This window comes from Oratosquilla oratoria, chromosome 1 (genome assembly GCF_046742065.1).
Source record: "Oratosquilla oratoria isolate Oo_2021 chromosome 1, ASM4674206v1, whole genome shotgun sequence".
In the NCBI taxonomy this organism is placed as follows: Eukaryota; Metazoa; Arthropoda; class Malacostraca; order Stomatopoda; family Squillidae; genus Oratosquilla; species Oratosquilla oratoria.
This window is the reverse complement of record NC_134777.1, coordinates 121,981,843-122,126,021: the sequence shown is the minus strand read 5'-3', so window position 1 is coordinate 122,126,021 and position 144,179 is coordinate 121,981,843. Positions and strand designations below refer to the sequence as shown.

Below are 144,179 nucleotides of genomic sequence, written 5' to 3'. Positions count from 1 at the left end.
CTCAAATGTTTAGCTTATGGGAAAGACAAGAAAGAGAATAAAGATTAACTCATTCACTGTTAGTTTTATTCCAATTATGAGCATCTAGAATTCATCCATCACATCATAAGAATGGATGATGAGTGTCCTCCAATATTCTGCTGACAAGGGCATGACCGCATGTCTGAGTGACTGCAAGTCTTAGGACATGCTTCATGTAACTGTGTCTTGAATGTGTAATATATATATACATTTGTACACATATACAAATGTATGTCTATATGTGTGTGTGTTAGAGAGAGAGAGAGAGAGAGAGAGAGAAAGAGAGAGAAAGAGAGAGAGAGAGAGAGAGAGAGAGAGAGAGAGAGAGAGAGAGAGAGAGAGAGAGAGAGAGAGAGAGAGAGAGAGAGGGAGGGAGAGTGAGAGGGGGGAGAGAGGGAGAGGGGGGAGAGAGGGAGAGAGGGAGAGGGGGGAGAGAGGGAGAGAGGGAGAGGGAGAGGGGGGAGAGAGGGAGAGAGGGGAGAGAGAGAGAGAGAGAGGGAGAGAGGGGAGAAGGGGGGGAGAGGGAGAAGGGGAGAGAGAGGGAGAGGGAGAGAGGGAAAGAGAGAGGGAAAGAAAGGGGGAGAGAAAGAGGGAAAGGGGGAGAGAAAAAGGGAAAGAGAGAAAGAGAGAGAGAAAGAGAGAGTGAAAGAGAGAGCAAGGAAAGAGCAATTGAGCAAGAAAGAGAGGAAGAGATCAAATGAGCAAAAATGAGAAAAAGAGAGTGAGAGAGAATGAGAGCAAGAGATCAAAAGAAAGAGCATACACACACACACAATCAGTGCATGTGTAGACATATGACTGCATTAAAGTAGATATGTGTGTTTCTATGCACAAGCAAAATAAATCACAGTAACCAATAAAATGCCTAGACATGAACACAACAGACCATTCTACGGCCAAATTCAACCTGGCAATGGTCTAAACCTAATATTCCATTCAGTTTGCACGATTAAACGAATCCTAAGGACTCCTAACAGCATCCCCTCTAAAGCATCACCCTCGCCACCAATCGACCCACATACCTTTTTGTTCGGAGACCCCATCTGGTTGGGTGCCGGAGACGAGGAGACTCCTCGCTGTACGTTACTTTTGACTACTGCTGGGGGTTGTCTCAGGGGTGATTCCTGCCTAACCCCAGGTCCTGTGGGTGGTCCGCCTCCTCCTCCAGCCTGTAGCTGCTGCAAATGCCGTGCTAGGAAGGCCTGCTCGTCCTCCGCCTGCACCTCGGATTCTCTCGTAACTGGCTGCAATGGAATGTCACAGAGGTTACTTATTTGGAAGTACATACATGCATATACAAGGGCTTTTTTTTCCCCATTACAAGGGAGGAAGCCAAAGTCAAAATGCATAATTCTACCCCTCTCATGGACCAAGTCATCACCTAAGTCTGAACTTGACCAGCTCACTCCATCACTGACACACAACTCACAATGTTTAACCTTTAGCATATGAGAATGCCAATGTTGGCACCCTGAGGTATGAGTGGGTACATGAAGATAATGGCATCAGCCCTGATTATAATTATCTTGTAGTTGTAGCAGACCCGTCATCCAGGAGGTGCCAAGATAAGAGGGAGGGAAGAGGATGGGGGTGAATAGAGTATGTTAGGGATAGAATGGGTGAGAGTGGGTTTTATGCCTTTGTTTTTTGGCTACCTCCCTTATAAGGGGGAAAAAAGCCTTTGGTATACGTATGTATATATAGTGACTGGTCAGCAGGGGTGTCACGCAAATCACTAAAGCATTGACAACACAACTTGCTCATCTGCCATGTAGCCATGGGCTTCCCACCACAGGAACTCGAGGAAGGCAACACTTGATCAACTGATAACTAAGCACACCAAGTCCCAAGAACTGACTTTTCATACATACATGCATATACCAAAGGCTTTTTTCCCCCTTACACGGGAGGTAGCCAAAAGACAAAGGCATAGAAACCACTCCCACCCATTCCATCCCCTACATACTCCACTCCCCTCCACCCTCGTCCCTCCCTCTTATATTGGCACCTCCTGGATGACGGGTCATCCCTGCATCTTGTCCACTGCCCTGGGTCAGAAGCAATGTCACAAAACACAGTACATCCACAGCAAGGCCGCTTTATTAATTCAGCGACCCCCACTCTCCATCCCCTCATGCAGAAAAGGAGAAGACAGGGAGAAATCCCTGTGGGCTGCATCAGTTTATTTCTCATACATACTCCCTCACACCCCATCCCCCACCCACTCCCCCTCACACATCACAGCATCATCTAGACACAACCTTTCTCCATTCACCCCTATCTTCTGTCCTCTTCCGTACTAAGTAAATTTTCAATCAGAAATGAACACACTTACCTTTCGGACAAGTTGTGGCTTAATAATGGCATCTGTGTAGTAATCATCTGGTGTCATCGAATGCATATTCTCATAAAGAATAGATATCTTCTTCTCGTTATCCCATCCTGAAGGACTGCAACCAAACAAATGTAGATCATTACCTACTGTACATTTCAAAGAATTATAAGTTATATGGTTATGTATGTACATAACAACAGCCTATTCCCCCTTGTATAGAAGGTATTTATGTTAAGTATGATTTTACTTTTCATGAAAGAAAAATACTATTGGGAATCCCCAGTCCCCAAATTCTGCCCCTTTTAGTCCCCTTTTATAGCATACATAGGAATACAGAGACAGTGTTCTTATCCCCCAACTACCACAGAATCAGGACACACTTAAGAACAGCAGAAACAAAGGATAATGAAAGTTAAAAAAGTAGGTCAGCATCCAACTATATGTGGTCCTCAAACATGGAAGGGTGCTGCATGCCTCTGATCCATAGGGGTGCCTAAAAGTATCAACTGCATATAAGTATGCAGCCAATACCCAAGTACAGGCTTTTATAACAAGGAAGGAATTTATTATACATACATACATATACCAAGGCTTTTTCCCCCTTCCAAGGGAGGTAGCCAAAAAGGGAAAGGCATAAAAACACTCCCACCCATTTCATCCCTAAATACACTCCACACCCCTCCCACCCTTCCTCTCATCTGAGCACCTCCCGGATGACGGGTCATCCCTGCACCCTGCCCACCGCCCTGGGTCAGAAGCAGTGTCGCAAGACACAGTACATCCACAGCGAGGCCGCTTCATTTAATCGGCGACCCCCCCTCTCCGTCCCCCTTTGCATATAAGGCGAGGACGGGGAGAAATCCCTTCGGGCTGCATCAAAATTTACTCACACATACTACCCCACCCCCCACTTCCCCGCCCATTCCTCCTCATGCAGTCACAACATCATCCATATACAACCATTCTCCACTCACCTCTGTCTTCCGTCCTCTCCCTTCCTTCCTCAACAGACATTCCCCTCTTCCCCAAAGCCCCCTTCACCCCATCCATCCACCTCATCCTAGGACGTCCCCTCATGTTCACTCCCTCCACATCTGCCTTCCATACCTCTTTTACTAGTCTTTCTTCACTCATTCTTTCCATGTGTCCAAACCATCAAAGGAATTTATTATGAGATAGATTAAAAATCTAACTGTGGTATCATACAAGCTGCCAAGAACACTTCACTATGGAAAGAACCTTGCCCTCGTCCATTCCTATCATTTCAAAGTAGGCAACCTTTGTCCAGAACATTGAAAACAATGGAATATCCTCCCATCCTCATCTCTTCTCTGGTCCATCCCACGATTTTTGTCCCAGGAGGTTCCCAAGGGAATCTCCCATGGGCCCAGTCATGTGAATCATGTGCCGCTTGGCCACATGACTCAACCAAAGCTTCCTTGAGGCCCACAGGTGGGACAAAACCTCCTTGAGGAACTCGCATGCACCACCAGCATCAGTCCAAGTGATGACTCAACCAGAGCCACACCTGACCACATGATGATGAACATAGAACTTTTTGAGGAACTCACATGCAGTACCAGCCCCCTATAACCTCTGTCTTCTTGAATCAGCAGCGTAAGAATGTTTTACGTCCTACTTCCCACACACAGAGTTTGCCCTTGCACCAATTAAGGGAACAGATTATTATCCCCCAATGTATATAAAGATTGGACAAATGCTGAAGATTCAGAGTGCATCACAGTATCATCTATACACAGCCATTCTCTACTCACCCCTATATCATGCCTTCTCCCTTCCTTGCTCAACAGACACTCCCCTCTTGCTTAATATCTTTTCCACCCCATCCATCCATCTCATTGTGAGCCTGGCCCACTGTCTCCTTGTTTTCTCACTTCCCCCCCTCCCCCACAAGGAGACCAAGCTGGGACACTATTTGAAACACAATTATTGCCTCCCTCCCTGTCTCTCCTCCCTTTTCTTGCACTTAGAGCAAGATATCATTATTGGTGCCCAACATTCATATATAAATAAATAAGCAAATTCTCTCCATCAGGTTTTGCCTTCAAACCAGCCTAACTATACACACACACACACACATATATATAATATATATACATATATATCATACATACATCATCAAATATATATATATATATATATATATATATATTAATAAAAAATTAAAAAAAATTAGTCTTTTCCAAAACCCAAGTTATAAAACTAGAGATCTTTTACATTTCATGCAAAACTATCACATGTATGAATCTTATGTCCACTCGTACTACTTACATAAAAACTGCATCTTTTTCCACAACTAAAGCTGGGGTTCGAAAAGGAAAATTGTAAATTTTATGGACTAGATATTTATAGAGTAGGTCACAATTCTTGTCTTCTTTGACTGAGGTATAGAAGAGAGAGGCACCATACTGCAGGCAAAACTTTCGAATAGATTGTTGAATGAAGTCAAAATGTTCCTCCTTATAGTCCATATCTTTTTCTAACGTGGTCATGTAATCCGTCTGAAACAAAGACATGTTATGAATAATACAGCAACATCATTATATACAATTCATCATTTTCAGCTCCAACTCTGGTCCAGAATTAGACAAGTTGGAGAAAGATTCCTTTTTCTCCAACATCCAAAACAAAGTGAATATCTATCTATATCTATATAAATAGATATCTAAATCTATATACCAAGGGCTTTTTCCCCCTTACAAGGGAGGTAGCCAAGTCAAAGAACATACACCCACTCCACTTCCATCCACCACCCTTTCTTCCCTTTCATCTTAGCTCCTCATGGATGATAGGTCATCCCAGCATCCTGCCCACTGCCTTGGGTCAGACGCAATGCAGCAGGACATAGCACATCCACAGCAAGGCCTCTTCACTTAATCAGTGACCCCCACTCTCTGTTCCCTCTTGCAGAAAAAGAGAAGACAGGAAGAAATCCCTTTGAGCTATGTCAAAATATCATTCAAACATAATCACTCCCTAACCCTCATCCCCTTCCTTCCTTGCATCACAGTATCATCTATACACAGCCATTCTCTACTCACCCCTATATCATGCCTTCTCCCTTCCTTGCTCAACAGACACTCCCCTCTTGCTTAATATCTTTTCCACCCCATCCATCCATCTCATCCTCAGTTGTCCCCTCAAGTTCACTCCCCCACCTGCTTTTCCCCCTTACAAGGGAGGTAGCCAAAGTCAAAGGCATAAATCCACCCCAACCCATTTCATCCCCACATACTCCACTCCCATTTACCATCTCTCCCTCCCTCTTTTCTTGACTCCTCTTAGAGGACATATCTCTGCATCTCGCCTACTGCCCTGGGTCAGGAGCAATGCAGAAAGGCACAGCACATCCATAGCAAGGCCTCTTCATTTAATCGGTGACCACCCTTTCCGTCCATGCAGAAGAGAAGATGGGTAGCAATCCCTTCAGCCTGTGTCAAAATATCATTCACACATACTCCCTCACTCACTCCCATCCTTCATTCACTCCATTCCATGCATCACAGCATCATCCATACACAATCATTCTCCATTCACCTCTATCTTCTACCTTCTCCCTTCCTTCCCCAACAGACATTCCCCTCTTTCCCAATGCCCCTTTTACCCCATCTATCCATCTCATCCTTGGTTGCCTCTTCATATTTACTACCTCCACCTGCCTTCCACACCTCTTTTACTATCTTTCCTCACTCATTATTTTCATGTGTCCAAACTATCCCAATACTCCTTTATCAACCCTATCTCCTAACTACCTTTCCACCCTTGTCCTCCTCCTTACCTTCTAGTTTCTCACTCTATCCATTCTAGTAACCCCTACCATACTTCTCAGGCATTTCATCTCAAACATATCTAAACTCTTCCTCTCCTATGTTCCATGTTTCTGTCCCATGCAGTGCCATCAGCACAATCACTCCTTCATACAATCTCCTCTTAGCATCCATTCCCAAATGTCTATTTCTCATTACATTTTTTAATCCACCTAGGCATTAACTTACTTCTCTCAATCTACATTATACATCCACCTTCACCTCTCCCTTTCCCATCACCTTCACACCCAAGTATCTAAAGCTATCCATTTCCTCCAGTCTCTCTCCCTTAATACTCACTTCCAATTTGCTGCCATCCTCTCCCCTTGTACATCTCATCACATTGCTTTTACCCACATTTATCTTCAACTTCCTTCTTCTGCACACCTTCCCAAACTCCATCACTAATTTCCTTAATCCCTCCTCTGATCCTGCTATAAATGCAGCATTGTCAGCAAACAACAACTGGCTTATCTCCCACTTTTCTCCATTTTCTTTAATCATCTCCTGTCCCCAGCCCATTACCCTTGCATTTACCTCTTGCATCACCCCATCCATGTGTACATTGAACAGCCATTGCAACATGACACATCCCTGGTGAAACCCTACCTTTACCTCAAACCACTTACACTCTGGAGGACTGGAGTAGTGCCTGTATAGTTCCTCTTTACAAGGGAAAAGGGGACAAGTGTGAATGTAGTAATTTCAGAGGGATTAGCCTGTTGAGTGTAGTAGGGAAGGCTTATGGGAGAATCTTAATTGAGAGGATTAGGAGAGGAACAGAAGGAGTAATTGGTGAGGAACAGTGTGGATTTAGGACGGGTAGAGGTTGTGTAGATCAGATCTTTGTGGTAAGACAGATATGTGAGAAAGCTATAGGAAAGGGGAAGGATGTTTTTTGGGCTTTTATGGATCTGGAAAAGGCTTATGATAGGGTAGACAGAAAGGCACTGTGGGAGGTTATGCAGATTTATGGGATAGGAGGAAAGCTTTTGGGAGCTGTCAAGAGTTTTTATGTGAGTAGTAGAGCATGTGTTAGGATTGGAAATGGAGAGAGTGAGTGGTTTGAAGTAAAGGTGGGACTTCGTCAAGGATGCGTTATGTCGCCCTGGCTGTTCAACTTATACATGGATGGCGTGGTGCGAGAGGTGAATGCTAGGGTAGTGAGTCAGGGATTGGAGATGGTTAAAGAAAATGGAGAAAAGTGGGAGGTGAGCCAGCTGTTGTTTGCGGACGACACTGCGCTTGTGGCAGGGTCAGAGGAGGGATTGAGGAAGCTGGTGGCAGAGTTTGGGAGAGTATGTGATAGAAGAAAGCTAAAGATAAATGTGGGTAAAAGTAAGGTGATGAGATGTACAAGGGGTGAAAGTGGCAGTAGACTGGAAGTGAACATTAAGGGAGAGCGACTGGAGGAAGTGGATAGTTTTAGATACTTGGGTGCAAGTGTAGCAGGAAAAGGTGGAGTGAAGGTGGAGGTAGAATGTAGATTGAGAGAAGCGAGTAAATGCCTTGGTGGTTTAAAGAGTGTAATGAGAAATAGACATTTGGGAATGGATGCGAAGAGGAGACTGTATGAAGGAGTGATTGTGCCAACAGCACTGTATGGGGCAGAAACGTGGAACATAAGAGAAGAAGAGAGAAGGAGTTTGAATGTGTTTGAGATGAGGTGTCTGAGAAGTATGGTGGGGGTTACTAGGCTAGATAGAGTGAGAAATGAGGAGGTGAGGAGGAGAACAGGGGTGAAAAAGGATTTGGGAGAGAGGGTTGATGAAAGAATATTAGGATGGTTTGGACACATGGAAAGAATGAGTGAAGAAAGACTAGTAAAAGAGGTATGGAATGCAGATGTGGAGGGAGTGAACATGAGGGGACGTCCTAGGATGAGGTGGATGGATGGGGTGAAGGGGGCTTTGGGGAAGAGGGGAATGTCTGTTGAGGAAGGAAGGGAGAGGACGGAAGACAGAGGTGAGTGGAGAATGGTTGTATATGGATGATGTTGTGACTGCATGAGGAGGAATGGGCGGGGGGTGGGTGGGTGGGTGGGGTAGTATGTGTGAGTAAATTTTGACGCAGCCCGAAGGGATTTCTCCCCGTCCTCTCCTTATATGCAAAGGGGGACGGAGAGGGGGGGTCGCCGATTAAATGAAGCGGCCTTGCTGTGGATGTACTGTGTCTTGCGACACTGCTTCTGACCCAGGGAGGTGGGCAGGGTTCAGGGATGACCCGTCATCCAGGAGGTGCTCAGATGAGAGGAAGGGTGGGAGGGGTGTGGAGTGTATTTAGGGATGAAATGGGTGGGAGTGTTTTTATGCCTTTCCCTTTGTGGCTACCTCCCTTGGAAGGGGGAAAAAGCCTTGGTATATGTATGTATGTATGTACTTACACTCTCCATTTCTAATTCTAACAAAACAGGCTCTACTACTCTCATAAAAACTTTTGACTGCTCTTAACAGCTTTCCTCCTATCCCATCTATCTGCAACTTTTTCTAAAGCTTTCTCACATATCTACCTTACCACAAAAATCTGATCCACACAACCCCTACCTGTCCTAAACCCACACTGTTCCTCACCAATTTCTCCCTGTTCTTTCCTAATCCTCTCGATCAAAACCCTCCTATAATCCTTCCCAACTACATTCAATAAACATATCCCTGTGTAAATATGACACTCACATTTGTCCCCTTTTCCCTTGTAAAGTGGAACTATATAGACACTCCTCCAGTCCTCTGGTATTCTACCCTCTTTTAAACAAACATTAAACCTCACCAGCCACTCCACCATCACTGTACCTCCCTTTTTTAGACACTCCACATGACACCTATCTAACCCAGGTGCCTTACCTGCTCTCATTACTTTAATAACTGCTTTCACCTCATCTTTTCTTATTTCTCCTCCATTTTCTTTATTCATCACTGTCATTTTCTTCAGTTTCTTCAAGGTTAATGTGGATGAAGGTGAAACTGGGAAGGGAGATGTGGGTCTTTGTAAGTGCATATGGGCATGGTAGTGAGAATGTAAAGGAAATGGAGACTTTTTGGATAGATTTAACCCCTTCCATACGGTGACGCCTACGTAGGCGTCATGAGGAGCAAGTGGGTACGCGAGGATGCCAACGTCGGCGTCTTGATTATATTTATTGTAGTTGTACCTGTGTGACCCCCATACTCTGTAAACTGGCTTCATCATATTTTCTATGGTTATCAAAATTCACGGGTGAAAGAGAAAACGATTAATACAGCGGTGACTTTATTTTTCATAATGCGAGTATTATGAAGCAACATCGCACGTCTGGCAGCTAATGCTGTCCGCGAGATTTTGGCTCGTATTGAAGGGGTTAAGCGAGTGCATAGAGGGTTTAGGGAGAAATGTCAATGTAGTGGTATTGGGAGATCTCAATGCTAGGGTAGGAGACATACCAATAGACGAAATAGTTGGGAAATGTGGAGTGCCATGAAAAAATTGTAGTGGAGAGTTGATGGTGATGTGTCTATCAAACTGATGATAGCAAAGAGTGTTTAGGAAGAAAGTCGAGCATAAGGACACATGGGAGAGGGTGGTGGGTAGAAGGGTGGTAGATAGGACTTTAATGGACTATATAGTGGTAACCTGGAGAAGAGTAGGAAGATTTTTGAATGTGAGCGAGAGTGAGGGGATATCAGATCATGTTTTGGAAGGTAAATTGATAGTGGAGGATAATTGGAGAAAGAGGAAAAGGACAGAAGGTAGGGAGGTTTTTAGAGTAAACTGCTTAAATGAGAAAGAAAAGAAGTACAAGAAGCTGAGAGAAGAGTGGGTGGGAGTGAAGAATAGAGTAGAACTAGGATTGGAGGAAGAATGGGGATATTTCAAGGAAGGAATCACAAGGTGTGCAAAGATGGTGTGTGGAACAAGGAGGATGGGAGGAAATAGAAGGATGGGTAGTGAGTGGTGGGATGATTAAACAAAGAAAGTTGTAGAAGAGAAGAAACGAGCATTCACAGATTCGTTGCAAAATAGGATGATTCATGAGGTACAAAGAAAAGAGAAGTAAAGCATAAGATAAAGGAGGCAAAAAGGAGAGCAGATATGAAATGATGTAAGAGTATGACACAAATTTTTTAAAGTAATAAAAAGATGTTTTGGAAGGAAATTAAGATTGGAAGGGGAGGCCAATCAAGTAGAGAAGAAAAGATAAAAGGTGCAAATGGAGGGATGATAATGGAAAAGACAGCATAGAGAGGAAGATGGGCAGAGTATTTTAGGGAGTTGCTAAATGTGAAGGAGTATAGGGAAAGGCAGTTGTAGTGGGAAGTGCTAAGAGAAAATATATATATATAAAAAGTAAATATAATTATACAATTTCACCACACTTAACATTAAGCAAGAGAAATGGTCATTTCACAATTATAGTGAAGTTACTATGAATCCCTCCTTGTGAGGAGGTAAAGGAATACAAGACAAACGAGGCCCATGATTTCGCTCTTAACAATTTCAAACATTTCTTCCGCATTTTAACATAAAGGAGAGCTGACAAGTGGCAACTACTCCCATCCTACTACAACAAACTGATGACACAGAAACAGTCCCACATTAATTTAAACACAGACACTCTTATTTTTTTCCTAAGGAGATTTATGAAAAGGCCCTAGGGCAGGTGCCACACAGTGAAATTTAAAGCAATAATTTTACTACAATCAGAACTACTATAGCTATAAATCTTGAGCTTACCTTAGTTACAACTACTAGTACATTTAGACCCAAATTCCTTGTAAGAACATTATCTGGCAAAGGCAACACTGGATCTTCTTCATTTTCAAGATTCCTAGAAGACCTTTTCATGGGAGAACTAGCATCCAACTCATCACCAGGTTCAATATAATCTTGCCATAGACGGATAACTGGGAGAGAAGAAAAAATAAAAGTTGACATGATGAGGTCAACAAGTTTGTTTTGCTTTTACCATCATAATCTCACTTGCTACAGTGACATTGATGATATGGTTTAATGTCATAAACTCCCCCCTATCAGGAGGCTAGGACAGTTCCCCTTACAGAGGACTTTGTAGCCTGGAATTTAATGAACCATGCCCTTAGTTCAACTTCGCCAGTGGCAGGATTCGAACCACCATCACCTCGACCTTTGCCACAAATAACGACACCCTAACCCACCCGGCCAGCAAGCTTCCCTAGTGACATTACTGAAGCTAAATAAAATTGCTTGCATTAGCCAGAATAAAATCTGCTGAGGATGTCACCAAAGTGAAGATATTATCATGTGTCTCAACCCCCTTTAGCTACAGGGACATCCCAAGCTGAATAAAATTATCAGGCATAAATTTAAACAAAATCAATGAAGTAAAACAACATAGTATAGACTTTAGCAATTGTTTAACTATATCAACCATATCAGCAGCAGCAGAAAAAGAAGAAAATCCTATTCTGGTTTTCTTTGATCAATCAACAAAACAAATATTACTCATTCTATTTTGCCTTTAGAAACAAACAATCAGCGATAAAAATTACTCACTCCTATTCTGCTTTTCCTTGAGAACATCTGGGTCAATGTTGAGCTTATCCAGGTGATCTTGTAGTGTCGAGGCCCACGTGTGGAGTTGGTCCATGATGCCCCATGGGGTCGTCATGGACACGGTCAGCATCACCAGCGTGTCTTCAAAGTTGTCTTCGTTGAGGGCAAACTCGAGCAGCTCCGCATGGTGAGGGTCTCCGTCCAGTACCCATACACTAAGCCGGGTATGATCTGTAACGATCCAACAAGGGGTCACAAAGTGCAATACCGGTAGAGTACAAGATGATTTTGTTTCTACTTTTACTCACTTGTGACAACAATAGTCACCTTCCAGAAGATATAAGTAAGTTCTAGCACTGGAAGAAAGCGTGTTTTATGCTTTGTATCATTTTGTATGAGTAAAGGTTACAAGTTTGAACAAGAAACTTTTGAATATCTCTTCCATAGTGTTTCAATCATTCCCCCCAACTTGTTTCATTGTGAGCATTTTGGTTTCTAAGTGCGCAATCACTCGTCAATCCCAGTCCTCTCTTGCAGGTGTACACGAGTGGTGTTCCTATGATACGTCACATTATTACTTTAAAGGTTTTGTTTCATGCAGCCTGGGTTTCTGTGTGTTCTTGGTGTAAATACCAGACCATCAAGTACCAAATGTACTTTTTCTCTTCATCTGCATAAGGCTTACACTAGCCATTTAATTCTAAGATCCAATAGTATAAGCATTATAATAACAACCTAAAATTTAAAAAACAAAATTTCATACTGACCATCTCTATATTCATCCCGTACATCTATGTAGGCATACTCCAGCCCAGAGCCTTTCTTTGGGTCCTCATTCCCCTGTAGTTTGGCTATTAATGTAGTCTTCCCTGACTCATTATCACCTGAAATGTATACAAACCATCATCAGTTATTTTCAATAATATACATATACCAAAGGCTTTTTTCTCCTTACAAGGGAGGTAGCTAAAGTCAAAAGGCATCATTCCATTCCCACCCATTTCATTCCCACTCACCATCCCTCCCTCTTTTCTTAGCTCTTCCTGGATTATGGGTCATCGCTGCATCTCACCCATTGTCCTGGGTCAGAAGCAATGCAGCAAGATGCACCACATCATTGATTGACTCTCCATCCCCTCATGCAGAAAAAGAGAAGACTGGGAGAAATCCCTTCAGGATGCATCAAAATATCATTCATATGTAACCACTCCCTAATCACCCCTCCATACTTCATCCACTCCCTTCCATGCACCACAGCATCATCCACACACAACCACCCCCACCCACCCCCAAAAGACACCCCCTTCCTTCTCAATGCCACCTCCATTCATCTCACCCTCAGCCACCCACCCCTGTTCACCCCATCCACCTCCAGCCCCTACACCTTCCCCACCAATACTTCTTCACTTAATTTTTAACAATGAAAGCACAATTAATCTGTTAGATTTACATATCACACCAGAACAAGTGCAAGAAAATCACAAAAAAGTGACATACATTATTCTACTTTCATATTTAAAACTTAGATCCTATTCTACTGGTAAAATTTTACTTGTAACAAGTTACTTCCATTAGAGCAACACAAGGGACAATTGACAGGTGCTTCAAAATGGGTGGTCCTCTTCAAAACCTATTGACACCTGTCACTTCCATCAAGAGAAGCAACCCCAATGGGCTGACACTCCGTCTTCAGCCTGGGCCCAAAATTATTTTATCAACTTCAGATTTATTTCTTCTACCTTTTCACAAAGAGAGAGTTGAGAACCAGCGATAGTTCTCTTCCTCTTCCTACTATTAGCTGGTGACAAAGAAACAAAACTTTTCCCCCCAAGAGATCTAAGTAAGAGCAAGCCACTGTGGGGCTGCAGATCTGCAGTCAGTGAAATTTAAGGTAACACATTACAAGCAAAACCATGGTAAAGATGAATACCCAATTACATAAGCGTGGTTAAATTCAGGACAGGTACCAAGGATTCTGGGGTTATTAGTTACATACCAAATGCCGTTTCCCCCTTATAAAATGGTGACCAAACACCCCCCTTTATACATTCATTCCTACATACATGTACCTAAAGTTTTCCCCTTTATAAGAAGGGTGACCAAGTCAAAGCATACTATATCCACCCTTTACCCCTACCACATCCATTTTCTGTTACTTATGCGTTAGCTCCTTGTGGATGAAGGGTTATCCTTGTCCACCACTGCTCAGTTCAGAGGTAATGCAGTAAGGCACAGCACTTCTACAGCAGGTTTAACACAGCAGGTATGTGGCAGAACCCACCCTTCCTCATCCACTCAAAATATTTCATGAAGCCAATGAGGACATTCCCCACGAGTTCCATCATTTCTTCATCCATTCATTCCTATCTTTAGCATTCCCTCATACCTGCTCCACATGCATCAGAAGCCACCTTCACCCAAACCATCAACCTCATCCTTGATCTTTCTACCTTGTTCACTTTGTCCTCTTCTGCTTTCCACACTTATTTTGCTAATCTGTCCTCATTCATTGCTTCCATATATCTACAGTATCTTACCACTCTCTGACCAACCCTATCTGACAGCCCCCACCACCATATTTTTCACAATCACTTCTTCAATGTTTTATTTCTTAATCATCATAAAAACATTTTTCTCTTCCTCTATGCATCCCATACATTCAAGTTTTAAAAACTACTACAATGAAGTACTTACAATAAGAAAGTAACCTTACCAAGAACAAGGATGGATTTGTATGCGGGTAATTTGTTGCGATCACTGGACTGAACTTCGGCAAGAATCTTTTTCCTGAAAACAAACAAAACAACAATCTCAGTTAAAATATAAGCACCCTGCTAAAGAATACTTCAGAACAGAAACACTATACACACTGCACATGTGCACGCATACACACAAAAGAAACACTGCTCACTCCAGACAATCATAAATTCATGATACATCGACCAAACTTTTCAATTAGAAAAGAATCCAAAAATCCTGGGCCTCACTTTTGATACCCACATGACCACACATCAAATACCCGACTGAAAATAAAAAATAAAATAAGCAAACTAAGATCAGTACCACATGCTTGGGTCAGCAGGAAACCCAAATCAAGTCTACAAAACTCCTCAAGAGACGCACTCTACAATGCCAAAGCGTGGTTCCTAACAATCAAGAAAATATAAACATCCTAACAACTACAGAAAACAAATATTGAGAATTATAGTTGGATATACAAACACCACCCCAACAGAAGATCTGAATACAGGAACCAAATTCCTCTCTGGATAATATTAGATGAAAATTCTAATGACAGTTCCATGCAGAGCCTTCAACTCTCATCACTCATCATTACATCACACAAGCACAAGCTCCTGGAAGGAGGAAGGAAGGAACAAATGAAGAAGAAGAAGAAAGAAAGAAAGAAAGAAAAAAAAAAAAAAAAAAAAAAAACATCTTCAATATTTTCCACCTGCATCATACAATACATCCCTAAACACTCCAGACACTGGCCCCACAGAAAAATCTCTCTCAAAAAGACGCAAGAATGACACACAACTATGTTCTGGAAAACATCCAGCACTAAAACAATTCAAACAGAATAGGTCTAGCCATAGGAACAAACTGTCCCAGATGTAACCATCATACAGAGGAACACCTAGTCTTAAAAGGCCCCACCCTAACCATACTTGGACATAATCATGTCTTCCCTGAATGACTTGATAATCAATCCAATGGCTGTTGATAATTAGATGGGGACTGTGGGTACCCTGCAAGAGATATGTGGCAACAAATTGATCAATCAATAATGGCAGTAATCACCTTAAAAAAAGCTGGAAATGACAGTGCTTAGTCAACCTGAACACAAGTGAAGCTGGCCAAAAGCATAGTGATATAAAAGTATTATTATAATGCACTTTTAAATGTGAAATATCATGTACTGATGCATCATATAGCATGGGAGACCTGAACTAGTTCCCCACCCAAACTATCCCCTGACCTTGCCCACATAATCTTTTTCTGTTACCCAAGCTGAAATTCCAGCTGAAGATATATAATTCTGAGAGAACTAAACAAACCCAACTTGAATCCCAAGAGGCAGTGAAAACAATCACATTGGTGGATTTCCAGAAGTGCATAGAATCATGGAATCTGCATGTATGACCAAGGTGTATGCAGCTCAAAGGTGACAATGGAAACTGAGGTACAGTAAATAATTTTCCTACAATGGTCAAAATAATTAAACTTTGAAATACCAATGCATACAAACAGTCCCAAATAAATACAACACATACTGGTCCAATGTTTCTTTCCAGAAATTTATGTGAGGACCTGGAGGTCACTACCAGCTGCTACAAAGCTGCAGGTTTCCAGTTCATGAAACTTGAGGTTCCAGTTATAATTATTAATATATAACAAAACCTTGTGATATAACAGCAACAGGCTCTTCTTCAAGATGCCTTATCACAGCTCATTTCATGTATATAGACTTCATTTCACTCTTCTCTTATATTCATCTCCCTAATCCTTTCTAACTCAATTGAAACTATGTATACAATTTTTCAACTTAACTCTTATACCAAATATCATTATCGACATGGTACTAGAAGGACATGCCACACGACACCCACGTCTAGTAACCTGTTTTACAACTATCCCAATTTTGGAATTACAACCTTCCCACTCCTCATTCTCAGGCTTTAAACACCACCTCCTCTCCTCTTGTTCATTCTTCTTCTTCTTGGAACACCCAAGTACAGACAAATTCTGAGAAAACAAAATAGGCTTGTCTGAACCACAAGTGCTCTTAAAGGTGATAGTCTTGAAGCAAGCTCTCTATTCTGAGGTATTTCTCCTCTACATATTATAATTTTTCACACCTGCATCACTTTCTTGTGCCCTTCAGCAAATAAATTAATTTTCATTTACCTATCATCACTGTCTATATATAAAGAGGCTCCCCCCCCCCCATCATAAAGGTGGCAGCCAGCCTCACACCCCCCATTTGTTTCCCTCTCTCATCTTAGCTCCTTGTGGATGAAGGGTCTTCCCTGTCCCCCACCAACTGCCCAGGTCAGAAGCAATGCAGCAAGGCACAGCACATCCACAGCCATGCATACAACTTACTATTAAGGAATTTGGAACATATTGGAGGATTAAGGTATCAACTTTTTCAATGAATAAAGGATTTCCTTAAGGGCAGATACACGAGGATGGTCGTGAAAGATAAGATGTCAGAATGAAGATAGTGACTAGAAGTTCAACTCTGTACTACTTCAGGTAATGTTCCTCGTCTACATAAAGGACATGATGGAAGTAAAAAGTTATATTAACATGTTCGCAGATGATGCAAAAATAATGAGAAGAGTGAAATATGAGGATTGCCAAAAAAAAAAAAAATCCAGCAGCAAAGAATGGAAAATTAATTTTAATTCTAGAAAATGTAAAGTATTGGAAATGGGTACTAGCTCTGGGATCAACATTAAATCATTTAACTGGAAACAAGAAAGCTACAAAGACAAAAGAGGAAAGATTTGGAAGTGACAATAATCTGTCACCTGACAAACATATTAGTAAGTTTGTGGGGGAGATGTAGTCTGCTTAAAATCATAAAAGTGGTCTTTCCCTACATGGATGAAGAAAAGAAGAAGAAAATCAAGAGAGATCTAAATCCATCCAAGACTGGGAGTATGCAGCATATGGTCCCTACACACAGTTAAAGGTATATGCAAGATGGAGAGAATACAAACAGCAGCAACCAAAATGGTTCCTAGCCCTAAAGATAAATCATTCAAGGAGACTGGATGCACTAGATCTGCCATTGTTTAAGGATCAAAGAGAGAGAAGGAACTTCATTGCAGTGTTCAGAGCATTAAAAGCAATGCAGAGGTGACCGAGAAGATCTCTTGATTTGGGTTGAAAGAGCACCAAACTATACTCTTATATTCTGTATGTTGACAACCTGATATTATGCATTTTTTTTCAAATTCCTTATTCAAGGGTGCACATTTACCATGGGATTTTACCGACTATCCCTTTTTCCCCTCTTGCACTGATATATTGGTGTTTCTAAGATATATTTTACAAGTTGTGTACAGTAGCCATTTGTTGATCACTCTTTGTATCCTTTCCCTTTCAATCATGTTTTTCACTTTACACTGGCTTCACCCTTGGTCAGCATATTCCAAGCTTAGTCTGTGATACTGGCTTACAAGTTTTCCAACAATTTTGTTCAAATAGCTGAAAGTAATTTATGTAAACATGGAAAGAAGCAAACACCTGCATCTATCCCTCTCTCACACATATACCACATAAATCTGTGGTGCACACACTGAAAAGCTATCAATCATAACAGAGTGCCAGGCCCTACTACTGATATGTGAACAAGTGTCCAGATACCCAACTCTCCAATTACTCTACAACTCGGGATGCATCAATATAATTACCTACCATGATAAGCTAAGATAAAGACCCTTAAGTATGTTTTCATGAACTACGCTTGAGCTTAATGTGAAGAACTTCCACCAAAAGGGTACTAGCAACAACCAAAGGCTCAGTCGCCTTTACCTTATATGTTGATTACCAGAGCAGGTAGCTGTCAGACCTGAACCCAAGCCATATACGTAATGTGAATCAAGATCAAAACCAATGCACCACACTGATAATTTCCTCAGGTGTTGCTATGGTGCATCCAGCTTCAATCCCTCAAACAGCTTGTAGTGACTGCCACTTGTCCTGTTCTCCTAGGAGTAAAGGTGATGTTCTATAAGGAGAACTTTGGTTTCTATATACAGATCTTCTGTTCCTGTGATTTTGGAGAATCATGTTATTTTCAACGCTATATTTTGTACAGCTTGTATGGTGACTATGTTCTCCTGAATAGTGGGAACCATGTCACAGAAGCATAGTTAGGTGTGGTTCTCAATGCCAGAGGACTGTAGTCAGCCCAACTGTGGAGCTCCATCACCCTTTCCATCTCAGCATCTCAATCACACTGCCAGGGTAATACGTAATGCAGCAAAGCACACCTCTTTCAAAGCAGGGCCGGAGCTGGTTTACCCTCTCACTGCTTCGTCACAAGGTGCCCCACTCCTCATCCACTCAAAATAATTCATGAAGCAGATGATAACATCCCTTTGTTCACTCTGCTCTTTTACACTCTTCCTTGCTTGACAGATATTCCTAGTGAATCCAAAGTTCTCTTTATGCTATCCATTCATCTCATTCTAGGTCATCCTTTCAAGCTCACTTCATTCACTTTGACTTCCCTAATTACATTTGATAGTTTTCACATGTGAGGATGACAATCAAACATCTTCACTAGCAAATCTTTTTGAAAATATTTGCTGACCTCCAATTATATACAACTCCTCAACTTGTTGTTGCTCTGGCAAAATAGTAATTCAACAGAACTAACCAGCTGTTAACAATATACTATTATAACTATAATAATAACTATGGCTGCATCAATGCTAGACTAAATCAACCGGACATGAACCCATACACTTTCCAGCACAAACTATAACACCAACAAAAAATAAAGATATATAAAATAAAGACAAAATAAATTAAAAAGAAAATAAAATAAAAAAAAAACTATGAGTCATCAATGGTTGCACCAGACCCACACCAACCACACACAAGTAATAATCAATAACATCAGACAAACTACATCCCCCTTGTATAAGCCCCTATCCTTTCCAGCATGCCACATTATCCAATAAATTATCACTGGCTACAACCTGAACCATACCAAAAGTACATTTAGCAACTTCTTAAAACCAAACTCCCCATACTAAAATATCACCCGACATAGAGGCACATATTACTGCACAATCAATGATAATTCACATTTTCTGTTTTTTCCTGTCACTTCTTCAATGTATTCCTCACTTTTTTGTATCCATTACCCCTCTAACACCATGACTCTCTCTCAACAATTTTAAACAATCCACTCCAACCAGAAATTCTTTATCCTTCCTTGTGCTTGTGGTGTATACATACACAATTACCAATTTCATACCAACCATTACTCTAACCTCGACATCATGTGTTCCTTTTTTCATTACTATACACCCACACTCGTACATCCTTACTGAACAAATCACACCTACCTTTCCTCTTCCCCCCAACACCACTAATTTCTACCCCAATGTCCCTTCACCTCCTACTCATCCACACCTCTCACTTTTGCTACACCCTGCCAGGTCTAAACTACACTACTCCACCATTTGCATTTTTTCTTCTTACATTATGAGTAAATGACCAATCCTGGCAGGATTCAAATGTCAGGCCACATTCTACCCCCCTAAACCCCATCAGGGTTGGTAATTTATTCATAGTTATATCTATGCATGTCCATAGTCTATTATCTGGATTGAAGACCATTTGGTAGCTGGCCTCATTACCAAACTGTTTTCATTTCCTTGATCTATCACCCTTTTCTAAGCAAATTACTTTTATTATTATTTTTGTGTGCCAAACTTCATGTCCCTATTCCATTCAATAACACACAAAGAATACATGGGTTGTATTCATAGTTCTTATCAACATGGTTCCTAGTCACATCATGTCAAATAAATAAACAAATAAATTAAAAACACTGACAAGAAATGGTTGACAAACTTCCTAATTGACAGAGAATGCAGTCATGCAGAACAACAACCAGGGACCGAGTCCTTACATATGGTATAATGGTTCCTCAAAAAGCATACAACCATTAATGTAACCTATCCACACATGACCTCCCCACCCCAAACCTTGAGTACATTGAAGCTTTCACCTATGCAGACAACCTACCAATAATAATAACCCAGCACCACAACTACAAAATACAAAAGTATTAGAATACAAATTTTCCTCAGTTTGCACCACCACTCATGAAGCCCCCCAACTTCTCATCCATTTAGAAAATAATTATGAAACAGGAGACCATCCCTTCAGGCTGCATATCATCTACAAATATGTATTCACACAACAAAAACTTTTTTTGTGTGGGATCAAAGAAAAAACAGAGGTCATAGATAGTTTCAGATAAGGTATTTGAAGGACATTAAGCTTTCCATACAGAAGTATTAGTCAGTATAGTACAGTCAAATAACATATACTAATTCAAAGATAAGTTTGACTAATGGCTGTGCAGACACAAGATCTCATGAGTATAGCTCTTACCCTAAATACTGCAATTGGGTAACCAAGTTAATAAACTGGGAACTGATTGGCCAGGCAGTCAAGGGAATGACAATAACAAGTAAATATAAACATACAAACACAAACTTCACAATCACCATTAATGAATTACTCAATGAGATGTGAAACAATTACAAAAGCAAAGAAAAGAAGAATCTAGGAATGTTGGTCATGTCCCCCAAAAAGCATATCCAGAAATAATCTCTTAGTCAGAAACTAACTCTATGATGGAATGACCTGACCTGATGTACTGTATCCCCTATCCTTCTTTAATTCCATTTCCAACTCTGCCTCTGACCTCTTGCAATACTTTGGACCTCTGAAACAAGACTCCCATTTTGTTGACAAAATTATCATACATACACCAAAAGCTTTTTCCCCCTTACAAGGGAGGTAGCCAAAAAAAACATTCCCACCCATAGGATCTTCAGTATACAATTGGATTATATTCCTAAATCCCGATTATGTATTGATCAATCTTATAGCAAACTTATAAACTTATTGGGAAAAAAGAGGCAGTGATAACCTTAAAAAAAGAACTAGGTGGCCTGCTTTGCCTACCTGATTGTAAGTGTAATTGCCCAAACATAACAATATAAAGGTATTCATACAGGGCAAATGTATAAGATACATATCAAATATTGAAGCATTATATAGTGTAGTAGGCCTGTTCATCTAGAGGTAATTTCAAACCAGTTGATTATCCGAGGACATTTCATGAATAGCTACTAAACCAACAACGAGTACAATCCAACAATGAGTAATATATAACATGGCACTTGCCACAATGCATAGTACTCATTAAGACCCAAGATAATCCTAGATGACTTCCATTTCTCAATATCCATGTGTTTATTTGGTAAATTTTCAAAAGTGCACACCAACGCAATATAGCGATAGAAAATGAAATAATAATTTTGTAAATTATAATACCAATATCATGTATGTTATTCTTGGTGGAAACTAATAACAGAAAAGGTTGCTAAAAGCTATAAACAAACAAACGTAGCCATTTTGGTTGCTTAAGATGCTATCTTTGTTTTGGTGTAGGCAGTGCCCAAGAAATTAAAGTATGATTTTTTCATCTATTCTAATCTAACCTACAAACCTAACCTAAACTGCATTTAGTAATGCGGTGCCTATAATTCTAGAGGTCATTATCATCGTTCCCAACCTCTGATTCTATCAAAACATAGATGGCATCTAAAGGAGTTAAAGTGAATTAATTAATTTCTGTATAAGTTTTAGCAACGTTATATTGATTTCTGCCAAGAAAAAGTTTTATTACATTGTATTACAATTTACAAAATTAACACCAGTATCTAATTTTCTAATGCTATACCACGTAGGTGTGCAAGTCTAAAAATGCAGTTGCTACAACGAGTCTTAAGAATAGTCCTCGGACTGTTCTTATGACATGGTTGATAGCACCCTCTATTGTGAACTTTTGAACTAAATTCAAAATGGCTACCATTAATTTCAAATTACTTGCAGCAGGTGCAGAATTTGATTCATTTGCAGCTCTAAAAGAATTGACTTCCAGCTGGGAAAAGTCTAATAATATAAATCTTTATAATAGGAAGTCCAAAACAATACAATCATCTACTAAACATACTCCTACCAGAAGTTTCAAACCTGAGCTGCAGTATTTTTTCAATGGATTAATGCTGTCAACATGGGGGTAGAAAACATCAGCCAAAATCTACTGCTGGGACATGACCAAATCAAATGTAAGAACAAGACTTCTGTCTATTCCAAGACATCTTCACATGGCATTAGCAACTTAGGATAAATTTGCGCATTTAAAAAAAATTTAAAACCTTCCTGGGAAGATCATTAGGTTAGGTTAGGTTAGGATGTTGTCATAAAAATTTAGTTCAAAAGTTCACGATACCGGGTGCTACCAACAACATCGTAAGAATAGCCTGATGACTATTCTTACGACTCATCATAAAAATAGCCACTGCCTTCTAAAAAAATACCATTTATTTTATTGATGTGCTACACTACACTTAGTTTTCACTCAAAGTCATTAAGACCAATCCTATCTGATATATTCCGAATTTCTCATTGACTCAAAATGTATGTTTACATGACCAGAACTATCTCTAATCAAAATAATTAACCCATGTAACTTTTACTAATGATACTGAAATAAACATCATTGGCAACTTTCTACAATATGGTACGGATACCATCAAAATCATTAAGTTAGTCTTTCCTTTAATAATTAATTATAGAAGAATTTAAATTTCTAAAATCATGTCCAGTGATGTTGGAATACTGCCAGTTCCTTTATGTGAATATATATCAACAATAGAGAATTCTAAAAATTAAGACCAAATCATTCATTATATAACATTTTTAGATTTCCATTTCCATCTAGTTATCTGCTAGTCTTGCACAATGAGATATATATTCATAAATCACTACCTTCATAGATTATACAGCTTATGTCTAATGATGAAGCATGACATAAGCATTTATAAATAGAAATCCTTTGTTTGCTGTCATGTTGTGCATGCAAAAATTTGAAAAACAAATTCATTATATAATTTCAAATTCAACAAAATATCTTTAGGCAAACACACGAAGAAGAATGAAATAATAAATTATATCTGGAGTCACTCTTGTTCACTCACAGCTCACATTTGCTCAAACTTAGCATGCCATACAAAAACAAGAAAGTGATACCCTTCTACCACCTGCTCCTTGCTATTGTGCATGTGTCACAACTAGATCACATTTGTTTCATATAAAACTCCTAAAAGATTGCACATCTAAAAATTTAATCTTTGTTTCTTGTATCCTGAAATTTCTTGGGTTTGAAATGAGATTTTATCTTGACACTTAAATATCCAGATCCAACTCCACCCTTCACGATCTTTCCACAGCACAGAAATGACATTACTTTTTTTTCTTTGCCAATCAAGCATGTGGGTGATTTCTATATTGTAAAAAAAATTGGTAATTGACTCACGAACACTTAGACAAACGTTAAAACGTGCACATCCGTTGTCACGATTTCCGAGACTTAAAATATCGTTCACTGTTTAACCGGATTTTGAGCTCCTAGGGGCGAATATAGACTTTTCTTCCACCACATTCATTTGTTTTCTTCTCCTTTATTTCAATATAATCGAATATTGCCCATATGACATTCACCGGAACGACAACGCCCCTTAAATTCCTGACACATTATGGACAGCTCACAGCGGCTGGCAGTATTTGCCAAAGCCGCTCCCACTTTTCTCGCCGCACCCAGTCCATGGCAAAGGTTTTTACGCCTTTCTTGGTGCACGCACTGATTCTTCGGGTATTCAACACTACACATAACACGTACCAGAGATTTTCCTTTTCTCCTGCCTTCTCTTTTCGGAGGTCGGAAAGCCCGGATAAGGCTGACCTTTCTCCATTCAACGCCATGTTGTCATGACCAAAATTTTGTTCCAACATTATTGAGAGGTACAACAGTAAGTATAGACGAAAGAATACGCTTCCCTTGCAGAGTCACTGATTCCCTATAAGCATCGGTATTTTCTCTCAAACACTCTTCTATAAGACAAACTAATACTCCTTTAAACTATTAAATTTTCTTAGTGTGTGTTAGTTTAATATTTGTGAACATACAATGTGGATAAATCTTTCAGTGCTTTTAATTCTATTTAAACACATATATATAACAAAATGATTATGAATTTCATTATTATTATTTCTAATCTATTTTTTGCTTTCCTTGACCAATAACAGGGGGAAATCCCTTTCATCCTAGGTTATATGGCATGACTAAACTTTTTGATAACTTCTCTATCCATGACGTCATGTTGCCTGAGGGTGAGTCACCTCAGCCGTCACCTGTGTAGTTAATGTGTTGACAGACAACTTCCCTTTCCTCAAAGTTTAATCCGTACTAAAGGAAGGATAGTACACCTTAAGAACAAAATTCAAAGTACCCTAGATCTAGCTGAATATTCAACCACAGCCATATGCTCTGTTAACTAAGCAAAGAAGCACAAACTACAAAAAAGTTACTTGACAGCTAACTTATCTTTGGTGATTCATATTGGGTACTAGCAGACTACACAACTTAACATTGAATGTATTACGTCAAAAATATCCATTTAATATATACGTATTTATAAATGTATTTCTAACAAATATTACAATAACATGTAAGCAAATAAATATGAAACAATGTAGACAAACAAATTGAGATTATTAGAAGTAAGATTATGATAAACACTCATCAAATGCACATTATTATTGAATTGGAGGAATTAAAGTATTGACATGGTAATTGTAAAATCACTCAAATTGGCCCAGAACATCATAAATGATACATTTGAGTACAATTATTGATTCTGTGAGTCAAACAGGTTTCTTTTCTCCGCATTCCTCCTTCACCTTCCACCCCCACCCGCCTGCAGGCCTATCTGCAATGCCCATGACAGGTATTCTCATGCCATCGCTTAGTTCCTGTTACAATTTTCCTCTCTCTCTCTCTCTCTCTCTCTCTCTCTCTCTCTCTCTCTCTCTCTCTCTCTCTCTCTCTCTCATATGGCATATTGGTGCATAAAATAGCCATGAGTGCCCAGAATGAATGTGAATATATCTGAAATTACTTTCGGATGTAAATAAGTCAGTTTTTATTTTTCAAAAGACGATAAAGGAGTAGAGAGTTCTCCACCCCCCCACAAAAAAAAAAAAATAGCGACAGCCAGAATAAAGATGTCGAAGTCTACCTTGTCGATCACATGCTTGGCGCGGGGTGTGGCCAGTTGTTTGCAACCTTGCAACAACTTGTCTAACACCTACACGCAATGAGAGCACGTGGTCAGGACAGGCGGGAACCCTCATCAACTGCGACGAAACGGTGGCAACCCACATACGTCATTGTGGTGGTGGTAGGGAGGGGGAGAGGACAGAGGGGCCCTCTCCCTCTCCCACCTCCCTTTGCTGACGCTGGGGAGAATAAAATCACCTGCCGACGACCGCCAAGCTGACGTCACACAGGAAATGTCTGACACCAAAGGGAAATATTTAATCAAGTCGGGTTTTATTTATTTATTTGATTCGTTTGTTTATTTGTCTGTTTACTTGTGTCTTTGTCTGTCTGGTTATCAGTTCATTCATTTATGTATTTATTCATCTATTTACTTATTTATTTGTTTATCTACTTGTTTAATTTTCTATCTGTTGATTAAAATTATATATTTAGTTATTTCTTCATTCATTTGTGTATTCATTTATTTATTTGTTTATTTATTACTTTTTATTTATTCATACTTATTTACCTATTTATTCACTTACTTGTCTGTTTATTTATTTATCAATTTATTTATTTATTTGTTTGTTTATTTATTTGTTTGTATATTTGTTTATTAATTGATCGGTCTATTTATCTATTTGTTTATTTATTTGCTTGTTTATTTATTTATCGATCTATTATTTATTTGTTTGTTTGTTTATCTATTTTATTCTATTTTAATTACAAAGGATTACAAAGGCAAAGCATGCCGACAGGAGACCTTTTGATCCATATCTAGGTCGGATGCAAAAAAAAAAAAAAAAAAAAAAAAAAAAAAATATATATATATATATATTAATAATAAATTAAAACTATAACAATGTAAATAACAATTAAAATACATAAATAAATGCATTGGTATAGTTGAATAACAAACAAACAGGTAAATAGTAAATGATAATAAATTGACATATAACTAATAATAAATGAAAATCAGACAGACAAATTATAACAAAACAAAAACAAATAATATAACATAAATTATAATAATTACAGCATCTTACTTAGGTATTTATCTAAATGATTCTTAAAGCTTCGAACTGAACTACATTGCACTACCTGTGCAGGAAGTTTATTCCATTCATTAACTACACGGTTGGCAAAGTTGTTTCTACCTACTTCCAAATTGAATCTATTTCCGGACAGTTTGAGACCATTGTTTCTTGTCTGATTCTCATTCAATGTGAAAATTTGGTCACTTTTGATGTTGTCAATTCCCTTTAAAATCTTAAAGACCTGTATCAAGTCACCTCTGAGTCTACGCTTTTTTAGGGAAAACAGATTCATGTGCTTAAGTCGATTTTCGTATGATTTATTTTTGATATTTGGAATCAGTTTTGTGGCTCGCCGTTGTACTTTTTCCAGTCTGTCAATGTCTTTAATGAGATTCGGTGACCATACGGAAACAGCATATTCCAAATGTGGACGAACTAACGATTTATATAGCTTGTTAATGAGTGATGGACTTTTGAAATCAAAAGATCGCGCAATCAATCCCAGAATCTTATTTGCTTTCTCAGAGGCTGAAATACACTGCTTGGATGATTTGAGGTCATTACTGATAATTACGCCGAGATCTTTTTCACTATCCACTTTTGTTAACGAATTTCCAAATAACTTGTAATCGTACTTACTGTTATTTTTACCTATGTGCATTACCTTGCATTTACTTGTGTTAAATTTCATTAGCCACTTTTCAGACCATTGCTGTAATTGATCTAAATCTTCTTGAATATCTAATTGGTTTGAGTGATCATTTGCCACTCCGCACAGTTTTGTATCATCAGCAAATTTGGAAACAGTAGATTTTAGTCCATGGTCTATATCATTTATATATACTATGAATAGAAGTGGCCCAAGAACGGAACCCTGAGGAACTCCACTTGCAACACTTTTCCATCCAGAAGTTTTTCCATTTAAAACAACTCTCTGTTTTCGACCTTTCAACCAATTACTAGTCCAACCTAATAGGCTACCACTTATTCCATGCAAAGCTAATTTAGTAAGTAGTCTTTCGTGTGGGACGGTATCAAAAGCTTTTGCAAAGTCTAGATATATTAAATCTATATTGTTTCTTTTGTCATAATTCGAGACAACTGTGTTGTAGAATTCGAGTAAGTTAGTCACGCAAGAACGTTTCCGTCTGAAAACATGTTGGCTATCATTTATCAAACGGTTACTTTCTAAATGATATTCGATAGCATCTCTGATGATAGTTTCCATTATTTTTCCTACGATCGAAGTCAAACTAATAGGCCTATAGTTATTTGGTTTCTTTTTGTCACCTTTTTTGAATATGGGAGTAACGTTAGCTAGCTTCCATTCTCTTGGGACATCTCCGGATATGATGGATTTCTTGAAAATAATTTCTAATGGAACAACAATCTCATTTTTCATTTCCTTTAAGATTCTTGGATGCCAACCGTCAGGCCCTGGTGTTTTATTAACTTTGAGTTTGTCTATACACCTTTTAATTGTTTCTTTTGTTATATTTACCGTAGTGAGTAAGTTTACCCTAAACTTTTCACAGGTTTCAGTTTGGAATTCACTTTGAGGTGTTTCGTTTACGAATACCGAGCTAAAATAATTGTTTAAGAGATTACACATTCCTTCATTTGAATATTCAAGTTGACCGTCAGCAGATAATAGTGGACCAATGTGATTCCTAACAACCTTTTTATCTCTAATGTAACTATAGAATTCTTTGGGATTCTCTTTGGATTTCTCAGCGATGTTCATTTCGTATTGTCGTTTTCTTTTTCTTATTGTCTTTTTTAAATCTCTCTGTATTGATACATAACTTTCATAGTCATTAGATGCACCCGAGCACTTATATTTCTTATAAGCCTGTCTCTTTTTAGCAATACTTTTTTCAGTTTCTTTGTCGAGCCACTTTGGGCGAGCCTGATTTGGGGGACGTCTGTCCTTAAAAGGAATGTAAGTTTGAATCATCTTAGTGAGCGTATTTTGAAATATTTCCCACATCTGATCTACAGGCCTTTCGTTTAATTTGTCCTCCCAATCTGTAAGCTGAAGCTCCTGACGTAGTTCTATGAACTGAGCTTTACTGAAATCGGGTATTTTAGAAGCACAAGTATCTATTCTAAAATTGTTTAGGAGTTTGAATCTGACTAAGTTGTGATCGCTATTTGCAACAGATTCACCGACTTCTACATCAGTTGCCATGCTTTCGCGGCTAGTGATCAATAAATCGAGTAAGTTTCCATATCTTGTGGGCTCTTTTACATGCTGAATTAAGTAATTGTCACCAAGAAAATCAATCAAGCGACTACCTATATGGCCATGTTCAAGGGTCATCCAATCAATGTCAGTAAAATTGAAATCACCCATTATCAATAAATCCCGGTTGCAGAAACTAGACAGTTCTTGAAATAACAGTTTGTCGTCTGCTAATGATAATGTCTTTGGCCTATATATTACACCTATATTCATTTTTTGTCCATTTGTTTGGGTTAACTCAACCCACAAACTGTCATATGCATCCTGTTTCACTTTCTCTAAAACACAAGCATGAACATTGTTTTTAACGTACAATAGAACACCCCCACCTTTCTTGTGGTTTCTATCCTGATGAAAGTGTTTAAATCCCGCAATATTAAATTCAGCTTCGAACTCTGTACCATTTAACCATGTCTCAGTTATTCCTATCATATCGAGATTTTCGCTTTTGACATACGCCTGTATTTCTTGAAATTTGTTCCTAATACTACGAGCATTAAAGTACATAGTTTTAAGAAACTCCTGATTATTTCTTTTTGACACATTTTGAGTTTCAATATCATGTCTTATATTATCATTTTGTTTTTTATTTATGCCTTGCTCTATATTATTATTATTTGGTCCTTCATTGACATTCAATGCCTCATTAACATTTCTCCTATCAAAATTAACATTTCCCCCATCACGGACATCTGGTCGATTACGGTCATCCGATCTATTTTGTACATTTTGTCCCCCTACGTCACCGTGATTCACGCCGGCCTCCCGTCGTTCAGTGACATTATGTCCGGCATCCCTTTCTAAAATTATATTTTGTCCTCCAGTGACATTATATCCTACCGTGATATTTTTTCCTCCACTATAATTACATCCCATCGTGATCATTTGTCTTCCACTGTCATTACATCCTATCTTGATATTTTGGCCTTCATTGACATTCTGTCCGGTATCTCTTCCTAAAATTATATTTTGTTCTTCACTGACATTATATCCTACCGTGATATTTTCTCCTCCATTATCATTACATCCTATCGTGATATTTTGTTCTCCACTATCATTATTTCCCATCGTGATCTTTTGTCCTCCACTGTCATTACATCCCATTGTGACATTTTGTCCTAAGACATTACATCCTAATGTATCATTTCGTCCTCTAGCGATATTACATCCTATCATGATATTTTGGCCTTCATTGACATTCTGTCCGGTATCCCTTCCTAAAATTACATTTTGGCCTTCAATGACATTATATCCTACCGTGATATTTTCTCCTCCATTATCATTACATCCTATCGTGATATTTTGTTCTCCTTTACCATTACTTCCCATCGTGATCTTTTGTCCTCCACTGTCATTATATCCCATTGCGACATTTTGTCCTATGACATTATATCCTAATGTGACATTTCGTCCTCTAGCGACATTATATCCTAATTTACATTTTATGAATCACCTGGAGAGAGTCATCATTATTATTAATGCAAATATAGGTGAGCACGGCGTGCGCATGTGAGGGGGACAGCCTAATAACCAGGAGAGAGAGAGAGAGAGAGAGAGAGAGAGAGAGTGGAGGAAATGACAAAACACATGCATCAGATCTGTATGTGTGTGTTTGTTCGTGTGTGTGTGTGTTTGTGTTCGTGTGTGTTCGTGTGTGTGTGTGTGTGTGTGTTCGTCTGTGTGTGTGTGTGTGTGTGTGTGTGTGTGTGTGTGTGTTCGTGTGTGTTCGTGTGTGTGTGTGTGTGTGTGTGTGTGTGTGTGTGTGTGTGTGCTCGTGCGTGCGCGCGCGCGCGTGAGTGTGTGTGTGTGTGTGCTCGTGCGTGTGTGTGTGTGTGTGCGCGCGCTCGTGTGCGTGTGTGTGTGTGTGTGTGTATGTGAGTACCAATGGAATTCTCACGGCACCTTTACGGCTCAGAGTTACATATATATTACCCAGCTGCCTTTTTCTACATTTCTCACTTTGTCTTATCGTGCCAAACTTTAAACATCCTATTCTGGCTAAGGGGGTCACGATTGAGTGAGGACCACTTCAGGCAGGGGGGGGGCCGCCCCCCCCCCTTCCTATGCCACATGTCTGTCCCTGAAACTATGTTGCTGACATGTCTCACACGTGTTTCGCGACTGTTTCTGGACTGTTTCACAATAGTCCCAGGACAATGTTTTGCAACATGCTTCGTGGATTTATATCGTCTAGAAACAGTTGCGAAACATTGTGTCGGGACTGTTTGCGAAACATTCTGGAAATAGTCGCGAGACACGGAAATATTAGATTGAAATCCCTCCACCTCTCTCTCTCTCTCTCTCTCTCTCTCTCTCTATATATATATATATATATATATATATATATATATATATATATATACATATATATATATATATATATATATATAGACCCTGGCCTCAACCTTGCCCCGGCTGTCCGAACACTGAGGGCAAGGGTGGCGGAGAAAGTACCACGAGGATGAATAAAATCGTCAAGTGTCAGTAGGCCTTAAAGGGAGAGTGCCACTAGGTAGGTAAGGGTTTAAAGTCGGCCTGCTTGGTCTGCACAGTGGTTGCTAACCTGCACAGGTGTGTGTGTGTGTGTGTGTGTGTGTGTGTGTGTGTGTGTGTGTGTGTGTGTGTGTGTGTGTGTGTGTGTGTGTGTGTGTGTGTATTCACCTTGGTCCTTGGATCACGTGTTGGACTCGTGATCGACAGCTATTTCCCTCCCGGAAGAGAGCTCAGAGCTCGTATGACCGATCTATGGGTAATGCTATGACCTTACACACACACACACACACACACACACACACACACACACACACACACACACACACACACACACACACACACACACACACACACACACTTCAACGAATGGACGGCTTAGAAGACGTTCTGAAGAAAAGTGAAGTCTGTGGATCCCAACGCAAAGAGAAGTGCCTAGTGTTTTTGCAGGGTGGGGGGGAAATTGCTCGTGGAGTAGTGGGAACGTAGGGAAAGAGGAAAAGGGGAGGGATTACTGAGGGAAATGGAAGGAAATGAGGAGGGAGTAGACTTTGACCAGCCAGACAAGCGGAAGGTAAACAAAAGACTTAGCGAGGATCAAATGTCTAATAAAAATGTAAAGATTAGAAGTATAGAGAGGAGCAATACAGAAGAAAGTGACGAGAATATGTTCCAGGGATTTAAAGAGGGTGGGGGGGACACAACCCCCCCCCCGACTGATAAGACTAGAGGAGAGAGTTGATAAGGTGATCGAGGACTTGGAGCGTAAGTTAGGTAACGTAGACTCCATTTTTCAAAGAATTGAAAGGTTGGAACAACTAGAGAAGGCTAACAGAAACTTAACTGAAGAAATAGAGGACCTAAATAGACAGTTAGGAAATGTAAAAGAGGAGAATGAGAAATTGAAGAAGAATAGTAATGAAAACAGAGAGAAACTAGCTACAGAAGCTAAAAATTGGAGAATAACTCAAGAAGGGAATAAGGTTTCATTCACTGACATAGTCAAACAGCAATTGAAAGAACATAATGAAGACTCAGTTATTAAAGTGATGAGACAGAAGGAGAATATAGTAAGAGAATTAGCTGACAAAAAGAAATGTATAATTATATTAGGAATGGAAGAGAAACATAACCCAGATAGAACTGCAAGAATCAAGGAGGAAAATGAAAGAGTAAGCAGTTTATTAAAATTAGTCCAGGAAGATGAACCAGAAATTATAAAGGAAATTGAGGAAAAATTCAGACTCGGAAAATATAGTACAGATAAGACCAGACCAATTAAGATTAAATTCAGGTCACAAACAACAGCAGAGAAAATTCTATCCAAGACAGGGAAACTAGCAACAAATGATCAATATAAAAAGGTATGGATAAAAAGAGAAATGAATAAGGAGGAAAGAGAGGCAGAAAAGCAGAAAAGAATTGAAGCTAAGGCAAAAAACGAGAACAGAACGGAGTCAGAGAAAGAGAGATTCTATTGGAGAGTAGTGAACATGAAAATAAAGCAGTTCGACATACTAAAGAAAAACATAAGGGAAACAGAGAATACAATGGAAGTGGCAGAAAACTAAGAGTGTCTTACACAAATATAGATGGATTGATAACAGGATTGAATGAACTGAATGATTATTTGAAAGAAAAAGAACCGGACATAATGGGAATTGTAGAAACAAAATTAAAAGGCCCACTACCACCCAACAGTGTAGGACATGATACATACAATTATTGGATTAGAAACAGAGAGAAAAAACAAGGGGGTGGAGTTATGTTCCTGACTAAGAAGGATATAAACGTGAAAGGTGTCATATATGGAAAGAATACAGTAGAGATGATTATGATAGAAGTGGAAGACCGAGATAAGAAGAGCAGAAAATTTGTGATCAATTATGTGCCTCCGAAAACAGCCTCATGGGAGGAGAGTGAACATAAAAGTATGTTAGAGGACACAAAGATAGCATTAACTAAAATAATGGAAGACGGAGGAAGAATAGTTATGATGGGCGACTTTAATTGCAAAGAAATCTGCTGGGAAGAAATGACAGTAAAGAGTGGTGATGACTCATGGGGAAATGCTCTACTTGAGATGATTACTGACCATTCAATGACACAATGGATACAAGAGAACACTAGGTATAGAAATGAAGAAGAACCATCGAGGCTAGACTTAATAATTACATCTGAACCTAGAATAGTGGACAAGATTGAATATAAAACACCAATAGGTAAAAGTGACCACATATTGATTGAACTGGAACTTAATGAAGAAAAATATATGAAAAGAAATGAACAATATAGAAAAGGAAGAATGATGTATGAAAAAACAAACTTTGATAAAATAAGAGAATTCTTCCAACAAGAAAACTGGGAAGAAATATACAAAGAAGAAACAACAGTGGAAGAGAAATGGAATATTTTGACAAAAATTTACAAAAAAGGAGTGGAAAAGTATGTCCCAAGACAAAAACAAGAAAAAGAATATGTAAAATGCTGGTACAACAAAAGTTGTAGGGAGTTAAAGGACAAAAGAGACAAAGCCTGGGACAGATGGAAAAAAGACAGAAGACCTGAAAAATGGAAAATATATACTGGTTATAGAAATGAATATGTACAAAAGTGCAGAGAGGAAAAAAGAAAATATGAAAAAGATGTTATAGAAAAGTGTAAAGATCAACCAAAACTATTCTACAGATTTGTAAACAATAAACTGAAAAACAAACAAGACTTAGAGAAATTAAGACAAGGAGGAGTTGAATACACTGAGGAAATGGAAATGGCAGAAATTATGAACAAACATTTTAAATCAGTGTTTACAAGGGAAAATATACAACCTGAAGAGATTGAGTGGAAGGAAAAAGTCCCCCCTATGGAAGAAATAGAAGTAACAAAGAATGAAATATTGACACACTTGGGTAATTTTGATGTCAGAAAATCGCATGGGCCAGATGAAATAGCAAACTGGATTCTGAAAGAATGTAGGAATGAACTGGCAGACAAAATACATAGCATAATAAGCAGTTCCTTAAAAGAAGGAAAAGTTCCAGAAGATTGGAAAAAAGCAAATATAGTACCTATATATAAAGGAGGAAATAAAGAAGAACCTACCAACTATAGACCAGTCTCTCTAACAAGTACAATAGCAAAAATATGTGAAAGAATTATCAAAAGTAGATGGGTAAAATACTTGGAAAAAAACAACGTACTAAATCCAAGGCAATTTGGATTCAGACAAGGACGATCATGCGTCACCAATTTAATATGTTTCTATTCAAGGCTAATAGATATAATACAAGAAAGAGATGGATGGGCTGATTGTGCATTTCTAGACCTAAAAAAAGCTTTTGACAAAGTACCACATAAGAAGTTGCTTAAGAAATTAGAATATGAAGGAGGAATACAAGGTAAATTGCTAAATTGGATGGAAGACTTTTTGCAAGAAAGAAAAATGAGAGTAGTGATAAGAGATCAGCACTCAAAATGGAATGAAGTAATAAGCGGTGTCCCGCAGGGAACAGTTCTGGCCCCAATAATGTTTGCTATATATATTAATGATATGGATGAAGGAATTGAAAGCTATATGAGCTTCTTTGCAGATGATGCAAAATTACTGAAAAGAGTGAAAACTGAAGAAGATTGTGAATCACTACAGAGAGATCTAAATAAAGTACAAGAATGGAGTAGGAAGTGGGAGATGGAGTTCAATACAAAAAAGTGTAGTATAATGGAATTTGGAAAAAGCAAAAACAGAATAACAGGATCATACAATTTGGGAAAAGAAGGAATAAAAAAAGTAGAAAATGAGAAGGACCTGGGAGTCATTGTTATGAATAATATGTCACCTGAGAAACATATAAATAAGATTTTTGGAGAAACTTATAATTTAATAAGAACAATCAAAGTGGCATTTACATACCTGGATGAAGAAATGGTGAGGAAAATCCTAATCACCCTGATAAGACCAAGATTGGAATATGCAGCAACGATATGGTCACCAAGTACAAAAAAATGTATAAAAAAACTTGAAAGAATACAAAGAGCAATTACAAAACTGGCACCAACACTCTCAAAACTATCATATGAAGAGAGACTACAAAAACTTAAACTACAGACACTAGAGCAAAGAAGAGAGAGAGGAGATTTGATAGCTATTTACAGAATCATGAAAGGCATAGAAATTACTGATAGAGAGAATCTGATAAAATGGGATGACAGAAATACAAGAGGACACGGAAAGAAAATAAAAAAAGACAGCTATAGAAGAGATTTTAAAAAGAACAGCTTTCCTCACAGAGCAATAGACAGTTGGAACAAATTAGATGAGAAAGTGGTGTGTGCAAAAACAATACATGAATTTAAAAATAGTTTAGATAAAATGAGATATGAAGACGGGACCCCACGAGCATAGCTCCCCTTCCCGTAAAATACAACTAGGTAAATACAACTAGGTAAATACACAACTCCCCGCCCACGAGAGTCGGAGTAACGACCCGAAGCGCAGCGATACCGAAATAATTTCGTCCCTGGGCAGGATTGGAACCAGATACTGCCGGCACCACCGTACTGACAGTCCAGTACTCTATCAACCGTGCCACCGAGTGTGTGTGTGCGTGTGTGTGTGCGTGTGGTGTGTGTGTGTGTGTGTGTGTGTGTGTGTGTGAGAGAGAGAGAGAGAGAGAGAGAGAGAGAGAGAGAGAGAGAGAGAGAGAGAGAGAGAGAGAGAGAGAGAGAGAGAGAGATTCACTAGGGGGTCTTGGATCACGTGTTGGACTTGTGATCGACATCTATTTCCCTCCCGGAAGAGAGCTTAGGGCTCAAATATGACCGATCTATAGGTAATGCTGTGACCTTACACGCGCACACACACATCCAACTCCCTGCCCACGAGAGTTGGAGTAACGACCCGCAGCGCAGCAATACTGAAATTATTTCAGCCTTGGGTGGGATTCGAACCCGGACCGCCGCAGTGGTAGACAAGAACTCTAACCACTGCGCCACGAGGTGGTGTGTGTGTGTGTGTGTGTGTGTGTGTGTGTGTGTGTGTGTGTGTGTGTGTGTGTGTGTGTGTGTGTGTGTGTGTGTGTGTGTGTGTGTGTGTGTGTGTATGTGTGTGTAGATAGAAAGTTCACATAGATAACACATATCCAGGAGATTTTTCCTTCAATATATTTATTCTGGAAGACGCCAGACGATTTTATTCAGCATTAGGGGACCACACCGAATTGCAGACTGAAATTCTTCGTGCAAAGTCAATTTGAACGAAAAAAAACACTAGATTTACTGACTCATACTACTATGTGTGTGTGTGCGTGGCTGTGCCACGTCTGTGGTGTTTTGTCAGACACGCACCGTTTATTGACCATAACAACAATTACACAAAAAGAATTTTATTGTCAAATATTCTCACCGAAAGTGTTTTACTGGGGCGTGATAGAAATGCATAATAGATAAATAAATGAATAAATAGACAAGTAGATAAACACTAACAAATCAATCAACGAATGATAAAAGAAATAAGCAAATAAAATATTAAAAGTACATATATACATATGCCAAAGGCTTTCACCCCCCTTACAAGAAGTAGCCAAACAACAACGGCATAAAATCCACTCCCACCCATTCCATCCCCACATACTCCACTCCCATTCACCCCCTCCCTCCCTCTTATCTTGACTCCTCCTGGATGACGGGTCATCCCTGCATCTCGCCCACTTCCCTAGGTCAGAAGCAGTGTCGCAAGACACAGTACATCCGCAGCAAAGTCGATTTATTGAGTGGCAAATTTATTGCCAACATGGTGGATGACAAGGCAAATAGGCATCCATTTCTGAAAGAAAACAAAGGAATTGTATGACAAATGATCATAAGATATTTGCATATTGGTTACATGAATTTACACATGACTAAGTCTTGTCGCTTCCTTAAAGGTTATTATAGTTAAGCCAAGCGTTACAAGGTTACGTGTGCAGTCATGTATGACTGTCTTTTTTTTTATCCAGCAAACTGGATATTTCAATCGCCATTTTCCACCAGCTAATTGACAATATTTCTAAGTTTAATTTATAATTTCTCTGGGTTAAAAAAGCCGGATTGTGGGCTACAGATCATATTAGATATATTTTTTCATACATGTATCGAACGTTGTTCATGGCGATGTAAACAAATCAAGCGAACACGACTGATTAAACGTAGCGACACCTGATCATCCGTACCTAAGTTTATGTAAGGAGAAACCAACTTCACGTTGCGTAACATTCCAACACGTACATACTCCCAGCTGTGGCCTAGTAGACTTCGCCCCCATCCCGGAGGTACAAAGACTCCAAGTCGATCCGATCGGGTGTTGGTGAATGCCACTTGGAATGACTGTCCAAACACTTAAGGCAAAGGTGCAGGTGTTAAGTTGCTTTTGACGTAGACTTGTATATGTATGCTTGGGACAGCACACACACACACACACACACACACACACACACACACACACACACACACACACACACACACACACACACACACACACACACACACACACACACACACACACACACGACTCGATGACGCAGTGGTTATAGTTCCTGGTTCCTACCACGGCAGTCCGAGTTCGAATCCCGCTCAGGGCTGAAATAATTTTAGTATCGCTGCGCTACGAGTCGTTACTCCAGCTCTCGTGGGCGGGGAGTTGGGTGTGTGTGTGTGCGTGTAAGGTCACAGCATTAGCCATAGATCAGTCATATGTGAGCTCTGAGCTCTCTTCCGGTAGGGAAATAGCTGTCGATCACGAGTCCAACACGTGATCCAGGACCATGGTGAATCACACAATTATAGTCATGTATGTGCCTATGCATGCGAGAGCAGGAATTATCTTTTGGACCACGTGCAGGACATATGATCAACCCTTTCCCAAGATCAGAGCTCTGAGCTCATACATTGCATCTGGTCGAGCGTAGGTGCGCGCACACACACAAAGTCCGGTTGCCCCGTTATAAGGCTGTCCGGGTCACTTCCGCCGATGACCGTCGAACACTTTTCGAAAAAAAAAAAAAATCGGTGTTATATATGAATCCTCGGGATGGATTCGAACCCCTGCACTCCAGAACGTGAATTCTGCATGCTAGCCACTGTGCCACGGCACCTTACATAGGATAAATTGTTGGACTTTATAACAAAATAGAAATAAAATTAAAGTTCCCCTCCCCCCCATTGATTATAAAACAGGTAATAATTGCATTTTATGGTCTCTTTTTTTCTATCGTAGGCAATTCACAGCAATGTCCATACATTTTTTCGTAGCCATCTTTAAACACGTTTGTATTCTTTGACCCTTACGTGTAAGCACTTTTATGGTTTTCTTTCGTGGTCAACTCTAAGCAAGTAAATGTATTTTTTTCTTTCGTAGATTACCTGGAGCTCTTCTCCTTCGTGAGTCACCCTGAGAGCATTTTCCTTAGGATTATTTTTTTCTAGTAGCCCTGTCTAAGATCTGGGAGCGGCTTATCAAATACAAAATGGCGGATTTTTAGAAGCGGCGGACTTTACAGATTCTGTTCTGGTTAAAGTCAAACGAGTCAGGGGGAACCTTGACTTATCACTTCCTTCTTCCTGTCGCCAGGGGATCTTAGTCAGCTTAAGGAGGACCTTAGACACTCAAGGATGACGTCCATGAGACGTTTAAAATCGTCTGGCGACATCGTGGTATGATTTGTTTGATTCTCTCCCAAAGCAGAATGGAATCGGTTGTCGCCAGGCGATTTTATTCAGCTGAGGGAAAGGCTCTTGATTCCCAGTAAGCAGAAAAACGAAGATAAAATGTCGTCAGCCAGAATAAAATAATAAAGTTAGTCACTGGATTTAGAGTGATAAGTTTAATTAATCTCTCTCTCTCTTGCTTTCTCTACCGCGCTCGTGCGGACAGAGGCTTCTGCAGTTACGCAAGTCCGCCTTTGGTTCTTTGAGGTCTGACAAACAAGAGGAGTTCTGTGGGTGGCTGGCACCCAGGCTGGCACTCTTTGTTGCTCTTGAGCTAAGAGTGCCGAGTGAATGAAACGCTCTTGACGCCTCCCGTTCAGGGAGCACAACAAGACTTTCTCCTCCTCCTCTTCCTCCTCCTCCTCCTCCTCCTCCTCCTCCTCGAGAAGGATTGAGGAGCGAACGAAGAAGGCGAGAAGGACTTCGAATTGGTTTCCGGCGTATTATTATCATTATTTTTTGTTTCCTCTTTTGCGTTGTTTCTTTGTATATATTTGTTACTTCACTTGCTGATTTATTTTTTCAATATTATTATCATTATTGTTATTATTATCATTATTATTATTATTATCATTATTATTATTATTATCATTATTATTATTATTACTATTATTATTATTATTATTATTATTATTATTATTATTATTATTATTATTATTATTATTATTATTATTATTATTATTATTATTATTATTATTATTATTATTATTATTATTACTATTATTACTATTATTATTATTATTACTATTACTATTATTATTATTATCATTATCATTATCATTATTATTATTATTATTATTATTATTATTATTATTATTATTATTATTATTATTATTATTATTATTATTATTATTATTATTATTATTATCATTATTACTATTATTTTGTAATGTATTTATTTATTTATTTATTCATTTATTTATTTATTTTTGCGTGTTCACTTCGAAGAAAAAACTGAAAGTTGTGTCCATTCTTTGCATCACCAGGTGTGCATCACGGGGACAAATTCTTATGACCCTCGAGATGTTGCCTTTTGGTAAAAAAAAAGAAAGAAAAAAAAAAAATCTTCTTCCCTTTCCTCTGCCATTCTCTTCTCCTTCCTTTCTCTTCCTCCCCTCCCTCCTTTCCTCCTCCTCCTTCTCTTCCTCCCCACTCCTTACATCTTCCTCTTCCTCTCCCTCCCTTCCTCCCCCTCTTCTTCCCATACTCCTCCCTCCCTTCCTACTCCTTTCCCTTCCTCATCTTCTTCCTCTCCCTCCCTTCCTCCTCCTTCTCCCCTCCCTTCCTCCTCCTCCTCCCTTCCTCCTCCTCCTCCCTTCCTCCTCCTCCTCCCTTCCTCCTCCTCCTCCCCTCCCTTCCTCCTCCTTCTCATCCCCTCTTCTTCCTCTCCTTCCCTTCCTCCTCCTCTTTCTCCCTTACTTCTCATCTTCCTCCCCTCTCCTCCTCCTTCCTTCCTCCCCCTCTCCCTCCCCCTCCTCCTTTTCCACGTCCTCCTCTTCCAGTGTCGGTCCTACAACTCCCCACGAGAGGAAGAGGTTGCAGATGATGATTGCAGGACTCGCATTGCGACGGTTGTCCCTCGCACTCCCTTCGGTGCCGGATGTCGCCATTATGATCATCCATATCCGTGACATCTTCTGGGTAGCGAAGGGTTAAATATATATATATAAATATATATATATATATATATATATATATATATATATATATGTATATATATATATATATATATATATTTATGTAAGTATAGCGGAGGTTCGAGTCCTTTGCTGTACCACGTTTCAATTTCTGCATGCATGCCTCCTCGATCTTCTCGATGTTGATGGCTTAGAATTAAAATGAATTGTGGTTGAAAGTAAATCTGTTCACTGAGACCCATTCAATGTTGTACACATATATATGTATATATATATATATATATATATATATATATATATAATATGTATACATATATGTATATGTATGTATGTATGTATGTATAAAACGTAAATTCATAGCCAGGTATAATTGCTAAGTAAAAGACAGGGCTCCACGAGCGTTGCTCCTTTCCTGTATATTCAATCAATCAAATGAACCATCCTGAGTCCACTGCTAAACAAGGCCTCTTTCAAAGCATTCCATGACTCACGACTGCGACAGCCTCTGCCATGTCACTCCTGCAAACTTTTCTGTTTCGTCTCTCCACCTTCTGTCTGGTCTCCCTTTTCCACGCTTTCCATCTTTCAGCGCCCACTCAGTAACACACTTGTTCCATCGTTCATCAGTTGTTCGCGCTAATTTACTTGCTCAATTCCACTTCCTCTCTTTGACCGCCTCCACAATATCTTTCACTACAGTCCTCTCTCACCCAACTTACAGCCTCTCAGCGTTATTCCCTCCATTAATCTCTCCATTTTCCTCTGTACATTCCTTAGCTTTGTCTTCATCGCCTTCGTCGGTTTCCAAGTCTCACATCCGTAGATTATTGCTGACAGAATGCATTGATTGTAAACTTTACGTTCCAAGCATAAAGGTAGAAAGCCTCTCGTGATTTTATTATAATTATCAAACATTTTCCAATCAATTATAATACTCCTTTCTATTTCATTATCATAATCTTTAGTTACGTTCACCATCTGGCCTAAATAATTATACTATTCAATTTCTTCAAGGTTGTCGTCATTGATTATAATCTCTTTACTTTGAGCTTTCGTGTTGAATATTAGTTTTACTCTTCTTCGTTTTCAAACCTATTTTGAGACTCTCCTTGTTCAGACCACTCAGCATATCTTGCAAGTTTTCTGCTCTTTCTGAAATGATAATAATGTCATCCGCAAATCTTAGGTGGTTAAAATATTCGCCATTAATCTTCAAACGTTTCTCTTTCTAAAAATCTCGATTAGTTTATTCATCTCCTGCAAATGGTCTAGAGTCGAATATTCACTTCTAAAGACTGCCTGTTCTCTTTATTGGTTTCCATCTAAAAATTGACTTAGTTTTTTCGTAAGGATATTGGAGAATACTTTATATACATTTGATAGCAAGCTGATCAGTTGGTAGTTACTAAGGTCTTTCTGGTCTCCCTTTTTATAAAGCAGAATCACTATAGCATTGCACTAGGATTCAGAAACGCTTTCTTGACGTAAGCACTGGATGTACAACTGAGCTAATTTGCAATGAACTTCTTTCCCTGCATCTTTGAAAAGATCTGTCAATATATTATCTTCCCCAGATACTTTTCCTCGTTTCATAATTTAAGAGTAAATTCTACTTCTTCCTTTGTAACTTCTGGTACACTACTAACGCCTATAGATGAATCTAATGACTTAACTACGGTCTTTAATGAGTAAAGCTCTTGATAATCTTCTACTCTTTTTACCATTCTGTCTCTGCATTTAAATATCTCTTCATTTCTATCTTTCAGATATATCGTTTGCTTTCTTCCTAAAATGTGTCTGCGCTCGGCCTCTTTAATACTTTTACCTCTTCGAATAGTTTCCTTTATTTCATCCGTGTTTCTCTTTCATTTCTCTGATCTCTGCATTTTGTTGATAAGCTTGTTCAATTCCACTTTCTCTATTTCGTCTCCCCTGCTTTTAATCTGCATAGTCCTTCTTCTTTCAATTAGGTCATTTGTAGCTTTCGAGTATTTGTTTTCTCCAATACTTTTTGTATTTCCTACTTTCTCTGCCGATTCTCTGATGAGATTCACTAAATTTAAATTCATACCTTCGACGGTATCCTCGTTATTTATTAGAGCTTCGAACCTATTTTCAATTTCTAACTGATCCTTCTTGTTATCTTTAATCTTCGTAAGGCTTACTTTCTTAAATCTAGTTTATTTCTCTCGGCTCTGAAATTTAATTTGGTTGTGTAACCTACCATTCTAGGGTCACTACCTGTATTTACTTATGTATGACCGTAACATTGCTAACGCTGTTCCTCTCGTCTCCTAATATAAAATCTATCTCGTTATTTGATGTTCCATTTGGACTCCTTCAGGTCCTTTTACGACCCACACTCTTTTGGAAGAAAGTGCTCATTATTCTCATGTGGTTATTTGCAAAAGTAACTAACATCTCCCCTCTGTTATTTCTTTCACTTACTCCATACTTCCCAATGCACGACTCATCCCCCATCTTCTTCCCCACTTTAGCATTAAAATCGCCTATTACCAACGTGGATTTACTTTTCTTGGTACATTACCTGACTTAAATCATCATAGAATTCAATGTCATCATCTGAACATTGTGAAATTGGTGCATAAACCTGATTTTTTAGTGTGTCTTTTACAGAGCCTAACCACAATTCAAGCTACTCTGATAAACTAATGAACTTCACTACGTTACCAGCAACTTCTCGGTTGATCAAAAATCTTACTCCACTTGATCTTTCTTTTTCCTTGACTCTATAGTAGAACAGATGGTGACTATCTTGTAACTGTATTAGATTACCTCCCGCTCTTCGGACTTAGTCACACGACGTCCCTCTTGGTATTGTCTAGTTCTTTCATTAAACTCTCTAGCCTGTGGTCTTCTGAGAGAGTTCTTACGTTGTAAGTAGAGATCTTCATTGTCTTCATGCTGTTTAATGTCCAATACTTAGATCTGCTTGGATAGTGCTTACCTTCGGTGGCACACTGCCCGTAAGCACACAAAGCAATGCGGTTGGACCTTTAAGAGACGATGATCCAATATTTTTTATTTTTTATTATTTATTTTTTTAATTCATGTTTGCTATGAAGGAATTTTGACAGTAATCTCATCTCCCTACCAACTGGTTTTTGGTGAAATATTTCTTTGGTGTCACCTTATTCAGTACATTCGGTGGAACCCTATATATCAACAAGGTACCCAATGGTCCACGCCGTTATTATGACGGCACCCCATATACGGTATCTTTGAGGAATTTCCCTGTTCGCCATCAAGGACGTGGCAGTTAGCAGTGATTCCTGCGACTGTGTGTGTGTGAGCTGCTCTTTGTCTGATCTTTCTTACAAAACCTGTTCGATAGGGGTGACCCTGCCGAGATTTTCATCTCTACCGACATAGCATTTGTAATCATTAAGACTCTCAAACCTATTCATTACGTCAAGGAGTCACAAGAGTCAACTCTCGGATATGTTCCTGTATAGTACAAGGAGGTAGATACGCGTACACACATGCGCCCTAGACATCTAACGCCGCTCTACTGTGTATGTGTGTGTGTTTCACCATAGTCTTGGATCACGTGTTGGACTCGTGATCGACAGCTACTTCCCTCCCGGGGGAGAACTCAGAGCTTATACATGACCGATCTATGGGTAATGCTGTGACCTTGCACGCACACACACACACACCCTACTCCCCACCAACGAGAGCTGGAGTAACGACTCGAAGCGCAGCGATACTGAAATTATTTCAGCCCTGGGCAGGATTCGAACCCGGACCGCCGTTGTGACAGTGGGGGACTCTACCAACCGCGCCACCGAGTCGTGTGTGATGCGTGTATGTGTGTGTGCGTGTGTGTGTGTATGTGTGTGCGTGTCAGCAATCCAATTAAGCCTTCATGGATGACCTGTGTGACCCTATGTAGCAGAACTGCATCCTGGCGCCGGCGCCAACCCCCCTCCTCCCCCTCCCTCCCTTCCTCACCTTCCAGACTGTCGCCAGACGGATGTATTCATCTGGGATGTGACGCACATGACTGATTTTATTCTGGCTGTGCTTCAGGTGATCTAATTCGAGTATGAGGACACCTATGGGCTGGGAAGGCGTCGGTGAGGACTTGGAAGTTTCCGGGGAGCGCTAGTGCGGCGAGGAAATGGGTTCCGACAAGCCCAACTCCACCCCCAGGAACTAAATTTATATTCTCCCCCCAAAAGGGAATATTTGGTTCTTCAGTAAATTGATCTCGATTACAAGATAAAAAAGAATACACACACACACACACGCACACACACACACACACACACACATATATATATATATACACAAAATTATAATAATATGAATAGATGAATTAAAAAAATGAAAACTGAAAACAAATAAATAAATAAATGAATATATGTATATATATATATATATATATATATATATATATATATATATATATATATATATATATATATATATATATATATATATAATAAATGAATAGGGAATAAATTATGTCAGTGAATTAATAAACAATAAACGATTTAATGAATTAATAAACAGATAAATAAACAAATAGATTTATGGTAATGGCTCGCACGGTGTAACGTCTTTGTTCTTGCCCAAGTAATCCTGCATCCAATTTCTTACAAAATGAAAAAATAAAATAAATTAATAAATAAAGAAATAATAAGTAAATTAATAAATGAATAAACAGGCAAATTGAATATTTTACATATAATAGACAATAAATGAAAAATTAAGTATAATTATAACTTAAATATAAGTATAAGCCTGTATCGCTCTGTACATAAAACGCTATGGCGTGCGTGTGTGTGTGTGCGTGTGTGTATGTGTGCGTGTGAGGCAGCTGACGAGATCGGCAGCGTCGAGCTTACTGTCGTGGGGGGATCACCTCTTACACAAGTGTTGCCAGATTAGTGATCATTCCTTTACGTACCTCTTCACCCTCGCCACATACATACACGCACACACGAGCATAAAGTACACACACACACATACACACAGGCACGTATACGCGCACATGTACACACACACACATCTAGTTCTCAGATTCTCACCCACATACTGTATACTCTCCCACGTCTGACACCCACGCTGCCATCTGCCTCAACCACCTCTCGGCCTCACCCGCTCCTTCCTCCTCACAATGGCGACGGACGTGCCCCCCCCCCCGACGACCGAAAGAATGAGGGAGGAGGAGGAGGAGGAAGAGGGAGTAGATAGGGTCGTATTAGGGAGGAAGATAGGAAGTAAGGAAAGGAGGGAGGGAGGAGGAGAATGAGAATGAGAGGGAGAATGAGAGGGAGGGAAGAAGAAAGGGAGGAAGAGAGGGTAGGAGGGAAGGGAGGGAAGACATAGCTCCGATTTGCCCCTCCAACCCTATTCTCGAGTGTCACCTCTGACCTCCTCCTCTTTCTCTCCCTCCACATCATCAGCGACAGCAGTTCCCCCTTGACGCTCGCCCTCCAATCCCCCTCCTCCTCAACTCCACACCGTTACCTCCAGCTCGAGGACTACCTGTTACCCGTTGTGTATTTGTGTAAAATTTATTTTTACATATGCGAGTAAATATTCAACCTAAAATAGATAGATAAAAACAAAGGCCTGAATAAAATGAATAGAAATAAAGAATAGCAGATAAAATTAATAGATGAATAATGAATAAATAATTAAAATAACTAATTAATTACTAAATGAATAAACAAAATTGCTTGGCCCAGACTAGGCTAGAAGGAAATGGAAAAAAAATCACCCGATAGGCAAGGAAATAGAAATGATTATTTTTATTTAGCGGTCGGCGACGTGACGTCACAGCTACACTCACATGACGTCATACTCATCATGCGACGGGACGTCACACTCATACACGCGACGTGACGTCACCTTCATACGTGTGACGTGACGTTACCCTCATACGTGCGACGTGACGTCACCCTCATACGTGCGACGTGACATCACATTCATAGTGCGACGTGACGTCACCCTCATACGTGCGACGTGACAACCATGCATGCGACGTGACGTCACGACCACCCCAGCGACGCGACGTCACAATACACTCGCATCATGTCACAATATATCCACATGACGTTACAACAATCCCCCAGACGTGACACATGATATCGTTCGAGATGACAGCTTACAATATATACAGACATATATATATATATATATATATATATATATATATATATATATATAATGTATATATATATGTATATATATATATATATATATATATATATATATATGTAAACATTGGTGAGTGGTCCTCCTTGACCGGACAAGTCGAAGTTCCACTCGGGCGGTCGGGCGAACCCGAATCCGGACTCGTTTGTCTGTGAACCGAATCCGGTTTTTTCTTAACCCTCTACAGATCAGTGACGCCGCCACCGTACACACACATATATATACATACATATATATATACACACACACACATATATACACACTGCACGCACACTACTTTTTTCGCCTATACATGCTTTGACCGTTCTTAAAAAAAAACAAGAAAAAAACAAAAAAAAAAAAAAAAAAAAAAAAACCGCTCCATTCCACCCTCTGTAGTACGCTTCTTGTCCTGGGAACGCCACGACCCCGGGACCACCTGCACGACCAGGTGTGTACGCCACGACGACCACAACAAGAGACGGATAGGGACCCTCCAGACTTCCTGAAGCCTGCCGGAGTTCGACTAAAGAAAGCAAAGTCAGCGTACTCGACACGAAGTCTCAGGCTCCACACTTTGCTGACACACCAACACAATATATATATATATATTGCACGCATACACACTGAAGACACAGCCTTTCTCCATCCTCAGGATTAAAATGATAATAATAATAATAATAATAATAATAATAATAATGGTAATACTTGTGTCATATTTAAGGGAAATAACGCGCAGATCCACTTTATCGTTTGTAATGAATTTCTTGCCAATCAGGAAAGCGAGACTAGTGACGTCACCCAAGGAGGGCGGAGCTTCTGCGCTAAACTGCTATTAAATGATGGAAGGGAAATGTAAATCCTAAGATAAATAAATAAACAAATCCGAAAAGTTATGGTCTTTATTAGAGATAAAAATTAAAACATATTTTTGAGTAAAATATATTCAATACATAATATCAAATAAAGTGTTGTATGTTCCGACAACGTGGCTTGAGAGAAGGTCTTCCCATTAATGAACTAAACTTGGCCCCAGTTACCGTATGACATCATCCTGCCGGCCAGCCACTCAGCGGGCTTAGAATTAACATGGGTTGGTGTCATTTGTGCATTAGGTCCGATGAGAGGCCTCCACGTGACGTCAGCAAGCGTGTATGGGCAGACCTTCTCTCACTGAAAAGAAGAAAAAAGGAATGTGTTGCTTGAATCTTCCTCATGTCAGGTCACCCTTACTCGCGTGAGGTCACCCTTACTCGCATGACGTCACCCTTACTCGTGTGACGTCACCCTCACTCCTCCAGTGCCAAGGCCTGCAGAAGGTTCCTCTCGTGCACGAAGTTGAGAACGCTTTCCAGCCTCCTGTCGGAGATCTTCCCCTGCTCAAGAAAGGTCTTGATGCTGCCCATCAGCACCAGCACTCCGTAGAGCCACATCTCGTTGACACAGGTCTCCAAACGCAGGAAGGAGACCGGGACTGGAGACCCAGCGGCCTCCAGGACTTCGGTCAAAGATCTCCAGTAGCTCTGGAGACAGCTGGAGATCGCCTCAGTCGTCAGGGACTCCGAACTGGCACTTAGGGTGACGAGGGTGACGATGTCCATGGCTGGGTTACCCCTCTCGCTCAGCTGCCAGTCGATGAGAATGGCCCTCGACTCGTCCGCGTTGTAGATGAGGTTCCCGTGCCACAGGTCCCCGTGGCAGATCGCCTCGAAGCTCGGGTGCTTCCTGGGCAGGTCCAGACAACTTCGGAACTCCCCAGCGACTTCAAGGAGGACCTTGCTCACCGGGTGCCTCGAGAACTTCCGTGCGACGGCGCTGCAACCTCCGAGGACGTGGTTGCTGAGGATCTCCCACTTGACCTTCGAGGGCAAGAACTCTCGTCGCTCCTCCGGGGCCATGTCCTTTAGGAAGAGGAACCCCGTCGCGTGGACCTGGGCCAAGGTCTCGAGGGCCACCTTCAAGGTCGGGGTCGCCAGGCCCTCAGGGGAGGTGAGGACCTTGTAACCGCACTTGCTCGCCAAGTACCTCATCAGGATCGTCCCGCCCGTGTCGCTCTTCGTGGCAAAGGCGGACTTCGGGATCGGGAAGGTGAGGTCTCCCGCCCTTCGGCAGACGTCCTTGAACCTCGCAGAGCCGAAGACGTTGTAAACCTCGACCTCTCGCTCGAAAGCACCGAGTCCGAGGGCGACCTGCCTCATCATGGGATCCACCGGAGGGACTTTGGCGATCAGGTTCAAGTGCCTCCCCTTGCCCAGGGCGGCGTCCTCCTCCAGGCGGGCTTCGATCAGGAACATGTCGCTCAGGAACCCGTTCCTGACGGGAACGTTCTTGGTCGTCACGTCGACGATCTTCCTCCCGGGCATCCCGAGGGCGGCCACCAGCCACGACGACGTCACCTCCTCCTTCCTACTGATGGGGGACGCCATCGCAGAAGAGGATCACCTGTGGGGGGTGAGAGTAGGCACTTGGTTAAAAATAAATAAATAAACAAATAAATAAATGGGGGAGGGACTTCGGTGACCCCTTAGCGGACCAGAGTCACGTATTATTTAATGACTGATTCCTACCGTCTACTTTTCAACTTCCTCCGTGACAATAAATTGCACACACAGACACACACACACTCGTTACTTTTGGGTAAGACTGTACGAAAAAAAAATTCTTGTGTGTATTTCTGTGACTCCGACACACACACATATCCGACAGAAAGGGGACGAGTCACGTCCGAAGCTTCACTCCGAGACTCGAACCAGGTCGTGACGTCACGGGTGACGTCATCTACAGTCGAGTTCAAAATGCCGGATGCATTTTGCGTTTCGTAAAACAAAAATGTGTATAATGGTAATTATCTTATTTTTTCTCAAAATCTCAAGAAAATACTTATACTTTGCGATACCATCCTGTGGGCGTAATCACACACATAAGTAACATTTCGATCGATTTAAATCATCTGCCGACACCCGGCAATCACCAGTTCGAACCTCGGTGACTGCCACTTCTGGCTATCCGAGCACAGAGGGCAAAGGTGTCTTCTCTGGGCCCCAGACTAAACGTAGACTAAACAGAGATAGAGGGAGAGAGAGAGAGAGGGAGGGAGAGAGAGAGAGAGAGAGAGAGAGAGGGAGAGAGAGGGAGGGAGAGAGAGATAGAGGGAGAGGGGAGAGAGAGAGGAGAGAGAGAGAGAACGTGAGAGAGGGAGAGGGAGAGAGAGAGAGAGAACGTGAGAGAGGGAGGGAGGAAGAGAGAGAGAACGTGAGAGAGGGAGAGAGAGGGAGAGGGAGAGAGAGAGAGAGGGGAGAAAGAGAACGTGAGAGAGAGAGAGAGAGAGAGAGAGAGAGAGAGAGAGAGAGAGAGAGAGAGAGAGAGAGAGAGAGAGAGAGAGAGAGAGAGAGAGAGAGAGAGAGAGAGAGAGAGGGGCGTGGGAGAAATTAAAATTGGTCCCACCTCCTCAACCACGACAACAGAATCACATATTCTCTATCGGTCGACAGTGACAAACTATAACAAGACTGTTGCCAGCTGTGTGTCAGACATTTTCATCGCAAATGACGATTTATGTCTTTATTCTGGTCAGTCTCACGTAATTTTCGTTTCATATCGTCAGCGGAATTCGTCTGACGTCATATCGTCGAAAGGACATCACCTGATATAAAGTCGTGTTGTTGAATATCACGTGACGTCACTTCGAATATCACGTCATGTCGAATATATCGCATGCCGTCACGTCGTCGAGCATCTCACGTGACTTTACGTCGTCAAATTACACATTATATGACGTCATATCGGCCGACAGTCCCTCATATGACGTCACGCTGTCAACCGAGATTTCATATGACGTCAAGTCGTCGACAAAAACGGTCTCCCGCGATTTGCCGTAAACTTTATCTAATCTAACGGTTTCCTATCTTATCGCGCGACAATGGCAGAGCAGAAGATCTATTGTCATATTATTAACTCTTACACTAAAAAAATGCCCTCGTGGCATAATAGCACAAATTGAAAAATAACATATTAATAGCATAAATTCAATAATATGCGTTTCGGTGAAACACAAGAAATCCAAAGATATATTCTAAAACAATAAGAAATAAAAATCTCTTGATTCTCCATTTCTTTCAAGTACACTATAATGGCTACTTCATTTTTTGTATATCAGTATTCCATAAACCTAATGTAATTAACATACAACACATATACAATAATATAATACAAAGTACAGTACATGCGTATATTAACAATGTCTCGAATATCTGTTTTCATAAAAATATGCATTCTATTTTCATATTACTAATATTTTAGTATTTCATGAAAAATATAAAAAACACAAATGCCAATGATACATTCACAATACTGAATAACAAATTCTAATTTACTTACATTCTAAAAACAGTTTATATTAAAGAAAGGAAAACAAAAAGAATGCAACAGGGACGGTCGGTCCTAAAGATTGCTGCAATTAATTCCAGCAACTGGATGCGAGATGTTTCTCTAATTGAAGTACGCGGTGCACCCTGATATGCGGTTGTAATATCAACAACCTGCTTTGGGCAGTGTCGTAAGATTTTATTCAGCTGAAAGAAAATTTCCTTCCTCTCCTATTGTATGATCAACATTATCATCATCACTATTAATATTATTATTATTTATCAGTATTAGTATTATCATCATTGAGGTCGGGGTCTTGATTTACCATGAAGTATCGTCTTGAGAATTTATCTTGCTTATACAAGCCTTATTAAACAGCGACAAATACTTAGAGGGTGAAATATAAAATAAAAAAAATATCACAAACCCACCTTGTAAAATTTACAAAATAACGTAGCATTGATGTGCAATTCATCATTAGGATCACTTTGCAGCGACATGACGATGCAAAATTCGAGTCGAGCAAAACAATTCCCCATCAACGCATCGAGAGAGGTTAAAAAATAAAATAAAATAATTTCGACCCAAGTTGCTACCACCTTCAAGCCTTGCTTGCGGCGACATGACGTAATGACGCTGGCCTCCGGATGCAACGACCGGTTCCAAAAGCATCCTTCCGCCCCCGCGTCAGAGTCAGCCACTCCCTCCAAGGCAGTCTCTTTCCAACCCTTCCCCCACACCTTTCTCTCTCCCACCCCTCCCTCACGGCGCAATCCCATTAGTTCCATTATGAGTCAACGTTCTACCTTTGCAGGCATCCTGGATTACCTTTACTTACACCTACTATGACGTGGCCACCTGTCCATGCCTACATGACTCATCACCCGGCAAGCAAACTTGAATGCAAAAACACATTACATAAATTTCCTTGGTCAATATTTAGCAACCATTGCTGCAGAAATTATAAGAGTTCACAATATTTTTATTTTAATATGTAACATTTGTTCCAAAATCCGCTAGGTACACTGGCAGTCTGTGCGACAGTAGAGTATGTGAAAATCGTACATTTCTTGAGCCATGTCGACTTAGAAATATAATCAGCTCTAAACTACATCCTACATCAGTGGTATTTCAACTTGGAAAATTTTTGTGCGAGTATTCCACATTTAACTCGCTTTTCAACGAAGTTGTGTTGCATTCGAAAGAACATACATACATACATACATATATATATATATATATATATATATATATATATATATATATATATATATATATATATATATATATTCACTTATACATATGTGTGTGTGTGTGTCGTTTCGAATGCAATTACCTAACCTTATTTAAATAATGGCAGACTCGAATTCGTGACTCGAAATCCAGGGCGCGGGGAGAGGGGGGGGGCATTACTTTCAAATTTTCTTTCAATACCTATATCACTGCTTGAATAAATATTGAACTAAATTTTATCTTAGAATTGACAAAATAAGGTATACTTATTAATAATGTTTCATTGTAAATATTGCGTTTTGATGTTTACGAATGCGTTATTACTTCAAAGGAGGCAATGAGTTTTTTGGGGGTTAATAGCCCCCCCCCCCCCACGCTAGCCCTGTCTGATAGAGCAAAGAAAAACAAATGGCAACGGATGTCATTACTGTCTTCTACTAGGGGAGGGGGTTATATCTGCGTCTCCAGGATCCGGCAGGAGGGTTATGTAGGGTACATGGAGGTACATCAAATGGTCAAGGTTCTTCATAAATAACTAGAGGCCTATTTTGGGAGTTCTATGGCTATAGTCAATGGTAGGGATTCAGAAGATAGGCTAATAAAGTTTGGTTAGGTTAGATCAGATCTGTCGACATTGTAGGGATTGTCAGAATTAGAATACAAAGCATCAACAACAAGTCATTAGTTTTATCGACGCATTGTGACAAGACTACATGGTAACATTCATGTAGGAAACACTACAGCCCATGGTTTAGTTTTGCTCCGATTTCTGAAGACAATAAATGTAGATGTCTTTTTTTTTTTAGGTAAACAATAACCAGAAACATTTCTGCATAATACACCACATCTATCGTAGAACAATAACAATAAATGCACAGCTTGTTGCCATGTTAACATCAAGATATCTACCAAATAACGTACTCAAAATACTTTACCCTTATTACGGGTGCACTACAGACTACTAAACTGATAAAACTTTGCTTCTGGCAAGCAAATAAGACTGTTTAGGGATAATTAGTATAATATCAATATTAATTTTTCAGCTCATTAAATTTACTAATTTCATTGGCGTTATTCACACACTTACTGACATTATATATTTGAATATTGAATACTTATAGTATAATATTGATCCCTAACCTTAGAAGATAAAAACAAAGGATGTCTTAGGTGGGGAAAAGATCGTATAAAGTGAGTTCGGAAACAGCAAGGCGGAATTATAGTACTTGTGCAATATAGTTTGACACATTATGACATCTACTGATTATGTATATAAAAATCACTGAAAAACTCAGGTATGTTATGCTACGTTTTGTTGTTAACTGAACTACTTGAGTAATCTTCTGTCCATCTTTGAGAACCAAAAATGTTTTTTTAAATTAAATGTCAGATATTATGATTATCACTGGTTCTTGTTTTAAGTAGTTTCTTAGTGTGACATTTATTTTGTCTATTATGTTTCATTGCTAATGAATTCGTAGTTTTAAGGAAATACAGGATAGTTTTGTAAAATAATACAGGAGAGGTATGATGTGTTATTGTCACTGTGTACTGATTGTAGCTCTGCTTCTAAACACAAGTGACAAGACAAGATTATAAGATAATCCAGTAGGCTGAAGTTCAAACCTAGTCGATAGAAATGTATATAAAGAATTTTATCAGGCTTAAATAATGACCACACAATATCCTTTCAGTTCAATAGGCAAATCTTGCTATGTGTTGAACAGTTTTCTTTACTCTTCAGCAGACTGAATTTACCCATTCTGTTTTAAGTAGGAATGGATACAGGTATAGGTGACTTATTTGTGTGTATGCAGTATTAACTTTTTCTTTGAAAAAGTATGAAAGATGTCATGAATCATTCCTATTTTTTGTAATTATCAACAATGGTCAATGTGTTCTAAATTAAGTGAGCAAATTTTGATGGGGTTCGGATTGTAATCTGTCTCTCCACTTCTTGGTTGTGACCCTAAGATAACTGCATGTGTAAGGATGATATGCGTCCATAAGAATACTATATATTTAGCAGTTTCTTTAGGTCCTTGCATGTGTACTAGGGAAATAATACCTTATTATTTGATTGTGGTGATTTTGTGTTGAGAGTAATTTTTTGTAGAAAAAATAGTGGACAATTTTACCAAAATAGTTGTTGGGGAGAAGTGTTCATGATTATTGTTTACAGATAAAAAACAATGTAATTGACATTTATTGTTTTAAAAAATTGGAACAAAGCTATGATCTTTACTGTCTTATACATGAATGTTATCATGCAGTTTTTCAAGTGTAATTAATCAAAGAATGTTGTCTGAAATGATAGTGGTGATTTATTATTTTTGTATTATGAAAACTGATGTCTCAACTGAAACACACATTTCTTTTCCTTTTTTTTAATCCATTGTAGGGTCAAAGTTAATTTAATTGAGCCTTATTGAATATAAGCTGATCTAACCAAACCTAATTTATGCAGAACATACCTCAGTAAGGCATGAGATTTTTGACATTGCCTTCCTAGTTTTCTCCTATCTCTGTGAGGGATTGGAACAGGAAGACGAAAGAGCAACAAAATTGGTTATCTTTTTATAAATATGCAGTACTATGGCCCCACACTTATGGAAAATTATTAATTTTTTATTTATTTTGTTTTATTTATTTGTTTTATTATGATTCATTTATTTATTTATTTATTTATTTAGAAGTTTATAATTAATAATTCACTTGCTACCAAAGGGGTACTTTACAGCAGAATAAGATTGTCATATGGTTGCCTGTATCAGTATGAAGGAGGTTGAGATAAAGGAAATTCTTTTGTTTAAAGAAAGAAAAAAGAGAATGGGTAGTACAGAGCTCAACAAGATCATCTGGTAGCAGAAAGAACATGGTAGTGAAGGGATTATTAATGGCCATGGTTTGTTTTGTTTGCAAGGGATCACCTGTCATCCAGGAGGAGGCGAGATAAGAGGGAGGGAGGGGGAATGAATGGGAGTGTAGTATGTGGGGATGGAATGGGTGGGAGTGGATTTTATTCCTTCGTTTTTTGGCTACCTCCCTTGCTAAGGGGAAAAAACCATTGGTATATATATACATACATATATATATATATATATATATATATATATATTTTTTTTTTTTTGCAGAAACCACCGGGAAATTGAAAAAAACAGATACCGAACGTTTTCGTCTATTTAGACATTTTCAAAGGTACAAAAAAGCAATACAGAAAGAAACAATAAATACATAAGAAGACAAGGATACTCGGAGAGGTCCCATGTTACATTTTATCACACACAATTTTGTCAATAATAAAATTGTCCAATTTAAATAAACCCAAACTCAAGTTCATGTTATTTCCAAAATTTATTTTTATAAAACAAGATTCAATAATATTTCTTTCTATAATATTATTACAAGAAGTAATTATTTTAGAATTTCCCCAGTCAATATTATGACCATAATCCCTTTGGTGGACAAATAATCCACTGGACACTTGCCCCGTTCTAATACTATATTTATGTTGGCCTATTCTTTTTTCTAAAATGTGTTATTGTATCTCCGTCACTTCCATAGAACAAGTAGTGACGGAGATACAATAACACATTTTTTTATCAGTTCGTCGTTACCTTTTAAAAATATTTTAAGAGACCTATGTTAAATTGAGCAAGAACCCTCTAGAAAATGTTAATAGTGAACTTAATAAGAAGCTTAAAACATTTTTAAAAGGTAACGACGAACTGATAAAAAAATGTGTTACTGTATCTCTGTCACTTCCATACATGTATGGTCTAATTAAAACTCATAAAGTTAATAATCCAGTTAGGCCCATTACTTGTTCTATTGGGTCTTGCACATATAAGTTGTCCAAATGGTTAGTGTCTCTTCTTAGTCCTCTTGTTGGGACAATTTCCCATTCTCATATCAAAGATAATGTTGACTTAACCGAAAAGCTGGTTGGACATAATATCACATTTGATTTTAAGTTGGTTAGTTTCGATATTAAAAGTTTATTCACCCGAGTCCTGGTTTTAGATTTGTTAGGATTTCTAGAAAAAGAATTAAAGAAACGACTTTACACTCCCTGCTCATACTATTATTAGTTTAATCAAATTATGTGTAATAGACTCTAAGTTTGAATTTAATGGAAACTTTTATACTCAAACATTTGGTATGGCCATGGGAACTGTCTGTCTCCAATTCTTAGCAATTTGTATATGGAGTTTTTTGAAAGAGAGTTATTACCAAACATTCTTCCAATTAATGCAGTTTGGTACAGGTATGTTGACGACATATTATGCATTTGGCCTAATGATCAACATTTGGATACCTTTTTGTCAGATTTAAATAATTTGGTGCATTCCATTAAATTCACAGTAGAGGTTGAAGAAAATAATATGTTACCATTTTTAGATGTAAATATTTACCGATGTGGAAGATACTTTAAATTTGACGTTTACAGGAAGCCGACCAATGTCCTCTCGTACATTCATTTTTACTCGTATCACAGTCAAAAATCCAAGTTGTCAGTTTTTTCTTCAATGTTCCTGAGAGCTTATAGAATTTGTTCCCCTGAGTTCTTGGATCAAGAGATACAATTCATCTATGACATTGGAGAAAATTTAAAATATCCAAAACAAATTATTGATAAAACAAAAATCAAAGCTAGGAAATGTTTTCTTAATACTTTGCAGGTCAAACCATTCAATTATAAAAATATGTTAACAATTCCGTACCACGAAAATTTAATCCATCTTCCTAGCATTTTTGAAAAATTTGGTATCCAGATAGTATTCAAAAATAATAATAACATTAAGAGTCTGTTAATTAAAAATTCTCCAAGAAGTAAAGAAGGATGTATTTATAATATACCATGTAAAAACTGTGATTTTATTTATATAGGCCAAACAGGCAAAGGCTTAGAAAAAAGAATAGGCCAACATAAATATAGTATTAGAACGGGGCAAGTGTCCAGTGGATTATTTGTCCACCAAAGGGATTATGGTCATAATATTGACTGGGGAAATTCTAAAATAAGTACTTCTTGTAATAATATTATAGAAAGAAATATTATTGAATCTTGTTTTATAAAAATAAATTTTGGAAATAACATGAACTTGAGTTTGGGTTTATTTAAATTGGACAATTTTATTATTGACAAAATTGTGTGTGATAAAATGTAACATGGGACCTCTCCGAGTATCCTTGTCTTCTTATGTATTTATTGTTTCTTTCTGTATTGCTTTTTTGTACCTTTGAAAATGTCGAAATAGACGAAAACGTTCGGTATCTGTTTTTTCAATTTCCCGGTGGTTTCTGCAAAAATAGTTTATCACGTGAGTTTTGTGATTTCTTTGCATATATATATATGCTGGTATATTGTGACAAGTTGATGAAGGAGGAAAAAGAAGTCACGGGTCTAGTTCCGAGTTCCTGAGTTTATTTAAGGAATAAACTCAGGAACTCGGAACTAGACCCGTGACTTCTTTTTCCATATATATATATATATATATATATATATATGTATGTATGTATTCAAAAGAGTAATGATACTTTTTCCCTTTCCTCAGTCATGCAGTTTGGCGGAGGATTTTGCGGAGAGAGAGGAGGAGGTGTAGGAGAAAGAGGAGGGCTCAGGCTCGAGATGCCTACTTTGAGGAAGGTAGGTTGCCACATACAGAGCAGGTGCATTCAAACTCATATACACATACACTCACATGCACACGCAACTCAATTGCACAGTTGGTAGAGTTCCCAGCCGCCACTATGGCAGTCCAGGTTCAAATCCCGCCCAGGGCTGAAATAATTTCAGTATTGCTGTGCTGCAAGTCATTACTCAAACTCTCCTGGGTGGGTAGTTTGGGGTGTGTGCGTGTAAGGTCACAGTATTACCTATAGATCAGTTGTATATGAGCACTGAGCTCTTTTCCAGGAGGGAAATAGCTGTTGATCATGAGTCCAACACATGATCCAAGCCCATGGGGAATCACACAAGCTCAAACAATACATGAGTTTAAATCTAAATATGATACAGTCGTACCTCGGTACTCGACCATAATCCGTTCTGAGGTGGTGGTCGAGCACCGATTTGTTCGAACACCGAAACCAATTTTCCCCTTATCACTGTCTTTCTTTGGACCCATTATTAAGGGCTAGTGCAACACGAAAAAGTTTAAATCTGGGAAGAAATACTCGAACAAACTGCGTACGTCTTACTCCGCTGGCGGTCTGAGTCAAACTGACGCTTACCCGCTGTTCGAGCTAGTCGAGTACCGAAAATCTGTTCGAGGTCCGATGCATTTTCTACTCGAATTTTTTGGTCAAGCACCGATTTGGTCGAGTATAGAGGCGGTCGAGTACCAAGGTACGACTGTAATTGGAAATCAAAGATATAGATTAAGTTGGAACTTTACATGAATCTGAGTCTAGGTATGTTAGAAAATAGAAAATTATAGAATAGTAGACAGGACCCAATAAGCATCGCTCTTTTCCTGTATACCACAATTAGGTAAATATGCATACTCTCTCTCTCTCTCTCTTTCTCTCTTTCTCTTTCTCTTTCTCTCTCTTTCTCTCTCTCTCTCTCTCTCTCTCTCTCTCTCTCTCTCTCTCTCTCTCTCTCTCTCTCTCTCTCTCTCTTCCTCTCTCCCCTTCCCAAAACTGGTTCTTTTGTTCTGTTTTGTAAATATTGACAACCTTTAATTGTATCTACATCTTGGAATACTAGTGAACACAGACATTTATCATAAATCTAATACATAACAACTTGTCTTTGAAGGATTCACACGTTTGCTGGCTGATCCCGTCTATGCCGCACAAGTTCAAGAAAATGAACGTTTGGAGGCAGAGGCACAGGAGGAAGAGGAGGCGGCTGCCCAGAGGAAGCGGGAGGAATGGATCGCACAGGATTTGGCTCTTCATGCTGCCTGGCTTCGGAGAAAGGAAATCCAGCAGTGGCAGGAGGAAGAGCGGAAGAAACAGGAGGTGAAGGAAGATCTATGTTGTGTAGTTTAGCTCTTTCAACTGAGTGAAATGGTGTGACATGTGGCTGAACAAAATTGTTAAGGGGAGTGTTGTCATGGTGGAGGGTTTCCTTGAAAAAGTTTTAGTCCGCACATTCTTTCATCTGAATGCAGTAAAATCTCAATTATCTGGACTGCTGGGGACCTAAAGATTTTTTTTTCCACTTGATATTTGTTCTTATGAAAAATTAAAATGCTTAGAAACCTAAACATATGAAATTTTCAAAATGGCACAGGAAGAGAATACTGCTGAATATTTTGAGTAAGAAAAGATATTTTATTTTATTTTTGATAATTACAATCGTCTTTGTAATGAACTTCCAGGCTATCTGTGATCAGTCAACTTGAACATCACAGCATTTACATATTGCACCTAAAGCTACCAGTTTTTTTTATAGTAATTGACTTTGTATTGTATAAAATAAGAAAAGATTATTAAAGTAATATTATCTAGTGAATTAAATAATATTTTATGAATTTATGAATAAACCAGTGCAGCTTTTCAGCTGATTGCTACTGTTCTCTGATACAAACCGTGTACATCCAACATGCAGCTAGTGACTGATGTAATGTCCTTGTAGTACATGTGCAGTGGTCCCATCCAATGACACAATTTACTTCACAGTCCCTCTCATATTAAAATGGCAAAATAAGTTATTAACAGTTCCTTTTTAGATTCAGATTAGGGTAATTTAGATTATCATTTTACTGTCTTTGGCATGGGAGGGCTGGTAGAGGAATTTGCATTGCATGACCAGCTTCCTTGAACTTTCCATGATAAACACAGCAAGAAAATAACTAACAATCCCTTATGGGTTCTAAGGTAATAACTTTTTATCTTGCCATTTCTTGCTGCAATACCTCAAACCTGAGCAGTGTGCCAGGGAAGAGGGATGACTTTTCATCCATGAGGGCAACATATGGATTTTTTGATGTGTGTGGGCTGGGTGGTGGGGTTGATATAATAACTATATGTATAATAAGTATGTATGTCACAACAAAGTAACATTGTAGCACATTGGTAAAATTATACTAATGACCCACTTTTGGAGAAAAATAGGCAAAAGTAAAAAGATCTGTATATTTCAATCACTATCTGTGATCCTCTTCAGCAGATGTAATTGCATCTACTGAAGAGGATCACAGATAGGGATCGAAATATACGGATCTTTTTACTTTTGCCTATTCCTCTCCGAAAGTGGGTCATTAGTATAATGTATGTTTGTGTTTAGTATGGGAAGGATGAGGAAGAAAATTTTCTTGCTGGACAGGGCTACTGTGGATGCATAGCACAAGTGTGTCTCTAGATGCATGTGGACAGCTACATGTCTACTGCAAGCACTTTTATTTTTTTATTATGCATTGGTAAAATATAGAATATGATTATGTCTATAATTTATCATTTGTATTTTATTTGTTACTTTACAGGAGTTGATCCGACTGGAATGGGAGAAACAGCAAGAGAAAGAAATGTCACAGGTAGTGGCCATCACTACTCTGGCCCTTGTGTATCCTTACCTATGGCTTTCTGTATATTTTACAATATTTTCCCCCTAAATGATAATATTTGAATATATATATATATATATATATATATATATATATATATATATATATATATATATATATATATATATATTATATATATATATATATATATATATATATATATATATACATACACACATATACATACACAGACTTTATACTTCCAAGAAGCTACTTTGTCTTGTTACATTATTGCATGTGAAAATGTATATATGGAATGCATTGTGTGTTAGGTTTTTGTTGCTAGGAATGAGGGTTGATATTAATGATTACATTGGTGATGACTATACTCTGCCACACTTAATATGAATAGCCTTAACAAGTCTGTTATAGAATTGGTCATCGCCCTCTTCTCACCACAGGAAAAACGGCTCTTGCGGGAAGCCATACAGGGATTAGGGGAGGTGAGTACCTTTTTTTTAATGATAATTTGGATTGTATATATTTTTTTATAATTATTTTTGGTACTATTATTATTTTGTTATAAAAATAATAATAGTACCAAAAATAATAAAAAAGAAATTGAGGGATGGAATGGGTGGGAATGATTTTATGCCCTTTTCCTTTTTGGCTACCTCCCTTGTAAGGGGGAAAAAGCCTTGGTATATGTATGTACTATTATTATTTTGTTACTATTGTCATTATTATAATATTTTTTAAGTAAGATGTGATCAGATAACCCCTGGAAAAAAAAATAGTGATGAGGTGCAGGATTAAGATGAGGTACATATTTATAATGGATGCTTTAAAGGTGTCTGGTATACATTCACCACTGTAAATCGGTTCTTTCACCCATTAGGTCATTAATGCTGGTTACTGTTGTATTCACCAATTTATTGCTCCATCACCCATTAGTTTCTCTTATATTAGCTCCTTGTTGAAAGAAATTGATAATTTGTGTATTGATTTGTGGGCAGTGGGCGGGATACAGGAATGACCTGTCATCCATGAGGAGCTAAGGTGAGCAAGAAGAAAGGGTGGTGGATGGGAGCAGAATGGGAGGGAGTGGGAACTTGGCTTTTAATTTGGCTACCTCCCTTGTAAGGGGGAAAAAGCCCTTGGTACATAGATAGATGGTATTTTGTATGTAGTTTAAAGCTGGCGCCTTTTATAAATCATGTTAATTTACTGGAGTTTGCTGGCTGAACAGTTTAGAGCATTGCTACCAGTAGTGGAGGTTGATGTGACAGCAGTTTGAACTCTGCCACCAGTGAGTTGGACCAAGGGCATGGTTCATTAAATTCCACACTACAAAGTCTTCTGTCTAGATCTTTCTTACATAGTTTTGTATTTAACTAGTTGTATTATACGGGAAGAGAGCTATGCTCGTGGTGACCCGTCTTTGTATCTTTCAGCATCAAGTTTGTTCTTAGATTCTTGAATAGTGTTTGCACACACTGTTGCCATATCTAATTTATTTCAGGTATCCACCACTCTGTGTGGGAAGCTATTCTTTTTCAGACCTCTTCTATAATTATCCTTTTTGAGTTTCTTTGACATCTTTGACAAGATGCAGGGATGACCCGTCATCCAGGAGGTGCCAAGATAAGAGGGAGGGTGGATGGGAGTGGAGTGTATTAGGGATGAAGTGGGTGGGAATGGTTTTTATGCCTTTTTCTTTTTGGCTACCTCCCTTGTAAGGGGGAAAAAAGCCTTTGGTATATATATGTGTATGTATGAGTTTCTTTTCATGTCCTCTTGTTTTTCTTGTGGACCTTCTAGGGTGAAGATGAGTGGCATAACCCTGAAGCACCTGCGGGAAGTTCGATGTACAGAGAGCGTCCGAAAGGGGAGGCATGTCCGTTTTTTGCCAAAACTGCAGCCTGCAGATTTGGAGTCAGCTGCTCACGGTGAGTCACGTGATAAGAGAGCTAACATGAATTTGTTTACTTATTTTCTCTTTTTTTCTTCTTCTTTTGATTTTTTATATGTTCATTTTTTCTTTTTTTCTGTTCTCTTGGTTTTGATATTCCAGTAAGAATATTTTTAAACTTTAATGTAATGATAATGCTCAGCAATTAATCAGAAAAATATAGGACATTATTTTTGTTGTAATGTAGGTGGACATAAATGATTTTAGTGTTTTTGAACATTTAACACTTGCTAGATTTATTGTACAAGACCGGCATTTACTCCTACTAGAGAGCATCAGTATCCAGAGGAGAGCTGTACACTTCTCTTGCCCAACATGTACAAACACCTGGCATGGCAGCAGCAGCTCGATGCTTATGACGGTGACATTGCACTCGAATATGGCGAGGACGAAACATATCAGGATTTCAAGTGTGTTGCTCTCTGTTTTCATTGTTTTGTTGTCAATCCATAATGAGTAGAGATTTTACTGTAGTGTAGATGACTGATGTAATGAGGGTGATATTATCCCATTTATTTTCTCAGGGACTTTTATTTTGACGTTCTTCCGGAATTTTGTCGTCATGGGGAAGTTATTCAGTTCAAAGTGTGCTGTAACACAAGCCCCCACTTGCAAGGCAGTGTTTATGTGCAATATTCGGAGGAGGTGGAGGCGATGAGAGCAGTGTCGGTATTCAATGGCAGGTGGTACGCTGGGCGACAGCTCTCCTGTTTTATGGTGTCAATCAATAAGTGGAAATCAGCCATTTGTGGTGAGTGTTATTTTATTCTATTTAATTATTTCTTTTCTTTTCTTGGATTGTCACCAGTAGATATTAAGAAATATTAGATAAAATTCATCACTCTGGGTATTGGCTACATGTTATTGTGGGGTTAAAAGCTACTACTAGCATGCAACTGATATTTTAGGGCAGCGTTTCTCAACCTTTTACCCTTGCGTAACCTTTGAATAAATTGCATATCTTAAGGAACCCCTGCGAAAAAAAAAAAAAAATACACATACCATATCTTTCTCATTTTATTTTCATTGTAATAATAGGTTAGATAGGATGTCTATATTACATTATTACAATAACCTTTTGCGGAACCTTAGGATTCCGTGGAACCCTGGTTGAGAAACTCTGCTTTAGGGTCTATATGGGGCGACCCTACAGACCAGAGGCACACATCATTTAGTCTGTGGTAGAGGAAATCTCTATTCATAGAGAAATGATGAAACTTTATTATACTACAACTGTCCCTCCATTAATATGCTGTCCCCCACTCTCGTTACTATCCCGTACCACTTCTCTTAATATTCATTTTCTCATTTTGCCAAACTCTGTAGTGGGGGAAAAGAATACTGCCACCAAGTATTTCCACTTGAGTCATATAAGGCAACAAAAATAGGACAGGGATAGGACTAGGCATCCTTCACCTTGTAGCCCCAAAGGGGTACATTCCTAAAAAAAGCAAATTCATAAGAGGGTCTCGGAGGAGTTTAACAACCAGCACCCTAAGGTTTGAGTCTTTTAATGTGTGTGGATGTGGTACAGATGAGAGTAAAAGGGAAGAGATAGGCAGTATATTTGTGAGAAGAAATATGGATGTGTTGGCATTGAGTGAAACTAAGTTGAAAGGGAGCGGCGATTTGAGTTTGGGAGTGTAGTTGGGAGGATCTCAGGAGTGAAGAGAGGACAAGGGAGAGAAGGGGGGTTGGCTATACTTGTAAGTGAAGAGGTAGGTAAGCGTGTGGTGGAGTGGAAGGAGGTTTCTTCAAGGTTAATGTGGATAAAGGTGAAACTGGGAAGGGAGATGTGGGTTTTTGTAGGTGCATATGGGCCTGGTAGTGAGAAGAGTGTAAAGAAAAGGGAGGCTTTTTGGATAGATTTAAATGAGTGCATAGAGGGTTTAGGGAGAAATGTCAATCTATTGGTATTGGGAGACCTTAATGCTAGAGTAGGAAATGAACCAATAGATGGAGTGGTTGGGAAGTGTGGAGTGTCAGAAAAGAATCGTAGTGGAGAGCTGATGGTGGAGATGTGTCTAGAGAGTTGATAACAAATACAGTGTTTAAGAGGAAAGTCAAGCTTAAGTACACATAGAAGAGGGTGGTAGATAGAGCATTGATGGACAATATAGTGGTAACCAGGAGAATAGTAGGAAGCAGAAAGAAGTGAATTGCAGTGAAGGGGGGAAGAAGGTCCCTTTTCCATGTCTAAACACCTACCTTGGGGGTAACAGCACACAAGTGAAGAGACTTGGTTTATAAAAACTTCAGGATTTTAAAAGGAATTGATAACATCAATATCTTTGCACTAGATACAAACCAGATCCATTTGGAGCTAAGATGAGAGGGAAACAAAGGTGGTGGATGGTATTTGGTGTGTGCCTTTGACTCGGCTACGTCCCTTAAAGTATGTTTTGCTCAGTGCAATTGTCACTCAACACCAGTCGTGGGCGTTGCAATAAGTAAAGCGATAATATCGCTTTAACTGGAAAAATTTATCGCTTATATTTATCGCTTTCAAATTTCCCGCGATAAATCCAGCGATAAAGTAGAAGACGAAAAACAGTTACGGCGGGAGGTTACAGGCTCATTGTTACGTGGCAAACAGATATGGTGTTTTAAGTGTAAAAAAGAGGTTTTTAAATGCATAAGTAGCAAAAATAGAGTATTTTTGGATTTATCGCAGGATTTATCGCTTATCGCTTTAAGGTATCTTGGAAATTTATCGCTTTATCGTTATAGGACTAATTTATCGCTTTATCATTATCGCTTTATCGCAAAATTTATCGCTGCCCACCACTGATCATTATGACTCAGTGATGATTGTCAAACTATTGTATAGAGCACTAATTCTTTGTTTTTGAATGTGACTGTTTTGCTACGAGCTGCAAAGTACAAGGCTGATGATTTTAACTAAATCTAGCAACCCATTAACCCTAATATGATGCCAATGTTTTGCTACGAGCTGTAAAGTACAAGGCTAATGATTTTAACCAAATCTAGCTACCCATTAACCCTAATATGATGCCAGTGTTTTGCTATGAGCCGCAAAGTACGAGGCTGATGATTTTAACCAAATCTAGCAACCCATTAACCCAAATATGATGCCAGTATGATGCACATCACCCGCCATTGGCTGTGGTAGGCTGATAAATGCACCGAGCAAAATGTACCTTAATAAAGAGGATGAAGCCCTTGGAAGATAGAATGATGAGAGTCTCAAACCAGATGGGAATAGACTCAAGTTGTCAGAACGGGTTTAATCTAAAAGCAGATAGGAAAAATTTTGCAAACTACATCAGAAAATGGAACAAGCTTCAAGCCAAGGCGTTTGAATGTGTTACAGTTTGAAGACCTTGTTATGAGCTGAAAAGCCTCCTGTCACTATACTTCATCACTGTAACTTCATTATAACAATGTAACATTCACTTATCATACTTATTCTTTTCACTGCTTCCTATTTAAATCAAGTGAAAATCACACCACCTTGTTTCATACTTAGTACTCATATCATGGAACAGGGTGTTGTTGCTTTAATTTACTCATTTTTTTCCAGCTCACTTCCACCCACGTGTATTTTTACATGTTAGACATCTAGACCACAAAATTTTATGGATTTAGTCACCTTGACCATCCATCTCCTTGATCTACCACTTGTTCTCTCCTGGCACAACCATTTTATTAATCCTTCCAGGATATTAATTACCATGCATATTCATAGTATAATCAAACCACCTCCCTCTCTCATTCTTTTCTCTATGCAGGAAGTGAGTTTATGCACACTTGTTTAAACATTTATGTATAAAAGAAATATTTATCCCCTGATTTATGCTCTCTATTGTGGTAGGATTGTACTGGCATGGCAAGTGTCCAAAGGGAGGTATGTGTAACTTCCTCCATCCCTTCAGGAACCCAGGAAACGCTTTCTTCCAGGCAGACCGCGATAACTTTAAGAGTCAAAATGACACTCCAGATTCAAGGTAAGCTGTAAGAGGACAGGAGAGTTGTGAGTGGAGAGTGGTTGTGAATGAACGAGAAATTGATGTAGCTCAAAGGGATTTCTTCTTGTCTGCGTTACAATAAATTCTTAAGTGGATGAAGGGAGAGGGTTGCCATGAAATGAAGTGGTGGTACAAACTAGCTTCAGCTGTTTTGCCTCTGACTCGTGAAGTATGCAGGAGACAGAGATAACCCTTCATCCGCAAAGAGCTAAAATAGAGAGGACAAATTATGTACGTGGAATGGGTGAAAGGTGGGCATGTGCCTTAGTAAAACCACTACCATATCAGAGGGAGAGGGCCTTTTGGTATATGCATTTATTTATCAATATGTTTGTTTATCTATTTATTTATATAATTTCTAACCTCCCTAGGAGATCCTTCAGGAAACAGCCAGGAGGGCAGTCAGTCCACAGAAGACCACACCAGAGCTCCAGGTCTTATAGGTCCTTGAGCAGGTCGCCAAGTCCGGTCACTCCGTCCAGGAAGAAATCAAAGCGAGGCAAGAGCAGGTCCAGGAGTCCATCAAGAATGAAAACAGGAAAGTACTCTAGAAGTCCTTCCAGAAGCTGGTCTAGAAGGAGAAGTAGGTCTAGATCTAGATCCAGGACTCCATCTAGAAGTAGGAAGAAGGACTGGAGTCTATCTAGGAAAAGGCCAAGGAAAAATTCTAATTCATCACACAAGAAACAGAGAAAATCAAAGCAGTCAAAATCATCTAGAGATAGATCCAGATCTAGAAGTAGATCTGAAAGCCCTGCTATAAGTAAATCTAAGAAATCTAGAAAATCTTCAAGCTCGCCTAGAAGATCAAGGAAATCGAGAAGTAGATCTGTAAGTCCTAGAAGAAATAAATCTAAAAGTAGATCACCAAGTCAGAAGAGGTACAAATCTAGATGTAGTAAGTCAATTAGCCCACCAAGAAATAAAGAAAAGAAACCTAGAAATCAGTCATCATTTCAAAATAGATCAAGATCTAGAAGTGAGTCACCAAGATCAGTGAGAAATAAATCTAAAATATCTAGAAGCTCCTCTAGAAGTAGGTCACCAAGCATATCAAGAAATGACTCTCATTCTCAAAGTAGGTCTAACAGTTTGACGAGAGACAATTCTAGATCTAGGTAGACAAAACTGGAATGAGAATAAAATCTTGAAATGGATTGATGATCCTTTTCACATTGTCATGCATTGTTGATGTTCTGATAAATATCATAATTTTATTCAACTTTGAGTTGCAGAATTGTTTTTACTTGCATATACCAAGGGCTCCCCCCCCTTATAAGGGAGGTAGCCAAAGTCAAAAAGTGTAATTCCCTTCACATCCATTTCATTCCCACCCTCTCCTGAATCTTTTTTTACCTACTCATTGAATATATTTCTCATTATGGGCAATATGGAAATAGTATGGGATGTGGGTGTTTCAAGAAAATGTGATCAGTCTGTTGAATATTAGGAAAGTTTGGTCAACAAGTGTTAGAGTGGATGGGGGGAGGGCTAGTCTATATGCACCTTTCATAATTTATACATACATATACCAAGAGGTCCTTACAGCATTGTAAGGGGATTGGCCCAGTCAAGGCATACACCAAGGAGATGGGACCCAATGAGCATTGCTCCATTCCTATACACTACAGTTAAGTAAATACATCTATTCTTCATCCATCCCACATGCATCCAGCATCCATTTATTGCCCCTTTTATCCTACATCCTTTGTGGATGAAAGACCACCCAAGATTGTCCATATGTAAATGCCCATAAACAACTGACCATTAGAACAACCCATCCTATGAGGAGGAAGAGGCATTTTGATGTATACAATTTTCCATAAAGCAAGGTAGTTAAGATATGGGAAAGAAGTCCTCACTCCATTCATTCCCACCTCAACCCGCTCATGTTTACTTTTCCCTAACCATGAAGTTGCACCACATATTTGACTGTAGGTTGACAGTCATAAATTACAGTATTATGCTGAGGCAGATGTTAACATGAACATCTGTTACTCAAGAGTTTCAGCCAAACAATATGGTAATTACTGGAAGATCATTGTCATTGTTGGAATTTGTAGATATTCTTGTTTGAAAGGTGATATTGAATTTTTGTAATACTTATAAATAAAGATTGCATGTAAGTTTTCTTTCTTTATCCTAGTAATGAAATAAGATGTGGTCATATCTTAAAGCACTCTAGTGGTTAAAAATCACTTCTAAGGTCATAGTTTTACTTCTAAATACTAAGAAAACAAAATAATGTTGAGGTAGCATCAGGGTTGTGATATCACCATGGTTCAATGTGTATATGGATGGGATAGTGATGATGATGATAGTGAAGGAGTTTAAATGCAAGAGCACTAGGTAGATGTTTGGAATTTACTGAAAATGGGAGATGGGAAGGAAGTCAGTTGTCATTTGTGGATGACACAATCTTGTAATTGATTATGAGGAGAGATTGAAACAGCTTATTACGAATTTAGAAGGGAATGCAAGATGAACATTATGAGTGATTGTGGGCAAAAATAAATGATGAGATACAAGTGATAATGATGGTGAAGAATGGAACGAGTGAACAGCAAGAAGCTTGAAAAAGTGTAAAGTACTTGAGATTGCATGTGACAAGAAGTGGAGGGGTGGGTCAATCAATTAATTCATTGCCACAGGTCTCTTGCAATGAACTTACAGTTCCTTAGTAACCAGCAACAGCCATTGGACTCAGCCTCAAGTCACTCAAGGAAGAGATATTGTATTGTTGTCTGGGTAAATTTAGAGTGGAGCAGTGTAGGATAAGGTATTCTGTGTTTCCAGTGTTGTGATGGTATCTTTGTCAGTTTCTGTGGGGAATACTATTCTGTGATAGTACTGTTTAAATGTTGGGTGGTGACCTGAAAACCCATATATAGGTTCTTGGAGATGGGGGCTCATCCTCTTATTGAGGGGCTACTACAAGGTGGGGAAGAGGTGCAGCAGGGTAGCTTTGTTTACTCTGGGAAGTCTGTTGCTCCCTCCCCTCCTGTTGTGTTGTTGTGTATTTACCTCATTGTATTAAACGGATGACCCGTCATCCAGGAGGTGCTAAGATAAGAGGAAAGAGGGAGGGTGGAGTGTATTTAGGGATGGAATGGGTGGAAATGATTTTATGCCTTTTCCTTTTTGGCTACCTCCCTTGTAAGGGGAAAAAGCCTTGGTATATGTATGTATGTATTAAACAGGAAGGGAGCTATGCTCGTGGTGACCCATCTTTGTATCTCTCAGCATCAAGTTTTTTCTTAAAATCTTGAATAGTGTTTACACACACTGTTTCTTTGTCCAGTTTGTTCCAAGTATCTATCACTCTGTGGGAAGCTATTTTTTCAGATCTCTTCTGTAATTATTATTATTATTATTATTTTTTTGTGTCCTCTTGTTTTTCCATTGGCCTATTTCAATAAGTCATTCTTATCTAAGATTTCCATTCCCTTCATAATTCTATAGATAGTCTCCTCTTTCCCTTCTTTGTTAATTCTAATTTGGACAGTCTTTGTTCATATGTCATTTTAGAAAGAGTTGGTGCCAGTTTTGTTGTTGCTCTTTGTATTCTTTCTAACTTCTTTATATTCTTTTTGGTACTGGTGTTGCTGCGTACTCAAGTTCTGGTCTTATTAGTGTAGTTGAATTATTTTTTTTATCCTTTCTTCGTCCAAATAGGCAAATGCCACTTTTACTGACCTCAATAAATTATAGGTTTCTCTGACTATTTTATTAATATGCTTATCTGTTTGTCATGTCTTTGCTGATCATCACTCCAAGGTCTTTTTCCAAGTTTACTTTTTTTACCTCTTCTTCACCAATTTTATAATCTCCTGATATTCTGTTTTTACTTTGTCTAAATTCCATTATACTACATTTCTTGATATTGAATTTCACTTCCCACTTTTGAGTCCATTTCCAGATCTTGTCCAAATCTTGTTGTAATGAGTTGCAATCCTCTTCCATTTTTATTTTCTTTGGTATTTTTGCATTGTCTGCAAAGAAATTCATAGAACACTACTCCTTCGTCCATGTCATTTATGTATATAGCTGCAGATTGGTTGACCTTGCTACAAGTGGCTCCCCATCCAAGTGAAGGAAGGGGGGGGGGGGCTATGTGGGGCATCTTTTAATGCCCTTTATATATATCGGGTGAGCAGAATGGATTATAAAAAATAAAGGGTTGCCTACATGCAGATGTCTGTCAAGCTGTTCTGCTGCCCAGACCCCAGTACTGATTGACTACTAATCCTCCACTGCCTCACCAACACTGGTGGGGCTTTAGCTGGTAAAAGAAAAGAATAAAATTGTTGTTAAGAGGATGAAGTTATGACAATACCAGTCTGGGCTTTACATATAGCATCAACTCTTGAGGGAGTCAATCCCAGGGCTACCGTGAAATGGTGATACAGTGGTTAGTCACCCTCCGAGGAAGAGAACATTACCACTACCCTCCATATGCAGTAAGGATATAATTGAAAGTATAATTAGGGATGGACCATTTTATTGAAGTATTTGAGCTCCTACAAGGAAAACAGTAAAAAGATCTCAGGTACACTTTGCTTGCACTTGTGTCTGACAAGTCATTTCCATTTCAACATTGTCAGCCCTGTAATAGTGTTGCATATTAAGAAATAACTATTATTTACATGGAGTTCACCACTGCCATCATGAACATGTCCTTAATCTATAGTTGAATCCCTCCATGCAATGTATTGTCACTTAAAAAAAAAAGAAAATAAGGACAAATCCACTAACATGAACTTTTTAGAAATACTATTTTTGCACTCATCTTGTTTGACCAATAGTCTGCTTGACAACTTTCAGACACTTTGAGACACCTGCCTGCCCAGTGTCATTTATGCAGGCATAGCTGTGCAGCTCAGTAAGATAATCACTTCCCTTTTTTTTCCTGCCCCTTTTCCCCACTCAATAGGCACAAAAGGAGTACCTAGAGATATGCACCACTTTTTCTTTCTAACCTCACCAAGATGTACAGTTCACCTATATTTCTGCATTTACAGTGGCTCATCAATTTTGTGCATCCCACAACATCTCCGATTAGATGTACATATTTTCTCTGGTTCCACATTTGCTTTTACCACTGCAAGTCTCTGAATTAAATGTATGAAAAGAAAAAAAGAAATAACACTGCCACAAAACCTAATGAAGCTTGCAAATACAGACATGAGAAGGACTGTACCTTAGGAGTAACATGTGCATACCATGTTTACAATCAAACCCTCTTGGATGCTCAGTATACTCAATAAAAACAATACATCTTGCACGAGGGGTTCTGGTAGTACAGAAGTGCACAACTATCTATTACTGACTGAAACCTATGCACAGGGGGAAATGCAAACCTCAAACTTTTAAATGTTAAATGAATATTACAACTTCAACCTTTTGTTAACCAACCACTTATTTTTCCTATTGATTCAAATTTAAATTTGCAAGAAACTAATTTCACACCTAACCTTCCATTTTCCACAGGAGCAATATTATTTGTCTGTATATTATACAAAAAACACTTCCTTATTGTAGCTGCAATGTCTGATCAATTCCATGTGCAACTAAATTATAACAGTCATGAGATTCTTTCCATCCATTTCAACATGATTTTAACCCTTCCGCTGGTTAAATAAAATTACCTGGAGGCAGCCACAACAAATGTTCAAGTTGTGAATGGTAGCGAAAGGGTTAATTTCATTCACTAGTATTCATTTCAAACAAAACTACTTCTCAGGGCCTTACACACTACTTTTGCTTAAAATTATTATTGTTTACATCAAATCCCTAGTCATGACCTACAAGTAACATGGCCAAGAAAAAAAAATGAAACATGATAATGACTGTATTAATACAAAGAAATAATCTCAAAATTTCACCATATTTGGACAAAAACAATTTGATGAAGATACACTGTAATAACAATGTTGTGTAATGATAAAAAGTGATACAAGAAAGAAAAATGTATCTTAATACAATTTACATGTGACACCATGAGACAGCAATCAATGTAAGCACAAAGGAAAATAGAACAAAAATATGAAGAAAAAAAATCACCTCGGCCAACATTGACTGCATACTCTTGAATGCATAAATGGACTACTGTATTTCACAGAACTTCTCTACTTTGTACATGGAGTTCAGTCACTCACTTCCTCACCAGACAGCTGGTCAAGTGGTATGACCAAAGAAGAAGAATGACATCATTCCAGATATAATCTTAACTAAATTTTCTTGTGAGTAAAAATATACAGTATCTTCATTGCAAATGAATATCTAGTTACCTTTAGAGACAAAACTCAAAGTTTGACTGAAGGATAGGAGTTTTCTTTCCATTTTCTACATAAACAATAAAAGGCCTTATCAGTATGCCAAACCCTACAAAAGAATAAATTAGGACAACAATAAATAGTTCTAAAACATACAAAGATATTTCACTCAGGTACTACAAAGGAAAAAACTAAAAACAGAAAGTCTCGAATCTTTCTTATCTTTGTTCAATCCCATCTTCAATAAGTCTTGCTGAAACTCAGATCTTCTGCATAAGGTGAACCTTTACATACACACGTGTGTGTATATATATATATATATTATATATATATATATACACCTAGATCTCTTAATCCAACACTTATCAACCATCACTTGCTTGGATATTTGGGTCCAGGATATAAACCCACTTCAGGAATTGGTGGTGTTTATGTCCTAGGGGGCCAATTCCCTAAGTGGGTTTATGTTCTGGGCCCAAACGTCCACACAAGCGGCAGGTGGTGAGTATTGGATTATGAAACCTAAGTGTATATGTGTATATATATATATTCACACACATGTACATACATGGATGCATGTAGAGGAACCAATGACAGATTACTCCAATAATCTACCCATGAAAGATGTACGTGTGTAGTGGTCCTGTAAGATGGACATCAGAGAGATTCATCTCCCTGTTGCCTATCTTCCAGACTCATAAACACACTAACTTTTATGTGAAAGTACATTACACATTTAGTCTTCAAACTGGGCTGAAGATCTCTATCAACTTTGTATTTCCTTCACCTGTCTACTGGGAGCTAATCCCCTCCTCCTCCTACTAGTACATGCCATTGATGTAGAAAATCCCATTGTAATGAAACACAGAGAACAGTCAAATGTTTTTTTCCCCAGAGAGATCTAATGACAGGCCATGAGGCTTTTTGCCAGCCACTATGGGCCTGCAAGTTTCCGGTCAGTGAAACTCAAGGCAAAATTTTTTATTATATATGCTAAGCCCACAGGTTGTGTGTTGAAAGGTCATCATATCTTCGTTAAACTTGGTATGTCAATGTAACATTGTTTGGTGGCCTCACCACTTAACTATATGTCCATAAAATTATTCATGACATCATGTTTAAATTGAACAAGCCACCATAACATTATTTAGTTGGATATGCCACAACAACATAGATTAATTGTGTAGGTCACTATGTTCAGATTATTTTAACAAGCCATGTTATGTTTTTATTGGCTTCATCACTTCCTTCTATATCAGTAAAACTGGCCATTGTTCATGGTCAGTTTCAAGCACAATAAATATTTATGAGAAAAAAAAAAAAAAATCTACTGTGTACAGTACCATAGTTATTCTGAAAAAGCTACCTTAACATATTTTGCCTGGATAATCCACACTATAACAGAAATTTGTTTGGCTCCATTAATTTAGTTAGACAAACCATCATAATCAAGGGTCATTTGGGCAGGTCACTAAATACGGACTGGCAGGATGGCCTGGCTACAGAATCAAACTGTCCTATAAACAACCACAACACAAATGAGAAAACACCTTATCCTACAATATACCCTACTAATAATCTTTAGACAACAACACAGTACTTCTGCCTTGAGTGACCTATGATTCCACCCAGTTGCCATTGCTAATTAATTGGGAATAGTGGGTCTCCTACAAAAGAGACCTTGGGCAGCAAATTGACTGATTAATAGGTAGAATGGTCATTGAAACTGGTGGTGACTTCACTACCAATAGAGAAGAACATACTGGAGTAAGTGGCTGAATGCAAAATGAGTATGAGATCAAGTACCTGGTAATATTCATTAGATATATCCATATATAAGTATGATGGGCATGTTCTTCAACTTGGCAGGTAATGTATTGAGAAATGTCTTGTGAAAATGTCTACATATATCAGGTGAATATACATCAATGTATCAATCAATCAATCAATCAATCTGTTGCCCTGGTCTCTATTGTAGAAGACCTACAGCCAGTGACAGCCAGGTTTAATTATTTGAAAGACTGCATTGTTACAACCAGTGGTGGATCCAGGGGGGGGGGGGAGCAACCACCTCCCCTCAAGTTTGTTCTTTCATTACCTTATTGTGGGGGTAGAGAAAACTGCCTCGTGTATACCAGTACGTGGTAGAAAGAAGTAATACAGTGGCAGAATTTTTTCTTCCCAGCATTTAATAAAACACCTCAGTGAGAATAACTGGAAGTATATTCAACACATTACTGAGGGTAATTCTTTAAAAATGTAAGATTAAGTATTACTTTTGCCCAATATTTTGAAAAAAGCTAAAGTGAGAACATATACTTCAATTTATATTCAAAATTATCGTATCTATACTGCAGAGTACATCTTTTTAAAAATATCATCTATATTTACAAAATTCAGGTTAACCCCCCCCCTCAAAGCATCATCTACATTTACAAAATTCAGGTTAGCCCCCCCAAAATTTGATCCTGGATCTGTCACTGGTTACAAGTGATTTGTTCCATACATAAATATGTTCACAATGTCATCTGAAATATCCAGTGAATACTTTCATAAACATAAAACAATAACTGTCACCTCATGTTTCATGGATTGCAAACCCACAGCCCCTTGATGACTGGCAACAGTCTTTGGGGCTTCCCATAGTTTTCTGGGAAGAAATGTTGGACTGTTGTCAGTGTTGTATTAGTATGGGACTGTTCCTATATCATTGGTTTATAGTAGTAACAGTAATAATTGTTGTCTTGAGTTTCATTAAGTGGAAAACCCCACAGCAGCTGGCAATGATCCTCTGCCCCTTCCATAGATCTCTCTCTAAGAAACTTTGCACTGTTGTCTCTGTTGTATTTGTGTGGGACTTTTTCTATATCACTGACTGAAAGTGGTAGGAGGAGGAGGAGGAGGAGGAGGAGGAGGAGACCAGTCACAGGTTGTCAGCTCTCTACCTCGGACTCAGTCCAGAAACTAAAAGTCTGCCCTTCAAGGCTGACCTCTTGACAGAGATGAGGGGTTGTTGGATTTTGAAGAGGAGTAGCAGGGAGATGATTATCTTTAACATCCATCTTTCAGACCCCCCACTTGCAGGTACTAGTCATTGGCCTCTCACATTAATGAGGCATAAATGTTTACAAAAATATATCATGTGAGTTCAGGGATTTAAGACCATATCTCCTTAATTTCATTACACATTGTCTCTAGTAGTACTCAAACTGTCATCCATCCTAGCTTTGTCTCCAGATGTCAGCATTCTAAACCATCTGGCCACCAAACACACTGCAATTAATTGAAATCTATTGGCAGCAGCCAGAATAAGGAATAAAAAGATAAGAGCTTGGGGCTTCAGACAGGTTAACCATTGAATTGGTTTTCCTCAATTGAATAAAATTACCTAGTGAGAACCAAAATTTAGATATAAATTGGAAAACAGCCAATAGGTTAATAGAAGATTATGACTTCATAATTTTCCATGTTCAACAATGGTCTATGCCACCAAGCTGTAGAGGTGAATCTTAGGGGAATCAATTTTCATATAATCTATACATAGATCAATAATCTATACATACAATAATCTATACATAGATGTATAATCTATACATAGAATCAATTTTCATATAATCTATACATAGATCACAAATGTACATAAGTTTCAAATCTAATTCCAAAGAAATTATCCAATCCTAAATCCTTTCAGTGTGATGTACTGTTTACATTTTGTGCTGCCTAATGTCTAACAATTTCACTCGGTTTAGGTCTAAATCAGCTTGAATGGGACTCAATAATTAAAATTGTGTTAATAAAGGAAGCCCAATCCCCAAACTGAATATCAACATTTGCCAACTACAATTTGTATCTTATGACAAAGTACTGAAAAGGAGATATATAAATTCATTACCCATTTACTGGAGTCTAAACTTCACTGAAGCACTTAAAGTCATATACTATTATGTCTAGTTTACAATATCAAAATCATGATGAATTCTTCAAAATAATAATAATAATAATATTCTTTTTACCACATCTATGTAACCTGTAAATTGTCGTTATTTTCATTATTTCAGCTTTAAATGTTCATTTATAATTAGGCTGCATTACTCCATTAAGGGATATTTAGGAACACAAGACAGATATCTGTGATTTCAAAACCGGGACAGATAACATTATACTTTTTTTCATTTATTCTTAATGTTTCATCAGGACACCATCCTGCACTAAAACAATAACAACCCAAAGTCACTCTGGCTTCTGACATCCCTTACACTGGATGTTCAAATACAGTACTACCTCTCATTAACGGACTAAAAGGGGGGTAACGGTGTCCGTTGATGTGAATAATCCGTTGATTTGGAGTGGTTTTGGGTGACATAGTGATTGCACGCACTAAACAACAGCACCAAAAACACAGCGAAAACACCGCAAACACTGCTAATTAATGTCCGTTAATGAGAGGTAGTACTGTAATGTCATTTCTCCACTGCCCGATACAGCACAGTATGGACCATATCATGCTTTTTCTATGAGAGATCTCAGGTAACATTCTGAGACCACTGCTAGCTACCTCATGGTTGTGGGCTTCTATTAAGAGATGCCCAAGGCAATAGGTAAGAGTTATCTAATATTGCCATGGCATTAAAATTTACATTTTTTTTTTTTTGTGTCAACAATCACCTTTTCTGTATCCAAAATTAAAATAAAGTTCTATTTTTTCAGATAAAATGTTTATTGAAAAAGTATACTCATCAAAATTCACATAGAAAAAAGAAAAAGTAGCAGAAGATATTTTCTGAATTTCTTCTGCACCTTTCTATGAATCACTAAATTTGCAGAAATTGAATCAACTGATTTTTTTTATTTATATACAAATATATGGGGGGCAGGGTAAACAATTCTATCCTAATCCTTCCATTTGGTTATATAGGTATTTAAAAACCTACCAATAATGGCTGAGTTAGCAACTTTCTTCATGGAGTGAGATGTAGATGAAAAAATAAAATTGCACTATCATACCAATTGACCACCCTCTCATAAGTAGTAAAGGGCCTTTACTCTTTAGTGCATATATGCATGTCTGTGTGTGTGTGTGTGTGTATATATATATATATATATATATATATATATATATATATATATATATATATATACATGCATACATATCATACTTATCCAATTCCTACATATATTTTCATAGAGTTCCTATACAAAAATTCAGTAACTTGGTGCCAAATTCACCCAATCTACAATTTAGTTACTCTGAGATTCTTTTGCCTTTTCTCTACAGCTTACTTTAAAAGTAACATGTGGTAGACTAGATAGAAATGGCGAGGGAAAGGTATAAATTATTTTATAAATGGTACAAGAAAATTAAAAGAAAATGTGAGAAATATTGACACAACAATGTGTTCTTTTGTTTGTGTCAGTCAAAAAATACTGAGTCCCAAGTATGATCAATGTGTAAGTGGCACCAATGACACTACTTTCTTTGATCAGACTCAAAAATCTTTGTGATCCTTTGCTTTCATGCGGACCACTGACAGAAGTGCTATCAGATTCAATATCTCCCCCACTTTAGAAAATTATGACAATGTTCTTGATGGCCAATTTGAGAATACTTGTGGGATACAATATGTATCAAGAGTTCTGCTAGGTATAAATGTGCACTTGTTCTCACATGTTTTGAATATAATGACATGATCATAAACAAATATTTTCAATGATATTCCGCCTGCCTATTTTCTGTTCATTATTACTTAAATCTACCAGTTCTCTGATTATCATTATAATATTGCTTGTTCTTTACTATATTTTCAAAACTGCCTTTTCTCAACATTATCATTTTGACACTACTTGTTTCCTGCATCTTGTCATTTCAAGACTGCCTGTTTTCTCCAAATTCTCATGAAGGCATTTCACCCCGTCTTCTATATTTTCCGCATGAGTGGATGGAAAGGGGGAGGTCGCCAATTAAGTTAAGCAGACTTGCTGTGGATGTAATGTGCCTTGCTCCACTGCTTCTGGCCCATGGCAGTAGGTGGGAGACAGGGATGATCCTTCATCTACGAGGAGATAAGATGAAAGGGAGGAAATTGTGGTGGATGGGAATGGAATAGGTGGGAGTGGGTACGTGCCTTTTGGCTTGGCTACCTCCCTTATAAGGAGGAAAAGCCCCTGGTATAGATAGGATCATTTTAATACTGGATATATAGAATCATTTTGTCGCTGCCTGATTTATGAATGTTATAATTTTTTCACTATTCTGCATGTTATTTTGATACTGCTTGTTTTCTACATGTTATCCTTTAGACACCACCTGTTCTCTGCATGTATTTGTTACTCCACCTCTTTTTGAATGTTTCATACTGAAACAAGGTTGCATGAATATTATTACTATGTTATTGTATGTTTCAGCCTAACAATTTGAAACTATGCTCTGCCAACATATCATTTCAACCATATGCGTATTGTCTACACATCTGAGATTATTCCAGCTTTCATCATTTATCTTCAAACAATGTCTGCTGCATGTATGATTTTCCTTTACTTTAAGCCTTGATGTTATATGTCAACAATATTTATATTTCTTTTTTTCCAAGATCACATTACCACTTGTTCAGTGAGGTGGCTATGTCAAGCCACAAATCCATACCAAAAATAATAGTATGAATAACCTAACAATAATGTACAGCATTTTCCTCAATCAAATGACGAAAGTCGCCTCTTCTTTCCATATGGGTTAATGGGCTTGTCTTCACTAGGGAATGAATGGGTCAGCCTTCCCTTGTGTACGGTTTCTTTCATATAAGGGCTTAACCCCATCAGAGTTGCAACCAAGACAAATCTACACTTAATTTTGAATGTCCAACATAATGAAATGAACAGGGCTCCTTTACACTCTACAGGCTTCATATCACATACCTTTAGTTTGGAGTTGCCCGTTTCATAAAATCATGTAAAACAAGTCAGACCAAAAATACAATATGACATTAAGCTGAGGGTCAAACATGTTACTTTCAGTCCTAGGTTTCCTGAAGAAATAATGACAGGAACCTGCTTGTGGTGGTCCTCCAAGATAGATAACAGAGAATCCTCATTTCTGGCCATTTTCATGACCAGTCAATACCCTCATCTCCGCCCCAAAAGGCTTCCACACTTGATTTCTGGACTGGGCCCATGATCTCTCTCTATCAACTTAACTTGTATTTGTTCCACCTTTTCACATAAAGAGAGCTGAGAACCCCCCTACTATCATATAGAAAGTCCCACACTAGTAGAGCAAAAACTATTTTGAAATTTCTTCTCAGAAATCAGTCAATTAATCGTTGCCTCAAGTTTCACTAAGTGGAAAATCCACAACCCTACACTGGTTGGCAACAGTCCTCGGAACCTCAGATCTCTCCGGGAAGAAACCTTGGAACACGATGCACAAGCGTAGGACTGTTTCTATGTCACAAGCTGAAAGTTGAAGGGATATGAGAGCAGTTACTTCCTGTAAACTCTCTATGTGTAAAAAAGTGTAAGAAATACAGTTGAATTTGGCAGAGAGAGATCTTAAACCCAGTCTCAAGACTGAGTGTCAGCCCCTCAGGGCTGCATCTCCTGATGGAGGTGTGGAGGATGATGGGTTTCAAAAATGGTCAGCTTCACAATCCAGCTTGCAGGACAATCACGTCCAGTGCCTGTCACTGGTCCCTCTTCCCAGAAAGATCTATGGGAGAGCTTGAGGACCATTGCCAGCCACTGTGGAGCTGCAGGTTTCCAGTCAATCAAACTCGAGACAACAAAAGTCCTTATGGAATCAACTGGCATTACCAAGTATTTGTACATTCATTCTGGCTATTGCTGTGAGTTTTCAGCTTGGAGAGACCAATGATGTACCTATAGAAGGTGGTCCTATGAGATGGACATCATATAGAATCATCTCCCTGCTGCCTGTCTTCAAGACCTGTCAATACCCTTACATCTGGGGAAGCAGCACAAAGGAGCTCTATCTCAGTCTCCTGAGCAGCCCAAAGTTCTCTCTCTCTCTCTACAGAGTTTATATTTCCTCCATCTTTTCACATAAGGATAGCTAACTATCGGTAGCTACTCCCATCTTTTCACTACTATAAACTGGTCACATACAAATGCACCACCACAGCTAACAATTCAATGTTTCTTTCCAGGGAGTTCTATAGGACAGTCGAACGACTACTACCAGCTGCATTGGTGCTGTGGGCTTCCAGTCAGTGAAATTTAAGCTAGACAATTTCATTGACGTGAGGGGCATACATTGGACACAATAAATTACATAAATGATACTTTATTTTGTGCCAAGTTTACCCTTCATCTGTAGGTGGCCAGAGGAAAATTTGACGAAGGTATCGTCAGCGTGAATGGGGAAGAACCTAACTCAGGTGACGCTTTCCTTTTCACACTCAACTCCTACTTTATGCTGGCAGCTGCCAAAGTACTTTGCTCAGCTGCAGAAAACCTCCGAGACTCAAAGGGTTGCCTATACTGCCACTATGCTACATTATCCTTAAATGTTGTATCAAACACTTTGTACCATAACTTCATGACCCTGATGTTTATGTAAATATACATGTCATAACTGAATGGCTTTTTACAATCATTTGCATTCCCTGATGGAAAAAAAATATATATATACAAATAAACAAATTAAATAAATGTAGGCAAGGGATCTGGCCCACACTTCCCCCATTTTGAATGTGGGGGTAGTGTGAAGTGTGTGGTGGAGGGGGGGGGAGAAGGATGGTAACAAAATATTTCGCATATTATTCATCAGTCATAACATCATCATACGAAATGAGTGATACTTTCTATCAAGGACAATGCATCATTGACAATTCATGTCAGAGTTTTGATATATTTAATGGTTGTGGTGCGATATTCTAAAATATCTTTCAAGAAGACAGAGAAAGACAGACAGAGAGAGAGAGAGAGAGAGAGAGAAAGAGAGTAATAGAATTAAGAAAATCAATAAGACTGGATGTTCTAGAATTCTGTACAAGATACTACAAGAATAACAGAATATCTACTAGCAGTACAGTAACATACAAAAATGTTTTGATGGCACTGCAGTCATTTCTGTAACCTAAAAAATTATACAGTATGATATACCTGAACATTCTAGAATGTCTACTTTGGAAATGCATACAATATGCACAATAAGTATACAATAAAATATTCCATCAGGAAGAAATAAGAAAAAGGATATTGTAAACAATCCTGTTTAGAATGTTAAAATACAAGAGATTAAAAAAAAAAAAAAAAAAAAAAAAACATACATATACCAAGGGCTCTTTCCCTCTTACTAGGGGGGGTAGCCAAAGTCAAAGGCATAAATCCACTCTCACCCATTTCATCCCCACCCACTTCACTCCCATCCACCACCCCTCCCTCTTTTCTTGGCTCCTGGATGATGGGTCATCCCTGCATCTCAACCACTGTCCTGGGTCAGAGGTAATGCAGCAAGACACACCACAATCATAGTAAGGCCACTTCATTTAATCAGTAACCCTCCCTCTGCATCCCCTCATGCAGAAAAAAAGAAGGTGAGAAATCCCTTCAGGCTGCATCAAAATATCATTCACACATACTCCCTCATTCCCCATCCCACACCCACTCTCTTTTATGCATCACAGCATCATCAATACACAACCATTCTCCACTCATCCCTACCTTTTGTCTTTTCCCTTCCTTCCACAACAGACATTCCCCTCTTTCCCAAAGCTCCTATTACCCCATCCATCCATCTCATCCTTGGTTGCCCCTTCATGTTCACTCCCTCCACCTCTGCCTTCCACAATTCCTTTACTACTCTTTCTTCACTCATTCTTTCCATGTGTACAAACCATCCCAATATTCTTTCATCAACCCTATCTTGCAACTCCCTTTCCACTCCCACTCTCCTCCTCATTTCTCACGCTATCCATCCTACTAACCCCTACCATACTTCTCAAACATTTTATTTCAAACACATTTAGACTCTTCCTCTCTTTTGTTCTGTTTCTGTCCCATACAGTGTTGTCAGCACAATCACCCCTTCAAACAATCTACGGATAGCATCCATTTCCAAATGTCTATTTCTCATTACACTTTAATCCCCCAAGGCATTTGCTCACTTCTCTCAATCTACATTCTACCTCCGCCTCCACTCCTTTTCCTGCCACATTCACCCCTCCACTCCTCCTTTACCTGGCACATTCACCCCCCAAGTATCTAAAGCTATTCAGTTCCTCCAGCCTATTTCCCTTAATACTCACTTCCAATTTGCTACCATCCTCTCCCCTTGTACATCTCATCACCTTATTTTTACCCACATTTATCTTCAACTTCCTTCTTTTGCACACCTCAAACTCCGTCACCAACTTACTTAATCCCTCCTCTGATCTTGCTACAGGCGAATGTTGTCAGCAAACAACAACTGGCTTATCTCCCACTTTTCTCTATTTTCTTTAACCATCTCCAATCCCTGGATTTAACCATCTCCAATCCCTCTTGCACCACCTCATCCATGTATAAATTGAACAGCCATGGCAACATGACACATCCTTGGTAAAGTTCTACCTTTACCTCAAACCATTCACTTTCTCCATTTCTAATTCTAACACAGGCTCCACTATTCTCATGAAAACTTGAATGCTATTAACAGCTTTCCTCCTATCCATGTATCTGCAATACCTCCCACAGTGCCTTCCTGTCTACCCTGTCATAAGCTTTTCCCAAATCCACAAAGGCCCAAAAAACATCTTTATCTTTTCCTAGTCTTCTCACATATCTGACCAACACAACCTGTCCTAAACCCCATTTTATTCATTCATCACTGTCATTTTCATAGCACTTCCCACTGCAAGTATCTTTCCCTCCTTATCCTCCTTTACATTTAGCAACTCCCTAAAACACTCTGCCCATCTTCCTCTTACTGCCATCTTTTCCATTATCATCTTTCCATCTGCACCTTTTTACTTTTTCTTCTCTACTTGATTCGCCTTCACTTCCTCTCTTAATTTCCTTCCAAAAAATCTTTTTATTACTTTCAAAATTTTCTCTCATACTCTTACCCCATTTCACATCTGCTCTGCTTTTGGCCTCCTTCACCTTTTGCTTTATTTCTCTTCTCTTTTCTTTGTACCTCTAATATGACTCCCTCATCCTATTTTGCAACCCATCTGTGAATGCTCATTTCTTCTCTTCTGCTACCTTCTTTGCTTCATCATCCCACCACTCACTACCATTTCTTCTCTTCCCATCCTCCTAGTTCCACACACCATTTTTACATACCAACAATACATACATACATACATATACCAAGGCTCTTTCCCCCTTACAAGGGAGGCAGCCAAAAAGAAAAAGGCATAAAATCATTCCCATCCATTCCATCCCTGAATACACTCCACTCCCCTCCACCCACCCTCTAACAATAATAATAATGAAAAAAATATTGCATGATGGGTCATTTCCATTCCCTTCCACATTGCTCAGGTCAAGTGCAATGCAGCATGGTAGTGTTTCCTAACAGGGCCCAATTGTGCAACAGAAATAACTGAAACCAATACTAGAACACAGATATATGCATGACTGTATATAAGAAGAAAATCCTTCCATAATTTTGACCAATCAGTGACCCAGACCATCAGAATGTCAGCAGCAATTCAGTCCAACAAGAATTGCATTAGAGAGATCACTCCAAAAAAAGTTTTGGAAACTAATTAAGGAACATTCTGAGACACATAATCATGTATAGTGTATATACACACATACACACCAATGATTATTTGCCTAATTAAGCCATTTAACTTTTCTAAAGTATTTAAAAACTTTAATGAAAAACAGATTTTCATTTAAGAAAAATACTATAAAAACCTACCTGCAATGTAAACTTAAGGGTTAACTGACTAAGTAGCATAACTAATCTGTTCAATTTAACTTAGCGGAGTAAATCTATCTATATACCAAGGCCTTCTTCCTCCTTATAAAGGAGGTAGACAAGTCAAAATGCACATGCCCTCTCCCATCCACCACCTTTGTTTCCTTTATCTTAGCTCTCCATGGGTCAGAAGCAATGCAGCAAGACACAACACATCCAAAGCAGGGCTGCTTCACTTACATGGTGAGCCCTCCCTCCCTGTCCCCTCATGCAGAAAATAGAGAAGATGGGGAGAAATCCCTTCGGATTGCATCTATATATCATCCATACAAAACCATCTTCCACTCACCCTTATCTCCTGGCTTCTCCCTTCCTTACTCAATAGACATTTCCCTCTTGCTCAAAGCCCCTTTTACCCCATCCATCCATCTCATCCTTGGTCATCCCCTCAAATTCACTCCCTCTACCTCTGCCTTCCACATCTCTGACAGATATTTCTTCACTTGTTCTTTACATGTGTACAAACCATCCCAAAACTCTTTCATCAGCCCTATCTGCCAGCTCCCTTTCCACCCTTGCTCTTCTCCTCACCTCTTCATTTCTCACTCTATCCAACCTTGTAACCCCTACCACACTTCTCAAACACTTCATATGAAGCACATTTAAACTTCTCTTTTCCGATTCTCTTAAATTCGAAGTCTCCACCCTATACAATGTCATTGGCATGATCACCCCTTCATATAATCTTCTCTTTGCATCCATTCCCAAATTCCTATTTCTCATGACACTTTTTAATCTTCCAAGACTTCCTTTTCTCAATCAACAGTTAACCATCACCCCAACACCTCCACTTCCAGGCACATGTGATCCCAAATACTTAAAGCTATCCTCTTCCTCCAACTTGCTGCCATCCTCTCCCCCTGTACATATCATCACCTTACTTTTACCCACATTTACCTTCAACTTTCTTTAGTTGCATACCTTCCAAAACTCCATCACTACCTTAATCCCTCCTCTAATCCTGCCATGAATAATGTTGTCTACAAATAACACCTGGCTCACCTCCCAATTCTCTCCACTATCTCCTATCTCCTGCCCATGTACCTCATGTACCACCCCATCTGCATACACACTGTATAGCCATGGTGACATGACACAACCCTGATGCAGCCCCACCTTTACCTCAAACCACTTGCTCTCTCCATTTCCAATCCTAACATAGGGTTTACTACTCTCATAAAAACTCTTGACTGCCCTAAACAGCTTTTACCCAATCCCATACATCTGTTTTCCTTGTCTTCTTATTTCTTTGTACCTCACATGTGCAACCAATCCCTAAATGCTCGATTCTTCTCTTCTCGTGTCAACATCTTGGGGCTACACCACTAGATGGAGGTGAGGACATGACTTTTATATATCCACCCAGCAGGACCACCTGGTGCAAGTAACTGTTATTTGTCCCTTGCTCTTCAAAAAAGGAAGAACATCTGGTATATATGATGTAAGACCCCCATCTGAAAGCTCTACAGTTTGGCCACATTAAGAACAATAACCTCAAACAAGTCCACCCTACGTTTTTAAGAATGAAATTCTTTAAACCAAAATCTGATTAAAAAGAATATATGATTATTTGAAAATTAAGTATAAAATTCCTTTAAGAAAAACAAAATATTATGAACAAAATAATGAAGAAAATCCTTTGGGACACAAGAATACCTTGGTACAACACACACAAGAAACCTAATATTTCTTACCAATGAATGGAAATTGCTGATATTATCTACTGTCCAAGATAATTTTGTATATATTATATTATGGATTAACTACCTGATACAATAACATTATACCAGAAATTAACAAATACATAATATTAAAAAATTTATATACATATATATTAATAAATATATATATATATATGTCTTGCTACATTGTTTCTGACACAGGGTAATAGGCAAGATGCAGAGATGACCCATCATCCAGGAGAAGCCAAGGAAAGAGGGAGGGAGGGGTGGTGAATGGTAGTGGGGTATGTGAGGATGAAATGGGTGGGAGTGGATTTATGCCTTTGAACTTTTGCTACCTCCCTTGTAAGGAGGGAAAATGCTGTTGGTAGTTGCATGTATGCATGTATTGTATGTGGGTATGTATGTATGTATGTATGTATGTATGTATGTATGTATGTATGTATGTGTGTGTGTGTATATATATATATATATATATATATATATGTATATATATATATATATATATATATACATATATATACATATATATACATATATATATACATATATATGTATATATATATATATATATATCCATGACACAATCTAGAATGTCCAATTATCATTATAAAATATAACAGAAAGAGCTTTTTATAAAACCAGTTCTAAAACATCCAGCCTAACTACAGACTATACAATATTCTGTATACAAAAACATCCTAGATACTCCATTCAACATTGGATAACATTCTAGAATATTCCATAATCCAAGAATAATTCCTAGAACATCCAGCTGGTACAGTAACTCCTTCTGATATATTCACTCCAAACAAAAAGTTCTAAATACCCTATGGGGTAAAATTAATTTCAATCACCTAGCACAGGCAATTGATTTAGAATATACGATCTGGACAGGAGGACATGCTGGCTACACTGGCAGAGGTGGAGGGCCTTCCAGACCTGTGATGGCTGCCCTTCTGTGTCGGTTGTGAGGAAGAGGTCGTTCCTGTTGCTGCCTGCACGGGTGCCTACAAAATGAAAGGAATCGATATCTCAGCAATGATGTTCGAAATAATGTGGTTATTTTTTTTTTCCATTCTAATACTTTCACTCCTACTTACCTATTCACTTTAAATATATTATTTTCCCTTCAATCCCTCCCCATTAAAAATAACCAAAGAAGTAGATGTTTAACATAAAAATAATTTAAAGATATCAACTACAAAGCATCCCGTTTTTGTCGCATTATACGACTCAAGTAGAAATACTTAGTGGCAGTATTCTTTTCCCCCACCACAGGGCTCAGCGAAACAAGAAATTTAATTACCATATTCAAAGAAATGGTACAGAACAGTAACAAGAATCGGGGGACAACATAACGGAGGGACAGTTCCAGTAAAATAATGTATCATCATTTCTCTATGAATCAAGATTTCCTCAACCACAGACAAAATGATGGGTGGCCTTGGTCTGTAGGGGTGCCCCATATAGACCCTAAAGTATCAGTTGCATGCTACTTAGCACTTTTAACCCCACATTAACATGCAACCAATACCCCAGATGGGGACAAGCTCTCCTACTCATATAAATTTTTTTGACTGCCCTCAACAGCCTTCCTTCTACCCCATACATCTGCAGCACATCCCACAATGCCTTCCTATTAACTCACCATATGTGTTCTTCAAATCCAATAAGCGCAAAAGACATCCTCACCTTTTGCCAAAAACTTTTTGCATATCTACCTTAGTATAAAAATTTGATCCAAACACCTCATTCCTTTCATAAATTCATACTTTTTTTTCCACAATGCTAACTATTACTACAACTTCTGATGATGGTAATAATCTTAGCCCTCCATGAAAGGAATTCATGACATTAAACCAACTCTTGTAATGTTGACATAAAGAGAGAGAGAGAAAGAGGGAGCAAAAGACAGAGAATACCAATTCAAAGTCAAGTGCACAAACTTAAACACAAACCTGTCCATTATGTACACGTCCACGTCGAGGCGGCGCCAGGAACTCGAACATACTTTGTGTGTGTTGGCTAAGCATTTTTGCCAGGTCACATGGAAGTGGATCCGCCCAAAAGAAGTCATGGTTCAGGGCAGCATCAGCATCTAAGGTTTATAGGATTAAAGGTTATATAAGTTATACAAACACTGTGTGTGTGTTTTTACCTAGTTGTATCTTATGGGAAGGGGACCTATGCTCGTGGTGTTCCATCTCTGTATCTCACCATATCTAATTAGACAAATACCTGTACTTGCTATTGGTTCCTGGTGGCCAGGAGAAATGTATGAAGTCATAAATAGTACTTACAACATTAAAGTCCATTTTCAAATGAAGCTTCATCAAAATAATTACATTACAATACAAAACTATTCTTGTTCTGACACATGACTTCAACATCTTATCTTCTGTGGTTCGAAACCATACTTGCCTGTTCTCTTCCCCGGGTCTAACGTCAGCATCTTATCTATAAGGTCGCAAGCGTGGGTGTCCCTTAAGTAAGGCTTGAGTCGTTCCCTCACTTTGCGTCTTTGGTTCTTGGCGAGCTCCATTGTGTTGAAGAGCGGTAGGGCCTCCACCCCAGGCCACACCTCAGGGCTGATGCTTCCGCAGAGCTGGCATATCAAGTTGAGTTGATGCTGTTCTGTGCTTCCCTACGGAAACATAATTACAAACTCATCAGTACATATTATCGAATATCATTCCCTTTCATTTCTGGGATGGTCTTGTTTCTTTACACACTAAATATTTCCCACTACCAAATATCTACACATAGCACATTTGTGTCACTATCATTCACACTCTCTAAAGTTCTAAAATCTCTCATAGCCTTTGTACCTGTCCATTTTCTTAATTGAGTTAGTGGCTTAAAGCATTGCTACTTAGGTAAGAGGTCAGGAGTGGAAGTGATTTGGGACTGCATACTACATTAAATTCTTTGCTTCAAAAAGTCTACTATAATGAGGCAAACCCTCACCCTTTCTGGGTGGGGGAGTTCATAATGTTCAACCAGATCACTTCCTTCGTTGAGCATTCATATCCCCGCGGCGTCATGACCACCTCCGAGCCCCCACCACCCTAACCTTCTCCCAACTCAAGCATTTGTAACCAAAATCATCATGATCCTCTCCCTATTCTTAATACATGCTCCTAAACATTATGCTTCTTGCCCTATATTATCACTAATGTGTTCATCCATTACAACCCTGTATGACATGTGAATGGAGAGTAATTAACAGTAAAATAATAACAACTGTTGTCTAAAACTTCACTGACTGTACATCTGCAGCACAGAGAGACTGCAAGAGACCATGAAGCCTACACTAGGCACTTCCATGTCAATTACCACCTGTCACCCCATCCATAAAGTTTTTTAACCGTTTCTTAAAACAACTGATAGTTTCAGTGCTCACTACATGGTTACTAAGTCTGTTCAATTCATTGACTACCCTATTCGTAAACCAACTCTTGTCTATTTCCTTCTTAAATCTAAATTTGCCCAGTTTAAATCCATTACTGCAAGTCCAGCCCTGTTGTCCTAATATGATGACCTTGTTTGCATCACCCTTGTTAAAGCCTTTGATCCACTTAAACACCTCTATTAGATCACCCTGCACTCTGCGTCTTTCCAGAGAGTGTAAGTTAAGGTGCCTAAGCCTCTCTTTGTAAGGTAAATTTCTGAGCCCATGTATCATTTTGGTCATTCTCCTCTGTACTGATTCTAGTGAACTGATGTCCATTCTATAAGACGGAGACCAAAAATGTACCACATAGTCAAGGATGGGTCTAACTAACACTAGACAGAGTTTGATAATTACCTCTGAACTTCTATTCGTAACTGTCCTGGTAATGAAACCTAATGCTCTGTTTGCTTTATTCCTGGCACTAATGCACTGTTTCCTGGATTTTAGGTCAGGACTCATTAGAACTCCCAAGTCTCTCTTGCACTTGGTTTTCTCTAAAAACATGTTATTTAAGCTATATCTATTTTTGGGGTTGTGTAGCACTATGTTTAACATGCTCCAATTTGAGATATTTAAGTTCATTTCCTATTTCACCGACTGTGAACAATTTGTTAAGATCGTCCTACAGAATCTCGGCATCCTATTTTTGTGTCAACAAACTTACAAACATCACTATTTATCCCATCGTGTAAGTCATTTATGTACATAATGACCATGGGACCCAAAACCGAGCCCTGGGGAACCCCACTAGTAACATTGCCCCACCTGGATTTTACTCCATTTATGGTGACCCGCTGTTTTCTGTTACTGATCCAAGCTCTAATCTATTCTAACACTTTTCCTCCTATGCCATGGGCTTTGATTTTATTTAGTAGTCTCTGGGCATCTTGTCAAATGCTTTGCTAAAGTCAAGGTAGATAACATCATAACTATCAATGTTATCTGGCACCTTATACACTTTTGTGTAAAAGGATAGAAGATTAGTCACACATGACTTACCCTTGGAGAAACCATGATGTGTATCACAAAACAAATTATGTTTCTTGATGAGAGAGAGAGAGAGAGAGAGAGAGAGAGAGAGAGAGAGAGAGACAAAGAGGGAGAGTTTCCACAAAACTAATAATATTCATTACTTCAAGATTCACTGACTGGAAACCTCAAGCTTTACAAAGAGAGAGAGAGAGAGAGAGAGAGAGAGAGAATGCTTTATATTCTTCCGAGTCACAAATGCCATTAATTATAGTGATTTTCAATCTGCTGCAATAAATCATTTCTAAAGAGCAGAAACTGTATTTGACTATAGGACAAAATCATGAGTTGATAAAAAAGCTTGAAGAAAGTGGTGATAGCAAATGTATATGATGCTCATGGTGTTAAAAAACATGAAGCAAATAAAATTTACAACTTTTTATATATATATGGCATTAATTTATGTTTGGATATTAGTGACACATATATGTACAATATTAGATTATCATGATTATTATTTTCCTGCAGTAAAATATGTCATCACTTGAGGGGTTATGAAGTTTTTTTAGCAGCCATCAGAAAATTCAGAATTCCAGTCTTTTTGACAATTTTCCTCCTCATTTTACACTAACATATCAAATATTATTGAAAACTTCTCTTTTAAGTTTAGAAAAAATCTCAACAATTCTCTAGCTTCACCAATTCCATTTATAAATGTAATGCAATTATGATCCAATACAAATTGTTTTCATTTACATCATTCAATATAGTAGAAGGTTCATGTACTGCATTAGTCCATCATTTCTCTGGTGACCTTTAATCCAAGCTTTCTGAATTCACAAAAAGTTTGTGTGCATCTAATAAATCCTACACCACAGAGCAGGGATCACCAAACTTTTTTCAGAGCAAGCCACATAACTGAGAGAATGACAAGTGTGGGCTGTATAATTATTTATTTACACATTGAATATTGTACCAATTTTTTTTATTAACATAACTAAAAAAAAAATAATAATAATAATAATAATAAAATAAATACACATATGAGGCGGCAGGCCTGATGAAATGACCTAGTGGACCATATTTTTGTAACTCCTGCTTTGGAGTATAGTAAATTCATGTCCTTTGTCATTATATATCCAGATGACCTGAGTTGAGGTAGCCAAACAAGGGTATGAGCTCAGCATCTAAAATTATATATGCCCCTAAACATGCCTATAGTAGACATACAACACTACATAAAAGTGACACAATCCTAATAAAAAAGTTTCCATTAATATCTTTCTCTTAATGAGCCATTTATCACTTCAACAGAATAATGGCTTCACTTCATGGGAGAGTTGCTGGACCTCACCATAGAGGAATGATAAAAGAAACATCTTTACAAGGACAGCTTCAGTTTTGTAGAGCACCACACAATCATGAGGGCCTACATACTACTCCAACTATAGTCTGTTCATTTTGATAATAACAAAGTGGATCTACTCCATTCTCTTAGCATGTGATCAACTGTCAAGTATTGAAATAGATAGGGTGTTGTATAATGACTTCTAAAAATACCTGTACAGTCAATGTATGAAATAGAATTTCAATTTAACCTTCCATGGTATGAAGGTTCCTCTAACTAGGATACTCAACTGGCATTATTCAGAGCAAAATCATTGAACATATCCAACATAGCACCATGTACTATAAAGGGTTAATGGAAAATTTGATACTATGTACAATGGTCAATAATCTCCCACGTGCCTTATCCTGCCACAGAATGACACGTCACACCAATAGCCTGAATAACTTTTATATCATCATGATGAACAGACTACAGATTAACACAATTCTATGCAAGCATTCAGGCAATGGCACACACCTGCATGATAGGGGTTCTGGTCCACATTTCAGCCATGATGCAGCCAGCGCCCCACATGTCGATGGGTGGGCCATAGTTCCGCTCACCAAGCAGAAGTTCCGGAGGTCGGTACCACAGCGTCACTACTCGATTGGTGTATCTGAACCAAGCCATGAACCGCATAAGCTATTTGCAGCAAAATCAGGTCTCACATTTCTGCCTACTTTATCTCTCAAACTTTGGTGATTCTTTAATAAAGCTCTTATCCAAATGATATAAATCTTAACCCTTGGACTAAAAAACTGAGTAAAACTGCTTGGTGTTAGGATATATATAAGCAATGAAAGTCTGAGCCAAAGGGTTAATCACAAAGGGCTTGTCAAGGCCTCAAGAGAATTAAATCACTTGAAAGTATCCTGAATCAGAATAACATGACTGAATGTCACAGCCAATATGTTAAGTTCATCCATATTAATCTTGATCCAAATAACAATTACCAAAAAATTAATCAGGACAAACTTGATCATAAACAATCACTCTGAATGTTCTATTGCAGTTTTAGCCACTTGATTTTTAATGGAAAATTAAGCCAGCAGGTCTTTTGGTCTACAATAAGGCTGCAGGAATTGCTGTTATATCAGCCCATGCAATTTATGATGACAGCTATGATTACATGGAGGTTCACACAACTATCCAGTGATTGGTTTGTGTGGTGTGGAGAAAAGAGGGTGTACTATCCATTGACAACATGTTATTTAACTTCAGGTTTATTACAGGTTCCATTGTCCATCTCCCATCATTGATCAGTGAGTGGGTGAAGGGGGGGAACTGCCCCTACTGACACATCCATGCAATGTAACAACAGTACACCCATCTCTTAATTTAACGGACAAAAGGAGGGGACACTGGTCAAATGAATATAATAAATCCAACATATTTCTTGTAATCTAATGTCATACTTACAAAGGACTGTGAAGATGAGTTCTTGATATGTTGTGACCATAGAGTGAGCTGACTTAAATTTATTTTGAGTCTGAATTTTGTCAGTTCCCTCCAAAATCCATTAATTGGGGTCCATTAAATTGAGGGCTGAGCATATAAGTGTCTGCCACCTGTTCTAATTTTAACATTCACCCACTCTGCTACTGAAAGGGTTACTATATAGAGCCTGGCTGCAACCAGAATTTAGGGGAAATGTAATTGCCCACTGGATAACAGACGACCTGAGATAGGTTATAACCCCTACACTATCAAAAGCACATCATAGAGGTAAACAAAATGGTCTGGCAGTAACCACAATAAAAAGAAATGCCACATGGCACAGATGGGGTTAACCATGAAGTCACATAACAAAGAGCTTGTTCTCAACAGTGTCAAACAATTCTATTCAACTAAACACAGGATGCAAACATAAAGGCTTGCAATAAATCAAAACATTCTCCCACTTAATTTAAATTTGCTCATATACCTACCATTTGTTGCTTGTCTGAACAAAATTTATAACAAATGGTCCAGCAGCAATTCTAGTGCAACTTATTACTTAACTGATATACCAAGTTATAGATTGTTTGGTGCAATATGAATTTCCTATATGCTGACAAGAGTAAATAGTTATTTACAAATGACACTACACACTTGTGGCTGATTCTCAAGAGACAATGAAGCAGATCATGATGGAGTCTGGCAGGGTGCATAAGAGAAAAAAATTAGAAGTGAATGTATGTCAAAGTAAAGCTATAAGATTCTATACTGAATGTTGATGGTAATGATGATTTAGTTTAATATTGTGAACTCCCCTATCAGGAGGCTAGGATAGTGCCTCTTACAGAGGACTTTGTAGCATGGCATTTAATGAACCATGCCCTTGGTCCAATTCGCTGGCAGGATTCAAACTGCCGTCACCTCAACCTCCACTGCAAGTAGCAACACTAACCAGTTCCGTCAGTGAGCATCCTCTGAGGGTGATAGGTCAAATGAGTATGTGAAAGGTGAGACACTTGAGGAAGATGAGAATTGTAAGCATCTGAGAGTGCATAAGCAGTGGACAGAGGAGTGGTGAAGGGCAGGGGACTAGAGATGGTTAAAGAAAATGGAGAAAAGTGGGAGATGAGCCAATTGTTGTTTGCTGACAACATTGTGATTGCGGCAGAGTCAGAGGAGGGATTGCGGGAGTTGGTGACAGAGTTTAGGAGAGTATGTAACAGGAAAAAGTTTAAGGTAAATGTGGGTAAAAGTAAGGTGATAAGATGAATAAGGGGAGATGGCAGCAAGTTGGAAGTTTTAAAGGAGAGAAGCTGGAGGAAGTGGATGGCTTTATGTATTTGGGGTTGTATATGGCAGGAAAGGGAATAGTGGATGTGGAAGTAAATTGTAGAATAAGAGAAGCATGTAAATGTTTTGGGGGGATTAAACAGTGTCATGAGAAATAGGCACCTAAGAATGGATGCAGATGAGATTGTGTAAAGGGGTGATTGTGCCAATGGTACTGTATGGGGCAGAGACCTGGAATTTAAGAGAGGCAGAGAGATATTTGATTAAATGTCTGAGAAGTATAGTAGGGGTTACAAAGTTGGATAGAGGTGATGAGGAGAGCTGGGGGTGGAAAAGGAGATGGCAGATAGGGATGATGAAAGAATATTGGGATGATTTGGAAACATGGAAAGAATGAGTGAAGAAAGATAAGTAAAAGAGGTGTGGAAGGCAGAGGTGGGTGGAGTGAACTTGAGGGGGTGACTGAGGATGAGATGGATGGATGGGGTGAATGGGGCTTTAAGGAAAAGGGAAATGACTGTTGAGCAAGGAAGAGAGAAGGCAGGAGATAGGGATGAATGGAGAATGGCTGTGTATACATGATACTGTGATGCAAGGACAGGAGGGGGTGGGGGATGGAAGTAAAGAGTGGTTATGTATAAACGATGTTTTGACAAAGCCCGAAGTGATTTCTCCCTGTCTTCTTTTTTTTCTACATGAGAGGACGGAGAGGGGGGATTGCTGATTAAGTGAAGCTGCCTTGCTGTAAATGTACTGTGACTTTCTGCATTGCTTTTAACCCAGGGCAGTGGGTGGGATACAGGGATGACCCGTCATCTATGAGGAGCTAAGAGGAGAGGGAGGAAAGTGTGGTGGATAGGAGTGGAATGGGTAGGAGTAAAATGAGTGGGAGTGGATACCTGCCTTTTGAGTTGGCTACCTCACTTGTAAGAGGGAGAAAGCCCTTGGTATATAGAGATAAAACCTAATGGTCTAATGGATAAAAAGGCATGTTGGTGTGCTTTTACAATGTAACCCAATGTTAAAAAAAGAAAGCATAATAAAACAGATATAATTACAATGCAAACAATTTGTATACAGTTTATTTCACAAAGGTAACTAACCTGTTGGGTTGGCCATTCCTCTGAGAAAAAGCTCGAGCCAAACCAAAGTCGGCTAATTTGAGAATTCCAGTTTTGGTAATTAGGACGTTTGCAGCCTTCATGTCACGATGAAGAATCTGGTTTAAAAAGAGAAAGAAAAAATATAGTGATAAAAATACATACATACAGTACTACCTCTCATTAACGGACATTAATTAGCTGAGTTTGCAGTGTTTTTGGTGCTGTTGTTCAGTGCTGTGCAATCACTATGCCACCCAAAAACCACTCCAAATCAACGGATTATTCACATCAATAGACACCATTACCCCCCTTTTAGTCCATTAATGAGAGGTAGTACTGTACATACATACACCAACGGCTTTCCCCCCCTTGCAAGGGAGGTAGCCAAAAACAAAGGCATAAAGTCGACTCCCACCCATTCCATCCCCACATACTCCACTCCCATTCATCCCCCTCCCTCCCTCCCTCTTACAGGATATAGAAAAAAATATAAAAACACACATGGTGTCTCTCTCTTTCTATCTCTAACACAAACCAACACATAATGGGTGGTGAGGTCTTTGAAGAGGCCTCAGCTAAGGCAGAAATAATGAATGAACCTTTCCAATCAGTCTTCACAAATGAGTAATTTTTTGGAGTGGTTGTCTTTCAGTGATCAGCTCCGAAAAGGTACAATCTCTGCATAGAAGAATTGTAGCCTTAGAGAAGACTGTTAAGGGCCTCAGAAGAGAATTGGGTTCTTTGCTTGAAAGCCCAAAACACGGATGACAAACCATGCTTGGAACCTGGGTAGAAAATGGTGGAGAGAAGAAAAAAAAATAATAATAATAATAATAATAATAATAATAATAATAATAATAATAATAAAAAAAAATAAAATAAAAAAAATGGAAAGATGGTGAAAAGCCGTCACCAGGCCCACTTGAATGCAGAAACTCTTTTCAAGCTCTTGCGGGTCTACAAGAAGAACCAAAGAAGATGCAAGAGAAGGGTAGGGCAGTCCCTAGATCCCTGCCCACAGGTAAGATTTTGGTTGTAAGGGATAGCCCCAGTCGAGATATCTGCGACAAAGATAGGAAGCATAGGACCCAGGTGTGTTTCCCCAGGGTGGGGATAGTACAGAATCTATTTGGGTAGAGATTATAGGCAAGAATAAGAAACTTATTATTGGGTTCTTGTATAGACCTCCTAACCTCAGCATTGAGCATACTGATCCCCTGATTTATAAAATTCACAGGGCGTTCCAGTACAAAAACATTGTAATCGCGGGAGATTTTAATCATAGAAACATCAACTGGGAAATTTATTAGGAGACCAGGAAGCACAAAATTTCTTAGATGTGGTGCAGGATAATTTCCTAAAACAAATAATTACTGATCCTACAAGGGGAGAGAATACTTTGGACTTACTTTTAACTAATAATGAGCATCTAACTAGAAACCTAAAAGTGGGAGATAGTCTAGGCCAGCGTTTCTCAACCTTTTTACCCTTGCGTAACCTTTAAAATAAATTGCATGTCTCAAGGAACTCCTGCGAAAAAAAAAATATATATATAACATATCTTTCTCATTTTATTTTCATTGTAATCATAAGTTAGGTAGGATGATGTCTATATCACATTATTACAATAACCACGAATAAGTTGTGCATGTTTAATTATATTGCTTATATGAAATTAAATAAAAAATCAAAAGTGCATTAGCTTATCTCACTTATTCTCGCACAACCCTTAGGGACCTTTTGTGGAACCTTAGAGTTCCAGGGAACCCTGGTTGAGAAACACTGGTCTAGGCTCTAGCGATCATCAAGAAATAAGATTTAACATTATTTGGGAAGAATTAAATATTACAAATAATGTTCTAGTACTAGACTTCAGGAGAGCCAATTTTGATGAGATGAGGGGGCTGTGACAGGGTAAGAACCGTAAGATACACAGTCAGTCCAGACGCCATGAGTGCGGTTAGGTGTCAGGTCATGGAGGGTAATATGCACACCACCTTGGGTCAGATCACTTACAAGCACAAGGTCAACAGCCTAGTCAGCAATTTGGAAGAAATGTACAATAACCTAACAGCTTTAATTCTAAATGCACAAAATAAATCTATTCCCTCAAGTCAATACGGAAGAATAGTAATACCCCACAAATCGAAATTAATCAAGATTACTTGTACTCCTATGTCCTACAGTACCCTTAGTTGTACAACAACCACTAAAAACAAAAACTGTAAATCAATACTGTATACTGATGTTACTGCACATATCCTTCTGCGATAATATGAACACAGTACCTTGTTGCTGTGAATGTAGAAAAGGCCCCCCAACAGCTGTTGCATCACCTTCTTGATTTCTCCAAGATTAAACTTGACATTGTAGTTGGATAACAATCCAGCCAGATCATGCTCACAGAAGTCAAAAACCAGGTAAAAAGTAGATCTCCATCTGTTGAACCCTGACGCTAAGAAAATGTTAGAAAAAAAATTACAGTTAGTCATATATACTTGTTCAATATCCTGAAGGAGGCAATATAGTAGAATTACAATCATCTTATTTGGGATTAATAAGTATACTATATGGGAACAAGCTTGACTGTAAGAGAAAATGTGGATGCACTAGAGCATGCCATAGACCTTAATGCAGGACACAACTGTGTTTATCCATTTCTATTTACCTAATTGTAATATGCACAACAAGAACTATGCTGTAGTAATGTACTGGTTGAGGAGGTGGACTATTGAAAACAAACTTAAAACTATAAGTTAAGTCAGACTTCCTGGGAATACTTACGTTTGGTTCTACAAATCTCAATTAGGCGAATGACATTTTCATGTTTTAGCTGTTGTAAAATCCGTATTTCCCGAAGAGCTGTTATTGGGAACTGAAAAAGACACATCATTAAATTAGCATGACAATCTAACAATACTATACTCAAGTAATCATGATACCATGTTAACAATACCATACACCTCCATCAAGGAGAAATAAAAAAGTATTCAAATTATACAATCTATACTATCATATTGCTAAAGAAAGATTGAATTCTATACACATTAATGAGAGGAAGCTAAAATATACTTAAACCAAAATATTCAACACTAGCTTCTTGGTGAGTCTAGTGGTCAAACAACAGAATGTTGGCCCATTCTCATCATTACTAACGGAAAAAACATGCCTGGAAATTGAAGAAAACCCTGAAACAAAAACACTAAGTTACTCACTTCAACTGCCAACAATGATAATTCTAATATATATATATATAAAGTATCATACTAATCTCCAATTAACACGGACTTCAAAAGAATCTGAATCACATAAATCCAAAGGTATTTTCTTTAGGAAACTATAATACCCATGTGGGCTAGATCCTGAGTTTAGTCTAAAATAATGTTCACCATCCACGACCATTCCTTTCTCCAACATACAACCTTTCTATCCATTAGCATGACTGTGTTTAGGTCACCATCCAGCACTAACACAATGCTAACACTGTAAAATAGGCCTGGCCACAGAAACAAACTGCTCAAAATATGACCCTCACATAGAAGATGAACATCCTACCCATACCCAAGCAACAAAACAATAGTTCTTCCTTGAGGGACTGGGCTAATCCAGTGGCTATTGTTCTTTACCTAAGAACCATGGGTCTCCTGCAAGACAGATCTAGGGCAATAGATTAATTGACAAAACCTTCCCACCCCAAACCTGGAGCAAAACATGTAAACTCTTGCATACATAGATGACTTACTAAAAGCTTAACAAAGAATATTGGCTGACATAAAACAGGACATCAAGATCCCTTAAGAGGTCCAGTGATGTTGCATGAAACAAAGAAGCACCTAGTGGTCAAAGCAAATGGCCAGTATCTCCCATTGAACAAAATCCTATCTCACATTTGACACACAATGAGCTTCACTTCTCACAAGACCTTATAGCAAAGATAAATAACAAAACTAGACACTGGAGACTCAGAACAATTGCAGGCATGTAATCTGGACAACAAAAACACTGTGCAAACAATTCATAACAACCTTACTTAACTATATTTCCACAACACTGTATCCAACAATTAAGAAAAGAAAGAAAGACAACCTACACAATATTTCATCACTGATAATTATATCGGCACTTCTATCCTTGGGAACAACAACGTACCACACAGATGGAACCATCGAGGTGGTAAAGGAGATATTTATAGATGGTAGTAGAGAGGAGGGATAGCAGAAGTTAAAAATTATCACCATTCTTTAAGGGGAGATTTATTTCTAGCTATAGATCTATCCATATCTATATACATGTACCAAGTTTTTCTTTGTTTCCCTTACAAGGGAGGTAGCCAAATCAAAATGCAAGTACCCACTTCCAACCATTCCACTCCCATCCACCAACTCCTCCTCCCTCTCATCTTAGCTCCTCATGGATGACGGATCATCCCCATATTCCGCCTACTGCCCTGGGTCAGAGGCAATGCAGCAAGACACAGCACATCCATAGCAAGGCCACCTCACTTAAAAAGAGAAGACAGGGAGAAATCCCTTTAGGCTGCATCAAAATATAGCTATAGAACCAACCAAAAAAATAACACAAATAAACCCTAATTAATAACTAGCTGTACTAAATCAAGACCCAGAACACAAAAATCAAAATCCTTCACAATGAGAAAAACATGAGAATAATAGGTAAACAATTCTATGCATGGACCTTCAAATCCACCCATTACATCACACAAACAAAGTCTAACATATACACCCCAAAAAAAAGTCTAACATATACACCCAATAAAAAAAAAAAAAAAAAAAAAAAAAAAAAAAAAAATCAAGCAGTTTTCTACTCTACAACAACCTACCCCACAATACTTCCACACAAAAACAATTAGCTAAATACATGCACACAATGAAACAAGGGTGGTGTCTACAGGAATTTTTGTAGGGAGCCAAAACTAAATATTATACATACATGATTAATGGTATAAGGTTATATCAAGGTATACACTTCAAATTGGCTGCATAGGCATATATTTACATTATATACTTACATTTTACTTTTATCAATTATACACTAATATAATATAGCTTAGAAATTTAACAAAATTATGATAACATGCAAAGTTTCAAACACATGCTGGATTTCGCTGGGGTTTGGGGTTCAATTGTCCCTTCCAGACACCCATGCAATAAAATGCAAATATTACTTAATAGACTGATAATTTCTACACTTCACCAGAATCTCCAAAAATCAATCCAGCAAAAGACACCATTCCTAAGACAAGCAAGAATTGTACAAAAACATTTAGGTTACTACCTCACACAAGTATCAACACAGAATTGGCCTTGCAATAGATACTAACTGCCTTAGATGTAAACACCACAAAGAACATACAGATCATTTTCTAATTCACTGTCCTACATTCACTTCAGAAAAGTTTCTCTTCACTTAGTGACTTGTGGGCTGAACCAGTGGCTATGGCCAGTTTCCTAAGGGGCACAGTTCTCTTGTAAGAGAGAACCAGGGCAATAGATTAACTGGTCGACTGAGATGGCTCTTCTGAGATACACTGCATTCTTTGCTTATAAGGAAAACTGTCAACCATTTTTAGTCATTGTAGTAAATTTCAATTTCTATGATTGTTTTTCTGTGTGTGTGGAAGGCAGAGGTGGAGGGAGTGAAAATGAGGGGATGGATGGATGGGGTAAAAGGGGCATTGGGAAAGAGGAGAATATCTGTTGAGGAAGGGAGAGATAGAAGATAGTGATGGGTGGAGAATGGTTGTGTATAGAGCTGTGATGCACGGAAGGGAGCGGATGGGGAATAGGGGTGAGGGATAATGTGTGAATGATATTTTGATGCAGCCCAAAGGGATCTCTCCCCGTCTTCTCTTTTTCTGCATGAGGGGACTGAGAGAGGGGTTGCTGATTAAATGAAGCAGCCTTGCTGCATTGCTTATGACCCAGGACAGTGGGTAAGATGCAGGGATGACCCTTCATCCTGGAGAAGCCAAGAAAAGAGGGTGGAAGTGGTAGTGAATGGGAGTGGAGTATGTGGGGGATGAAATGAGTGGGATTTGGTTTATGCCTTTGACTTTGGCTACCTCCCTCATAAGGGGGAAAAAGTCCTTGGTATATGTATGTATGTTTGATTGTTTTCCTGTCTAACACCCTATTTATGTCTACAGCCACCATTACCATTTTCTTAGGTAGTACTCTCTTGCTGAAGACTTTATGTTTCATGGGTGAGGTCAGACCACAGAATCAAACTGTCCTAGATGCATCCAGCATACGGCCACTGAGCACATCATCCAACACTGTCTCACACTATCCCTAGACATCATAATATTCCTTCCCTGAATGACTACATGTGATAATGACCTCAACAATCTCAACTCATGAGAGATCAGAGATTTCCATTCACTTTCACTTTTCTTTACAGTAAAGTCTGATTTGTCAATAATGATTTTCTATGGTTATTATAATGATGAATTTCTAAATGTTTCAATTATGATTGTACAATGTATTTACCATGTATAATGTACTTTCTGTTTTATTACAATAGACCTGTTTTGATATCAATAGTATTTAATTTAAACATTTACAAAAAACACTGGTACAATAATATAAAATAAGAAACCAAAATATAAAGTATGATCATGGAAGGAGACTCGAGACAAAGCCTGATTGTTGTAGATATTATAATATATGAGTACAACATTTGTGTACATATGCACATAAACATACATGGAGAAACATTTATATGCCATCAGGGAGATAACAGTACCCCTCTTGCTTCAAAAACAGTAGCTGAACAATCTTCTTTTGTATCCATATCTTTATATTCATAACATATTCACATATTCATAACATGTTCATTTATCATACTCATTCATATTTTTTCTATACTGATAATAGTACATACATATACCAGGGGCTTTTTCCCCCTTACAAGGGAGGTAGCCAAAGTCAAAAGCATAAATCCAATCCCACTCATTTCATCCCCACATACTCCACTCCCATTCACCACCCCTCCCTCCCTCTTTTCTTGGCTCCTCCTGGATGACAGGTCATCCCTGCATCTTGCCCACTGCCCTGGGTCAGATGCAATGCAGCAAGACATACCATATACACAGCAAGGCCACTTCATTTAATCGGCAACCCCCCTTCATGCAGAAAAAAAGATGACGAGGAGAAAGCCTTTTGGGCTGCGTCAAAATATCATTCATTCATACTCCCTCACCCCCCCATCCACATTAATAATAATGTGGGATGGATGAAACATGGATATATGCTTTGACTATGCTACCCCCTTATAAAGGGGAAAGAGCTTTCTGGTATATGTATGTATAGTATTTACAGTGAGGGGACAAAGGGGGGGGTCACTGATTAAGTGAAGCAGCCTTGCTGTGGATGTCCTGTGTCTTGCTGCATTGTGTTTGACCTAGGACAGTTGGCAGATGCAGAGATGAGCTGTCATCCATGAGGACCTGAGATGGGACAGGTGGAAAGGGTGGTGGAGGGAAATGAAATGGGTGAGATTGGGTACATGCCTCTGACTTGGCTACCTCTCTTATAAGGGGGAAAAAGCTCTTGGTATATAGACATATAGATGTATAGTATTTACATTTTTAGCTTTTCACCATTAATCACAAACATTATTCTGGAGCATGCATTATATAACGGATACAAATACATTTCAAGTCTGAAGTATGATAGATAGTACTGTATATACATTTGTCTATTTTTTTTTACTAATCTAAGGACATCAGGCATTTTTCTTTCACGAACACTCACCATTACCAATGTTTTTGCAGAGATAACTTTTTTGACAACTTCTTAATTTAGTAGATTTAAGACACTCATACATGCATGCATGCATACATACATCCACCAAGGGCTTTTTCCCCCTTACAAGAGAGGTAGCCAAAGACAGAAGGCATAATTCCTCTCCCACTCATTTCATCACTACATACTCCCTCTTTTTTTGGATCCTCCTGGATGATGGGTCATTCCTGTATTTCACCCATTGCCCTGGGTAGCAAGACACAGCACATCCACAGCAAGACCACTTTATTTAATCAGTGAACCCCCCTCTGTCCCCTCATGTAGAAAAAGAGAAGATGGGGAGAAATCCCTTCAAGTTGCATCAAAATATCATTCACCTGTAACATCACCCTCACTCCCCCATCCCCCACCCACTCCCTTCCATGCATCACAGTATTATCCATATACAGCTATTTTCCACTCACCCCTATCTTCTGCCTTCTCTCTTCCTTCCTCAACAGACATTCCCCTCTTTCCCAATCCCCCTTTTACCCCCATCCATCCATCCATCTCATCCTTGGTAACCTCCTCAATTTCACTCCCTTCCACACTTCTTTGACTAATCTTTCTTCACTCATTCTTTCCATGTATCCAAAACATCCCAATCCTCTTTCATTAACCCTATCTCCCAACTCTTTTTTCCAGCCCCCGTTCTCCTCCTCTTTTCTCACTCTATCCAATATAGTAACCCCTATCATACCTCTTAGACACTTCATCTCAAACACATTTAAACTCTTCCTCTTTTATGGAAGAAAAAAAGCATTTAAATGTATTTCAGATGAAGTATGGTAGAGGTTACTATGCTGGATTGAGTGGGAAATGAGGAGGTGAGGAGGAGGCACTCATAACAGCTACTAAATTCACTCACCACAGTGAATGAATGGTTTTGCTGTGACTTCTTTTGTCGTCTACATAGTTTTGAAGACATATGACTATGCAAGAGCTCCCAGGAGTACGAAATAGTGGAACATAACAAACAAGTGATCAATTTACTTACTCCTTCTTTTTCATTTTCCATGAGGACCTTCTTGAGAGCCACCGTCTTCTTGGTCTTCTTGTGACGCGCCTTGAACACCTCTCTGAAGAAGAAGTAACCCAACATTATCCAACTGACAATGGAAATCATCTTCGTATATGAGAAAGATATGGTATATGTGTTTTTTTTTGTGTGTTTTTTTGCCCAGGGTTTCCTTGAGACATGCAATTTATTTTAAAGGTTATGCAAGGGTAAAAGGTTGAGAAATGCTGATCTAACCTATCATTACCAAAGGGGACCATTCACTGCGGAACATGTCACTTTATTCACACACTAATGCCATTCCCATCATTTCACTCAGCAAGCCCCTATGGAGCCACCATTCCTATTACAAACATCTCTTCGCAAGATCAGTCATTTATCCTAGGCATAATTTTTGCAGCGATTTTTTATCTCCTTCACCACAGGTAGTTTCCTGTGGAAATAAAAGCTTAATATCATGGAAGCATGATACATGGACATTAAGCCAGAGTTGGTACTGATGAATTATACTGATAACATCCCTTCACTGAATCTCATAAAGCAGTTGCTCTTTTGACACAAAGTCATAACAATAATAATCCATTATTCTCTGAAGGCACTTGGTACCAAAGGCATTGAGACGTCTCTTCAAACAAGCATTCGATATCCAAGTCTCTCAGCTATATAACAAGAGAGGGAGCATACACAATTTGAAGATCCAGATCTTAGTCTTCGTGCATAATTACGATGCCCTTATACTTTGACTGAGAGAGTCCATAGTACCATGGGCCATGTTAATCCTATGAAGGACTTCTTGACATGACCCACCATCAGGTGTGGGGTGGAATAGAAAGTAATCTTCCCATTTTCCATCAGACTCAATACATTTTCTTCCACTCTATTCCATACTTATTAACTTCCATCTTATTACAAGTGTCTTTTATTCCAGATAAATTCAGTATAACACTGGTTATTTACATAAAGCAGGTAAAAAAATTGTATGATTTGTAAATTAAGATGAAAGAGAGAGAGAGAGAGAGAGAGAGAGAGAGAGAGAGAGAGAGAGAGAGAGAGAGAGAGAGAGAGAGAGAGAGAGAGAGAGAGAGAGAGAGAGAGAGAGGGGGGGGAGAGATATTCTGAGGTAAAACATTTGTCAGAGGTTCAATCCCCTAATCAAGAATGTCAAAAATGAGCATTTTATTGTGTGGTTCATGTGAATTTGATACTGATTTCTATGCAATTCATTAACAACCCACCCAGGCTGGTGTGAAAACGAGTTAATTTCAGTAGAAATAACATTATTATTGGTAGTATTAGTAAACATCTTGCCATGGGAATGTACAAATTGTAAAACATCCACAAAATTAAATTAAATAGAAACACTGCAGAATAGTGATCCGTATATTATGACCATAGTCTGCTGTCCTCTGAAGAGAACCTTGGACCACGGCTGTAATATATAGATCAACATTCTACGGGATTTCTTTTCTCTACCAGTAGGTTCTTCAGTTTATTTTGCCATGTTTAGCATTGGAGTGGTTGGGGAGCTGACTGTGTTGCCATAACGTGCAACAAATTTCTAAAATAATATATGAAAGTCACCTTCCCCTTCTCTACACCATCACTGCTTATGTGGATAGCCAAGGGGAGTACATGTACATCACATACATTACATTATGCAGACAAAGTAAATTTATATTACAAAAAATATATATTTAGAGAGAACATCATCATATAAGAAAAAATTTAGTTACTGACATTATGAGTTGATCTTAAATATGAATAATGATGAGGAATGTGGTACCTCTCCCAAATTAAAATAAATTTTGATGTCATTATTAGTTCTTAATGTTCCTATCATATTCCAACTTTACATTCCCTTCTTCTTTCATTCATCTAAGGGCTGGAGTGTGAGGAACCATTGATGTATAGTGGAAATGAGTATCAGAATCACCAGAATTATATTAAATATAAATGACAATATAAGTTTCATTTAAAAATTCCCTGCATGTATGATTGCAAAAATTTACCCTCAATTTTTTTTGTTCCCCAACTTAGGATTTAACTGGTATTTTTTTTAGAAGTGCACACCTACACGATATGGTATTAGAAAATGAAATACTAATCTTGTAAATTATAATATGTCTATGTAATATAAATTTTTCTTGGCAAAAATAAACAGAAAAAGTTGCTAAAAGCTATATACAAACGTAACTACTATGACTGCTTGAGACGCCATCTTTGTTTTGATAGATTTAGAGGTCGAAGACAGCAACGACAATCCTGAATTATAGGTACTGCATTACTAAATGCTGGTTATGTTAGGTAGGTAGGTTAGGTTAGGTTAGAATACACAGTCATCACACTTTACTTCCTTCGACCTCCGCATCTACCAAAACAAAGATGGAGCCTCAAGCAGTTGTAGTGGCTTCATTTATTTACAAAGGATTACAAAGGCGGAGCATGCCAACAGACCTTTAGGTCCATAACTAGGTTGGATGCGAAAAAAAAAAATATATATATATATATAAATAATAAAAAATAAAAAATAAATGCATAGGTATAGTTAAATAATAAACAAACAGGTAAATAGTAAATAATAATAAACTGACAGATAAATGATAAATGAAAATCAAGCAAATAAGCAGACAAATAATAACAAACAAATAATATAAAATAAATGGCAGTCATTACAGCATCTTGCTTAGATGTTTATCTAAACGAATCTTAAAGCTTCAAACTGAACTACATTGCACTGCCTTTGCAGGAAGTTTATTCCATTCATTAACTACATGGTTGGCGAAGTTGTTTCTACCCACTTCCAGATTAAATCTATTTCCTGACCATTTGAGACCATTGTCGGATTCTCATTCAGTGTAAAAATTTTGTCACTTTTGATGTTGTCAATCTCCTTTAGAATCTTGAAGACCTGTATCAAGTCACCTCTGAGTCTACACTTTTTTAGGGAAAACAGATTCATAAGCTTTAGTCAATTCTTGTATTTGTATATAACTTTTAGCATATTTTTCTGTTATTGATTTCTGCCAAGAAAAATGTTTATTAGGCTGATATATTATAATTTATAAAGTTAATATTAAATTTTCTATTGCTATATCATGCAGGTATGCACTTCCAAAAACTTACCATTTAAACTCCGCTCACTCAAACATCAATTCAACTAGGCTAATGCTTCAGCATACTAGCAACTGCATTATCTGTGGCTGTGCATCAAAACATCATTTATAAAATTCATCACAACTACATTTATCTATGACGTCACCATTTCCATATGCTTTCTGTGTTTGATATTACTATAAAAGCCTTAAAGACTTCTCATATTGAATATGCTGATGTAATTACTTGTTTCAAATGTATATCCTGTTCTTTGACAAGGCCAAAGTTTACTACTAGTTTAAAATGACCCATGCTGCCTCACGGTTCTGTATGATACAATATACATTTCCGGGGTATATTACTCCCAACACAGATCAAAGTCACTGACCTTTTATTATTACAATTTTATTAAATTGGTTTCAACACTAGGGGGAGGGTACTTTTCCAAACCTTTCCTACGTGTTCATAACTGACTCATTTACAACAACGTACAACAAATAAAACTTACCCAAAGGTGCCTTGGCCGATTTTGTCCAATTTTTCATACTTGCTTACTTCTTCGCAGTATGGAAACGTTAAATCTTCGAAGCTTTTTTCTCGACTGCACATCATCTTCCATATCGGAGCGTTTCTGTTTATTTACAAGCACTCAGGTTTGCCAACCCACCGAATGAATTATGCCGTTATTTATTTACGTGATTCCATAAAAATAACGTCTGAATAAATATTGAACTACATTTTATTATAATGAATAGAACGAAAGTTTACATGGATACCCATAACCTATATTTGATTCAATTATATGTACTCATCTTAGTAGAAATAACGTAAGGGATTGGTATTCTCGAAATAGTGAAGAAGCAGGATGCGTTATTGAGCGGTTATGTCAATATTACCCAAACATTTTCAGCACATATGCTACTAAATAGTAATAAGCCACTTAAAGATGAGTTTTATAACAATATATTTAAACTCAGTCTTAATGGTATAAACTAAAAAGATTCCTTCGCAGCTGCAAGCTAGTTCATGACGTTCATATTATCATTGGCTCTGGCATAGTCTGTTATATTTTTCAGGATTTTAGCAATTATACACGAATCAATTGTTTCTAGTATAGTAGTGTAATATTCATGAAATAAGTGGATTATTACTAGATCATGTTAACGACAGTAATCTAAAATCATAATGTACATCGCAAATATCATCAATACAATCGGACACGTGTTGTGATTCATGGTTTTACATGCCTCGCCTATAGTAGATCGTGTCATTGTGAACGTAGGTTCCAGAAGAAGTGTTGAGATAATACAAGTGTGTAGGTGCATAGACGCTGTAAGTGTGTGAAGTTTATACAAAGGCAAGAACAGTGCAAGATAGTTTATTATTTCATTATATGTAGGTAAAGAATGTTTGAACATCCTTATGATAGTGATAGTCACAGTGACTTATAGTCTTCATTACATGAGTAAATCTGATGGCATGTACAGTTAGCAGTAACATTACTTATATTTATTGGAAGATAATTTTGCTATTCGACTGTCATTCAATGATTAGACCCAAAAGTGGAGTTAATACTGCCTACCAAACTAATTACTTGACATGGTTAATGATGGAAGAGGCGTGGGAGTCTGTGTCCATATAAGGTTCCTTTCAGCTTTCTGTTTTATAACCTTTGACATACTGATCATACAAGATTTTAAAAGAATTCTTTCATTATATAGTTGGTGCAAGTTAGTGGTCTGTTATGTAACAAGTTAAAAAAAAATAGTTTGAGTTTATGAAGTAAGTGTACATTTCTCACAAGTATTGTCTCATTTTAGAATTTTATTCAGCTCTGAGATACATCTTTACAAAGAATTAATTTATTTCACAGATAGTCCCGGATGTATTAGGGAATTGTCCCTAAAGTACAAAATATAGTGAAATTTAATTAAACGAAACATGGGATAGACTTAGCAAAACTAAATGTAAATTAAAACTATTATTGTATGCATGGCAGGTACCAGCAGATTTTCATCTCCAAAATACTGCTTTGTTTATCGAAGGTGGAACAATGGCAGCGGCTAGCAATCTTCTGGAACAGCAGCTGACAGCTGCCACACAAATTATTGAACAACAGCTGGATGCCGAAATTGACCGCCTTGAAAACCTGGATGCAGATGACCTGGAGAGCATCCGGAAGGAACGGATTGAAGCCATGAAGAAGAGGGCTCAAAAGAAGCAAGAGTGGCTTGCGATTGTAAGGACAGGGATTGGGGTGGGGTGTCTGGTTAATATGGATATAGAAATAAAGAAAGAAAAAAGGAGTGGGCATACATTATGTTGCTGAGTAACATTTTGAGGTTCCTATTTTAATTTTTTTTTATATCCTCTGGAACAAAGTTGTAACAGATCAGGCTTGGTAATTCTGGGGCTGTTTCTCAACCCTAGTCATTCATATATCTATACATCTAAATATATATATATATATATATTCGTGTCAATTGACATTTGGAAATAAATTCATCTGCTGGGATTCGAACCCTCGCCTGAGCGGCTTGCGTCTTACAAGACGAAGATTGTACCATCACGCCATCCTGACCCTTCAAAACGAAACAACTTAGTTCACGGCCCAGTTGTTCCGCCGAGGGCACCCGGGTGGAACGTGGTATGTACTGTATTTCATCAAATCCTTTATGCAGGCTAGTCTTCCGACAAGTGTTTGTCCTTTATGCAGGCTAGTCTTCCGACAAGTGTTTGTCCTTTATGCAGGCTAGTCTTCCGACAAGTGTTTGTCCTTTATGCAGGCTAGTCTTCCGACAAGTGTTTGCTCTTTATGCAGGCTAGTCTTCATAAAGGACAAACACTTGTCAGAAGACTAGCCTGCATAAAGGACAAACACTTATTGGAAGACTAGCCTGCATAAAGGACAAACACTTGTCGGAAGACTAGCCAGCATAAAGGATTTAATGAAATACAGTACATACCACGTTCCACCTGGGTGCCCTCGGCGGAACGACTGGGCCGTGAACTAAGTCATTTCGTATTGAAGGGTCAGGATGGCGTGATGGTACAATCTTCGTCTTGTAAGATGCAAGCCGCTCAGGCGAGGGTTCGAATCCCAACAGATGAGTTTATTTCCATATACATGTATATATATACATATGTACACACACACACACACAAACACACACATGTGATAGATACATGGAATAAATTGAAAGAGAAAACAGTGAGTGCTAAAGCTATACATGACTTTAAGAAAGAACTGGGTGCGGAAAGATACAACTGTGGGTCTCTACGAGCATAGCTCTTCTCCTGCAAAATACAACCAGGTAAAACTAGGTAAATACACACACCAAGGGCTTTTTCTCCCTTACAAGGGAGGTAACCAAGTTCAAAGGAAAATACAGACTCCTACCCATTCCATTCCCTTCCACCACTTTTTCTTTGCTCTCATCTTAGCTCTTCATGGATGACAGGTCATCCCTGTATCCTGGCCACTGCCCTGGGTAAGAAGCAATGCAGGGCAGTGGGTGAGATGCAGGGATGATCTGTCATCCATAAGGAGCCAAGATGAGAGGGAAGGATAGTGGATGTGAGTGGATACTTCCCTTTGGACTTGGCTACCTCCCTTGTAAGGGGGAAAAAGCCCTTTGTATATAGATAGATGTATGAATGACTAGGCCTGGAAAACAGCCCCAGAATTACCAAGCCTGATCTGTAGCAACTTTGCTCCAGAGTATAAAAAGACTGGAACCTCAAAATATTACTCAACAACACTATATGTATGCCCCCCTTTTTATATATATTTTTAACATGAATATACCAAAAAGCTTATTCCCCTATATAAAGGGAGTAAATCAAAGCATACATCCACTCAACACCTGTCCCACACCCATGTATAAACCCATTTGCTGTCCTATTGTTGCTTCTTGTGGATGAACGGTTATCCTTGTCCACCATACTGCTTGGGTCAAAGCTAATGCAGCAAGATACATTCATAGAAGGCCCCATCAGCAAGAGCTAATTTTGTTTCACCACTTAATTTTATTGCCCTCCCCCACCCACCTCGATCCTCTCAAGAATTATACAGAGCAGTCACAAAAAAATTCCTTCAGATCATGTCATTTCCTTGTCCACATACAACCACTCTCCACTCATTTCTGTTGTTTGCACTACTTCATTGTAGGACAGACATTCTTCTTCTATCCAGTGACCCCATCACTCCATTGATCCACCTCTTTGTATTCCCCTCCAGTTCTCTCTATCCACTTCTACTTGATACATCTGGGTCATAATAGCCAAAAATAGTTATTAATATATCACTGTAAGGGGGAAAAGCTGTTGGTATATGTATATGTATGTACTGCACACTTAATGACTTGTACATTGTACTCACACCAAAAAGTCCATTCCCCCATATTTGGGGGATGGCTTCTCCCTTCCCTCCTTGACAGACATTCCTCTTACATCCAGTACACATCCATCCACCTCATTGTTTACCTTCAAGTTCCTTCAGTTCATTGTTTTTGCTAGTCGCTCATTCTTCTTTCTGCTTCTGCATTGCTTCTGACCCAGGGCAGTGGGTGGGATGCAGGGATGACCTGTCATCCATGAGGAGCTATGATGATGGGGAGGAAAGGGTAGTGGGTGGGAGTGGGTATATGCCTTTTGACTTGGCTACCTCTCTAGTAAGAGGAAAAACCCCTTGACATATAGATGGTACATAGATAGTCACTCATTCTTCCAATATGCATAGACATACATACATATTGTATCTTTCTTTTTCAGGGCCATGGTGAATACTCAGAATTGTATGATCAAAAGGAATTCTTTGATACCTCAAAGAAATCAGAAAATGTGGTTTGTCACTTCTACCGAGATGGATTTTTCCGATGTAAGATTATGGATAAACATTTAGATATCCTGGCAAGGAAGCACGTTGAAACTCGGTTTTGCAAAATCAATGCAGAAAAAGCTCCATTCCTCACAGGTGAGAAAATTAAATGTGTATTGGATCCTCTGTTCATTCTTCAGATCCTATCAATATCCATAACATCAAGGGATGCCATCCCAGTGGGCTGGTATTTAAACCAGGACTAAGGTCTTTCTTTGTCACTTCAATCTTTCCTCACTTTTTCACGTAAAAGAATTGGCAACTGGCAACTGCTTCCCTTCTCCCACCAATTGGTGATACAGAAACAGATTCACATTAACACTAAAGCATAGACAGCTGTCCAGTGTTTCTTTCTGAAGAGATCTGTGGGAGGGCCTGAAGAATTAATGAGCATTATGGGACTGCAGGTTTTCAGTTATTGAAATTTAAGGTGATATTTATTATTTATGTGATTGTCTCAGGTTCATGGGTGTTGCTGAGATGAGTAAGTTGTCATATTTGTGAAATTTGAATGTATGATGAAGTATATCTTGGTAAACAGGAGGAATTTGAGAGCAATTTTTACAAGAGTCATCTTCAGTTTCCATATTCACATTTCTTTTCTTTTTTTTATTCCCCAGACCGTCTGAGAATCAAAGTCTTGCCCACTCTCTGTGTTTTACGCAATGGCAAGACACGGGATTACATTGTGGGATTCACTGATCTTGGGAACACAGATGAATTCCCAACGGAGATGTTGGAGTGGAGGCTAGGCCGAACAGAGGTGCTGGAATATAACGGAGATCTCCTCAACCCACCAGTGGCTGGGAAGCGACCCCAGCAGAAGATGAAAGTGAAGAAGACCATTCGTGGTGATAGTGATGATTCAGACACAGATTCGGATTAAGAACTTATATTGATTTAGTTTAGAAATCTGAGGTACAGACTTAGATTCACATTGTTATAATGACATGGAAATTATTCATATTAAGTAAAATACTCTGTATTGACTACTATTTTTTTCTTCTTCAAAAAGTACTTTATTTAAATCAAGACACTGTGATTCAGGTGAAAAACACTTAGACTTTGTCATATTAAAAACACAGTTTAAACAGAAATAATCTTCATATGCAATGATTAATTTAGAAAAATGCAGACTTGTTTTTATAAATAAAAACACTGATTTAGGTCAAGAACAAAAATTATTTAACTTGTATATATCACAGTATGCACAATAATTTAGTTAAAATTATAATGTGTGTCTCAAATTTTACTGTCTGGAAATCCAAAGCCTTGCATTAGCAAGTAACAGTCCATGAACCATCTAATAGACTTCACTGTTTGGACTGTTGTTTATGTTCTATTAGTATGGGTCTGTTTCTCTGTCACAAACAATTAGAAGATGTGTAGTTGCTGGTTATCAGCACTTCTTTGTTGCAAAGTGGAAGAAGGATAATCAAATTTGATACAGAGAGATCTTGGGCCTAGTTTGGAGACCTAGGGACAGTTCCTCAGAGCTACAGTTCCAGATTGTAGAACCATCACTGGTACCTACAAGGACAGTATTTGATATGATGTTACACTTGGTTATGTCTTTCTTACACGAATCTCACCACTGGTTTGTGCATAGGATGGTCTTTTGGAAGTGAAATTCGTAGTGTGACTTCATGTTCTGTTGGATTGTTTGTGTTCCAGTTTGGCTCTAGTGCCTAAAAGTGCACTTTCTTTTCTTTGTGCAAGTACCAATGGATTATTAGCTTTCTTGGAGTGCATATAAAAGAGAAAATAATGCTAGATACTTTTGTGCGTAGATGTGATACTTCTAATGGAACACTGCAATAGCAAGCTTGGGGCTAGCTATCAGAGCACATTTTTATTCTTTTTCTATATATATATATATAAATATATATATATATATATTATATATATATTCTTTATATATATATATATATATATATATATTTTTTTTTTTTTTTTTTTTTTTTTTTTTAGCCTTCTGTTGAACTTAGTTTTCCTAGGGGTTTCTGTAGGCCTTGAAAATAATTACTTGTATAGGTTCGCTCAGGGACTGCTCATAACTTTCTTATTCAGGGTCACACCAACTTAGCAAAAATTACATCATGAACCAAGACAAAATTTGTGTCCTATCACCAGTCTTTTAGTAAAAAGGTTAGTACTGAGAGGTTAGGGTGTTTCTACACATGAAGAGTTGATAGGCAAAATTTAAATACTAGATGGTCCCATAGATAGTGTTGGGGCTTAGCAAGTTCAGTCTTCAAATGTGTATCGCTATCAAAGGTTCTACTGAAAAGAAACTGAAGGAGAACCTAGAGGAACCAAAGTTGAAAATATTTTAATATTGGTGAGTTGATCAGATATGAAATGGGCAACACATTGTAATGCACAACTTGTCTCGGCTCCTGAACCGAGCCAATTTCTACATTTAGGAAGTGCATAGAACAAATTAGTTGTAAAGACTTCATTTAAACAAGTCCTTCAACTTGATATAATTCACCACATTGTAGAAGTTTTTGCAAGCATGGTTACATAAGTAAATTAAAGGGTTGGGTATTGTGTAGACTGTTGAAGATGTACATTTTTTTTTTTTTACTTACAGAGTTAAATGATAGACATTCCATATGCCAGGCTAAGGGCTTGAAAACCTGTCAAACCTTCCCAGCTTTAAGCTTACAGTTGACAATTGAGCCAAGTGTAAAATTATTACTTACATTTTTAAGATATTTTTAATTCATATGTGCAGTAGAAAGTGATACATATCAGATCGCTGCTTACAAAACATGGTTTTAACAAAGAAAGACTATCAGAGAGAAAGGTGATGGTGACAATAGATATACAGTCATGAAGGTCCTCTCCCTTGATACTCAAAGAAAAGCAAGACCTTTTTCATCTCTACATCTCATGGATGAAGGGTCATCCTTGTCCCCTCCCCGCTACTTGAGGCCAAGGGCAGTGCAGTGAGACACAGCACTTTCACAGCAAGGCTCAACAGCTGGGTCTGATGTACTCCTATTGCTTCATCATATCCATTAGAAAAAAAATAAAAAATAAAGAATATGAAGCAGATAAAAAGACCATCCCTCGTGATGTCGTCCTTTCGTCAGTTCATATCACTTGTATCTTTTGTACACACTTCCCAGTTGGGTAAACATTCCATGTACATACATGTATGTACACACACACAAATATATATGATTATGTGGTGAATATTCAAATTTTGGAAACCCTCTAGGTTTCCAAACTAATGTAGGAACCCCAAATAGACATGAACTTGCTTAGTCGAGCCTTGCACATACTTGACCTTGGGATGTAGGAAAATTTGAACAACTCAAAATTCTCATGTTAATCCTAGTGAAGTATTTTTTTTATAAACCTTTTTGTTTTCATTGTCCTTAGCATATTCATATGTTTTCAACACAGTGATGTGTATTCGCTTATGGCATGCAGTATTGTGTTGCTGGGGAGAAGGTTGACTGCAGTGCACGGGACTTAAATCAAAACCCATTAGGGCTAGAGATTTTCCCCAATCCTGCTGGAAAAGAAAGATGTCTATCTTTGAGGCTTAAGGAATGTCAAAGTTGGAGTTAAGAAAGAGTCTTTCTAAATAGTGATTCAGAAGTGTCACAAAAATATTATTTAATCCAATAACAACACTAATGATAAAGTAAAATGTTATACATAAAACAGAAAGTTATTGGTCTGTAGTAATTCTACTCATAATTTGGGAAGGTATTTCATGCTAATATGTGCTTGACCATGACCCATGAATGCTTATGCTGCATCAAGTGATTGCAAAGTGATAAAGTTTTGTCACATAAATTGGAAATAGAATGAAGAGTGTCTGTGTTTCAGTCAGAGGATGTCATACTATTTTCCAACCATTTCTAATGACTGCTTATTAATTAACAATTGTTTTGTAGTTTTGTTTCTTTAACCTTACTTGATACTGTAAATGACTGATTAGGGGCCTGTGATTAATGAAAGTATCATCAATATAAGGGATTGGGTATATACATACATATACCAAAGGCTTTTTCACCCCTTACAATGGAGGTAGCCAGAAAAGGCACAAAATCCACTCCCACCCATTATATCCCCATGTACGCCACTCCCATCCCTCTCTCTTATCTTGGTTCCTCCTGGATGACAGGTCATCCCAGAACTTTGCCTGCTGCCCTGGGTACGAAGCAGTGTCACAAGACACAGCAGGGCCACTTCATTAAATTGGTAATCCATCCCCTCGTGTATAAAAAGAGATGGGGAGAAATCCCTTCAAACTGCATCAGTTTATTTTGTACACATCCCCCACCCACTCTCCCTTATGCATCACAGCATCATCCATCCACAGCCCTTCTCCATTCACCCCTATCTTCTGTCCTTCCTCAGCAGACATTCCCCTCTTTCTCGATGCCCCTTTTACCCCATCCATCCATCTCAGCCTTGGTTTCCCCCTCATGTTCACTCCTACCTCTGCCTTCCACTCTTCTTTACTAATCTTTCATCACTCATTCTTTTCATGTGTCCAAACCATCTCAATACTCTCATCAACCCTTGTACTGGCCTGGTGTTAGTGTCACAGAATGGAGAAAAATTAATGGAACATAAAACAACTGGGCATCTTACATACAATCATGTATTAATGACAGAAATTTAAAGTGTTTGGAACAATATGCCAATACTTGTGTGTAATAGGTTTGCTGTTATTAACTATGTTGATAACCTTTTGAAATCCTTATGCTACTGCAGACATTGAGTTGACTTTTGGAAACGGTAATCATGATAATGTGTTATTTTCCAATTCTTTGTATGAACTTTGTCATAAACTAATTTTTGTTTATTTAATACAAATAATTTTATTGGTATAAAAAAGTACTCCATTTTGAAGAAAAGTTTAGTTGTTACTTTGATAACCTTGGCTGATATATGTCAAGGCATGGTCTCCCACAAACCTAAACATTTGCCATTACTTCATATGTTACTTAAAATTTGCACCAGCCTCTGCTTGAGTAAATGCTTAGACAATAAGTAAATTAAGTAGGAGCTGAGGCCATTATTTAGCCATTTACATTATGCCTTTACTTTGAAAGTATGTTTATTTTTTACTTTTATATTTCAAGTTTTTAATTTAACACTAGTCAGATCCTAATTGTACAAAAGGATTTAAAAATTATTTATGGGTTCATTGTGAAATGCAGTTGAATGCTAACTCATGATTTTATTAAGTATGTTGATTGATTGGTATTGATGGTTACAGGCACAATTTTTCTAGTTCATGCTAGTGCTACTTTGCACTCGTGAGTTTTGCATAAAGGTCGTAAATTAAATTCTCTTAATGGTTATTTGAGACTGTAAGTCAGAGGAAATATATCTTTCTAACTTAAAATGGTTTTTAAGTTGGAGCATTCCATTATGCTTTGTTTTATTTACACACCATAGAACCATAACTATGTGTGAATGATATTTTGACACAACCCAAAGGGATTTCTCCCTGTCTTCTCTTTTTCTGCATGAGGGAACAGATAGGAGGGTTGCCAATTAAATAAAGTGGTCTTGCTGTGAATATGCTGTGTCTTCTTACATTGCTTCTGACCCAGGGCAGTGGGGAGGATGCAGGGATTACCCATCATCCAGGATGAGCCAAGATAAGAAGGGAGTGGATTTATGCCTTTGGCTACCCCCTTGTAAGGTGGAAAAAGTCAGTATATGTACATAGAATCATAACTCTAATCTTCAGATATTGTCATAAAGTTAATCCCTTGACAACTTGGGAGCTGTGGGTCTATTAGAGAGACCTGGGGCAACAGATTAATCGACTGATTAGAAGTTGGTTAATGTGTGTACATGCACATATGGGATTACTCCTGCTCTCGCCATTGCATATACAGTGAGACCTCTCATTAACGGACATTAATTAGCTGTGATTGCGGTGTTTTTGGTGGTGCTGTTTAGTGCGTGCAATCACTATGCCACCCAAAAACCACTCCAAATCAATGGATTACACTGGCCTGCGTTTAAATTTTTTTTCTCAAAGGTTGAAGGTTTTTCAAGTGATTTATAGGTTTTTTGGTGCGCTGAATCCAAAAATACCATCCGTTTCCTTGGATCAGGTCTAGTTTTTGAGATATGAGAAGTGCGACTTTTGGGCCTTGTATAGTACTAAGTATAAGGAAAACGAGGCTGCAGGTATAGCCTATTCTTATTTTATTTTTTATTTTTTGCATAAAAATTATACTGTAGCACCCCGAAACTGATACTGAAACCTAATGATGTTTTTGTTTGCTTTCAGGAAACTGAAACTGCATTGACTACATTGACAAACTGCATTGACAACACTGAAACTGAAAATGGTTTAGAAAAGTGTGATCTCCAATCAATGTGACTGATTTTATAAGAATCTGTGCTTTTTACAAGAATCTGTGCTTCTTGTGTTTCTATTTTGGACACTTATCTTAGATTGACAGAAAATGGAACGCAAATGCACAAATCATCCTGATAGGTTCTGCTACATATGTGGTAATGTGATTCTTCCTCGTCGACTAGCAAATATAACTGATTTTGTGAAGAAGGCATATCATGCTTACTTTGGAGTTAAGCTTGGGGACCAGGACAAGCCATTTGCACCCCATGTTAGCTGCAAAACATGTGTCAAGAACTTGCGTGATTGGAGAAATAAAAAAAGGAAGAGTATGCCATTCGCTGTTCCAATGGTTTGGAGAGAGGGTAAAGATCGTGTGTCAGACTGCTATTTCTGCATGACTAATCTTAAAGGAGTCAACCGCAAGAACAAGCATTGTATTCAGTATCCTAATGTTCCGTCTGCCATACGACCAGTCCCTCATGGTCCAGGCCTGCCCGTTCCCGAGCCAGATGTTGCAATGGAATCTAGCTCTGAATCGGAATCTTATAATGCACTAGACAGGGCAGAGGGTGGAGAATACATGCCAGAAGAGAATGACCGGCCAGTGCCTCTAACACAAGCAGATCTCAATGACCTGACACGGGATCTAAACCTATCAAAGGAATCAGCACAGCTTCTGGGTTCTCGTCTTCGTGAGAAAAATTTGCTAGCACCTGAGACAACATTCTTTTGGTACTGAGAGTGTGAAAGATAATTTAGACAGTTCTTCACAACCCAGAAGGACTCGTCATTAGTTTACTGCAACAACATTGCTGGTTTGATTCAATCAATGGGGCTGGACTATGTTGCTACTGAATGGAGACTGTTCATCGACTCTTCCAGCAGAAGTCTCTAGGCAGTCCTCCTTCACAACGGAAATAAATACTCTTCAATTCCAATCGGTCATTCGGTGCAAATGAAAGAAACTCATGACAACATGGATCAGCTACTGTCTGCTCTGAACTACAATGACCATGGTTGGTTGATCTGTGGAGATCTTAAGGTAGTTGGATTGGTTTTGGGACTACAGGGTGGGTACACAAAGTATCCATGCTTTTTGTGTTTGTGGGATAGTCGGGCTGATGATCAACATTTTGTCAGACAAGAATGGCCACCACGACAACATTTGGAACCTGGTTCACACAATGTTCAGGCTCGTTCTCTTGTTGAACCAAACAAGGTCTTACTCCCACCTTTACATATCAAACTGGGACTGATGAAGAACTTTGTGAAGGCAATGGACAAGGACGGCATGGGATTTACTTTTCTTCAGCAGAAGTTTCCTCGGATCAGTCTGGAAAAGCTTAAGGCTGGCATCTTTGATGGGCTTCAGATAAGGGAACTTATGAAGGACTCAATGTTTGACGATGCACTGAATGCAGCTGAGCTGTCCGTTTGGTGGTCGCTTAAGTCAGTGATAAGAAACTTTCTAGGAAATAACCGAAGTGCAGAATACGAGAAAGAAGTTGATGAGCTCTTGAACAGCTATAAAAAATTAGGGGCTCGCATGTCAGTCAAAATGCACTTTCTACGGTCCCACTTAGACTATTTCCCTCAGAACTGTGGTGACTTCAGTGAGGAACAGGGAGAACATTTCCACCAGGATATTCGTGTCATGGAAGAACGCTACCAAGGCTGGTGGGATGTGAACTTTCTTGTTTGAAACGAGATGTGGTGGCTGTCCAACACAGGAGAAAGTCACTGAAAAGGCCCTTCATCCATGATTAGATTTTCTGTAATATATCCTCTTTATCTTCTGAACTATGCAAGAAAAAATTATTTCTTTTGTCAAGAATTTTTTTCCAAAATTAAAGGGAATAAATAGCACTAAATGGCGTTTTTAATTATTTTTACCGCCTCGTATCTCAAAAACATGACCTGATTGAACAAAATGAGTGTGATTTTTAGATTCTGCATAGCAAATTACCCTAGAATCAGTTATCAGATGCTTTACCTTTGAAACTTCGCAGGCCAGTGTTATTTACATCAACGGACACCGTTACCCCCCTTTTAGTCCATTAATGAGAGGTAGTACTGTATTTACATTCAGAATTCTCATAGATGTACTGCTGACCCAGAGCAGTGGGCTGGAGACTGGGATGACCCTTTATCCACAAGGAGCTTAGATGAGATGGAGGAAAGGGTGGTGCACAGAAGTGGAGTGGGTGGGGGTGGGGCTTTTTGACTTGGCTACCTCCCATATAAGGGGGAAAAAGCCTTTGGTATATAGATAGAATTCTTCCAATCCTCCTTAAGGTACCAATGCATAGTGTATGAATCAGAAATACACATTAAAAGGCCACTATGGAAATAATCTTGCATGCTTTTTTGTGTTATCCCTGGCATTTGTAATTGTTATTTTGAACTATGTGTTCTTTTCTTTATCTGCACTTCATGTATGTTGATTCAATACCAAATAAAATTACTTTTCCCCTTCATGTAAGGGTGGCCGAATCAAAGCATACACCCACCCTATACTCATTCCTCACCCAAATTTCATTGTCTAGCACTGGACACAACACCTACAGACCATTTACACCATGAAACAAAAGTCCTCAAAGTCAAGGACCACCTCGACATGAGAGGCACACAAACACTTGCCGCAGCCACCACAAACACATTACACCCGCTACACTACATAGCAGAACACCCACACACACCAAGAAACATTAAAACAACACCCAAAGACCTTTATCACGCACAGATACTCTCTTCTCTTCCTCCACAACCACCAAATACCAGCCTCCAGAAACATATTCATAATCATATCACTCACCGCTCCATTAACACACTGAAAGACAACACAGTGCTGCATGCCAGACCCCCTGATATCCACCCTTCTGAATCCTCTCTCCCACGAAAGGACAGAGTCCACTTGGCCAGACTGCGGTGCGGTCACCACCCAGCACTTCTAAGCTACCAGAAGAGGCTGGATGACCGCATTGTGAACAGCTGCCCAGGATGTAACACTTCACCCCATACCATACAACACATAATGGAAGACTGCATTATACACAATCATGCACGCAAACAACACAACATACGCTCTATAGAGGATTTGTGGGAAAACCCAGTTTCGGCTATGGCATTCCTTGGGGAGACGGTACTGCTCGGACAGACAGTCTAGGGAACGACAACAACAACAACAACAAATATGTACATACATATACCAAAGGTTTATTCCCCCTTACACTGGAGGTAGCCAAAAACTAAGGCATAAAAACCACTCCCACACACTCCACCCCCCTCCCTTCCTCTTTTCTTGGGTCCTCCTGGATGATAGGTCATCTCTGCATCTCGCCAACTGCCCTGGTCAGAAGCAGCGTCGCAAGACACACCACATCTACAGCAAGGCCGCTTCATTAAATCAGTGAACCCTCCCTCTCCGTCCCCTCATATAGAAATGGAGAAGATGAAGGAGAAATCCCTTTGGACTGCATCAATTTATTTTTCACACATGCTCCCTCACCCCCACCCACTTCCCTTCATGCATCACAACATCATCCATACACAACCATTCTCCACTCACTCCTATCTTCTATCCTCTCCCGTCCTTCCTCCACAGACATTCCTCTCTTTCCCAATGTCCCTTTTACCCCATCCCTTTTACTAACCTTTTTTCACTCATTCTTTCCATGTGTCCAAACCATCCCAATACTCTTTCATCAACCCGGACTCTCAACTCCCTTTCCACCCCTGTTCTCCTCCTCACCTCCTCGTTTCTCACTATATCCAGCCTATAGTCAATTAACTCAAAGAATCTCAGTCGATCCTGCGTTTTCGGTTGGCAGCCCTGCTCACCTCTTCCCCCACTGAGTTGGATGAGACCTCAAGCTTCCTTAAAATATATTTATATTTCCTCGTTTAGCTCAGTGACCATACGAATTTCATGTACATCTAGGGATGAAGCAGTCCTTGTTCACTTATTTCAAAGCTTTCCATCTCGATAGTGCAAAGAAAGTAATTATAGCGAGTATAATATAATTTTAATGTTTATACAGCATTTTACTTATTATCGCAGTATCCAGTCATAATGAGGCTGGTTGTAAAATTTAACATGTCTTCTGTGATATAAAATATTGTTGTACTCGTGATCGGTAGCTATTTCCCTCCCGGAAGAGAGCTCAGAGCTCACATATGACCGATCTATGGGTGACTGTGACCTTACACGCACACACACCCCAAACTCTCCGCCCACGAGAGTTGGAGTAACGACTCACAGCGCAGCGATACTGTAATTATTTCAGCATTGGGCGGTGTGTGTGTGAGTAATGTGCGGAGTCCCACAAGCGCAAATATGTCTGGTTCTTATTTAATTTGATGACCAGTGCTTGTACGACAATAATAATAATAATAATAAATAAATAAATGAAAAAAACCGGTGTTAGCTAATTTCACCCATTTCGTACAATTTAACTTCACATTATCACCTACTTATTTATCTATTCATGTTTTTTTTTAGACGCACACGCATATATATATAGTATATATATATATATATATATATATACAGTATATATATATATATATACAGTATATATATATATATATATACAGTATATATATATATATATATATATATATATATATATATATATATACATATATATATCATCCTTAATTATATATCTATAATTCATTATCATTAATTACATATATATTATTGAAATTCATATCTAGGTAAAAGTGGTGATTTTATTCTAATGATCGGCACTATCGATACAACCAATTCTATCGATGAGTACTCCCCATAAGCTTTGCTTCACGCTCTCCCTTTTCAACTACTAATTTTGTATATATGTATGTCTAAATTGTATTTTATATTGTTGAATAAACCTAACTAAACCTTATAGTATTCGAAGCCTCAGGGAAATTCTCATCCTGCGTTCGTGACACTCCTACGGACCAGACTCACTTAACATTCTTTCATGACTGAAAAGTCGTCTCTACCACTTAAAAAAAAAGAAAAAAAAAAATCAGCACCAGAAGACTTTATTCAGCTGAGGGAGAGCTCCCGGTCAGCCGGTCGGCTTTCAATCCTTTATTCCTTTCCATGCCGACCGGCTGACCTCCATTCCTATCAGCTATATCTTTCCTTATTTCCCGACCGGCTGGCATCGTTCTTTTACGCTTTCTCGGCCAGCCGGTCTCCTTTGGTTTCCGTTCAATAATTCTATCCAGCTTACCCGGACGGCCGACCTCGATCCTTTGTACTCTTCCTTGGTCGACCGTCCTCCCGTGCTCATCAGTATTTCTTTTCGACAATCCCAGCCGACCGGTTTTCTTTCCTCTGTTTTCTTTTTCGCTCTCTTCTTAACCGGTCGGCCTCCTTTCCAAGCTGCTATATGTCTTACTATCTTCCCGGTCGGCAGGCCTCGTTCCTTTTCGATTTTCAGGCCTGCCGACCTCCTCATGGTTTCCTTCTTGATATCCTTTCTTTTCCTAGCAGTCCCGACCGGCTGGCGGATCTTGTCCTCTTGGTTCCTCGTCGCCGCCAGCCGGTCTCCTGTCCATTCAGTCAAACGTGAGTCCCCCAGCCGTGGAGGACCCGGAGCGGAGCGAACGATTCGTCGCCTCACCGAGGAGGACATCAGAGATGGTCCAACTGCTCTCCGACCCGGAAACAGCGAGGATCCTTCTTGCGTCTTTTTTTTTTCTCCTGTCGCCAGGCGATTTTATTCAGCTCAAATCAAGCCTCGCAGGTGTTTCTGCTAATGTGCTTATTCTTGGTTGGCGCCATGCCATCTTGTTTAACATAAACAAGTCCCTCCTTAGATTCGAGATTATGTGATTCACCTTGGTCTTTGGTCTTTGGATCACGTGTTGGACTCGTGATTGACAGCTATTTCCCTCCCGAATGAGAGCTCAGAGCTCGTATGACCGATCTATGGGTAATGTTATGACCTTACACGCACACACACGCCCAACTCCCCGCCCACGAGAGTTGGAGTAACGACTCGAAGCGCAGCGATACTGAAATAATTTCAGCCCTGGGCAGGATTCGAACCAGGTACCACCGGCACCCCCGTACTGACAGTCTGATACTCTGTGCATGGATTCATGTGTAAAACCCACGCCACCTGCTTATTCGAATTTTCAAAGGTGCCCTTTTGAATTGTCACTGAAACCAAGTAAAACTATATGTATATGAATTTGTATGTATGAACACACACACACACACACACTTTCAACGAACGGACGGCTTGAAGAACGTTCTGAAGAAAAGTGCCGATTGTGGATCCCAACGCAAAGAGAAGTACCTTTTTGTATTTGCAGGGTGGGGGGAAATTGCTCGTGGGGCAGTAGGTAAGTAGAAAAAGAGGAGAAGGGGAGGGATTGCTGGGGAAATGGAAGGAAATGAGGATGTGGAGGACTTGGCCCAGGCAGACGGGCGTAAGGTCAACATGAAACGACCACCGGACCAGCTCAGTGATGACGAAATGGCAAATAAAAATGTAAAGATTAGAAGTATAGAGAGGAGCAATACAGTAGAAAGTGACGAGAATATGTTCCAGGGATTTAAAGAGGGTGGGGGGGACACAACCCCCCCCCCCCGACTGATAAGACTAGAGGAGAGAGTTGATAAGGTGATCGAGGACTTGGAACGTAAGTTAGGTAATGTAGACTCCATTTTCCAGAGAATTGAAAGGTTGGAACAACTAGAGAAGGCTAACAGAAACTTAACTGAAGAAGTAGAGGACCTAAAAAGACAGTTAGGAAATGTAAAGGAGGAGAATGAGAAATTGAAGAAGAATAGTAATGAAAACAGAGAGAAAATAGCTACAGAAGCTAAAAATTGGAGAATAACTCAAGAAGGGAATAAGGTTTCATTCACTGACATAGTCAAACAGCAATTGAAAGAACATAATGAAGACTCAGTTATTAAAGTGATGAGACAGAAGGAGAATATAGTAAGAGAATTAGCTGACAAAAAGAAATGTATAATTATATTAGGAATGGAAGAGAAACATAACCCAGATAGAACCGCAAGAATCAAGGAGGAAAATGAAAGAGTAAGCAGTTTATTAAAATTAGTCCAGGAAGATGAACCAGAAATTATAAAGGAAATTGAGGAAAAATTCAGACTCGGAAAATATAGTACAGATAAGACCAGACCAATTAAGATTAAATTCAGGTCACAAACAACGGCAGAGAAAATTCTATCCAAGACAGGGAAACTAGCAACAAATGATCAATATAAAAAGGTATGGATAAAAAGAGAAATGAATAAGGAGGAAAGAGAGGCAGAAAAGCAGAAAAGAATTGAAGCTAAGGCAAAAAACGAGGAAAGAACGGAGTCAGAGAAGGAGAGATTCTATTGGAGAGTAGTGAACATGAAAATAAAGCAGTTCGACATACTAAAGAAAAACATAAGGGAAACAGAGAACACAATGGAAGTGGCAGAAAACTAAGAGTGTCTTACACAAATATAGATGGATTGATAACAGGATTGAATGAACTGAATGATTATTTGAAAGAAAAAGAACCGGACATAATGGGAATTGTAGAAACAAAATTAAAAGGCCCACTACCACCCAACAGTGTAGGACATGATACATACAATTATTGGATTAGAAACAGAGAGAAAAAACAAGGGGGTGGAGTTATGTTCCTGACTAAGAAGGATATAAACGTGAAAGGTGTCATATATGGAAAGAATACAGTAGAGATGATTATGATAGAAGTGGAAGACCGAGATAAGAAGAGCAGAAAATTTGTGATCAATTATGTGCCTCCCAAAACAGCCTCATGGGAGGAGAGTGAACATAAAAGTATGTTAGAGGACACAAAGATAGCATTAACTAAAATAATGGAAGACGGAGGAAGAATAGTTATGATGGGCGACTTTAATTGCAAAGAAATCTGCTGGGAAGAAATGACAGTAAAGAGTGGTGATGACTCATGGGGAAATGCTCTACTTGAGATGATTACTGACCATTCAATGACACAATGGATACAAGAGAACACTAGGTATAGAAATGAAGAAGAACCATCGAGGCTAGACTTAATAATTACATCTGAACCTAGAATAGTGGACAAGATTGAATATAAAACACCAATAGGTAAAAGTGACCACATATTGATTGAACTGGAACTTAATGAAGAAAAATATATGAAAAGAAATGAACAATATAGAAAAGGAAGAATGATGTATGATAAAACAAACTTTGATAAAATAAGAGAATTCTTCCAACAAGAAAACTGGGAAGAAATATACAAAGAAGAAACATCAGTGGAAGAGAAATGGAATATTTTGACAAAAATTTACAAAAAAGGAGTGGAAAAGTATGTCCCAAGACAAAAACAAGAAAAAGAATATGTAAAATGCTGGTACAACAAAAGTTGTAGGGAGTTAAAAGACAAAAGAGACAACGCCTGGACCAGATGGAAAAAAGACAGAAGACCTGAAAAATGGAAAATATATACTGGTTATAGAAATGAATATGTACAAAAGTGCAGAGAGGAAAAAAGAAAATATGAAAAAGATGTTATAGAAAAGTGTAAAGATCAACCAAAACTATTCTACAGATTTGTAAACAATAAACTGAAAAACAAACAAGACTTGGAGAAATTAAGACAAGGAGGAGTTGAATACACTGAGGAAATGGAAATGGCAGAAATTATGAACAAACATTTTAAATCAGTGTTTACAAGGGAAAATATACAACCTGAAGAGATTGAGTGGAAGGAAAAAGTCCCCCCTATGGAAGAAATAGAAGTAACAAAGAATGAAATATTGACACACTTGGGTAATTTTGATGTCAGAAAATCGCATGGGCCAGATGAAATAGCAAACTGGATTCTGAAAGGATGCAGGAATGAACTGGCAGACAAAATACATAGCATAATAAGCAGTTCCTTAAAAGAAGGAAAAGTTCCAGAAGATTGGAAAAAAGCAAATATAGTACCTATATATAAAGGAGGAAATAAAGAAGAACCTACCAACTATAGACCAGTCTCTCTAACAAGTACAATAGCAAAAATATGTGAAAGAATTATCAAAAGTAGATGGGTAAAATACTTGGAAAAAAAAACGTACTAAATCCAAGGCAATTTGGATTCAGACAAGGACGATCATGCGTCACCAATTTAATATGTTTCTATTCAAGGCTAATAGATATAATACAAGAAAGAGATGGATGGGCTGATTGTGCATTTCTAGACCTAAAAAAAGCTTTTGACAAAGTACCACATAAGAAGTTGCTTAAGAAATTAGAATATGAAGGAGGAATACAAGGTAAATTGCTAAATTGGATGAAAGACTTTTTGCAAGAAAGAAAAATGAGAGTAGTGATAAGAGATCAGCACTCAAAATGGAATGAAGTAATAAGCGGTGTCCCGCAGGGAACAGTTCTGGCCCCAATAATGTTTGCTATATATATTAATGATATGGATGAAGGAATTGAAAGCTATATGAGCTTCTTTGCAGATGATGCTAAATTACTGAAAAGAGTGAAAACTGAAGAAGATTGTGAATCACTACAGAGAGATCTAAATAAAGTACAAGAATGGAGTAGGAAGTGGGAGATGGAATTCAATACAAAAAAGTGTAGTATAATGGAATTTGGAAAAAGCAAAAACAGAATAACAGGATCATATAATTTGGGAGAAGAAGGAATAAAAAGAGTAGAAAATGAGAAGGACCTGGGAGTCATTGTTATGAATAATATGTCACCTGAGAAACATATAAATAAGATTTTTGGAGAAACTTATAATTTAATAAGAACAATCAAAGTGGCATTTACATACCTGGATGAAGAAATGGTGAGGAAAATCCTAATCACCCTGATAAGACCAAGATTGGAATATGCAGCAACGATATGGTCACCAAGTACAAAAAAATGTATAAAAAAACTTGAAAGAATACAAAGAGCAATTACAAAACTGGCACCAACACTCTCAAAACTATCATATGAAGAGAGACTACAAAAACTTAAACTACAGACACTAGAGCAAAGAAGAGAGAGAGGAGATTTGATAGCTATTTACAGAATCATGAAAGGCATAGAAATTACTGATAGAGAGAATCTGATAAAATGGGATGACAGAAATACAAGAGGACACGGAAAGAAAATAAAAAAAGACAACTATAGAAGAGATTTGAAAAAGAACAGCTTTCCTCAGAGAGCAATAGACAGTTGGAACAAGTTAGATGAGAAAGTGGTGTGTGCAAAAACAATACATGAATTTAAAAATAGTTTAGATAAAATGAGATATGAAGACGGGACCCCACGAGCATAGCTCCCCTTCCCGTAAAATACAACTAGGTACAACTAGGTACAACTAGGTAAATACACACACACACACACACACATATATATATATATATATATATATATATATATATATATATATATATATAATGTGTATATACCTAGTTGTATTTTACGGGAAGGGGAGCTATGCTCGTTGTGTCCCGTCTTCATATCTCATTTTATCTAAACTATTTTTAAATTCATGTATTGGTTTTGCACACACCACTTTCTTATCTAACTTGTTCCAAATGTCTATTACTCTGTGAGGAAAGCTATTCTTTTTCAGATCTCTTCTATAGCTGTCTTTCTTGATTTTCTTTCCGTGCCCTCTTGTATTTCTTTCATCCCATTTTATTAGATCCTCTCTATCAATAATTTCTATGCCTTTCATGATTCTGTAAATAGTTATCAAATCTCCTCTCTCTCTTCTCTGCTCTAGTGTCTGTAGTTCAAGTTTTGCTAGTCTCTCTTCATATGATAGTTCTGAGAGTGTTGGTGCCAATTTTGTAATTGCTCTTTGTATTCTTTCAAGTTTTGTTATACATTTTTTTTTATTTGGTGACCATATCGTTGCTGCATATTCCAATCTTGGTCTTATCAAAGTGATTAGTATTTTCTTCACCATTTCTTCATCCAGGTATGTAAATGCCACTTTGATTGTTCTTATTAAATTATACGTTTCTCCAAAAATCTTGTTTATATGTTTCTCAGGTGACATATTATTCATAATGATGACTCCCAGGTCCTTCTCATTTTCTACTTTTTTTTTATTCCTTCTTCTCCCAATTTATATCATCCTGTTATTCTTTTTTTGCTTTTTCCAAATTCCATTATACTACACTTTTTGGTATTGAACTCCATCTCCCACTTCCTACTCCATTCCCATACTTTACTGAGATCACTCTGTAGTGACTCACAATCTTCTTCCGTGTTCACTTTTTTTAACAGTTTTGCGTCATCTGCAAAGAAGCTCATGTAACTTTCAATTTCTTTATCCATATCATTAATATATATAGCAAACATTATTGGGGCCAGAACTGTTCCTTGGGGAACACCACTTATTACTTCATCCCAGTTAGAGTGTTTGTCTCTTATCACTACTCTCATTTTTCTTTCTTGCAAAAAGTCTTCCATCCATTTAAGCAGTTTGCCCTGTATTCCTCCTTCAGTTTCTAATTTCTTAAGTAACTTCTTATGTGGTACTATGTCAAAAGCTTTTTTTAAGTCTAGAAATGCACAATCAGCTCATCCATCTCTTTTTTGTATTATATCTATTAGCCTTGAATAGAAACATATTAAATTGGTGACGCATGATCGTCCTTGTCTGAATCCAAACTGCCATGGATTTAGTACGTTTTTTTTTCTAAATACTTTACCCATCTACTTTTGACCATTCTTTCACAAATTTTTGCTATTCTACTTGTTAGAGAGACTGATCTATAGTTGGTAGGGTCTTCTTTATTTCCCCCTTTATATATAGGTACTATATTTGCTTTTTTTCAATCTTTTGTAACTTTTCCTTCTTTCAAGGAACTGTTTATTATGCTATGTATTTTGTCTGCCAGTTCATTCCTGCATTCTTTCAAAATCCAGTTTGCTATTTCATCTGGCCCATGCGATTTTCTGACATCAAGACTACTCAAGTGTTTCATTATTTCATTCTTTGTTACTTCTATTTCTTTCATAGGGGGGACTTTCTCTTCCCATTCAATCTCTCCAGGTTGTATGTTCTCCCTTGTAAACACCGATTTAAAATGTTTGTTCATAATTTCTGCCATTTCTATTTCCTTTGTGCATTCAACCCCTCATTGTCTTAATTTCTCTAAATCTTGTTTGTTTTTCAGTTTGTTGTTTACAAATCTGTAAAATAGTTTTGGTTGATCTTTACATTTTTCAATGACCTCTTTTTCATATTTTCTCTTTTCATTTCTGCACACTTGTACATATTCATTTCTATAATAAGTATATATTTTCCATTTTTCATGTCTTTTCTCTTTCTTCCATTTGGTCCATGCTTTATCTCTTTTGTCTTTTATCTCCCTCCAACTTTTGTTGTACCAGCACTTTACATATTCTTTTTCTTGCTTTTTTTTTTTTTTTAATAAATTTTTGTCAAAATATTCCATTTCTCTTCCACTGTTGTTTCTTCTTTGTATATACTTTCCCAGTCTGCTTTTTGAAAGAATTCTCTTATTTTATCAAAGTTTTTTTTTCATACATCATTCTTCCTTTTCTATATTGTTCATTTCTTTTCATGTATTTTTCCTCATTTAGTTCCAGTTCAATCAATATGTGGTCACTTTTACTTATTGGTGTCTTATATTAAATCTTTTCCACTATTTTAGGTTCAGATGTGATTATTAGGTCTAGTCTCGATGGTTCTTCTTCATTTCTATACCTAGTGTTCTCCTGTATCCATTGTGTCATTCTATAGTCAATAATGATCTCGAGTAGAACATTTTCCCATGAGTCGTCTCCACCCTTTGCTGTCATCTCTTCCCAGCAGACTTCTTTGCAATGAAAGTCGCCCATCATAACTATTCTTCCTCCATCTTCCATTATCTTATTTAATGTTATCCTTGTGTCTTCTAACATACTTTTATGTTCACTCTCTTCCCACGAGGCTGTTTTTGGAGGCACATAATTTATCACAAACTTTCTGCTCCTCTTATCTCTGTCTTCCATTTCGATCATAATCATCTCTACTGTATTCTTTCCATATGTGACACACCTCACGTTTATATCCTTCTTAGTCAGGAACATAACTCCACCCCCTTGTTTTGTCTCTCTGTTTCTAATCCAATGATTATATGCATCGTGTCCTACACTGTTGGGTGGTAGTGGACCTTTTAACTTTGTCTCAACAATTCCCATTATATCCTTTTTTTTTTTTTTTTTCCTTCAGATAATTATTCAATGCATTCAATCCTGTTATTAATTCATCTATATTTGTGTAAGACACTCTCAATTTTCTGCTACTTCCATTGTATTTTCTGTTTCCCTTTTGTTTCTCTCTGTTATGGCCCATTTTCTCACTTTCATATTCACTACTCTCCAATAGAATTTCTCCTTTTCTGTCTCTGTTCTGTTCTCGTTTTTTTTCCTTAGCTTCATGTCTTTTCATTTTTTCCTCTTCTCTTTCCTCTTTATTTATTTCTCTTTTTATCCATACCTTTTTATATTGTTCACTGTTTGCTAGTTTCACTGTTTTTGCTAAGAAATTCTCTACTGTCGTTTGTGACCTGAATTTAATCTTAATTGGTCTGGTCTTATCTGTACTATATTTTCCGAGTCTAAACATATCTTCAATTTGTTTCATGATTTCAGGTTCATCTTCCTGAACTGATTCTAGTAAACTGCTTACTTTTTCTTTTTCCTCTTTGATTCTTGTGGTTCTATTTAGATTATACTTCTCTTCCATTCCTAAAATAATTATACATTTCTTTTTATCAGCTAAGTCTCTTACTATATTCTACTTCTGTCTCATCACTTTAATAATTGAGTCTTCAGTTTCTTCTTTCATTTGCTGTTTTATTATGTCAGTAAATGCAGCTTTACTGTTCTCTTGGATTTTTTCCAACCCTGTGCTACTTTTGCTATGGACTCTTTATTTTCTTTATTATTCCTCTTTAATTCCTCATTCTCCTCTTTCACTTCTTTTAACTGTTTTTTTTTCTTCTTCTATTTTTCTTAGTTAGTTTTTTGTTCACCTTCTCTAGTTCTTCCAATTTTTCAACACTGCGCAATCTTTGCTATTTTACCGAACCTACTCTCCCAATGTTCGGTCATTTTCTCAAGTTTTTCCTCTAGTCTTGCTAATCGTGGGAGGTTGGTATCCCCCTCCCCTCATTAAATCCCTGGAAATTATCATCTTTACCTTCCATTGTGCTGCTCTCATCTATATTTCTAATCTTTACATTTTTGTTAATCCCTTCTTCATCAAAATCATCATCGGTCCTTCGCTTGTTTACAAGACGTCTGGCCTTCTGGATCAAGTCTTCCCCTTCCTCATTTCCTTCCATTTCCCTCAGTAATCCCTCCCCTTCTCCCCTATTCCTCACTTTCCCACTACACCACGAGCTTTCTCCTTCCCTGTATATACAATAAGGTACTTCCATTGCGTTGAAATCCACGAAAATTTCACTTTTTCTTCAGAACTCCAATCTTCGCCGTCCATCCGACGAATGTGTATTTACCTAGTTGTATTTTACGGGAAGGGGAGCTATGCTCGTGGTGTCCCGTCTTCATATCTCATTTTATCTAAACTATTTTTAAATTCATGTATTGTTTTTGCACACACCACTTTCTCATCTAACTTGTTCCAAATATCTATTGCTCTGTGAGGAAAGCTGTTCTTTTTCAGATCTCTTCTATAGCTGTCCTTCTTGATTCTTTTTCCGTGTCCTCTTGTATTTCTATCATCCCATTTTATTAGATTCTCTCTATCAATAGTTTCTATGCCTTTCATGATTCTATAAATATTTATCAAGTCTCCTCTCTCTCTTCTTTGCTCTAATGTCTGTAGCTCAAGTTTTGCCAGTCTCTCTTCATATAATAGTTCTGAGAGTGTTGGTGCCAATTTTGTAACTGCTCTTTGTATTCTTTCAAGTTTTGTTATACATTTTTTGTACTTGGTGACCACGTCATCGCTGCATATTCCAATCTTGGTCTTATCAAAGTGATAAGTATTTTCTTCACCATTTCTTCATCCAGATATGTAAATGCCACTTTGATTGTTTTGCTAGTCTCTCTTCATATGATAGTTCTGAGTGTTGGTGCCAATTTTGTAACTGCTCTTTGTATTCTTTCAAGTTTTGTTATACATTTTTTTTTTGTACTTGGTGACCACGTCGTCGCTGCATATTCCAATCTTGGTCTTATCAAAGTGACTAGTATTTTCTTCACCATTTCTTCATCCAGGTATGTAAATGCCCCTTTGATTGTTCATATTGAATTATAAGCTTCTCCAAAAATCTTGTTTATATGTTTCTCAGGTGACATATTATTCATAATAATGACTCCCAGGTCCTTCTCATTTTCTACCTTTTTATTTCTTCTTCTCCCAGTTTATATGATCCCACTATTTTTTTTCTTCCAAATTCCATTATATTACACTTCTTAATATTGAATTCCATCTCCCATTTCCTACTCCATTCCCATATTTTATTAAGATCACTCTGTAGCGACTCACAATCTTCTTCAGTGTTCACTTTTTTTTTTTAACAATTTTGCATCATCCTCAAAGAAGCTCATATAACTTTCAATTAATTTATCCATATCATTAATATATATAGCAAACATTATTGGGGCCAGAACTGTTCCTTGTGGAACACCACTTATTACTTCATCCTAATTAGAGTGTTTGACTCTTATCACTACTCTCATTTTTCTTTTAAGTAGGAAATCTTCCATCCACTTCAATAATTTGTCCTGTATTCCTCCTGTAGTTTCTAATTTCTTAAGCAAATTCATATGTGCCACCTTATCAAAAGCTTTTTTCGGGTCTAGAAATGCACAATCAGCCCATCCATCTCTTTCTTATATTACATCTATTAGTCTTGAATAGAAACACATTAAGTTTGTGACGCATGATCGTTCTTGCCTGAATCCAAATTCCTTGGAATTAGTACGTTTTTTTTTTTCAAATGCCTTACCCATCTACTTTTAATAATTCTTTCATGAATTTTTGCTATCGTACTTGTTGGAGAGATCGGTTTATAGTTAGTAGGGTCTTCCTTGCTTCCCCCTTTATATATTGGTACTATATTTGCTCTTTTCCAATCTTTTGGAACTTTTCCTTCTTTCAACGAACTGTTTATTAGGCTATGTATTTTGTCTGTTAGTTCATTCCTGCATTCTCTCAAAATCCAGTTTGCTATTTCATCTGGTCCATGCGATTTTCTGACATCAAGATTACTCAAGTGTTTTATTATTTCATTACTTGATACTTCTATCTCTTTGATAGGGGGGACTTTCTCCTCCCATTCGATATCTCTAGGTTGTAGGTTCTCCCGTGTAAACACCGATTTAAAATGCTTGTTCATAATTTCTGCCATTTCTATTTCCTCTGTGTATTCAATTCCGTGTCGCAGTTTCTCCAATTCTTGTTTGTTTGTTTTTTGCGACACTGCTTCTGACCCAGGGCAGTGGACAGGGTGCAGGGATGACCCGTCATCTAGGAGGTGCTAAGATGGGAGGGAGGGTGGAGGGGTGTGGAGTGTTTTCGGGGATGAAATGGGTGGGAATGTTTTTGTGCCTTGTCCTTTTTGGCTACCCCCCTGGTAAGGGGGAGGAAAAGCCTTGGTATATGTATGTATGTATGTTTACAAATCTGTAAAATAGTTTTGGTTTATCTTTACATTTTTTCTGACATCTTTTTCGTATTTCTCTTTTCTTCTCTACACACTTGTACATATTCATTTCTATAACTAGTATATATTTTCCATTTTTCAGGTCTATTATCTTTTTTCCATTTTATCCAAGCTTTATCTCTTTTGTCTTTCAACTCCCTACATCTTTTGTTGTACCAGCACTTTACATATTATTTTTCTTGCTTTTGTCTTGGGAGATACTTTTCCACTCCTTCCTTATCAATTTTGTCAAAATATTCCATTTCTCTTCTACTGATGTTTCCTCCATGTGCATTCTTTCCCAGTCTGCTTTTTGAAAGAATTTTCTTATTTTATTAAAAAAAAAAAAAAAAAAAAAAAAATCATACCTCAATCTTCCTTTTCTGTGTTGTTCATTTTTTCATGTATTTTTCCTCGTTTAGTTCCATTTCAACCAATATGTGGTCACTTTTACATATTGGTGTCTTATATTTAATCTTGTCCACTATTTCAGGTTCTGATGTGATCATTAGGTCCAGTCTCGGTGGCTCTTCCTAATTTCTATACCTAGTATTCTCTTGAATCCATTGCGTCATTGTATGTTCTATAATCATATCAAGTAGTACATTTCCCCATAGGTCGTCTACACCCTTCGCTGTCATTTCTTCTCAGCAGATTTCTTTACAATTAAAGTCACCCATTATAACTATTCTTCCTCCATTTGCCATTATCTTATTTAGTGTTATCCTTATGTCTTCTAACATTCTTTTGTGTTTCTCTCTTCCCACGAGGCCGTTTTAGGAGGCACACAATTTATTACAAACTTCCTGTTCTTCCCATCCTTGTCCTCCACTTCCATCATAATCATCTCTATTCTTTCCATACGTGATATTCCTCACATTTATATCCTTCTAGTCAGGAACATTACTCCACCCCCTTGTTTTACCTCTCTGTTTCTAATCCAATAATTATATGCATCATGTCCTATACTGTTGGGTGGTAGTGAACTTTTCAATTTTGTCTCTACAATTCCCATTATGCCCGGTTCTTTTTCCTTCAGGTAATCATTCACTTCGTTCAAGCCTGTTATTAAACCATCTATATTTGTGTAAGACACTTTTAATTTTCTGCTACTTCCATTGTGTTTTCCGTTTTCTTTCTGTTTTCCTCTGCTATGAACCATTTCCTCACTTTCATATTCACTACTCTCCAATAGAATTTCTCTTTTTCTGACTCTGTTCTTTTCTTTTTTTCCCTTAGCTTCTAGTCTTTTTGTTTTCTCCTCCTCTCTTTCCTCTTTATTCATTTCTCTTTTTATCCATACCTTTTTATATTGCTCACTGTCTGTTAGCTTCCCTGTTTTTGCTAAGATATTCTCTGCTGTCGTTTGTGACCTGAATTTAATCTTAATTGGTCTGGTCTTATCTGTATTGTATTTCCAGAGCCTATACATTTCTTCAATTTGTTTCCCTATTTCTAGTTCGTCTTCTTGAACTACTTCTGATATACTATTTACTTTTTCCTTTTCCTCCTTCATTCTTGTAGTCCTATTTTGATTATACTTCTCTTCCATCCCTAATATAATTATACATTTCTTTTTATCCGCTAAATCTCTTACTATATTCTCCTTCTCCCTCATCACTTTAATAACTGTGTCCGTAGTTTGTTCTTTCATTTGCTGTTCCATTATACCTCTAAATTCCATTTCATTGTTCTCCTGTACATTTTTCCAACCACTTACCTCTTTTGCTATGGACTCTTTATTTTCTTTATTATTCCTCTTTAATTCATCATCCTCTTTCTTTACTTCTCTTAACTGTCTTTTTAATTCTTCTGTTTATTTAGTTAGATTTAGATTCTCTTTCCTTAGTTCTTCCAGTTTATTAACTTTCTCGACAACTAGAGTTGTCAAACTCATTCTTCGTTCATTTTTTTTGTTTTTTTTTGTTTTAAGTTTATTTTCTAGATTTACTAGTCGCGGGTGGTTGTCACATCCTCCCTCATTAAATCCATAAAAGCAGTTATCTTCTCTTTCCATTGAGCTGCTATATTCTATATTTCTGCTCTTGACACCTCTGCTTCTTTGTTGTTCGTCTGTGTATTCTGCCCCCCCCGTTTGTTAACGCTTCTCCTAAGATCCGGGGCCCGTTCGTCCCCTTCCTCATTTCCTTTCATTTTCCTCAGTAATCCTTCCCTTTCTCCTTTTTCTTCACCTTCCCACTACACCACGAGCTTTCCCCTTCCCTATTAATACAACACAGATACTTCCTTGTCGTTGTGATCCTCGTAATTTTGAAGATTTCACCGGAGCCCAGACTTCGCTGCCACCCCGACCGGCGTATGTGTGTATTTACCTAGTTGTATTTTACGGGAAGGAGAGCTATGCTCGTAGTGTCCCGTCTTTATATCTCATTTTATCTAAACTGTTTTTAAATTCATGAATTGTTTTTGCACACACCACTTTTTCGTCCAACTTGTTCCAGATGTCTATTACTCTTTCCGTGTCCTCTTGTATTTCTACAATTCCATTTTATTAGATCCTCTCTATAAATAGTTTGTGTGTGTCCGTGTCTGTATGAGTAATGTGCAAGCGCAAACATGCCTGGTTCTTGTTTAATTTGATAAAGACTTCAACGCTTGCGCGACAAAAAAAAAAAAAAAAAAAAAAAACAGTCGTTAGCTAATTTCACCCTTTTCGTACAAATATTTACGTTCATATTATCACCTATTTGCTGATCTATTCATGGTGTTATCTTATTTTTGACTCACACACATACACATACACACACATTAGCACACACACACACACACACACACACACACACACACACACACACACACACACACACACACACACACACATATATATATATATATATATATATATATATATATATATATATATATATTGCAAATAAATCACTTGAACACGTGATCAGAAATATGCTGGTAACCACTTAAGATAGAGAAATACAGAAATCCCAAGCGCTTTCGTAGAATTCACATCCTCAGGGGAGAATACAGACAAAAGTACGAAAAAATTGGGAGAGGTCACAAGGCACCGTACGGAAAATTAGGAGAGGTCACAAGGCCCAACACGGAACCACACGCAATTTGTCCTCGCTTGGGATTAACCAAAATCCCCTATACCGAATTATTTACAAATGTTCTCAATTATGTAATTATCTAATTTATACATACCATTACTTATGTTCAAATTTACTGACTCAGGTTGTTTGATAAGGCTACTGGTGACCTCTCCTATTTTTTCCGTGTGGGACCTTGTGACCTCTCCCAATTTTTCCGTATGAAGCCTTGTTACCTCTCCTAGGTTTACACTTTTCCGTTTATATTGTCTTTGTGATATACTTTTGTCTGTATTCTACCCTAAGGATGTGAATTACAAGAAAGCGCTTGGGATTTCTGTGTTTCTCTTTAAGTGGTTACATATATATTATCTGTTGAAATACATATTTTGACAAAATAGGTAAAAGTGGTGATTTCATTCTAATGATCGGCACTACCAAGACAACCAATTCTATCGATGGATATTCGAAGTTACAAGGACATTCTCATCCTGCGCAGCACCAGAAGACTTTATTCAGCTGAGGGAGAGCTCCCGGTCAACCGGTCGACTTCCAATCCTTTATTACTTTCCATGCCGACCGGCTGACCTCCATTCCTATCAGCTATATCTTTCCTTGTTTCCCGACCGGCTGGCATCGTTCTTTTACGCTTTCTCAGCCAGCCGGTCTCCTTTGGTTTCCGTTCAATAATTCTTTCCAGCTTACCCGGACGGCCGACCTCGATCATGTACTCTTCCTTGGTCGACCGTCCTCCCGTGCTCATCACTATTTCTTCTCGACAATCCCAGCCGACCGGTTTTCTTTCCTTTTTTTCTTTTTTGCTCTCTTTTTAACCGGTCGGCCTCCTTTCCAAGCTGCTATAGGTCTTACTATCTTCCCGGTCGGCAGGCCTCGTTCCTTTTCGATTTTCAGGCCTGCCGACCTCCTCATGGTTTCCTTCTTGATATCCTTTTCCTAGCAGTCCCGACCGGCTGGCGGATCTTGTTCTCCTGGTTCCTTGTCGCCGCCAGCCGGTCTCCTGTCCTTTCAGTCAAACGTGAGTCCCCCAGCCGTGGAGGACCCGGAGCGGAGCGAACGATTCGTCGCCTCACCGAGGAGGACGTCAGAGATGGTCCAACTGCTCCGACCCGGAAACAGAGAGGATCCTTCTTGCGTCATTTTTTTTCTTTTGCTTCCTGTCGCCAGGCGATTTTATTCAGCTCAAATCAAGCCTCGCAGGTGTTTCTGCTAATGTGCTTATTCTTGGTTGGCGCCATGCCATCTTGTTTAACATAAACAAGTCCCTCCTTAGTTTCGAGATTATGTAATTCACCTTGGTCTTTGGTCTTTGGATCACGTGTTGGACTCGTGATCGACAGCTATTTCCCTCTCGGAAGAGAGCTCAGAGCTCGTATGACCGATCTATGGGTAATGCTACCATACACGCACACACACACACCCAACTCCCCGCCCACGAGAGTTGGAGTAACGACTCGAAGCGCAGCGATACTGAAATAATTTCAGCCCTGGGCAGGATTTGAACCAGGTACCACCGGCACCCCCGTACTGACAGTCTGATACTTTGTGCATGGATTCATGTGTAAAACCCACGCCACCTGCTCATTCGAATTTTCAAAGGTGACCTTTTGAATTGTCACTGAAACCAAGTAACACTATATGTATATGTATTTGTATGTATGCATATATATATATATATATATATATATATATATATATATACATATATACATATATATATATATATATACATGTACACATAAATGTATATATATATATATATATATATATATATATATATATGTGTGTGTGTGTGTGTGTGTGTGTGTGTGTGTGTGTGTGTGTGTGTGTGTATACATATAATGTTTATATGTATATAAATGTATGTGTATATATGTATATATATATATATATATATATATATATGTATGTATATATATATATATATATATATATATATATATATATATATATATGTATTTAGCTAGTTGTATTTTACGGGAAGGGGAGCTATGCTCGTGATGTCCCGTCTTCATATCTCATTTTATCTAAACTATTTTTAAATTCATGTATTGTTTTTGCACACACCACTTTCTCATCTAACTTGTTCCAAATGTCTATTACTCTGTGAGGAAAGCTGTTCTTTTTCAGATCTCTCCTATAGCTGTCTTTCTTGATTTTCTTTCCGTGTCCTCTTGTATTTCTATCATCCCATTTTATCAGATTCTCTCTATCAATAATTTCTATGCCTTTCATGATTCTGTAGATAGCTATCAAATCTCTTCTCTCTCTTCTTTGCTCTAGTGTCTGTAGTTCAAGTTTTGCTAGTCTCTCTTCATATGATATTTTTGAGAGTGTTGGTGCCAATTTTGTAATTGCTCTTTGTATTCTTTCAAGTTTTTTATACATTTTTTGTACTTGGTGACCACATCGTTGCTGCATATTCCAATCTTGGTCTTATCAGAGTGATTAGAATGTTCTTCACCATTTCTTCATCCAGGTATGTAAATGCCACTTTGATTGTTCTTATCAAATTATAAGTTTCTCCAAAAATCTTGTTTATATGTTTCTCAGGTGACATATTATTCATAACAATGACTCCCAGGTCCTTCTCATTTTCTACTTTTTTTTTATTCCTTCTTCTCCCAATTTATATGATCCTGTTATTCTGTTTTTGCTTTTTCCAAATTCCATTATACTACACTTTTTAGTGTTGAACTCCATCTCCCACTTCCTACTCCATTCCCATACTTTATTTAGATCACTCTGTAGTGACTCACAATCTTCTTCCGTGTTCACTTTTTTTTAATAGTTTTGCATCATCTGCAAAGAAGCTCATATAACTTTCAATTTCTTTATCCATATCATTAATATATATAGCAAACATTATTGGGGCCAAAACTGTTCCTTGGGTCACTTTTACTTATCGGTGTCTTATATTCAATCTTGCTTTTTGAAAGAATTCTCTTGTTTTATCAAAATTTGTTTTTTCATATATCAATCTTCCCTTTCTGTATTGTTCATTTTTTCATGTATTTTTCCTCGTTTAGTTCCAGTTCAACCAATATGTGGTCACTTTTTCTTATTGGTGTCTTATATTCAATCTTGTCCACTATTTCAGGTTCGATGTGATCATTAGGTCCAGTCTCGGTGGCTCTTCCTAATTTCTATACTTAGTATTCTCTTGAATCCATTGCGTCATTGTATGTTCTATAATCATATCAAGTAGTACATTTCACCATAGGTCGTCTCCACCCTTCGCTGTCATCTCTTCCCAGCAGATTTCTTTACAATTAAAGTTACCCATTATAACTATTCTTCCTCCATCTGCCATTATCTTATTTAGTGTTATCCTTATGTCTTCTAACATTCTTTTGTGTTCTCTCTCTTCCCACGAGGCCGTTTTAGGAGGCACACAATTTATTACAAACTTCCTGCTCTTCTCATCCTTGTCCTCCGCTTCCATCATAATCATATCTATTCTTTCCAGATGTGATATTCCTCACATTTATATCCTTCTTAGTCAGGAACATTACTCCACCCCCTTGTTTTACCTCTCTGTTTCTAATCCAATAATTATATGCACCATGTCCTATACTGTTGGGTGGTAGTGAACCTTTCAATTTTGTCTCTACAATTCCCATTATGTCCGGTTCTTTTTCCTTCAGGTAATCATTCACTTCGTTCAAGCCTGTTATTAAGCCATCTATATTTGTGTAAGACACTTTTAATTTTCTGCTACTTCCATTGTGGTTTCCGTTTTCCTTCTGTTTTCCTCTGCTATGAACCATTTCCTCACTTTCATATTCACTACTCTCCAATAGAATTTCTCTTTTTCTGACTCTGTTCTTTTCTCTTTTTTCCCTTAGCTTCTAGTCTTTTTGTTTTCTCCTCCTCTCTTTCCTCTTTATTCATTTCTCTTTTTATCCATACCTTTTTATATTGTTCACTGTCTGTTAGTTTCCCTGTTTTTGCCAAGATATTCTCTACTGTCGTTTGTGACCTGAATTTAACCTTAATTGGTCTGGTCTTATCTGTATTGTATTTCCCGAGCCTATACATTACTTCTATTTGTTTCCCTATTTCTAGTTCATCTTCTTGAACTACTTCTGATATAGTATTTACTTTTTCCTTTTCCTCCTTCATTCTTGTAGTCCTATTTTGATTATACTTCTCTTCCATCCCTAATATAATTATACATTTCTTTTTATCCGCTAAATTTCTTACTATATTCTCCTTCTCCCTCATCACTTTAATAAATGTGTCCGTAGTTTGTTCTTTCATCTGCTGTTCCATTATACCTCTAAATTCCATTTTATTGTTCTCCTGTACTTTTTTCCAACCACTTACCTCTTTTGCTATGGACTCTTTATTTTCTTTATTATTCCTCTTTAATTCCTCATTCTCTTCCTTTACTTCTCTTAACTGTCTTTTTAATTCTTCTATTTCTTTAGTTAGATTTTGATTCTCTTTCCTTAGTTCTTCCAGTTTATCAACTTTCTCGGCAACTAGAGTTAATTGGTCAAACTTAACCTGCCATTCTTCGTTCATTTTTTTCTAGATTTACTAGTCGCGGGAGGTTGTCACATCCTCCCTCATTAAATCCATAAAAGCAGTTATCTTCTCTTTCCATTGAGCTGCTCTTGACACCTCTGCTTCTTTGTTGTTCGTCTGTGTATTCTGCCCCCCGTTTGTTTACACTTCTCCTAAGATCCGGGGCCCGTTCGTCCCCTTCCTCATTTCCTTCCATTTTCCTCAGTAATCCCTCCCCTTCTTTTTCTTCACCTTCCCTATTAATACAACACAGATACTTCCTTGTCGTTGTGATCCTCGTAAT

General features: G+C 38.2%; 5 protein-coding genes across 14 annotated transcripts in view; 2 read left to right on the top strand and 3 right to left on the bottom strand.

Moving 5' to 3' along the window:
* The window catches only part of Dlic (dynein light intermediate chain), a 49,456-nt gene extending 25,104 nt beyond the window's left edge, over positions 1-24,352 (bottom strand). For 2 of the 6 annotated variants that reach the window (XM_076185967.1, XM_076185989.1), the window contains exons 1-8: positions 24,203-24,351; positions 14,402-14,475; positions 12,456-12,572; positions 11,689-11,919; positions 10,891-11,060; positions 4,649-4,878; positions 2,357-2,471; positions 1,044-1,265 (exon numbers count right to left, since the gene is read on the bottom strand). In XM_076185967.1, the coding sequence (XP_076042082.1) occupies positions 1,044-1,265; positions 2,357-2,471; positions 4,649-4,878; positions 10,891-11,060; positions 11,689-11,919; positions 12,456-12,572; positions 14,402-14,475; positions 24,203-24,315 (1,272 nt within the window). In that variant the 5' untranslated portion in view covers positions 24,316-24,351. Of the gene's footprint in view, positions 1-1,043; positions 1,266-2,356; positions 2,472-4,648; positions 4,879-10,890; positions 11,061-11,688; positions 11,920-12,455; positions 12,573-12,704; positions 12,838-14,401; positions 14,476-23,553; positions 23,678-24,202 lie in introns of those variants that run through there. The other 4 variants (XM_076185984.1, XM_076185972.1, XM_076185978.1 and 1 more) reach the window with 4 other exon arrangements.
* Positions 24,353-47,829: 23,477 nt separating this feature from the next.
* On the bottom strand, positions 47,830-53,574 carry LOC143025965 (uncharacterized). 2 transcript variants are annotated; one of them, XM_076185951.1, is made up of 2 exons: positions 53,475-53,574; positions 47,830-49,383 (listed from the first exon to the last, which is right to left on the bottom strand). In XM_076185951.1, the coding sequence occupies exon 2, from the start codon at positions 49,365-49,367 to the stop codon at positions 48,231-48,233; it is 1,137 nt and encodes a 378-aa protein (XP_076042066.1). In that variant the 5' UTR covers positions 49,368-49,383; positions 53,475-53,574; the 3' UTR covers positions 47,830-48,230. The 2 variants fall into 2 exon arrangements, with proteins under 2 accessions (XP_076042066.1, XP_076042073.1); XM_076185958.1 differs by having other exon boundaries at positions 53,461-53,561.
* Positions 53,575-53,696: 122 nt separating this feature from the next.
* LOC143025951 (uncharacterized) lies at positions 53,697-69,076 on the top strand. Of its 2 annotated transcripts, none has more exons than XM_076185941.1 (10): positions 53,697-53,834; positions 58,098-58,189; positions 59,306-59,511; positions 60,978-61,028; positions 61,460-61,501; positions 62,820-62,947; positions 63,240-63,380; positions 63,495-63,721; positions 66,806-66,938; positions 67,331-69,076. In XM_076185941.1, the coding sequence occupies exons 1-10, from the start codon at positions 53,806-53,808 to the stop codon at positions 68,079-68,081; spliced, it is 1,800 nt and encodes a 599-aa protein (XP_076042056.1). In that variant the 5' UTR covers positions 53,697-53,805; the 3' UTR covers positions 68,082-69,076. The 2 variants fall into 2 exon arrangements, with proteins under 2 accessions (XP_076042056.1, XP_076042050.1); XM_076185935.1 differs by having other exon boundaries at positions 61,421-61,501.
* Positions 69,077-87,420: 18,344 nt separating this feature from the next.
* LOC143031248 (cyclin-dependent kinase 9-like) lies at positions 87,421-109,036 on the bottom strand. Its single transcript, XM_076194839.1, has 9 exons — positions 108,910-109,036; positions 105,288-105,369; positions 99,270-99,360; positions 98,774-98,940; positions 96,486-96,601; positions 93,133-93,271; positions 89,264-89,486; positions 88,801-88,940; positions 87,421-87,849 (listed from the first exon to the last, which is right to left on the bottom strand). The coding sequence occupies exons 1-9, from the start codon at positions 109,011-109,013 to the stop codon at positions 87,715-87,717; spliced, it is 1,197 nt and encodes a 398-aa protein (XP_076050954.1). The 5' UTR covers positions 109,014-109,036; the 3' UTR covers positions 87,421-87,714.
* Positions 109,037-109,585: 549 nt separating this feature from the next.
* Positions 109,586-114,270, top strand: LOC143025929 (phosducin-like protein 3). Of its 3 annotated transcripts, none has more exons than XM_076185912.1 (4): positions 109,586-109,733; positions 110,447-110,640; positions 113,175-113,376; positions 113,901-114,270. In XM_076185912.1, exons 2-4 carry the CDS (start codon positions 110,455-110,457, stop codon positions 114,164-114,166), a joined length of 654 nt encoding a protein of 217 aa, XP_076042027.1. In that variant the 5' UTR covers positions 109,586-109,733; positions 110,447-110,454; the 3' UTR covers positions 114,167-114,270. The 3 variants fall into 3 exon arrangements, with proteins under 3 accessions (XP_076042027.1, XP_076042034.1, XP_076042042.1); XM_076185919.1 differs by having other exon boundaries at positions 109,627-109,758; XM_076185927.1 differs by having other exon boundaries at positions 109,657-109,796.
* The last annotated feature ends 29,909 nt before the right edge of the window (positions 114,271-144,179 follow it).

Excerpts from the sequence above, each read along its gene's own strand:
- LOC143031248 (XM_076194839.1), bottom strand. The coding sequence starts at position 109,013 with ATGATGTGCAGTCGAGAAAAAAGCTTCGAAGATTTAACGTTTCCATAC. Across the intron at positions 96,602-98,773 it reads TCTACATTCACAGCAACAAG|ATTCTTCATCGTGACATGAA; the intron begins GTACTGTGTTCA and ends TTTTTAAACCAG. Across the intron at positions 89,487-93,132 it reads CCAGAACCCCTATCATGCAG|GGAAGCACAGAACAGCATCA; the intron begins GTGTGTGCCATT and ends ATGTTTCCGTAG.
- LOC143025951 (XM_076185935.1), top strand. The coding sequence starts at position 53,806 with ATGTATATAAAAATCACTGAAAAACTCAG. Across the intron at positions 58,190-59,305 it reads AGATGCCTACTTTGAGGAAG|GATTCACACGTTTGCTGGCT; the intron begins GTAGGTTGCCAC and ends TTGTCTTTGAAG. Across the intron at positions 63,722-66,805 it reads GTGGAAATCAGCCATTTGTG|GATTGTACTGGCATGGCAAG; the intron begins GTGAGTGTTATT and ends CTATTGTGGTAG.
- LOC143025965 (XM_076185951.1), bottom strand. The coding sequence starts at position 49,367 with ATGGCGTCCCCCATCAGTAGGAAGGAGGAGGTGACGTCGTCGTGGCTG.
- LOC143025929 (XM_076185912.1), top strand. The coding sequence starts at position 110,455 with ATGGCAGCGGCTAGCAATCTTCTGGAACAGCAGCTGACAGCTGCCACA. Across the intron at positions 110,641-113,174 it reads AGCAAGAGTGGCTTGCGATT|GGCCATGGTGAATACTCAGA; the intron begins GTAAGGACAGGG and ends TTTCTTTTTCAG. Across the intron at positions 113,377-113,900 it reads AAAAGCTCCATTCCTCACAG|ACCGTCTGAGAATCAAAGTC; the intron begins GTGAGAAAATTA and ends TTTATTCCCCAG.